The 103036-nt window shown below is 41.4% G+C and overlaps 6 protein-coding genes across 13 annotated transcripts; 3 read left to right on the top strand and 3 right to left on the bottom strand.

Annotated features, from left to right (window-relative positions):
* Positions 1–850: 850 nt before the first annotated feature.
* On the bottom strand, positions 851–12874 carry LOC133454621 (probable global transcription activator SNF2L2). Of its 3 annotated transcripts, none has more exons than XM_061733344.1 (7): positions 12704–12874; positions 12321–12361; positions 8957–9180; positions 4766–4871; positions 2214–2315; positions 1918–2062; positions 851–1764 (listed from the first exon to the last, which is right to left on the bottom strand). In XM_061733344.1, exons 3-7 carry the CDS (start codon positions 9151–9153, stop codon positions 1628–1630), a joined length of 687 nt encoding a protein of 228 aa, XP_061589328.1. In that variant the 5' UTR covers positions 9154–9180; positions 12321–12361; positions 12704–12874; the 3' UTR covers positions 851–1627. The 3 variants fall into 3 exon arrangements, with proteins under 3 accessions (XP_061589328.1, XP_061589329.1, XP_061589327.1); XM_061733345.1 differs by lacking the exon at positions 12704–12874 and adding an exon at positions 12517–12655; XM_061733343.1 differs by lacking the exon at positions 12704–12874 and having other exon boundaries at positions 12321–12660.
* A 766-nt stretch (positions 12875–13640) lies between these two features.
* LOC133455104 (KN motif and ankyrin repeat domain-containing protein 1-like) lies at positions 13641–30614 on the bottom strand. Its single transcript, XM_061733975.1, has 11 exons — positions 30589–30614; positions 27908–30406; positions 27586–27738; positions 25986–26094; positions 25741–25896; positions 25502–25589; positions 21108–21327; positions 20399–20541; positions 18980–19180; positions 18690–18785; positions 13641–18598 (listed from the first exon to the last, which is right to left on the bottom strand). Exons 2-11 carry the CDS (start codon positions 30315–30317, stop codon positions 18536–18538), a joined length of 3639 nt encoding a protein of 1212 aa, XP_061589959.1. The 5' UTR covers positions 30318–30406; positions 30589–30614; the 3' UTR covers positions 13641–18535.
* A 6918-nt stretch (positions 30615–37532) lies between these two features.
* Positions 37533–40690, top strand: LOC133455103 (fructose-1,6-bisphosphatase 1-like). Of its 2 annotated transcripts, none has more exons than XM_061733974.1 (8): positions 37533–37801; positions 38222–38384; positions 38476–38568; positions 39035–39175; positions 39258–39395; positions 39500–39619; positions 39723–39912; positions 40489–40690. In XM_061733974.1, the coding sequence occupies exons 1-7, from the start codon at positions 37632–37634 to the stop codon at positions 39909–39911; spliced, it is 1014 nt and encodes a 337-aa protein (XP_061589958.1). In that variant the 5' UTR covers positions 37533–37631; the 3' UTR covers position 39912; positions 40489–40690. The 2 variants fall into 2 exon arrangements, with proteins under 2 accessions (XP_061589958.1, XP_061589957.1); XM_061733973.1 differs by having other exon boundaries at positions 37542–37801; positions 40486–40690.
* Positions 40691–52758: 12068 nt separating this feature from the next.
* gas1b (growth arrest-specific 1b) lies at positions 52759–54651 on the top strand. The gene has a single exon (XM_061733342.1). It carries the CDS (start codon positions 53103–53105, stop codon positions 53871–53873), a length of 771 nt encoding a protein of 256 aa, XP_061589326.1. The 5' UTR covers positions 52759–53102; the 3' UTR covers positions 53874–54651.
* Positions 54652–59946: 5295 nt separating this feature from the next.
* Positions 59947–73963, bottom strand: c9 (complement component 9). Of its 2 annotated transcripts, XM_061733971.1 has the most exons (11): positions 73888–73963; positions 73691–73781; positions 73349–73499; positions 73131–73272; positions 70584–70722; positions 70278–70499; positions 69903–70143; positions 69646–69777; positions 68767–68942; positions 61481–61715; positions 59947–61402 (listed from the first exon to the last, which is right to left on the bottom strand). In XM_061733971.1, exons 1-11 carry the CDS (start codon positions 73959–73961, stop codon positions 61245–61247), a joined length of 1761 nt encoding a protein of 586 aa, XP_061589955.1. In that variant the 5' UTR covers positions 73962–73963; the 3' UTR covers positions 59947–61244. The 2 variants fall into 2 exon arrangements, with proteins under 2 accessions (XP_061589955.1, XP_061589956.1); XM_061733972.1 differs by lacking the exons at positions 73691–73781; positions 73888–73963 and adding an exon at positions 73632–73671 and having other exon boundaries at positions 59949–61402; positions 73349–73540.
* A 10082-nt stretch (positions 73964–84045) lies between these two features.
* Positions 84046–93695, top strand: dab2 (DAB adaptor protein 2). Of its 4 annotated transcripts, none has more exons than XM_061733967.1 (15): positions 84046–84236; positions 86463–86712; positions 88002–88141; positions 88241–88339; positions 89467–89598; positions 89686–89769; positions 90060–90089; positions 90172–90213; positions 90304–90366; positions 91070–91603; positions 92066–92189; positions 92273–92881; positions 92980–93179; positions 93272–93365; positions 93438–93695. In XM_061733967.1, the coding sequence occupies exons 2-14, from the start codon at positions 86580–86582 to the stop codon at positions 93341–93343; spliced, it is 2262 nt and encodes a 753-aa protein (XP_061589951.1). In that variant the 5' UTR covers positions 84046–84236; positions 86463–86579; the 3' UTR covers positions 93344–93365; positions 93438–93695. The 4 variants fall into 4 exon arrangements, with proteins under 4 accessions (XP_061589951.1, XP_061589953.1, XP_061589954.1 ...); XM_061733968.1 differs by lacking the exon at positions 84046–84236 and adding an exon at positions 85772–85928; XM_061733969.1 differs by lacking the exon at positions 91070–91603 and having other exon boundaries at positions 84052–84236; positions 90304–90378.
* The last annotated feature ends 9341 nt before the right edge of the window (positions 93696–103036 follow it).

The following is a 103036-nucleotide window of genomic DNA, read 5'->3' as shown; positions in this document are numbered from 1 at the left end:
GATGAGCTAGAAGAGGGGGCAGAGGGGCAGGTTAGCATTGTTGCCTCACAGCAGGAAGGGTCTGTGTGGCGTTTGTATTTTCTCCCTGGTGATTTTCTTCAGGTTTTTCTGGCTTCCTCCCTCAGTCCAAAAACACGTACGTTAATTGATTACACTAAATTCTCTGTATAAAAGTGTAAGGCTGTATGGTTGTTATTCTATGTGGACCTGTAAGGGACTGGTGATCTGTCCAGGGGTACCCCTAGACCCCGTTTATACTTTACTGGAAATGGATGGATGGAGCTAGAGCAGGTTGACTGGGGAGAGTGAGGTCTGTTGCTTATTGCTGCTGCCTTCACAACCCAAACCTGGTCATTAATGGATCATGGTCCATCCATTGACCATTCATGGATGGACCATGGTCCATTCATCAGTTGTTATATAAAATATGCCAGGAGAAAATCTATCCCTCAAAAAACTACTACTCCTACTACTACTGTCATTTAGCAGACGCTTGATAGCACGTCAATTAAAACCCTTTTAAGTGAGCTCAGGTCCATGAAGTGAAACAATGACGCAGTGTTGAATGCCATGTGATGACGATCACCTGAACTTAACTGAAACACAGAGTTTTAAAAACTGATCAGAAAACAGAGAGTGTCCATATATAAATGATTCATAGGTTAAAAAAAGTTCTCTTGCACCACCTACTGGTTTTTTCTAAAAACACAGTTCCCACACAGACTCCATTCTGAATCTGTAATAAGAATGACTAACAACATCATCTGCCTCGATCTTGACGAAAAAAAAACCCAGTAAACATTAGCAATCACCAAACAGCCGGACTTTTTGGTAAAATTTATTTTTGCAAGTGATACATGTTTTGAGGGATTGTCTTAACAGTGATGTCTTAAATACTCCCCAACAAGAAAGAGAGTAAATTAAAAGAAATTGAGCCATTTTTCCACACAAACTGTACATTATGTGAATATACTGTAGCACAAGGGATATAAATGTTCGCCTTGAAAACCCTTGGTTCGAGCAAAACTCATCACATCGAGTATCAGAAACAGACGAAATGATCAACACTGTTGTAATGTGACGTCATACTGCCACTCTGATCTTTATCAAATATTCATGAAGAGATTTTAAACAGATTTACAGTATTCATTTGCTCCTAATTTCTTTAAAAACACTTTCCTGTGTGCTTCAGCTCTGTAACCCTGAACAAATCTAGTTTGTCATTCCCCGGCAGAGCTGGACAAATATCATGCACCACAGACCTATAAAGGCATTTCATACAATCATATATTTATTTATATATATATATATGTGTGTGTGTGTGTGTGTTCCTTAAAAACAGTCAGAGAATGTGGTATTTTATATATCTGCAGAAGCAATCACTGAAACTAATGCAGATAAAACGTAAATTAAAATTATTGTGAAGGACCATCCACATTAAGAGAACAGCACTTAGTGCAGCAAAATGTGTTTGGAAAAGCGTTGTTCTTTAAATGCCTCTCTTTGAATGTTCCTTTCTACCTTTTTTTAACTTTCAAAAAAAATATTTTTGAGTATAAAAGAGATAAATGAAGAGGGATGTGGTAGAGACATGGACAAAAGTACAAAAAAGGTAGGCCCATTCAGTTCACCCCTCATCTTTGGTGGTGTTGTCCTCCAGGTCCTCGTCGCTGTCTAGATCACTGTGAAGCCTTTTGGCCATGGTGTTTCTGCTCCTCTCCTCCTTTGGTTCTGTCTTTATCTGAACTGGTAATGATGGTTTCACTGGTTACAAACAAGAAATAACTGCTGTAACTACTTGCAAACATTCATCTGGAAGATGACTGTTTTAAGGCAAAAAACAAAACAAAACAAAACAAAACACTTGTCCTGATTTCTCTCTTTGTGCTTTCAGTTTTGGAAAATTGCTGCTCTTACCTGCTGATGGAACAAATTGGTGCTCATCTCCACCGCCATTATCACCGTGACTGGCACTAACTGTGTCTCTCTGTTCCTCGTTCGTGACAATTCTCTGTCTCGCGCTCTCAAAAACAGACTTAATGACAATCGAATCCTCGTAGATCTGCAGTGGCGACAAACAAACATATAAACACAGAGATAATCAGAGCACAGGTTCATTCTCTGCCACGTCGAGCTCCAGGAGCCATTTAAGGCAACACTGAAATGGATACTTTAAAACATGATTTAGCTGAAAGAATTCATTTAGGGTTCACCTGAGATCCCTCCAGGTTATAAGTTTGAGCGTTGTGGCAAAGAAGGAAAATATCCTTTTCCAAGTCCCCAACACTTCTGTACTTGTGATTGCGCACACGTTCCTGTGAAGTAAAGATCATTAAACAAAAAAGAATCTGAATGTGTAAGCAGTTCATAATGATCCATCCAAGACAGAGGAAAAACATTAAAAACCACTTGAAAAGTTTTATGCATGAAAAATAAGCCATTGCAGGGGTGGGACAACAGAATCATGGCGTTGAATAACAACCCATTTCCTGCAGGAGATACAGTCATATAAAGTCTTGCCACTGTATTACCTATTTATTGTACCAAAACACACCAAATATGTGCAATCTTAAGAACTTGTGATTGTTGGAACCGGTCCAAGCGCTCTTGTTTTTTTTTCAGTGATCTGATCTCAATAACCACCAAGTGCCAAACTGTCAAATAAGCAGGACCAATGAGCCGTATCAAGCTTGCTGCTCTGACATCGAGAAATACTTGCAGTTCCTTGAATGGCCACTAGGGGCCGGCTCCAAAAGCAACTAGATCTCCATTGGCCTCCATGATAAAATGTCCTTACAGCAGAAAGAAATACATACAGCCTGGTACAAATGCTGGTTTTGGAGTCCATGGCCCTGGTCAAAGGCTGCCAGAGAGGGCTAACAGAAGGACTAAAGTTTGGTCTGCCCGTCTTGTTTGTTCAACCTAGTTGCCAAAATTTTGGATAAACTAGAGTTGGCCAGAACCATCTCTTGGCAATATGGAATCACCTGGAGGTCAGAAAAAAAGGCTTCAAACAGACTCCTCATAAAACCAACATCTTTCTCCAGTTATTTTTATACAGTCTATGGGCAAGACATCGAACCCTACAACACCCCAACATAAACAACACAGGTGGGTGGGGAAAAGCTCCACCCATCTGTGAGAAGGATGGAACTCTTATCGGTAGCATGTCCGGCGGGTCCAGCGGTCCAGAGACAAAACCATTTACACTCCAACAATTTGTTAGTCACATATTTTCTCAAAGAGCCACTCTGAGTCTTATGAGAATCGGCACCTCCAAATCAAAAAACATAGCTCTCCATTCATTAAAGGCTCGCCTGCTATCGTCTCAAAGTTTTGGGTGAGGTGCTGCCTCCAGTGGAAGACTTTAAGGGGCTGATTTACTAAAGGTTTGCGTGTGTAAAAACGTGTGCAAACTTGACATCACGCGCAAACCAATGTGCAAGCTGATCTACTAACAGCGTGCAAAGAGGACTGCGCCTCTCAAATGAGCAAAATAGCACACGCTGTTCATTTAGTACTTTTGCCCTGATGAATAATCAATATGGGGCGTACCCGGCAGAAATCCTAAATACTGGGAGGGGAAAATGCAAATATATGAATTTACCACACGCAATGAGATTTACCAAGCCCGAAAGTAATTGCGGGGATTGTGATTGCGTCTGTATTTAATACGTTCGAAAGGAAGGTGCTAATCTGCCCAGCATTACGCACCGATGGCTGCTGTTATTGTGGTGTTGTGCCGTATTCAGCACCCCTGCCGTGAAAAGCACCCCCTCATACACACTCACACAAACACATACTTAGGAGTTTATATTATATATATTTACAAATATTATGGAAGACAACACAGTAAGCAGGCTATCAATTAATGACATCAATAACCATTTACCCGATTTTTGTTATCTGTGACTGTGATTGTGGGAAAGTATGACTATTGTGGAATCCATGAATGCATTTAAACATGAATCATTAACACAAAACTGGACGCTAAACAGAACGTGACACGGAATGAGAATATAATTTTTAGTCATTGTGTGTACGTTGTCATTTGTAGTAAATTAAACATGAGCATTTAGTCCTTTTTGACATTTACTCGTGAATAAGAGATCTGTGGGTAATATATGTCGACGAGGGGGTGCTTTTCACGGCAGGGGTGCTGAATACGGCACAACAATCTCTAACTCCAACTCGTCAAATTTCATTTTGTGCTTGCGACTATCCTGCTTCTCCTGCTTTCCATCCAGACTCTCCATGGCGCAAACCGTAAGACACGCAACACCTCATTTAAATACTGCGGTTTGCACCTGTTATCAATTGCGCACGCAATCTTAGTTGATCACCCGCAAAACACACAACAACAGCACGTGCAAACCTTTTCAGTGCACACGCAATTTAGTACTCTTTATTTAGGATCTTAGTAAATCGGGCCCTAAGTGTCTTGGGGTCTGATTCACCGTAGGATGGTTCAGCTCTCCCTTAGAAAGAGGGTTTCCGAGGGAGGTGGTTCAGGCATGTCCGACCAAGAGGAGCCCCCAGAACAGACTCGGGACATGGTGAAGAAATGTTGGCTGAAACATCACCGTTTCCTCGTTGTCCAACCCCCACAACATCATACCTGAGTACTTTTAAACCAAATTAATTACTTGATAAAGACATCCACTCTCAGATTTTCAGATAAATGTTTTAAATACTTTGTGAAACTGAATGTACTTCAATTTGTCCCTGAACTCTGAGAGTTCTGAAGGCGCTAAGTTGCACGTACCCTGATCCTTCTGAAGTCCACGGGCTTTCGGATGAGCTCGTAGTACTCAGGTACCTCCTTCTTAGAAGGAAGCTGCACAAAGCCTTTACTAATCTGTCGTCCCAACCTGGAAGCACAATATGGAGTTATGCATCATCTCCTTTTATTGAGAAGCACTTACGTACAAGTACTGTATTTGGGGGTCATTTATAGGTCATCCTGCTTGGTATTTCTACATATAGGGATGTGTGTGCGTGCATGTATATTTGTGTGCGTGTATATATATGTGTGTGTTTGTATATATGCTATACCACCTGATTAAAGTGGTAAAAACAAATTCTTCCACATACAGAGATTAATGCATTTGGTGTAACTATTTGAATAAATACTAGTTTCTGTAATAAAAAAAACATACATATGCTGAAGTTAAAGTTCTACAGCAAAAATGAGTGTAAACTGCAGAAACTCAGCTTTAATTTGATGCTACTCACATCCAAACAGGGAAAAGTGTGCCCCCCCTTTATTCAGCCTCCTCTCACTAGTTGTGCGTTCACTGTGATGCAATGAAGGCACAAAATTCAATCCCCAGGTTGTACTTTCCCAAAGCATTATGGTCTTCTACAAGTTGAAGATTAAACAAGTACCTAGCGTCTCAGATTCCTGACTGCTTTATTTAGCTGCTGTTGATTCAAACACGACACTGAAAAGAACAGGGGGCAGCAACAGAGGTGCTGACCTCTGTTCCTGTATTGCTGCTGGACTCTGTGAGGCTACTCCATCTGGAGGACGGAGCTTCAGCAGAGAAGGGAGACACCAGCCTGGCTTTGGCAGGTAGAGGGTCCTACAGGATGACTAGTACGACAGCAGGATTTGCTGACCAGTTAGTGTGCCAAGTCGTGCAAAAGGTTTGAAAACCTGGTGCAGTTTTTCTTGTTTGCCAGCTTGTCACATCCATTCTGACATTGGACCTGGACGGTGCTGTGAGATGGCTGTCTAGTTGCCATCAAGATGGAATGATTTAATCTTCTACATGGAGTTTGCTTCCATCATTGCATTCCGTCCCTGCTATGGTTCTAGTCCAGACAGGAGCCACCTACATCCAGTTCAGACAGCACAGCAGGCTTCATTAAAGCTGCCGCAGGCTTTTGTTCTGTGTCGTCATTACATCTCATCCTTGAAGCAGGTAAAAGTTCAGGTGTTGACTTGTTTTGGACAGCTGGTGCTGTAAACCAACATGCAGTCACCGCGTTCCTCCCTGGTTCACCATCCCAACCCAACAATGCAGAGATGGTACAGCAAGAGCTGCTGACTTCGTTGTCTTTGGTACTAGCTGTTTTGTCACCAAAGTCCCCGCACTCTGGCAAGCCTGTTTTCACTTGTGGACAGTCAGATTTTTTGGATGTTAATGTGGACTTGGCTCGGTTTCATTTTAAATAATTATTTTTATTTATTTATTTTTTTTAAGGATTTCGTGGCTCTAGTGGCCTTTATTCAAAGTTTAGACAGGAAGGGGGTAGAGAGAGAGATTGGGGATGACATGCAGCAAAGGGCTGCAGGCTGGGACTCGAACCTGCGACCACTGCAGGAGGACTGTAGTCTCAGTACATGGCCACTTGTTTTAACCACTGTGCCACCCAGCGGGAGAGATCGTGGGAACTGTAGAGGAAACCAAAAACAGCAGGCACCGATGGGCTGGATCATAGATGGTCACACATGACAGACCGTGGGAAACAAGAAAGGTAGATGATCACAGGACCAGTAACCTCAAGCCTAATGATGTTAAAGGGGCAATGTGTAACTCGAAGCAGGAAATTAAATTCAGACTGAAACAAGGAAACACACAGTCCCTCATCATCATTTTTTTATGGCTTTAAATCAACACCAAATGTATTGCAGATCAAAATCCAAACTCTGAGGATCAAAACACAGAATCTGGAACCAAGAAATCCAAAATCTCTCACTGAGAGTGCAGTTACTTTTCTCAGTTGCACTTTTTCTTTTTGCGGTTTCAAATCTGAAACAAGTCAAATCAGCGCTGCATCAATCTCCTGTGGTCAGGCGGGACGTAGTCCAGATCAATACGTTGGGAGGTGAATTAATGCCATGTTAACGTGACTTACTCCGCCATCAAAAGCGTTCAGCAAAAGAAAAATCAGCCGTGATTTATACACGTCTAAGAAACGTTGCAAGTTCTGTATTAAACCATATTTCTGTGCCTTCCATGATCTGTCTCCAACGGACGGGGGATAATTACACTTCTTTAAGTCGTGTTCTTACCTGCTGTTTTTTGGATTCTGACCACAGTCTTTTTGTTTTCTCGGTATCTGTTTATCCTAAAATGGTAACCCACAAGTTTGATAACAAGTACACCCACAAACCATATAACCTCCTCATGTCCTATTGAGGCCACTTTGATGCTCGCGACCGCCACACATGGCAGAAAATGACAACAAGACAGGACGGACCAAAGCTACCGGTAGTTATTTAGCACACTAACTCGGTAGTCGCCATTTATATGAACCAGAGAGACTTAAGACGGATGGAAAATTACTGGAGTCTGCCTGACCCAAATGCAATTGTTGACACTACAATTTAACCTTGACAGAGCAGTTTGGCAGGCCGGTCTAGTCACAATCTCCCTGGATGAATGAAAACAAGCGCTCTGCCCCCACTAGCCCTCCCCTCCCCTTTGGACACCTGTGCTCCTGTATGAGAACAGAGTGGGCTGATAACATCAAGGACAAAGGCTGAAGAGTAGATCTGAGGCATAGTTCACAGACTTCACTCATACAAACATGCACACACACACACAGGCACATAATGATAAATACACTTCCTCATTATTCAACGCCTTCCCTGGCTTCCCCGTATCACCCCTCCTAACACAGCTACCAGGTTGGAGAGCCACGCCATGAAGGCCGTGGTGCTTACTTGGATGGCCTGTGCTGCGAACCCCCCTCCACACATCCAAGTCTTCGTTAGGATGTTGTTAAATTTGTCATGAATATGTTGCTTTTCTGTACTGAGGTGTTTTTTGCCCTTTTTGAATTTTTTTCCTCCCTCTATCCCAGTGTCATCCTTTCTCAGCTAATTGCATCCCTGTACCCATGTCATATGTTGTCATCTTTTTTGCCTTTTTTTCTGTTGTCTTGATGGGTTGTACTGGCAGTAATTTCACTGCGCCGGGACACTGGCTCTGTGACTAATAAAGCTCTAATCTAGATAACTCAGCAGCCAAACAGCATTCATCATTTCTGCGACATGACTGCACTTATTTGTCCTCATTCTCTTGCTGTTTCTAGGTCATTTGGGGATATTGTAACCTACAACCTTACACGTTTCTTCTTTAAGAAAAGAGTAAATAGAGATCGTTTATCACAAGAGTCAGAATGGAAAGGTTATAATGGGAAGAAGAATACTTGTAGATGCCTTTAAACTGTGGACCACGCCTCTGACATCTTTATTTAAACAAGCTCTGGCTTGAACTTCGATGACTTCCAATGATCCTGGGTCTACGGTGTTTCCGGGTAATGTGACAGAAAAGCTGCATGTCAAATAAGCAACAAACAAGGAACTTTAGCCATTTTAAGCCCAGTGTCCCCCAATTGTTGGTTTACGGCACCGTCCAAAATGTCCTCACATTCGGCCGCTTGCTTGATCACTCTCATTTTCTCTTCCATCGTTACTTTCTCAAGTCGTTCAGACATCTCTGCCACGAGGTTCATTGTACCTCACTGAGACACTATATAAGAATATAAGATGACGTTTTGCCAGTTGTGAGGACGGGATATCACAAGAGCTCGACAACACTCCCTAAGAATCATCAAATATTCCTTAAAATGAAATTGCAACAGATGTTTTGACTTAAAAACAAAACTGATTGGTTTGGCTTTAAAGGCGGTTATGATAAAGGCAAGTAAATGCACCTCATGGGTAGAGACTACTTTTGTGAAGGTTCATAGGTTCAAATGATTCTTAACAGTGTTAAATACTCATATTAAACAGATTATAGAGCTGTAATCCCTACAACATTCTTCCAGTTTGGATGTGAACTCCTTTACTTTTAATAACGCACGTTAAGCTTTGATGTATCATTTTAAATGACTTGATTTAAAAAGCTAAAAGAACGATTTGTAATTGTTGTTTTTGTCAAGGTCCTAACTGTGGTTCCAACGTGATGACACCGATCCACGGACGTCTAACAGGTCTTACCCATCCTTGTAATTGATGACCATGTCCACCAGTGTGTTCAGCATTCTGGTGAGTTCAGGGGGATTTGGAGGCAGTTTCTCAGCAGGAGGGCGTCCTCGCTTCCTTTTGACTTTTTCACCAGTTTCTTGCCCCGCCTGTAGTTCTTTCCCTCCATGATCATCACCTTTCCGTTTCTTGAGACTGATGTCGTCTTCCATGGGGGAACCGTTCTCCTCTGCCTCGGGCTGCAGAGGAACAGCAGCAGTGGGTGTGTAGCTCTGACAAACTCAAACAGAAGGACAAACCCACAGTGTGTGCATGTTTATTTATTTTTTTTTAATTTAACCTTTATTTAACCAGGCAAGCAAATTAAGAACAAATTTCTTATTTACAAGTGCAGCCTAGGGGGGTAAGGGGAGGGTGTGCATGTTTTGTGAGACCTTTTGATTGCTGCTTCTTCTTAAAAAAAAGATTGATAATGGAACGGGCAAAGGAGGATGAGTCTCAAATGTTTTCTTATCCGTAAATTCCAAGTCTTCCTTTTAACTTTGAGAGCTCTTACACTTACTATACAGTGCGCTTTTGAAGGCTGAAATCTGAAGCACTTTAGACAGAAAGGTATAGCACTCCAACTCGCCATTGAGTTATTTATGTATATATATATATATATATATATATATATATATATATATATATATATATATATATATATATATATATATATATACACATATATACATATATACATATATATATATATATATATATATATATATATATATATATATATATATATATATATATATATATATATATATATATATATATATATTTGTTTCTTTATTAAGTTAGGAGAAGAAAATACACAGATTATATTAGAAGTAGAAAAATGAATCAGTTTGCTGCTTATTGGCCTGAAACCAACTGATTTAATTATTTTTATTTTTTAAAGGCACAGTATGTAGAGTTACTTCTCCAATCCACATGGGGGCAGCATTTCACTAGAAAGTCATGCATGTGAGACACTGATGACATACACCTTAACCCCCCCCCCCCCCCCCCCCCCCCCACACACACACACACACAGGCACACACTCCACCAGGCATTTTAGTATTAACAGAAAATGACGAAATTGAGTACAGTGACGCAATTTTTCAGCAACTAACATTATAACTTTAGTGTAAACATTAGCAATGTTATTAGCTCTGCATCATATTACACTCTCTTTTGCTAAAAGTTATCTCCATTGTGGGAAAGCAATGCCAACTTTACATTGACCCTCACTTTGCACTTCTTTTTTTTCTTCAGAAGTGTTTTGCTTGTGGCTAAAGGTGGTGGTGGGGTGCCAGTGTACTTGCCTTCAGTGTTTAGGGGGTTTCCAGCTCGCACTTGGTCACCCAACTGGTCTCTAAACTAATTTTGGCCAAAAAATAGGCATGAAACGACACATGACCACATGCAAAACTCAGGTTCCTGATCTAAAAATGGACTGAAGGAAGAAACGGTTCCCTTCCAGGTTGCCGCAGCGAATCATCTGCCTCTGTCTAACCCTGTCCTCTGCATCCTCTTCTCGCACCGCCTAACTTCATGTCCTCTTTCATTATGAATGATCAAATAAAATATAACAAACATGGGTAAAGGGATGGTTTCGCACACCGTGTCTTGTCTGTGCTACAGCAACAGGAACTTTGTAATGGTTTGTAATAATGGAAAAGTTATCTACTCACATGTGAGTCAAATGTGAGAGATGAACACTGAATATTTGCAGTTTCTTTCTGCATCGTGGAGTGACTTCTCGCTCTGAAGTTAGCCTATTCATTGCTCTCATTGGCCATGTATTTTGCATGCTAAGATATCTGAAACTGACTGGAGACACATCAGTGAGCATCTTTGCGTCTGATTACGAGGTCTGTAAAATACTGCCTTAGCCATTGTAACTTCCTCTTCATTGTTTGAATTTAGACTAAACGCTAATAATTTATGGCACCTCTTAGAGTGAAAATCTAACAGCCCTTAGAAGACAGATATTCCAATTATATTAATTAAAATTAATTTCTATTCATGTTTAAAAGAGCAAGGTTCCTGAATTTTAAAATTGCATCTGAACTAGAAGACAGAAAAACAAATAAGAATATTTGAGACCTAAGACTTTTGCACAGTATGTTTTCAAATGAAACAATACTTATTTATTTATTTATTATAGTCTGGAATGTCCACAGACTAGAGGGAACAAACGTCTGTGCTTATTCTTTTCGTCATTTTTCTGGATGCTTTGATGCCAAATGATTCTTAAAATGACAATGATCTTACTTAAAGCCCAATGAAACGTGGATTATTTTTAAGGTCAAGTCAAACGGCTGTAACGCAATAAACGATTATTACTTTTTTTTTTTTAACAATGAAACATTTTCCGCCATAGCATTCCTGCTTTTCAAAAAATTTGCAGCAGCCGCTGAATTTTCCACAAAGGCAACCAGGGGCCAAGAAATATGAGTATGCTTGGAGGAAAAAGAAAAGAGAAAAAAAGAAGCTCTTGCAGCAGCAATAACTGGAGAATTATGCTGGAGAAAAGAGAGAAAAAGAAAGAGGAGCCGTGCAGTCAAAACCAAACAGAATAGCACACTGATGCATCAATCACCGGATCATGCGATTAGATGCAGAGCATGCACTTTTGGAGATGTGCTTTCTCAAGGACAGAGATGAAAATCGAGCTTTGACGTGCACGCCAGAGCAGAACTGTTGCCGAAAAAAAAAAAAAAACCTAACAAAACAATGGCGAGCCTAAACAAACAAAAACGCTAAAAGACAAAAAAAAAAAAAAAAAAAAAAAAAAAAAAACGCAACTAATGGTGAAACAGACAGCCGCGTCGCCCGCGAGTTAAAATCAAAAGACGTGTCAAGAGGAGCGTGAGAGGAGACGAGACGAGAGCGGCCGGATGAGACATCCTGCTCCCCGTGGGTCGACTTTGAAAGCCGCGCTGCTCCCGCTGAGGGGCTGCAGCCGCTGGAGCAGGGCGGATGGAGGAGAGGATGGAGGGATGGAGGGATGGAGGGGTAATCCTCAAAGATGTCGAGCACAGCTGAGGTCTGTCTGCTGTGACAGTGTGTGTGAGTGGAAGGGTGTCCGCGTGCGCGTGATACAAGCCTGCCTCTTCCCTGACTAATCTGGCAAAGATTCCCTCTCATCCGTCACACACCTACCACCCCCACCCCCCCTGCTTTAGGACACACACACACGCATACACGTACGTGAGCACATAGACACGCTTACGCGCACACACACATTTTATCCGTCTCTTCCCCTCTCTTCCCGTGCAATGTAAAAGCCTGGCTGAATCCCGAGCCTGAGTGGAAAGAAAGAAAGCCATGGAGGAGGATATTTACCTGACTGCAGTCTGCAGGCTGGCTACCGGGCTCGGCTGCAGCTGTGGGGGAGAGAATTAACAGACCAGCATAGCGGCGTGCTGCGAGTCTCTTCATCAGCTGATCACTCAGAAGCAGAGCCCAGAAGGGGGGAGAACAGACGCGCTATGTTTTCATATACAAATCAATGGGCTGGGGGGAAGTACAAATGCCATACCATCTCCTGTCTGCAGCTCCCCGAAGTCTTTTCCCTGACTCTGGAAGGCCCTGAGATCGTCTCCTTCTGCATGTTTTTTAATATCTTCTGTTGCCTGATGCTTCCCCCCCCAACCCCCCTCTCTCCCTTCCTACCCAGCTGTTAAAGTTATCGGGTCCATTTTTTTTATTTATTTATTTATTTTTACCTCTTTAAATTTTGCACCGCATTTTGAAGGGAACGTGCCATTTTTATTTCATCGCCTGCCGCCGCAGAGACGGCGCAGCCCGCAGCGGCGTGAGCGCGAGCGGCTCACAGGGTTTGTGCGCGCGAAGCGTCCAAATTCCTGCTTTTTACGCATGAACAAGGGCTCAAATCACACGAGTCCTCTGCAAAAACAGCAACGGGAAATATCTCCGCCAATCCTGAACTCGACTGAAACAAAGAAGGAAAAGAGAGGACCCCCCCCACCTCCAGTTCTGGGCTGATGTTCAAGCACATCTGGTTTCTGTGAATCAATTAGTTGTGTTTTTCCAACATGTTACGCAAAATTCTGCTGGAAAACAGTGTTTGAATTCAGGAAGAGGCATTACGACGTGATCTCGTATTCGCAGCAGCTGTTCAAGGCCGTAGACGAGCAGGGTTCATTTCTTTTCGAGACTTGACATCTCTGACAACTCACGTAATATTACGTTTCTCTAAAAATTAGACAGTGTACCTCCTTGAATCTTAGTATCAATCTATCAATCTATCTATCTATCTATCTATCTATCTATCTATCTATCTATCTATCTATCTATAGGTTCTATATCTAACTATGTTTAAACTCTATCATGTTTAAACTCTATGTCCCTATCAACTAAACCAATACAATATATATATATATATATATATATATATATATATATATATATATATATATATATATATATATATATATATATATATATATATATAATATATATATATTATATATATATATGTGTGTGTAATGTGGCGACTTCATTTGGGCAATACTAATTACCCCCTTACTGCTTCTACATTTCAGTCAGGTGTTGCTAACTATGAACTGATCTTTGGGTGTGTGTGTTAACATAATGCCAAGAGGTAGAGACATAATGATCTTAGAGAACCAATTGTTGCAGCACTTTAATCAGGAAAAGCAATTTGGGGTTCCACATTTATTGCTCACAAAGACAATCAACAGTCTGCCCAGGAGTAGAAATCCTGATAAATTTACTATAAAGTCAAGATTGTGCCCTCTGGAAAATACAAAAAATCTATTAATAATTGTACATGTTCTGTTTGTTTAGAGGGGTTACCAGGAGAAAGGGTACTCTGTTTAAAAAGCACACAGACGCATGGCAAAGCTGCATCTGAACAAAACACAAGATTTAAGGAACAATGTCCTTAGGACGGATGAGGCCAGAGCAGATCTGTCTGACCTTCATACCTAAAGAAACACAACCCAGAGAAACCAGGTTCAACTAAAGGCTGAGATCTCAGCCCAGCTGAAATGTTGTGGCAGGAAGAGAGCTAAGCAAGGAAGTAAATAAATAAATAAAATAAAAACAAGCTCAGTGAAGTAACATTGTAAGGACTGGACCAAAATTCTTCTGCAACAGTGTGAGAGACTGATGAAGTCATCAAAAAAAAAAACACTTCAAATAATTGATGCTAACGGGAGATCGACAAGCCACACACACATCCAGAAAATTACGCGGCACAGAAAGAGACCACATTCCTTTATGATGGTTATGACTGACATGCTGGCAGTGGTGGAACCCCTAATGAGCTGAAACCCACCAAAATGGGCTGAAATATTTTGGCAGATTACAAGAAAAATATAAAACAGGCAAGAGAAGACAGCTCACACAATGTGAGATGATATATTATTCCCCTCCAACCAGGCTCCAGAGAATAAAGCTAACAAACGGCAAAATGTCGGCACATAAACTATTCAAAATAATAAAATTCAATGATTTGGAACTCAACACCCAACTCTCAGTAAAGTTATGACATTGTAATGTCATTGTGTTAAAGGTCGATGCAGGGAAGTTGTGAGCGCGGCATCAATGTGTCATCTCTTTCAAGATGATAAGGTAAATGTATGATTATTTCAGACACCGTAGCCATCCCAGAAGTCTATATCAGCATTATGGATCAATATCTGGTCACTGAAGGTAGCAGAGCAAGCTCTATATGTTTTATATTGCTATAAAGTTGTTTGCCAATGAGCTATCCTGTAGTGAAAAGGGCCTCGAGTGACTCCATACATGCTCTAAATGTGTGGTCGAAATTAAACAGCTCACTGAGCCATGTCTGAAAAACTTTAATCTGATTTTGTTCAAGAGCCAGGTTAGGACTTAAACCCGTAACCACTGCCGCCGCATCGGGTTGAAACAGCTTTCCAGGGTCTTTAAGCTTCCTCTGATCTTTTCCTTATTGGCTGCAATATGCTGCGATCCACGACCCCAACATCAGAAACGTTTCATGTACCAGGGATGTTGCAGGCTGGACCGGTTTTTGTAATGCCTTTGGCTTCAGTCTTTGATATGGTAGTTCCACTGCCATCCAGCACGTTATGGCTCAAATAAAAAAAGAATATTTGTCGTTTTAAACACTCCATCAACATTTAAGCTGCAGGAGCACAGAATCCCAGTCTGCAGTGCTTGCAGCTCTAAAGTATGAAATAATTTTATGTGATTATTAATCAGAATCAATCACGCGCCAAAAACAGTGTCGCACAGATGCTGGAACTGAGTTTACAAAGGGATTGCTTTGCATAATTATCATTATATTTTCTTTTTTGCATATCATCTTCATATGACATGTCTACGTTTTAATTTTAAATAAAGTAGCTTATAATATATCAGCGTCAGTTCCAATGACTAATAAAATGTGGATGAGCTGCTGCTCAACTTACATTACATGACTTGAATATTGAGCAATTTCAGTATAAAAAAAGAGATACAATTTAAGAAGTATGTTTTCAAGATCCTCTTGTTCAAAATTGCTGTTACCATGGCAACAGTAAATTTAAAATGGGGGACCTTGTGTATTTTTTATTTTTTTTATTGCTGTTGCTGGAATCGACTCGAAGCTGCTGATGAAGGGAGCGTTCCTGCCGTGTGGAGCCAAACAACGCATTTTAAACGATGTGTCAAAGGCTGGGAAAGGAAACAAAAAGACGAAGGAAAGCCGGTGCAGGAAACGGAAGACAAGCCACCGTGTTGAAATCAGCCCAATTGTGAGAAATATGAATTTTATGCTTTTACAAATGAGCGGCACGTGGTCGTGAATATTCATTAAACGAGCCAGAACCGCGGAGCACGGAGCACTGGGAATACTTGATAAATGATGCACGACTCCTGCATGGCAAATTCAGTTTGAGCCCACAGCGACGCAAACAGGGAGCACTTCAGTCACGCTTTGATCAGGGTTTGCAGCGCAAGGTCACAAAGCCACCCGATAAACCAGTCGTTCACAGCTGATCTCTGAGGAGATGTTTCTGAGCCATCTTCATCAAAGTGTCGGTGAAAAAAACCCTCCCAAAATTGAGGAAATGAATGAAATAGCAGTGAGGGGGTTCATGGTTTTTGTGTTAGAGAGCTGTGGGTCAGGAGGAATAAAAACGTGTGTCCCCTACATCATAAAAGAGACAATGTGAACAATAATCGGGAAAAAATTAAAGAAATCTGCTAAAATCAAACCTTACAAATACCTCCAAAAACCTATTCATGCGTTTTCAGAGACGTGTGCAACTTGTTGAAGTTTTCAAAGTGCAAAGAAACGAGAATAAAACAAATGAAAAGTTATCTAAACTTAATTAATGGTTGTGATATTTAAAATTGATCATTAAAGTAAAAGAAATGCTCAACAAATGCTCTCCGTGGCTGCATAAGGTAGCACGGGTTAGAGATGCACCAATCAGTATTTTGAGGGCCGATTACTGATCACCAAAAGCGGTATCTGCCGATCCCAATATTTCCGATCACCGATCACAGCGTTAAATCCATCAATTCTACAATTTTGTTGTTTCATGTAAACAACACTGACATTGTATTATTAGGTATCAACATTAGATGAGAAAGTATCATGAATTGACTGTTTTATTGCAGGCTGAGGCAATGTGCAATATTTCAAACTCTAGAGACTCTTAGAGATGACTTTCAAAGACTTGGGCTCAGCTTACAAAGAGTAAGTGTAGTTTACTAGCTTAAGCTTTTTCTTGTGGTAATAATTATGTGTACAACACATCTGCAGTGCACCAACACAGACAACAGCAGATATTTCAGTCTCTTAGAGTTGATAGTTGTAGAGTTGTAATCTCTAAACCTTAGTTTTCCTGAGGAAAAAGGAATTAAATCTTAAAATAAAAATTAATTATGAAAGGTAACGATGCGTTTAAACCCAACGTCTTCTACAACAAAAAACGTCTGATGATCAAGGCATATGAATCCATTACCTCATGATGTAGTTCTTTATTTTTCTTGCTGTTGTTGCTGTCGTTTATAGGTTTCTGTTAGGTTCAGCTGAGTTAGTGTTGCTGCATGCTCCTTTACTTTCTCTGCCTGCAATATACTCCTTCGTGTGAGAAACTTTCAAATGTCTTATCAGCTTCATTGTGTTGAATCTTTTTTGTAACATTCCTCCTCGGGGTATCTCCTTTGCACACACCTTGCAAACTGCAAATTTGTTGTCCTTTTCGGACATTGTAAAACTCTCACAATGGCGAAGCCATTTTCAGTGTTGATGTTTTGTAGAGACTGTCATGCCTCCTGGGGAGACCTGGGTCTGAGATGTGGGAATGCACACCCTGGCTGCAGTTTGTTCTTGTAAACGTCATCGGATCGGCCTGCTTTGACCTATTTTGAGAACTCTGATCAAAACCGATAGGGGCATTATCGGTCGATCCCGATCGGTTGTCGGTTGATCGGTGCATCTCTAGAAATGGTATCCACCAGTTTGACTCCCCAAGAGCTCAATAATTTATCTACATGAAATCAACATCAAAGAACTGACATTATTAGTACAGAAAACCAGGAGATTTCACAGAAACGTTTCGTCTGTTGTTTTTTATTTTATCGCTCCTATTTCTAAATTATTTTCTTTTCTTTGCTTTTTGTGAGTCACCGTCTCATGAGCCTACAGATATCCGTACTTCACTAACAAGTAAAAGGTGTCCATAACTTACCAAACGTACTCTAATTTGCATTGTAAAGCAGTATGTAGTAAAATATTCACTACAAATACATCTTTGTTAGCTAAATCTTCCAGTAAATAGACTGATGTACAAAATTCCCTGTTTTTATCATTTTTCTTCGGATTAGTCAGCATGAAATACGTCTGTAACTCCTCCCATTCACACCAGTAAAGAATGTACCGAACCGATCGCACTGCGGTGGAGGGGGGCCTCACGCGATGACTTGTACAAGAGCCCGAGAGCCACAAGTCAAAACGACCAAGATGACGGGCGTCACTTTTGCTAATTGGTTATTTGTGTATCCAACTGCATCTCGAGTGTCTTCTGCATCCGTCTGAGCCGTCGCCGGACATCAAAGTCAAATCCAGAGGAACCTTTGTATCGCAGAGGAAAAGAGCTAGGACCGCTGACCACGCTGACCATCTTTTTTTTTCAGGGTAACAAGAGAAAAGAAAACTTTAATATTTTAAAGAAGTAATGATGTCTTTCGTTATGATCATAGAATCATCATCTACTCTGCTGTACAACTGTAATCTCGCCGGGCGACAGCTTTTTACATGAGCTACGTCTTTAGCTGCGCAATATCAATAAACAAAACTAATCATCTTAAAAAGTCATCAGAAACTGAGCTCCAACTCATCCAGCTTAAAATGGTAAAGGAGTCAATGGTAAATACTGGATGTAAATCCATTTCTGTATACCTTCAAGCGCTCAACGGTGAGGGTGAACATGCTGCTATGAACAGGAAAGGATTTCAGTGGCTTATTTCAAAAGTCAATCTTGCTCCTTTTGATGTAAACTTGCTTTCAGATTAATTAATTCTGCGATATCTCCTCACTCAAGCATATTCCTTCCTCCTGGAGAAGAGGGGAAGGTGCCACTGTGTCGAGCTAGGGCCTGCAACGATGCACAAAACAAAAGAAGTCATCAGGAAAAGCAGGAAATGAATGCATATTTACTGTGAGTGTGAACACGTTGCCCCACATACCCCCATCTGTCTGGAGAAGTTGGCGTGAGCGTAAAGGAGCACTGCAATCTCATTATGTCCTGCCTCCAAGGCGACCGACAGGGCTGTGCTTTCATCCTGCTTACACACAAAACAGGCTCCATGACTTTCATGTGAGTTCAACCAGAGTTTAAATGATGCGTTTAATGGCAATTCCCACCCAGATAGTTCCTCTCTGCTTTTGTAACGCGGCGTGTAAGGCAGAGTTGGAAGCTTCTTTTACTCAGCTTGAAGCCGGCAGGTTCATGGAGGAGAGGAAATGAAGCACTTACGCTGTCTCTCAGGGTGGCATCACACTCCGGCTGCGCCAGCAGCAGCTTAACGATGTCAGCGTGGCCGTGTTCGCTCGCACACATCAACGCAGTGGAGCCTTCATCGTCCTGGATATTGATTTGGGCCCCCTGTACCACGAGGGCCTGCGCCATGTCCATTTTGCCGTGGCTCACGGCAAGCATCAAGGCAGTCTGACCAGCCTGGAAGCAGGAAGCAGGTTCAAACACATTAGAAAGCGTTGATGTTACACACATCAGTCATGTACAAGAATACATTCATATCTTACATGTGAACTCTAACAGGCAACATCGTCCACATTTGTCAACCCTTTCATGCTGTCAAGTAATCTTCCTAAGTAGCAATTTTGGGCTCCTGTGACGGTGTGATTATATGAAGGCTTGATGAGGGTTAAGAATCTTAAATTTATACTCCATTTTCATATGTTTGTGCATCCGTCAGTTTTAAACCTTCTTTCCGTGACCATTCCTCGTACTTCGGTAGATCGTTTGTATACCGGGATACATCCACTGGGATACGTCCACCAGGATGCATCCACAAGGAGGCAGCGATGAGTCGACAGTGAACGAAGCATTGAGTCAAGTAACCCACTGGTTATGAAAGAGCAGTTTTAGGGTATAATTAGTCCAAACAGTTACAAAACCGTGTGTCAGTCCCCACATAAGTCACACCAGAATATGACGAAACTGTAGTAGGAAGTAGGAAACTGAAAATAAAAGAATACTAACCCTGGATTGAAAGGAAGGAGTATTTCAGAAATTATATTTTATAATCTGTAGTCAGATTCCTGCCAATGACGTTCAGAAAAACAGTGCTAGAAATCAGGCATTGAGGGAATAACAAAAACATGTTTTCAAGGAATTATCGTTAAAATATAGGTCTCTTTAAACATTTTCATCAGTTTAACTGAAAAAATTTAGTGTGTTAGTATTTTGGACACCTGGAGTCCAATCAATGTGTTTGGAGGTGTGTTTTAGAGCTACTTTGACTGTTGAAAAACTAGCTATCAATGTCAAAATCAAACCATCATCACAGTGATGATGTATGGCGGAGCTTCATGATGTGGGCTTGCGGCACTAACCTGGGACCTGGGAAATTACCAATGTATCCTGCAGGATAATGCCAGGGTGTTCGTCCACCAGCTGAAGCTAAGTAGAAGTTGGGTGATGCAGCAGGACAATGACCCCAAGTTCAGTTACAACCCAGACCATAACCCCACAGAGGTGCTGAGAAATTACCTCAAAAGAGCTGCTCATGCCAGACACCCCACAAATATGTGAGAGCTCAAACACACCTATCTGTTAAGATCAGATTCAATGTGATATTAATACTGAACACCAGTGAATTCCAAGGGGTTCTGACAACATATTTGCACAGACGGGACGCGTGGATAGACCCACCTGGCTGGCTTTGGCATTCACATCTCCTTGCGCGAAGAGCTGCTCCACCACTCTCATGTCCTCTGGATCTTCCACAGCTGCGATCGCAGCCAGCATGATGGGCGTGTAACCCGCTGTGTTCTGCTGATTGACATCACACACCCCTGGGGCGACGGCACCAACAGGTGGAAAACACAGAGATGAAACAGACATAAAATCTGACGACATCCTGTTTTGATGACGGCCTTGGTGGTTAAAATAAAGCAAAGACTGTCTAGAAAAGATGTCTCCACGCACAAAAACAGGCTTTATCTATGCGGAAGTATTTCAGCGCTGCTGAAAGTGTGCTCAGGTGATCTGGATTGTTTACTGGAAGTAACACAATATCCTGTTTTTTGTAATATCGTCCCGACATTTGCTGGTTTTCTGTTATATACTGCGTTGAGACAAAGCCGGTGGAACCCAGTATTAAAATGTTTGCTCCCTAATGAAAAGTTTTAATGTAGACAAACAACTCAATGAACCAGAATAATCAGTGGATGACCTTTAACCTGATCTGAGATTTAACTGTTTTAAGTGAATTTGACTAAAAGGCACAACTATTGTGGTGTTTTAAGAATCGCTATGTAATTCATCTGTAAAGGTTATTCAACACTACACTGGAAACAAATTGATTCCTATAGTGGCGAGGGGAAAAGTTAATAAAAAAAAAAAAAAACTGTTTATGTACCTGAATCAAGCAGTTTTTTGACAGCGGCGAAGTTGGAGTGAGAAACACTGTAGTGCAGCACTGTGTTTCCATTCCCATCAGCCATGTTGGCTACATGCTGCAACACGGAGGGCGAAACGGCTCGAAACGCAGATAAGTAGTCCCCCACTGCGTCAGGGTGAGCCGACTTGTGGCTGGAAACGGAGAACCACTCCTGTTGTATTGTGTGCAGACAGTCCTGCTGCAAGGAGCAAGACAATACCAAACAAAAAACTAAAACAAACCGTAAAGCTGCAAGCAGAGATAATGGCGGTCCAAGCAGTTTCAAAGCAATACCAACTCATGGTTGGACAGCCCCAACCAAAACACATTGGTGATGTTTCACCCGAGAAAATGTTAAAATGATCAGCTTCTTGAAAATTCAACCTGTACATCAAAATTCCCACCATAATTAAAGCTCCCTGGAGAACATATGCAGCATATTTTGTTACCGCATAAGGACATAACTTTTCTGTCATCTGAGGGACTAAGAAGTGACTTTAAAGACAATTCTTTTGACAAATGGAAACAGAGGGCGTAAGTGCTTTCTGTCATCTTTAACTCCCAGGGTATGAGCAGGATTTTTTTAACGTGCTAAATATAGCACTCCTACATTATTCTTTCACATTTGTTAAGAACTGCAACCAGCTGAATACTCGTGCACCAAATCTTTTCACCAAGTTTTTCTTGTTCATCAAATTTCAGACTTTTATTTTAATTGGTTCATATCTACTACTACTTCTACTGCTACTATTGCTATTACTACTACTACTACTGCTACTAATACTACTACTACTACTACTTCTACTGCTTTTATTGCTACTACTACTGCTACTACTACTGCTGCTGCTATTACTGCTACTACTGTCATTTAGAAGACGCTTTAATCCAAAGCGGCTTACAACTGAGAGAACAACACAAGCAAGAAATCACAGGAATAGTCGTGGAAATGTCCCAGACTTCATGAAAGTCAGTTGGATCGTTTCAGATTTGTTCATTTCACTTTAAAAATATTAACGATAGAAACTGGTGGGAGCAGGTGGGACAGAGTGGAGAATGAAAGTTAACAGTTTTATGGTTTCAGGTTCTGTACTTGGGTTTCTTGAGTTTTTATTTGTTTGCTCAATTCTTGTTTTATTGTATTCTTCTTGGCTGCTGTTATGCTTTGGTTTAAAAATCTCATTAATCGCGTGTCACGTTCAGAGTTGACTTCCTTTGTTCATCATAAGTATATGTATTGTCATTCCCATCTGTTGCTTTCCATTTCTTTGATAACCTGCGGCGCAGCACGGAAATAACAGAACTATTGTTCGCCACTTCTGCCGCCGAGCCTCCTACCAACATAATAGCCGAGGAAAAATGCGTTTTTGTTTGGCGTTATTAAAACGGCACAGATTTTGGTGCCCAGACACGTTTAGGGCAGAAAAAAAAGGAAGGTAGTAATTTTCTTTACAAAAGCACGGGCTTACAACAGCTTCGCTATTTGGATCCTTTTGGAAAAATGTCGTTCACCGTGAACAATATAATATGATGATAATAATAATAATAATAATAATAATAATAATAATAATAATAATAATAATAATAATAATAATAATAATAATAATAATAATAATAAAGAAACCACTTGCAGCAAAAATCTCAAAAATAAACGGGTTTTGTTTAGATTCCTGTTAGAGTCTGTGTCAATGCCTCCTTTTTCTGGTTTCCCCGTCTTTGTAACCGGCAACCATGTCACCATGTGTAAAACTGATATTTTTACTAATACTAATAATATTACTAAAAAGATTAATGAAGTACCATTAAAAACCAAAGTGAAAGTATTGAATTAAAAGAACTTAATGAAATTATCTGAAAACCTTAGAGATAAAACATGGGATTCTGTTTATAGCTGAAAAACTCCAGATGCGGCATATAATGCTTTCATTGAAGAAATAACTGCCTCTATAAACTCTACCATACCTGAGAAGATCATAAAATGTGCTGTAGGGGATCAAAAAATATGGCTTACGAGGGGCATACTGAAATCAATTAAAAAGAAAAACAAACTTTATAAACGTTACCACCAAAGTCCAACTGATGTTAACAAAGAAAAGTATACAAAATACAAAAACAAGTTGACACATGTCATACGAATGAGTAAGCGTAAACACTATAGTGAGCTAATCAAGGCTTCTCAAGGTGATCAGAAGCAATGCTGGAAGGTTCTGAATGAGGTCCTCAGCCGGGGACATAAAACTACTGTTCTTCCTGACAACAGGATAACGCAAAATGACAGAACTAATTTAAATAATGTTGACCTTGCAAACAGTTTTAATGACCATTATAACTCTATAGGAGAAAATCTCTCTAAAACCATTAGTCCACCAGAGGGAGTTACCTATCAACATTATCTTCAAGGAAATTATATAAACTCTTTTTTTCTGGCACCAACTGATAAAACAGAAGTTACTAAAATCATTATGAGCATGCAAAGCACCCTGACGGCAGGTGTGGATGGTATATGTAGCAAAATTATAAAAGCCATTGTTAATGAAATTGTTGATCCACTTGTTTTTACCATTAATCTTTCTCTGCTCTGCGGGGTGGTACCCAAAATGACAAAGATAGCAAAAATTATCCCTACATTTAAATCTGGAGACAAAAATAATATGAATAACTACAGACCTATATCTATTCTACCCACTCTTTCTAAAGTACTATAGAAAATAGTTTATTGTAGACTCAGTGATTATCTAGATAATCTGAATATACTCATCCCATCACAATATGGATTTAGAAAGAAGAACACAACCAGTATGGCAATTTTAGATCTCGCTGAAAAAATAAATGACTCGATAGATAAAGGTGAGTGTGGGATTGGTGTTTTTCTTGATTTATCAAAGGCGTTTGATACCATCGATTTTGAAATCCTTTTAGACAAATTGCAGCATTAAGGTGTCAGGGGAACTGCACTCAGTTGGTTCAGAAGCTATGTATATGAAAGGGAGCAATACGTAAATGTAAATAATAGTAAATCACAATGTAAAACCATTAAACATGGAGTCCCACAAGTTTCGTTACTAGGACCGCTTCTTTTCATCTTATATGTAAATGATTTTGAGAACTCCTCTAACATTCTGCAAGTTATTTTTGCGGATGACACAAACTTATTTCTTTCACATAAGAAGCTTTAATATCTCCAAAACCTTATGAATGAAGAATAGACCAAGGTGGACTCCTGGTTTAAATGCAATAGATTACCTTTAAATATCAGTAAAACTAACTATGTTTTGTTTCGCTTAAATAGAAACTGCAGTAATATTGAACATAAATAAATGGTAAAGCTATCGAGAGGGTAGAATTTATTACTTTTTTGGGAATATATGTGGATGAATTTTTAAACTTTAGGAAACATATTGATGAACTATCAAAGAAATGATCTAAATATGTCGGCTTATTTTATAGGCTGAGACATTTCTTCCTCTTGAAGCTCTCCTAACTCTGTACCGGTCTCTATTTGAGCCTCATTTAAATTATTGTAATGTTTTATGGTGTTGACAAATTACAGATCTTACAAAAGAAAGTGATCCAAGTTATATCATTGAGCAAATTTAATGCTCCCTCTTTTTTATGGATATAAGCTTCTGAAACTTACTGAGAGTAAAATTTTCCACAATGCCTGTGTAATGTATAATGTAGTGTTTAGACTCAATGACAGACTCTGTCATCTCATCCCAATTTATGCTCCCACTCATGAACACACCACAACGGGAAAACAACTTTTAAAGGGAAAGAAAAGGAAACTGAAATGTACAAGTTTCAGTGTAACCTGTAAAGGTCCAAAAATTTGGAATGAGATTGATAGTGCAACAACAGAGTCTGGATCTCTCTCAATTTTCAAGAAAGAGACTAAAACAAAAATTGTTATTAAATTATATCTCTTATTATTAAATTATGTCTAATTTTCAAATTATGTCTAACTCTAAAACTATCTGTGAATGTTTATGTACCAATACCTGATGTATTATTTTTACAAGAATATCTTTGTATCTATGAAATCTGAGGAGGTCTCAGGGTTTTATTGTGTGTGTAATTTATAGTTGTTTTGCTGTGTGACTGGGCCCCTATTCGTAAGCTACAGTTAGCTTCTGGGGAGTCCCATTTTACAAACTTACCTCAATTGATATCTGTATTTGTGTTTTTAAATTATTTGTGAATAAACTCTGTGAACAGTGAAAAAAACAACACACTCACACTCTCTCTGTCTGGTGTCCCACCGTTGGTTTCAATGACGCGCTTGAACACGGACTCTTCCAGCATTTTTCCACACCCAAGTGAAGACACAGGCTACATTTTGACCTTTAAGACTCTTTAAAATAGTTAAAGCCACATACCAGTTCCCTGCTGGATAGAACTGCATCACCACTCAGGTGCATCTTTAAGGCTTGACAAGCGGAAAACATCCTTTCACTGAATTTACACCTAAAATATTTAAAAAGCCATGTTTTAGTCATTTCAGACTTGAGAACTTGAGGAAACTTCACATATCAATCAAAGCTGATATGGTGCAGATAATCTTGTAAAACTGGGATATTATTTACAATTAAAGGCTCATAAATGTCTTCCATGTTACCTCTGTTGCCTGTGTAACTTTGCAGTCCCCTCTGACCCCCTGATGGAGACATCTTTTCTTCTTCTCGTTTGGATTATGTCTTGAGAAGGATCCCTAAATGTTTCCTGCCCTCTTCTTCCTTCTGCGTCATGCTTGTGAGCTGACATGGGGTCCAATCTGAAGAAAAAAACGTAACATCCCAATACACTAAATATGAATTCATCTTTCAGATCGAATTGTGTCAATAACTGATAAAGGATGCGTACCCTGCAGTCGCCTTCATGAACTTCATGCTTTTCCTGCTGCTGCTGCAGCTCTGCTCACCACTCTGTTTCTTCATCAAAGGCTGAGGCTTATGGGTATTAGCTGAGCTGTCTAGAAAAAAATAATGTTGCATTTGTTTCTGACGCCTTGTCATTTTTTTTAAAAGGCTTTTTATGAACCTTCTGACCTGGCCAGCCATACCAATACACTTTGCAAATATTCTCTCTTGTGAAATAGGTTCAGTGCCCCTCCTACGCACGCATGTATTCACCGGTACAAAACGTACTGGACCAAATGCAATGGGCTGGGGTGGAGTACGTACAATAACATTCAGAAATATCCCAGAGCCACTATTAAAAAACAACCAGGGTGACTGCAGAATACTTAATAAAGCTTTGGATCAGCAAAAAACATTTGAGAGAAGAATGAGACAGCATTCCTCTCCCAAAACTCCAGTAGCTGCTCTCCTCACTTCCCAGATGTTTACAGACAGCTGTTAAAAGAAGAAGGGAGCTCATTAACTATGCGTCTTTGGGGCGTGGTTCTCATTTGTTCATTCACACACGCGCTGATATACTTGGGAAGCAGTTGGACACCAAATATAATATGTTTAATTTTAAGCATAAATAATTTAAGAATCGAAATTAAACAGAAAATAAAACAGAAAATAAACAGACATGTACTGCAGTCCTCTTTGGCATAGCTTTGATTGTAGAGCTGTCAGATCCATTTCCAGTAAAGACAAGTGAACGCATCATGTGCCGCTTATACCACACACTTGCTTCATGTCATTTGACGTGGACATTATCACAGACTTAGAGAAAACCAAAGGTAATTCTTCTGATCATGCTCTGTGATTTCACAGCACCAAACACATAGGACCAGATCCATGAAGGACATTTCATAGGACCTCTGTGTCCTCAAACTAAATTAGGACAATGAGCTGTGTTATGACAGACATTTTGCACAGAAATAATTCATTTTATATACGATATTCTCTTCAACAGTTATGATAAAAACATACAGTTGTGACTACCTGCCTCCATTTCAAATCAATAGCACTGATTCAGACATTTCTGTAAACTCTACTGGGTGGAAAGAATCTTTTAGAGCCCAAAGCAGTTTAAAAAAAATCCCATGAAAATAGAACATTTTAGAACCGTCTCGTCTGCAGCACACCGCATAAAGAAATAACCCATGCAACAACAAACTCACAAATCAACCGGATCCGTCTGGGCGGGACATTTCATGCTTTGCATTCTTTCAGATCTGCGAGTCTCAATTGAAAAGACAGAGCATTCCCAGACACCAGCTCCTCCCACAAAGCCATTCAATTTTAGTTTGTCAGCCACAAAGTGCCATGTGGGACGAGATGATTTCCAAAAGCAGATACCTTTCCAAACACTGCAAGTGTATCCCACAGAGACTCGATCTGCCAAAACCAAAGGCAGCCACTTCCCCTGGTGCAAGTTTAAACAGGGTCACAAGGGCGGTTTTAAAAACATGAAACTTGAATTATCTTTTAAAAGAAGACGAATATCCTCACCCGCCAAATGTTTGAAGAGTTTCTAAAAATGACGACGGACAAACAGCAGTGTTTACCTTGCAGAGCAGAGGACGCCTGCTCCTCTAACATTTGAATCATTCTCTTCACCTCCGAGTTGTTACCACTCTGCAGGCATATTTCTGGATTTCCTTTGGCACTCTTACAGGAGTCAGTTGAGGGGTGGCATGGCGACAGCATATCCGCGTTTGCTGCAGTAAAACAAACAGCTTTTGAGTAATACCAACATGCCATTGATTATAGGTGGCATGTGCTTTATTAAATCGTTCGTTAAAGAAGTTTAGCACAGATTTTGAACGTTTGTGTTTTTGGTTTTGTGTTCATGTCTGTATCAGTTTTGTGAACCCTCTTCCTTGTTACCTGCTGCTTGACGGGTGAGTGGATGTATTTCCGTCCCTCCTTCTGTTACAGCTCTGCTCCTGAGAGGTTTTGGGCTGGCGTACTGGTCTGTGCAGGCCCCGGTAAGCAGGTCTCCGTGCTCCCTCAAGAGTCTATGCATCTTTTCTATGTAGTGTTTGAGCTCATGGTCCCACTGGAGTTGCGTACACTGCGGGAGCTTCAGAATGGGTGTAGTTGATGAAACAGAGAACTCCTGTATTCTCCCATCACCCACCCCGATGCTCTTTGTCTTTGTGGGATCAGGAAGGCGGGATGGTCCAGAGGCCATATTTCGAGTTTTAAGTCCAACCAAAAAATTGTCATAAATGTTTGTGAATCCAACACCGGAGTCTCGAGTCACCTTGGTCACGGTCTCTGGTGTTTGCCTTGAAATACTTTCAGAGAGGCTTGCAGTGTTGACGCCAACTGTACGATATTCTGCCGTGTAGGTAATGTCTCTAACCCTGCTGCCGACAGATACAGTCCGAGTGAAGGTGTGCGCGGTGTTGGTGTGCTTGTCTTGGGTTGTGAGGAGGGTATTTGTGCTGGAGTCATTGCTGAAGGCTGGTCTGGTGTTTGTGAAGCGGGACACTGAATGAGATACAGTGTTGGTACGCTGTGAAGCCGTTTGAGGCGATGCCATGGTCCCCATCTCAACTCCTCTCACTCGATCTGTTGCTATACCTTGAGAAACCATTTCCTTTGCTTCGCAGCATATGTCAACAGAAAATTCTCCACATCCCACTGAATGACACACTATCTTTTCTTTCTTGGATCCCAGATCCTCCACCGGTACCTCCGTGTTGCTTTCTGCATCACAGACTTTTATCTCTGTCCCAACTCCTTGAGTCCTGGTGAAAACCCGGACCCCCACGGCCATTTCCCTGGTCTCCACTCGCTCCCTAATCTCCCACTGGTTCATGGGAACATCTGGCCCTGTGCAGATGTCCTCAGTCTTAGGTTCACAAGATACCCCAGTGGTTTTCACCTCGGTTGTCTCTCCCGTGCTGGCATCTTGAAGATCTGTGTGATTGCCAACTCCTTGACTTCTGGTAAGAGGCCTTGTCTCCGTGCCAACGCTTGCAGCGGGTGGCTTAGCGGAGCAGGCCTTGTCAACTCGGTTCCTGGCTCCTGCAGCATGAAGCTCCAGCTTCAAACGGGTCAACTCTGCCTGGAAGGCTGATTCCTTTAACTCTGCCTCTAAATGGCAAATTCTCTCCTTCAACGCACCATTAAGCAGTTGCTGGGCAACAAGTTCTGCTTCCTGTTCTGAGAAAATCCCAAGATTAATCTCAGATACTTCTGTTGCAACGGACCTCGTCTCCACCTGATCCGTGTGCACGCATTTGTATTCTCTTGAGGGTTTAGAGAATATATTCATATCTAGATCAGTTCCAACTGCAATTGATTTAAAAGCCTCGTTGTCGATGCGCTTGTGACATTTTCCATGCCATGCTTGCAAGCGTTCATCTGTGATGGCTCTTTCCAACGCATTCATCTCTTCAGCCAGTTGTCTTAACCCCTTAAAGTCTGTGCTGTTGCTGTCTGCAACACCTTCAGGATCTAATTCAGTATTCATGTTATTCTCAGCGCCAGACCCTTCTGTGCCAAATGGTCTTTTCCAGATGACATTTGTGTTCTCATTGTCACTCAGGTTCTTCATTTGAGAGCACAGCTGCCTCTTTTCTTCCTGGAGGACTGAGATTTTTACCTGGAGGATGGGGATGATTTTCACCTGCTCCTCTAGCTCCTTCAGCTTTTGCAGAGCGACCACCATCTGTTCCCGGACGTGCTGGAGATGAAGGGACCCGAGACCCGTCACTGTAGTCACCCTGCCAGAGCTCTGCGGGCTCAGCCTCAAGCAGCCTGTGCTGCCTCTGCTTCCCAGGGATGAGCTGAGATGGGAATTTGTATCAGATTCAGGCTTGTTCCCATTGTTGTTCTGATTATATGCACCAAGGCCAGTGAAGGGGGACAGGGACCCGGGGGAGCTCACGCCTCCAAAGCTGGCTAGTCGGCGACGGGGGAAGGGCTGCGGCGGAGACGGGCTCATCACAACCTGATCGGAGTGTATCTTGGTTTCGGCCTTTTCTATCACAGGGCTTCGTCTTTGTGAAGCGAGGTGCCTTGCAGCTGGTTGAGGCTTGGCCTCATTCGAGATGCTTGCACCGTCACTCTTTGAAGGTCTGCTGTCCAGCGAGGAACCGTGCGGCGGAGGAAGAGGAGGCCTACCTCGTGCAGCGGAAGACATGCCCAGGAGCCTCGTATCATCAGCGCCAGATGATGACAGCGACTCTGCAGAACGCCACTGACTGGATGAGATGCCGCTGGGAGTTTTTTCCACATTACTAGGAGCCGCCCTGGGCCTCCGCTTCAGGCTGAGCCGCTTCATGATGGTACCGTCCTGGAAGCTGCTGACTTCTGATTGATAACTCAAATCGATCCCCTGGCAGTCAGGGATGCACTCCTCAGTCCGTCGACCTGTTGGATCAGTTACGGAATAGCTATTTGTTAGTTACTTTTACAAATATACAGAAGGAAGAAAAATAAACTGCATAGTACGATGATGGTATAATGGTATGTTACACAGATTTAAAATATCACGTTCTGAGCTATTCACACCCGGTTAAGCCCCGGATAACTCTGCTCCTTTCTCCTCTTACCTTCGTGGCTGCTCTTCAGTGCACATTTCTATTCAAATCCTCCTTCATCTCAGAAGGTTTCTGACTATATTCTCTCCAAGCCTGTCCCACCGGAGGAGGAGGGACAGCGGAGGACTTTCCACTCACAGAGACCTTGTTTCTTCACAAATGGTACTTCTCTCTGCAGACTGAACCCGCTCTGTAATTACTCTCCCACTAAATGCCCAACCATTTTTCAGTTTTTTTTAAAACCACAGACATTCTTCAAGTATTTTAGCCAGTAAGTAAACAAAAACATTAAGTTGAAAAGAATACCTTGCAATAGTTCTAAGTGCATTTAAATGTAAATACTGAACACTTACAGTTGATGGAGAGCTTCTCTTTTAAGCAAGTTACATTAAAATGTTGCTAATAGCTCCCCTTTTTTAAACAAAAATGGTTTACTACATTTACTACTGAGATGGAAATAATGTCAAACTTTACCTTACCTGACACATTTCGGAGTACATAATCACCTTGAGCCATGAGTACGGTTCAGAAAGCCTCTGCAGTGGAGCAATCCCTTTGAATGTGCTCCAAACTTTGAATAAGTCTGGAAATAAAAGAAAAAAGTCCGAAATAAACCCTGCACATCATGTTTATTAACATATTATTGGTGCTGTCCTCCTGTAATCACTCTCTCTCTCTCTGCACGTAGGTCTGGCAGTCCCCAGCCCCTGATCTTCCTGTGCTGACACCAAGGAAATGCAACACCTGAGAAACGCTGCTACTCAGTACACGACCTGGACCTGCTTCAGCGCCGTGTCGTATCACTTTCTCACCAGTAAGCAGCTTCTGATCTCTCCACATGGAGGACGTCTGGAGGTCTTCTCCAGTGCAGTGGCCGTCTTATCCGGCTCTCACACAGAGCGACGTCTGTGGAGAGTGGCAAGAAGGGAATTTTCACGGGTATTGTCATGTGTACAGATGTAAACGATTATCTGGTACCTTTCAACACAGCTATCTCCCAAAAAAACTCAACAAAGACAAAAGATGAGAAAGGAAAACATGCGCAATATGATGGCGCTAGGGCTGTTCGATTTTACCCAAAAATAACATTTTTCGATTTCGATTACGATTATTTTGTGAATTGACAAAGGCAAAGAAATGATTTCAAATATGCAGTTTTTTTATTGAACATTTGCCCCATTGGGCTTTAAGTGCAAACTTTGCTCTTATTAAACCAAAAATGAATGAATAAAGTGCAAAACTCTGTAAAATAAGTTGAAATAAAGTTTTAAAAAATATAATAAAATATAAAGTTTTATCTCTGAAAAAATCAGCAAATCAGCACCTGCAAACATACAGTAAGTTATATTTCCAATTAAATAAAACAAGACATTTTCTAATTAAACTAAACTGGGTCTTTGCATGCTAAATAATAATGCAACCCATGAAGGAGGTAGAGGTGTGTAATGTCAGTTATTACATTTGCTATTCACATTTGCAAGTTTTTTGCAAGGAACACGAGCCGGTCTACCGCATCTGGCTTGAGGGATGCCCGGTGGCATGTTACAACGCCCCCTCCTACACTAAAGAGCCTCTCTGATGGGGCACTTGTCGCAGGTATTGAGAGGTATTTCCATCAATCATTAATATGGTATCAATCATTAATATGTGTGCAGACAAGGTAAAAAAAAAAGTGAAAAACCGATTTTACGATTTTCACGTTTTAACATCGTTCTAATTACATAATCGCGATTACGATTTAAAATCGATTAATCGAACAGCCCTAGATGGCGCCCTTAACTTAGTTTTCAAATAATTGTGATATCACGGTGAATACATTGGGTACCTCCTATGTGAGTGTTTTGGGTTATCATCTTGACTGACCCGCTTTACCCTGGGCTGTGTGCGTCACTCAAGGATGGCTCGAAAGAGTCCACAGTCTTCACTGGGCCCCGCACAGACTCGAGGACCCTGGGACCAGCAGACCAGAGAACCCCCGGAACACATCTGAACCCCCTCCATGCCCCACATGAGGTCTGGGGTTATCCTCCTGGAAGGATCCATGCTTGCATCTTTAAACAGACAACACATGCTGACAACTAGTCAAAGATGTCCAGTTTTTGTTGCATCAGTTCAAAGTGACATCCGTCCAGAAACTTTACAACTCAGATTGCATTTTAACAAACGTAACTCTGGCCTTTTCTATTCTTCTACCTCTCTTCTAACCGTGGAATCCTCAAATCTCCTGTCGTGGAGCCCAATATTGGTAAAAAGGGGATTGATGGTGCCGAGAGACTTTGACCTTGGAGTATTTGGCTTTAAAGTATTGAGATGTTTTCTCTTCTTAATCCTGTTCTTTTTTTGCAGCTGTTGTTGCTTAGCAGTTGTGAGCTAGACGTGGGACAAGACACAGCTCCTCGACACAGCTGGTGAGCTTGGCCTCGAAGGAGTGATAAGCTCAAACAAAACAATAGCGGGCTACTGAGCCGCTATGCAAAAAAGCTATACAAAAGTATCAAATAGCGACAGAATCGGATAATCCAAGGAAAATGGCACCAAAAAAAGGGAACCAGTTCAATCCACAGGACCTGACCCAAATAGGTGAGACCCTGGAGGGAGTAAAGGTTCAGCTGGAATGCTTGAAGGAGATAAAGAGCCAACTACAAGGGATGCAAGGCCTGATGAAAGAGATTCAACACCTCAAAGAGGAAAATGAGAAAAAAGATGGGCTGATAATAGCTCTAAACAACAAAATGGAGGAGCTTGATCAACAAAACAAGCTAAATGATGTGATCATTACGGGTATTGAGATCAAGCCCAGGAGCTATGCAGCAGCGACGAGAGGACAGGAGGAGATGAAGGAGGAAGACATCCAATCTGTGGAAAAGCAGGTACAGGATTTCCTAACCTCCAAAAACATTAAGATCGATCTTGAAAATGTGGATACATGTCAACTGCTGCCCAAGAAAAAAAAGGTGGGAGAACGTGAAGATGTAAACAGGGCTGTTCTGCTGAAATTCACTAACAGAAAACACAAAATAGCGCTTCTAAAACTGAGCTTCATCATCTCGCTCCTTTGTCCATTTTTCTCTCCTTAAAAGGATAGAACGAATGATGAAAAAGTAGAACTGATTAAGGCCAAACTATTTGTTTGAAACATGACTAGAACAGGATGATTTATCATAATTTTAAGGAGTACTGACACATCTGCCCTGGTTGATCTAGAGTATCTTTATAAGATAAACAATAAATCCTTTTCTTTTGGGGTTGACTATGTCACAAAACTAATGCGTGAAGGCGAGGCGGGTTTATTTGTTTAGCAGATTTCACCTACAAGTCAATTCACAGTGCTTTACATTTAACAAATGAATTAAAAAGAAAACAGTTTAAAAGCAGAATAAATAATTAAAGACAGACATATGTTAAAATAAGATGCAAGGATTAAAGGTTCCAGTGCAGTGTGGGTGGTCTGCTCTTTTGGTCTGAGGACTTGGGTCTCTTTTCTGCTGATCTCAGATGGACGCTGTGGTCACTGCAGTGTGACATTTTAGGGAATCTAACCGGTAGTTAAGAGACCAATTAAACGGTACCTGGAACTCACATAAAGTAGGAAGCTGAAATAGAGACAGACGGAAAGTCTAAACTGTAATACTTTACACAATATTTAAAAAAACCTTTTTCAAGGCTGCAGTATCTCCGTCCTTTCCTTCAGTCTTCCCCTCTTCATCAAATGAGTCCAAATAAATACAATTTTAAAATAAATAAATAAAAGCTACCAACATTATGTCTGCGCTGTGTGTTCGCTGTTGAATGAGTATTCAGAAACAAGACCGATAAGGATCAGTTTTTGGGTGGACCGTGGTCATAGACTAAGTTACTCCGACTAATTACGGCAGGAATGAGAGTCGCGTAGAAACGCTCAGGGATACGAGAAGCATAACGGGATGGAGACGCCAAAGTGGCAGTCTTTTACTGCCGGACAGTCTGGTTTGACTATTTCAGGAACTGCTGATCTGCTCTCAACCACCTCTAAATTTACATAAAATGCTGCGGTAGACCAGCGACCTGTCCAGGGTGAACCCCTGCCTTTCGCCTGTAATGAGCTGGGATAGGCTCCAGCACGGAGATGTTATGTAATGTTTAACCCTGTGACCGTGCAGAGGATAAAAAGGGGTATAGAAAAACAGATGGATGTCTTGTTGTGTTACTGATTTTATTAATTGCTGAGAGACTGAATTAAGGTATGTTTCTTACATTATGTTAGGTCTTACATTAGAAATATGACCTATCATGCATCTGCTGTATGTCACAAAAGGCTCCACTATTGATTATCACCTGTCACCTGTCAAAGGGCTCAACTGAACATGAGTGAAATGCCAGAAAAACGTTATACACTTTTGCTTTTGGCCATTTCTATGAAAAAAGTTACGTTTAATTTAATATTTTTTTACCTAACTGCATTTATCAAAGTAAGTTTATGAACAATTATGTAAAAACTATTGGCAAATTTCTAGAAAAACTTGTTCTTGATGTAGTGTTTCAACAATTTTGATTTTTATATCAGATCCCATATATTAAATGACCTCCAGATACAGTCGTTGTTTTAAAAGCACCCCCCTTAATGAGATAAGACGTTTTAGTGAGCTCCACAACCGAAATAGCCGAAAGCTGAGGCCTCATGCGCAAACAGGAAACTACGTTAAGACTTGTTCTGCTGTCAAATTATGACTACGGTAATCCTAAAGTGTAAAAAAAAAACATGGGTTATATCTAAATTACGTGATGAGGAGTCACCAGTCACTCACCTGCGTAGCGGAGGACAGGTTAGAAATGCCAAAATAAGGCTTTACTGTTTCCTTGTTGGTTTGAAAAAAAAGAGACCACTAGAGGACTTGACATGACCACTAAATGGCACGTTTTCTCTCCTCTAGTTTGGTTCTTGGTGTCGAACAACTGCAGTAAAGTTTGTTTTTTTGGATATCGTGTGACGGGCACAGCGCATGCGCCAAAGGTACACTACAGGTGGATGCAAACGACCGGGAGTCAGGCGGGCGATGAGCGGCCCTCTGTAAAATATTCATGACGTCTTTTCTTCTGCTGACTCGATAGAGATCATATAGAGGGAGTTTTCCCTCTCTGTTGACCATAGAACTAGTTTGAGAGATGACAACCATTATATTTGCACCCTTACCCATAAGCTGAATGGCAGTCTTTATTTGGTGGCTGAACACCAATAGGAGCAAGGCAAAAATATGACAAAAAGTAGCCAATAAAATATGAAAGGTAGAAAAGAAATGTATTAAATAAATACATTCATTTAGAAAAATATAAAGAATATAATTAAAAACCAACAGACATCATCATGCAAGTTCCCCAGCTGGCTAGTTACACTAAGAAAATATTTTAATTTCTTTCATGTTTCCTGGAATGTCAAATTTCATTAAACCATAAACAACAAAAGTATAATAGCTAGATAGAGTAGAACAAAATAAGATAGATACAGATTTTTATAATTTTGTCTTTTAAATATGTTTAAAAAAATCTTGAAAATCAATAATTTAAAAAGTAATTGTGTTATTGATTAATCGGGCAAATCTTTAACCGTCATTAACAGTTAATAGGGGCAATTATGGTCTTATTTATAGAGCTGATGGTGCTAAAAGTTATTTTTTTATTTTTTATTTTATTGGCTTTGTCTCGAACACAACAAAACCCAATCAAATTAAAAGCATCAAAATATTAAAAAAAGCAAAACAATTTAACAGTCTCATTCAACAATAAAACACACAGCAAAACAATATGTTCGAGAGGGAACAGGAGGAAGCAGAACGCGTATTTAGTCCTGTCCCTTCCTCACAATATCATATCATATATAACCTATAAAAATTAAATAAAATAATATAATATAATAATAATAAAAATTATGAAAATCAATGCTTGATGTTTCATAAAACTTCAACAGAGAAGGACATTTTTACAATACGAATAATTTAAACAAGATCTTAAAAAGATATGACCAAAAATCTGTTTAAAATTGTACATTTTTACCCTATTGTCAGTTACTTTCAGCTGAACAGCGCCGTCATGTGGACACTCATTGAAACAGTTTATTTCTTCGGAGTTGGGGGACATTCCCGGTGAGTTGATGCACAGATCTTGTTTGGGGAAAGTGCATCTTTCCTGTCATGACACTAAAATGCAGCACTATAAGAAGTCAAATCAGAAACTTTCCCGGATTCATTCACTTGAAGACGTCATGACTGGTCGGTGTTTGTAAAGCACACCTTACCTCATGGCAATCTTTTTAATGGTCAAAGTTCACCTTTGTGTTGCGAAACACATCCCCTGAGAGCCCCAGTTGGTCAGACCTCTTCACGAACAACACAAAGTCCTTTTATCATCTCACGTTTGTGCAACACAGGACAACCTTTCACTAAGAACAGTGTGCACAGAAAAGAAGAGAAAACATAAAAACATTTCCTTTTAAAACCACTGTTTATAATGTTGTAAAAGTAACTGTGAAATAAGTGGATTTATAATAAAGAAAATCCTATAAAAGTGGGCAGGGTATGCATGGACGGTGAGCATTATGTTCTGAACGTTACGTGCTGCCTCAGGATCATGCAGCAAAGGCATGTTCGAGCCCTTTGAGTCGGGAGTCAAGATAAGCACTGAGATGGTAACAGCTGATCAAAATTCATTAAGATTAACTCCAGCAAGCTATACATTCATGCCTTATCTACCTGCCTTTTCACAATCAAGGAAAAGCAAAAGGAGGTCGTACACCTTGGACAGGTAGACAGTATTCCACAGAAATTAACTCAGTCAGTGATTGAATCACTATTGTTACTCTGAAGCAAGAAAACATGCACTCCATGGTTGAACTTTGTTCTTTCGGACCCGCAGTCACAGACACAATATAATCAGCCCCTCACTGTCAGAAGGGACGCTTCTGATTGGTTGGAAGAGCTGCACACCCCCGTCGCCCCTGTTCTACAGTTCACTTTTTAACTTTGCCGACACTGAGCTCTGTCCTTTTACAGCACTGGGTCCCAGGCCTGCACCTGCAAGCAAACATGTCCGATACAGCAGCCTTCGACACCGACGTGCTGACCCTCACCAGGTTTGTCCTGGAGGAGGGCAGAAAGGCCCAGGGAACAGGTGAGCTCACCAACCTGCTCAACTCCATCTGCACAGCTGTCAAAGCCATCTCTACCGCGGTCAGGAAAGCCGGGATCGCTAATCTGTGAGTTCCTCTTTATTTAATTTAAATTGAGTGCAAAAAATGTTAGTGCATCTATTAAGGAGATCACAGATAAATTATTTACTGTTACTAGTTTAAACATTCATAATCTATCAATCTGTGATCTGATTTGAATATTATCAATAGGTATGGTTTAAAATTGTTATTTAAAAATAAATAGATGAACTGTGGTGCAACTGTGGCATGAAAATCAACATGTTGTTCTAACTGAGGCCCTGGCCAAAGGTAAACTGCCCCCCCTCGCCCCTGCTGCCGCCAGGGCAGAGGTAAAGAAGGAGATCAACGTCTTTTCAGACCTTATTATTGCAGAAATGTTTTTACTCAGATCACATTTTCTCAAGTGTGTTTTCCAGTTGGTGTTAGAATGAAAGGAAACTCTGGATCTCTTTCCTCTTTGTGCAGTTATGGCATTGCTGGAAGCACCAACGTGACGGGGGACCAGGTAAAGAAGCTGGATGTCCTGTCCAATGATCTGGTCGTCAACATGATCAAGTCCTCTTTCTCATCCTGTGTGTTGGTCTCAGAGGAAGATGAAAGAGCCATCATTGTGGAGCCAGATAAGCAAGTATGTGTACCTCCGCAGTCATTTTTACCTGATTAGGCTCAGTTTTTTTTCTTGTTTGTATTCCGTTAATGTTTTCTTATTTCATCTACAGGGGAAATACATTGTGTGCTTTGATCCATTAGATGGTTCCTCCAACATCGACTGTCTCGTCTCCATCGGAACGATCTTTGCTATCTACAAAAAAGTCAGTTAAACTGACACCACATGCTTTTTCAAATACATTTGACGTTATCACACCTGGCCATTGATCATTTTTATTCATAGCTGTAAAGCTACGAATAAAAACCTGTAATCTCTGGCATGGTCAAAAACCAGTTTTAAAACCAGTCTGTATATTTTTTACATGTTTTAATTGCTTTATGAATAAAACTGCATTGAGATGTTGAGAAAGCTTCCCTCAAACAAAAGTTTTTAACTTAACTAATAGATATCAACAAAAAACCTCAGTTGATGGTTTGTGATCTTTTGACTTATCTGAAACTTATTCGATAAGCAATTCCAGTTACATTTGTGTCGACATAGAACTGGGTTACAAGGTTACACTTTTGTTAAAATGAAATCCCTTTCTCCAGATTTTCTGGGTGCATGTGGCACCTCCTTGGTTTCTAAAATTCCTTCTTAATCTATTATACTTCTCCACATTTCCTCAGACCTCGGGTGGGGAGCCATCTGAGAAGGATGCCCTCCAGCCGGGCCGAAACATTGTCGCTGCTGGTTATGCTCTCTATGGCAGCGCCACCATGATGGTCCTCTCCACTGGCCAGGGAGTGAATGGCTTCATGCTTGACCCTGTAAGACGAGGATTTTACCGAAAATGGTGGTGGAGACTTGGGCTTGGTGTTTCACTGAACTGCATTTCCTGTTTTCTTTCAGTCAATTGGTGAGTTCATCATGGTCGATCCAAATGTGAGGATTAAGAAGAAGGGAAAGATCTACAGCTTGAATGAAGGATATGCCCAGCATTTTTACCCAGATGTGACTGAGTACATTCAGAAGAAGAAATACCCAGAGGTAAAACCACTTCAATGCCTGTTTTTTCTTACAATGACGTCTTAACTGTGTGAATGACTATATAAAGATTTGTGGGCTAATTCTTAATGTTTAATTTGATCCAGGATGGTTCTGCTCCATACGGCAGTCGGTATGTTGGTTCAATGGTAGCAGACGTTCATCGAACTCTGGTGTACGGAGGCATCTTTTTATATCCTGCTAATGTCAAGAGTCCAAAAGGAAAGGTGAGGAGAGTATTCAAATTAGTTTTAGGTAATTTTTTTTTCCTTCCCATTATCCATTTATCAGGTTCTGCATGACACTTATAAATTATTTTCTGCTTTTCAGCTGAGGTTGCTTTATGAATGCAACCCAATGGCATTCATCATGGAGCAGGCCGGAGGCATGGCCACCACTGGATCGGAAAACGTTTTGGACATCCAGCCCACCACCATCCACCAGAGAGTGCCAGTTGTCCTGGGATCCCCTGATGACGTGCAAGAATACCTTTCCATCTGCAAGAAGCATAAAAAATGAGGTTCTTAGCCCTTTATACTTGCAATCATATGAAAATGAGATTACTTCTGATCTATGTCGACTCATAAAATTGCTGAAATATGTAACTTCAGATGAATTATGACATGTGAAATATTACAGCGTCAAAAACGTAGCTGAAATGCTTGAAGGAGGGTGTGACAAACTAAGTATAGGTGTGCTGATTACATAGGAAATAAGTGTGAGCTGCTCTGTAAAAGTCAACGTTCTGGCCATTTCGTCCTGGTTTGGAGCGTTCAGGTGTGTATTAGCAAAATACTGAGGAGGAAAGACATCACCAATGATTTTAAAGAAACCATTCTTGCTGCCCATCAATCTGGGAATTGTTATAAAGCCATTTCCAAACAATCTAGAGTCTATGAAAAAAGTGAAAGTGAAAATGATTATTTACATGTAGAAAACATTGAATGTACGGTAGTTGCAAATGTATCCAGGAGTGGACATCTGAGCATGTTCACCCCAAGGGCAGACGTCTATATTGTGACGCATGCATTATTAACATAAACACTGGAATATAAAAACAAATACTGTATTATCTTGGCTTCCTCCAATTCAGCAGGTCTGGTGGTGAGAAGAATAAATCAGAAGTGGCAGACCTACCAGGAGTCTCCACCCATTTCCCTCTGCCGCACTGTTGTACGAACCAAGAGCTTCGGGGGATCTATGAACTTCGCCTCACTCTGTACTAATTCCATCTTGTTGCATTGTGCAATTTGAAGAGAGTTACCCTGTATTTTTTAAATAAAGAAAGATAAATGATGCCTGTGTTCTGTGTAAGGGTGAGATCTGTTTTATGTGAATTATGTGGGAGAGAAAACCATAAGCAAGATATGTGCCCTGGTTTTCATTTAAGTTGAGTAGCCTTTCCCATTTTCATCCATGAACAATGCCGTCCTTTCAGACTGTGGTGAAGAAAACTTTAGACAAAACTCTATTATATTTGATTTGTAAATAATGACATTTCACATCCTTTAACATAAAAAAAACATCTAAACTTAAGCTCCTTATGGCAGGAATTAGAAGTAGTTTCTCCCTCCCTCGCTCCTTCTTCCGACAAAGAAGGGCATCCTCATGAACTATCTCGTATGCAGCAATACCACTTCTGACCACACGGGGGCAGCACATCACAACAAAGTTTACGTGTCAGAACCAGCAACTGTATGATTACTGAAACCCTCCGTGACAGCCCCCGTGGGTTTTCTGAGGAGTTTCTGAAGCCTCTTTATCTTCATACTGCGCTGTGTCATGTTGTAACTGAATGAACCAGCCTGTGAAGACTCCTTCCTTATGTCAATCAAAGTTAGCCTTTTTAGGTTGGCACACCAGGCCCATACTAACATACACTTACAATTAATATCACTTCACATTCATTCTTATCAATTCTGTCAAAACATCTTAATTTCAAGTGTGGGATGATCTACTTGGGATGTATGGAGTCAAATAAAGGCCAAACGTTTTGCTAATTTGAAAATAAAATTTGAACCTGAAAATTCTTTTTTACAGTTTCAATTTTTTTTTTTTGGTACCAGATCTTTTTATTTCAGTTTCAAATCTTTTTTTTTGTTTCAGATGTTTTTTTTTCAGTTTCAAATTTTTTTTTCAGTTTCAGACTTTTGGCGTGGGGGGCGTGGCATCAACTGAGAGGGGCGTGGCATCATGAGTGACAGCAGAACAGAGAAGGCGAGGGACGTTCCTCAGTTATGTTGCCTTCAGGAAACGTAGGTTGCAGAAGTTATCAGTAGAAGTGTGATTCAACACTGTATATTCACGTGATTGGCAGTGGAAAAAACGGATACTAGTGACACATTTCTGTTTAAAAAGCTGTTTTAGACCGTACTTGGTAGTATGTGGAAGTGGGAAATGTCAAACTTGTGTCAAAGTGTGGCTGTTGAACTGTACAGTGCCAAATACGGTCTAAAACAGCTTTTTTTCATCTAAAGATGATTGTTGTACATCAGCTGTACATTGTGTCTGTATGATTTATTTGATTCAGGATTTATACCATAGCCCAGTTTTAAACCACATCTATTGATTCCATTAGCTTGATCATCTATTTATTTACATAAATGGAGTGTCATATTTATGCTTGGTATTAATCTGTATCTCCATTCATTAAAAACACAAAACTCAAATATAACTAAAAAGAAAAAAAATAGATGAACATCAATGTTATTGAAGCGTCCAATGTATGTGTTTCTTTCAAACATCTTTATTGTTCCGGTCTTGGCTCCAGGGGATTTCTACGATAAAGTAAAGGAAGACAAAGGACGCCAAAAACATTTTAACTTTGGAGCAGCACTAATGTACGCTAAGGACTCACCAAGAGAAATAAAATGACCCAACACAACGACAGCAGAAGAGCCTCCATCAGTCAACAAAGCTTATCAAGAAAATAAGCTCTTATGGGAGCCTTTAATTGCAATTCCCAGTCAGGAAATATGGAAAAAAAAGTTGATGTAATTTGGAAACTTGGCATTACAGTTCAGAAGTATAATGAAACCCTCCTTTTTCAGTCTTTAGATGCAAGCTGATAACATGAGTCATGTAAAGTCGAGTTATTTCAACTGAGAGCAGATGTTTGCTGCCTTTCTATATCCAAAAATCCTTCCTGCAGTGCCGGCGTGCTCAGTGGAATATGTCGTCTGACGTCTGGTGTTCGGTAGAAGCAGAGCCACTTCCTTTGTGAATGTGTCAGTGTCAGCGTTTAAGAGCCACAAACACTCACACGTTTCACACACACTTGTTTATTCCAATTTAGTTCAGACGCTGTATGATTACAGACTACAGAGTCAATATTTAGATTTGCTGGGAAAGCAAAAGTCAGCATGTTTATTTTTCCCTTGCTACTGTGTGTGGTGACTCTATGTGTGTGTGTGTGTGTATGTATGTGTGTGTGTGTGTGTGTGTGTGTGTGTGTGTGTGTGTCTGTGTGTGTGTGTGTGTGTGTGTCTGTGTGTGTGTGTGTGTGTGTGTGTGTGTGTGTGTGTGTGTGTGTGTGTGCGTGCGTGTGCGTGTGCGTGTGCGCGTGTGCGTGTGCGTGTGTGTGTGTGTGTGTGTGCACTTTTATGTATAGTACGCTCATGCATGAGCTTGATTTGAGATAACATTCTTTTGGGATATGGATAACGTAAAGAAGTGTTTGATTTTGCTTCATTTAGCTGGGTCACTATTTGACTATGATGTTTAAAATCAACTGTGAGATAAAAAAAGGGAGTAAAAACACTCTGAATATGTTTAGAACTACAAATGAACTTTATTTTTTCAGTTCTTTCTTTTTAATGTCACGATTTCAACGCTGCTTCTCTGTCCTGACTATAGGCCACTGCAGTCCCCATTGATTATTCATTCTAATCATTACTTGAATTGAAATTATATATAAATGATACTATGATTTATTTTAATGAGACTGGTCCAGCGCAAGATCAGCAAGCTGTGGAATTGCAGATGTGCGATTTGTTCGGGGTCCGGACTCAGAGGGGTGAATGCCTCCTGCTGTGACTGCAGCCGAGAGAGGCTGCTGGGGCCCTAAGCTGCTACAGGGCGATTTGGTATAGGGGAGAGGCCTACGTCAGCACGGGCTGCTCGCTGAGAAGAGTGTGGACAATGCAAGCCTTCAACTCAGTCTATAAAAGTCTTCAAGGACACCTGAAAGATTCACCAGATCTGTAATTCGTAGCTTTTTCTGAAAAAATATCGCAAAAGGGGTCTGAAAAGTTTCCAAATATAGCAACAAAGTGACATCACTGGCAACACTGACATCAGCTCACGAGCTACTGCTACTCTCGGTTTAAGGTAACACCTACTCCCCACTTGACATAAACTGTAATTGTTAACAGAAAAACTTTATAACCATTGATTAAATCATGCGATTTACTGAAATAAGAAAAAAAATGTGATCATTTCCACCTGATCATAAGCTTCATCAAAATCAAAATCAGGTGATCACTGGTAACCCTGCATTTAATCCGTACAAATATCATTTCTAAACACTTTTCTGTTCAATTTTGTTACCAGATCAGTGTTTTATGTGAATGTTCTCCTAAACACCAGTCAGTACCTGTTGTATCCTGCTGTAGGCCCAGACTGTCCAACTGACATCCAGCTGTGTCCAGACAGGTTCTGTTAACCACCACACCTCCTCCACCAACGTGGCTCTCTCCGCGTCTTCTCCACACTTTGACCCTGCAATTCAGCCACCAAAGGCAGAATCTGGACTCATCCCTGGACAGCTTCGTCAGCATCATCGACACATGCCCTCTTCCAGCCAAAACTGACACCAAAACCAGAAATGGGACCAAATGATACCGCTACATGAGATCCTTTCTGCCAACACCAATAACCTTAAATACATTATATGCACAACCGTATACTTTTTCTTTATCTATTTCTTCTAGTCTTGACAGAGGATGACGATGTTGCACCTGAAGCTTCTTGTTTACCTGACCTGTCTGGCTTCTCTCTGGTTGGTGACGCTTCACAGACCCAGAAGGTTTGTGTTTAAAGTAACTTAAACTCTGTTTGTCTCAGACCACCCTGACTGGAGCTGAATGCTGATCCAAATATTCAGAAAAGGAACATTTTTTTCTTTCTTTCTTTCTTTCTTTCTTTCTTTCTTTCTTTCTTTCTTTCTTTCTTTCTTTCTTTCTTTCTTTCTTTCTTTCTTTCTTTCTTTCTTTCTTTCTTTCTTTCTTTCTTTCTTTCTTTCTTTCTTTCTTGACGGGATATTTTCAGGGCGATGTGAACACTGAAATCTGATTAGCGGTTCAGATTTTCTGACTACTACAGTGTGAGAAGCAAAACTGACATAACTTTACTGAATCCAACTCCGACTGAAGAAACCACGAAGAAGGTTGAGAGGCGAAATCATCGAATAATCAAATATGTGACAAAAAAAAAACCTAACATTTTTTTTTTGTCCCTTTCTTTATGGTGATTCAAACACAACCGGGACATAGTTGTGTTGTTTGTGACTGGAGAAAAAAAAGCCACCTCAAATCATTTCGACATATTCCTTGGTACCAAATATGGGAAAACAAGACCCGACCGCAGCTGGTGTAGCTCCTGGGACGGGGAGGTGTGTTTGGATTAAATGCAGGCGTCTGGTTACTGTCACTGATTACAACCTCATCTGAAAGGTAACCACAACATTCCTTACAAACATGACTTGGTATCTGTTCTGGCCAAAACTACAGGCCTCATAGATAAGAACCAAAATGTTATATATCAAAGTTAAACTGAATTAACTCACTTTTGTCACTCTAGACAGTTTTTTAATGCAAATTGCACCTTTAAGACATTACATTGAGACTACAGATGGTTAAAACAAGTACAAACCATCAGACTGATGCAGCGTGCAAAGGCAAATGGGACAATTAGTTCATAAAAAAGGGTCTGCTTGGTGCTGGCAGCCAAGGTTTCAGCTTCTGGATCAACTAGTTTTGGTTCCAGGGCTCAGTGTACGTTTCTGAGGACTCTCGCAGACCGGGAACTCCAACATCATTGTTGCGTTTAAATGCAACAAACACGACAAGAGGTGATGATTTGTGAGCTGTAGCTGGGCTTCTGTTACGCTAAGTCGGCTTAAATGCTGAACTCAATGGAAACGTATTGGGGCGGTATTGTTTTCCTCACCCATTGTCACCAGAAATAATTTTCAGTTCTGGCACTATTATCATTACACGTCCGACATGCCAGAAGGACCGTCTCTGATTGACAACCAGATCCAGTTTGCTTGTCAGCAACCACAGCGATCCAACAATAGCAACCACTGCGGTTCACATACGCAGTCATTTCAGTGCCGCATGGAGGTTTATGGGGCCACAGAAATAAAAAAAAAGTTATTACACATGATTAAAGTGTAGCCAGCAGCATGATACAGCTGATTTAGGCATATTCATCGCCGGTAAATGCGCCTCCTGAGAAGTCTTCAGACACTACACATTCCCTTTCTCCTCAGATCTTAGATGCTGAACTTTCCATCTTTTCTTCAAAAGGTCTTTATTTAGGGAACAACGACTCCCTGTGTTGCGGCTGTGGTTGCATATCTGTCCCCAGCTATTTTCTCTTGGAGAGAGGAGGTCATGTTTCAAAGAAAAACTAAAAGTGCTGTCTGCTATGAGGTCTTTTTTTCTTTATTTTTCTATTTTCCTCAGTATAGCTGTGCTCCCCTGCTTCTCTTGACACAGATACCCTCAGTGGAGTTACCTCAGGGCAAATGTGTGTGGCTTTATATTATCATTATCCACCAAGCCTGAGTCCCCCCCCAGGATCCCCAGGATCACACAGTCCATTTTCCAAAGTCGCTGGAAACCAAGAAAACATGTTAGCGTCACATCTTTTGACGTCATCGTGCGGGAGTCTCTCTGATGGGATGCCAGTGCAGGAAATAATAACGGCAACGGCTTATCTGTTCAGCCTCGCGTCGTATCTTGGTCAAGACGCTTGGTTTGGACTATTGTAACTATCTGTATATACATCAGTTTACTGCCAAAATGAATCATATTTGAATTCGGAGTGCTGTTCCCTGCAAACTATGTCAATCGCTTTCCTGTTGTGCTGCACGGGGGTGTTCGCTCCGTCTTCAGACGTGTGGTATCATCCTGAAGCATCTCTGGTGTGATATGGAGATGGAGCGTGCTGGAATCTGGACTGCGAGCACAGGCAGCACGCCGACATGTCTGAACACCCCTTTCTCAGTCCAAACTCCTGTGGGGGTTTAGTCTGAATCGCTTTGAGTCACATTTTGAGACACTCTGCACCCCCTTAGTGTATTGTAGTCTGTCTCACCGATTGTTAAAGAGGTCCCACCACCACTTCTATGTCAGGAATGTAGACTTTCATTAAGGATTAAAACGATATGACTTAAAGCAGCACAATGTAACTTTTCCACCTTAATATAATATTCAGAGTCATTGTGATGGTACATCAACTTACAACAGGTTTAATGACACCTCTGTCATGGTCTGAGGGGTCTGTATCGCCTTCACTGGCACTAACCTAACTTTGAGGTGGATGGTAGGAACCCTTCCACACTACTGGTAAAGCACTACCGCTTTTGTCCAAAGGAGCCGCCAAACTCAACAAAAGCTGAAAGTTACATTGTGCTGCTTTAAAGCAGTTTTAAGTTAGAATATACTGTATCTGGATGTCAACGCAGGGAGCAAGGAGCAAGGAGCTATGCCAGAATAAACTGATATCTGACCCGTACATACCAGAACTTTATACCTTGGCTCAATTTTAATCCAGACCAAGAATGTCCTTATCTGGACTTTTTCGTCAATGTTTTGAATTAAAGATCTATTTAGATTGTCTAAGTAGCATAAATTAAAATAATAAATGTATAATTAATCCAAAGTAAATATTAAGAAAGTCAGACTTATGTTGTTATCTATGTTCTACATCACTACCTTTTGAAGAAAAACAGCCCTGAACCCTGAACCCACAACCCTGATCCCACAGTATCAGGTCCTGTTTTTCAAACAACATACAAACATAAAAGCCATAGATTTACTGTAGATTTAGATTTATTTTATATTGATTTGAAATGTTGTTGTTTTTTTTACATTTTATTGCAACGATCTAAAATCCATCTAAACAGACACAAAACAGTCTCATTGTGCAAAAATTTGTAGCACTCAAATAAAAGTATAGCATTTCAAAATAATTAATTTCAGGCTAACAGAATGTTGTTTAGGGTACTTTTGCTGCTTTTAACAGTCAGAACGGGTCAAATTCGACCTCGACAGTAGGCTACAGTTTAGCCTCCGATAAGCTCATCTCTGAATAGCGAACGTTGGTGCCAGACGTGTATGGACTCAGAACAAGTATGGACAAGTGAAGTTTCATCGTGATACAATATGACATCAATTAACTGGATGGTGGTTTGATGTTTGTCAGAATCATAGAGTTAGCCACGGTTTGGATTTAGGGGAGAGGGTCAATTTTCTAAACAACACCATCTTTTCATGAAAACAAATTGGACAACTTTCCCTTGATTTGGGTCTTCGCTCGTCGCTGAAGGCTGATGGTGGATCCTGAGTTGAGAACCAGCTATCAAGAGAGTCGATTGAAGAATGATCTATTCCTAAAATAAAATAAAAAATAGAGTACAAAAGGCTAAATGTGTTGTTGAGGATTACATGTTTCCATATTTTCATTTTGCGTCACTGTAATGAAATTGTTCACCGTAAAATTGACGTATAGATGTACCCCTAATGACGAGATGACAGCCACTGGATGGAGATGCCTTTATAAACACTCCTTTTTAAACACTTCCTGTACACATACGGACTTCAAATGACCTCTGTTTGTCTGTAAGGACCCCGTCCACACTGTCACCTAAAGGGGACCTATTATGGCATCTAATGTCTATTTTAAACAGGCCTTGAATGTCTTAAAAACAAGCTTTTGATTTCTTTTGCTAAAAAAAATTAGAAATTCAGCCTCTGAGCCATGTCTGCAGCTTCCCATTCTCTAACCTCCTTCTCTATGCTGGATTCTGAGTGGGCAGGGTGGCTATGGGAATGAGGCACTGTGTTGATTGGCTGCCTGAATGACGCGATACACCGCTACGAAGAAATGGCGGAAGAGTTATTTACACCGTGTCATAACTGCATGTGATGCGAGCGAGCGTCACTGACAAAATTAATTCCATTGCTTTATTTTCTATTGGGCTGTCCTAACAGTCCGCAGCGACGCAGCGCTGCGCAGCGCGACGTGATGCGGCGCGCCATGATGCGGCGCGCCATTTTGAGCTGAACATGTCGGACGCCCTGCTTCTATTCTCTTCCTGCCGCTCGCGTTGAAAGCCGGTTGAAAGCGCTGTAGGAAACAGTCAGGAACGGCTGAGGAACGTCTGATCCAGTTAGTTGAAATGAGAAGTTATCTCTATGATACCTCCTCATTTCATTACAAAAACCTCAATAAAGTGGCAGCTGGCTGGAGGGAGATGGACAGAGAGCGTCCGATGTCACGCAGTGTTACGCGATAGTCGGACGCTCGCATGCAGTTACACGTTTTTATAGTTGTGGGCGTGGTTTGCATTTTGGTTACGTAACGAAAATGCGCCGAATCTGAATGGCTCGTAGAAGTCACATGACACTGGATGGCTCATCCGGGCGGCTGTACAGACACTGCAGAATTTGGTTGCTTTCCTTCTTCTCTGAGTTGGCAGGCTGAGGGGAGACCACTTTATATATGTTAAAGCAAGAAAAAACATGTTTTTCATAAACGGTCCCCTTTAAGTGGAATGACTTTGAGTCTTGCCAGAGACTTGAAATACCCCTTTCTTTTGCTGTAGCTTCAAAACAAACGCACATTCAGTTCTCACTCAAAACTGCTTGCATTAACATTATTTGACTCTCTAAGTAAAGTCTACATGTATATTGCTGGACTGTTCTTTTAATCACTTTAACGTAAATCATTTAAATCTAGAATAGTAAGACGGTGTGTCTCGCAGATACATACGGGCCAACAAAGACCTGACCCTGTTTTCTTGTTTTCACAATTTTGAAAGAATGAAACTGACATCTGAGAAGTTTTCACCGGCCAAAGAAACATGAAAAAATGCAGAGAGAAGCCATTGGCGGTTATTTATTATTGCCTGCCCTTCCTGCTTCCCATCTCCCCCTTCCTGCCTCTCTCTGAGCTTGGACGCTCTTCAATTCAAAGAGCAGCGGGCTGCTCTGGCAGTGCGGCTTGTGTGTAATGACTTCTGACAGCAGTGGAGACAAACTGAGGAGCATGTCTGTCTGCATGAGTATTTGCAAATCTGCTCTGGGGAACCACATTCCAATTCTGGAAACGCTATTACGTGCGAGTCGCCATGGGCAACCGCATGTATCTGGGGGCAGCGTATTTGTTTGAAATAGATAGAAGAGAGCACGGGTGTCATGTTTAAAGCGGAGCAGACTGGGAGTGGGTGTGATTTAGTTGTGGCCGAAGCCAACATCAGAGCTGCTGGCTCTGACTCTCAGTTGTTCTTATCTGGCCGCCTTCCATTGGACTTTGGTTCTGCTATGTATTATAAACTCCCTCTAAAGAGTCAAACAAAACTGTGGCCAGGGTGTGTTGTGTCAGTTGTTGAAAAGAAAACTTTGAGAGGGTTTTTGGCAAACTGTAGGCTCCCTAATTTTGCACACAAGGCAACAATATGCAGGATTGCTGCATTTCAGCAATAACATGGCACTGTTTCTGTTCTCATAAGTTCTGATTTTGGTCTCAGCGGTCTGGGGGGATGACGTCTGGCTCTTTTGTCGAGACTCTGGAGCAGATCACCACTCGGGCTGTTTCTGAACTCCACTTTGAAGTTGCTTTTAACTGAGTCTGCAGTCAGACTGTTGGACTGGAATGCCAACTGGATAAGATGGAGGTGGGGGGGTTAAGGTTGTTTTACTAAGAAACTCCTCCTGTACTTGTTTTGAGTCTTCTCTAATCTCACTAATTGGAATTAAGGGTCCAAGAGCTGCCAGATCTTTGTGGTAACAGCTTAGTGATGTGACAGGTTCAGAAGAACAGAATTATAAGTACTACCTGATTTTGTTCTGCTTGTTCTGGTCCACTTGAGGCCACAAAAGCGCCAATAATCTTCATTTGTGCCCTGTCAAGCGTCATGCTTGTTTACATGTGCCTGCAGTCGTTATACTCCTTCAGATTTCTTTCTCATCAGTATTATTAGAAAACAGGAAATACCCTTTAGCAAATGTTAAAATACTGGACTGTACACTGCCATTTGCTTACGTTTGTACAGAATCAGCAGTAAAGACAACGTAAAATTAGCTTTTCTCCTTTTTTCTAACGCAAAAGCCTCTGGTACTTTTCCAGGACTATAACTCCATATACCTGGAATCCATGCGCGGGAATATATTAGGAACGTATTCCTGCGTATCGAGTCTGATATAAGCGGTTTTCACATAGAAGGCGCACAGCGGCAGCCGCTGCCGGCTTTCCCATTCATTGTGTATGTGCTGTCGCCGCGCAAGGGTGCAGGGCTTTGCGCCAGGCTCGGCGGCGCGCAACAGGGTGCACGCCGCTGAGTTTGCGCGGCGGCATAGGGCGCAAGTGGGCGCACGGCACCGGGTTGCCGCCGGGTTGCCGCCGGGTTGCAGCAAGGGCGCAAGACGGCGCAAAGCGGCTTTTAGCTAGAACGCGGTTTGCGCCGCGCACACCGCCGGGATGGGCCCAGACTCGGTGCAGAGACGGCGCAAGGTGGGCGCAGAGCAGGGAGCAGAGCAGGGCGCGCCTGCGCGCATCGCGTACATAGGCCTATTTGTTGCAAGTTGCTTGGCGACCGAAAAAAAAGTTTTTCCGGACGTACAGTGGCTACAGCTCGGTTTGCAAAATGCATCTGTCCCTACTTCAAAGAAAAGCCCTGGCTTTAGTTCTTCTTCTGAGGAGGAGGAGACGAGCAGCAGCAGCAAGAAGGGTCCATGAAATACTCATAGACAGGATTTGGGAGAATACAGGCTCGTTTGGGAGCTATAGCTCCATGAAGGCCAGGTCTACTTCAGGCTGAATCATATTTGATTAAAAAACCTTTCTGAACTATGTTGTTGTTAGTAGCTATACTCTTCAGACCTTTTGTGTGTTTTAGCAGGAAACAAAAGATGGGAGCTGTGCATTTACATCCAGAAGAAAAAAAGAAGCAAATAAGTAAAACCAAACAATGAGTTATATAAAAGGCATACTATAAGATGTGTTTTATTTTTGGGACTGACGTGACCTTTTTGTAATATGATGGTCAGGAGTGGTGTGATCGCATCGTTTACCTTTAACTGATGGAGCAGCCATTGAAATGCTATTTAACTGATTTAATTAATCAATGCAAATAATACAAATGAATAAATAAAAAAAAATGTCTCAGCTCCATCAGTGCTGTCCACCATTGTACTGGGAGAAGCTTGTGGGGAGCCACCCAAGACTTTTACATGTAATTTTACCAAAATACTGATAAGATGCAAACAAATAAAATCAGAAACTAACAAATAACAGGAAATGTTTCTTTACCTTTCGTGTCAGGCATGAAGAACATGAAGCATGCTTCTTTTTCTACGTGCATCTGAACATGTGATTGCACTTTAAAGATAGAGGGGGGGGGGGGGGGGGGGAGAGAGAGAGAGAGAGAGAGAGAGAGAGAGAGAGAGACCTTCACAAACATGTTCTATCAGTCCGCAGTGAGGATGGCGCATGGGCCACGTGAGAACAGACTGATTAAATGGATCTGAAATCTTTGTCAAACCCTCTCTCCTCAGTGGTGAAATAAAAAGCCCTTCGGCATCAGAATGTTGATGGAACGTTGTGTTTCTGTGAAAGGAATCAATTTATGGAACAATCTGAACAAAGAAAACAAAGAATCCAAATCAAACATTACATTCAAAAGAACAATTAAAGCCTGTATGTTAAGGAAATATAACGAAAATGTTGAGTTTGATTGACATACCCGTAGGCGGTGGTAATTTTATTTAATGTTATTTTAATATTATTTTAGTTGTTTTTATTCACTTAGTTGTTTTTTTTTATTTTTTATTTTTATTTTTATTATTATTAATTTATGTTATTTGTGAAAGGGGCAGATCAGATAAGATTCTTCTTCTTTCTGCTCCCTTTTCATTCATAAGTTAGGAACATTTGTATTTGTGTTTGTATTAAATTGTTTTGTTTTTTGAATGAAATAAAGAATAAAATGAAAATAAAAAAAAAATGTGTCTGCATCACTTCGTTTCTACGTCACAGTCCGCGTGTGAAGGCAAAGACAGTTGAGTGGACCAATCAGACGAGGAGGGACTGATCAGCCCTCTGAGCGCAGCGCGCACCTCCCAGCCAGTGCTGTCGGGCTGGATGTGGGAGAGCAGACGGACTGCATGAGTGACTCTGCCAATAAGGTTCTCCTGAGAAGTTCGGAAGGAAGAATACGTGTTTCGAGCCTTCTTGCTGAAGTCCACCTCCGCTTTCTTTTGATTCACCTCCAACTGACTGGAGCTTTGTTTCCACTGTGAAACTTTTTTAAGATCTCATCATGATTTTCTCCTTGTGGCCATCCTCGGTGCGCAGTTGCGCACGGCATTGTGGCTCTTCGTCGACTTTAAATTTGTGACGTGATGGGAAACCACCGAGGAGGGACTCTGTCGTGATGGAACGAGTTTATAAAGGCAAATATTCTCTTCATTCTTGGATGAAATGACAAGTCGTGCCATATTGATGGAGCGGGCGGTGTTTTTGATATGCTGTGTGTTGATTCTGATCATCGGTATCTGTCTTGGATCTCCGAACCACAACCATCGGCTGGTGTGTTGGAAAGCCATCCTCAAGTGCCACGGTGAGTCGGAGTGTCGTTACGCATATGATCAGTACCTCTATGCCTGCGCATCTGTCATCAGCGGGTCGCGGAAGAAGTGTCCCAGTCACTGCATATCGTCTCTGATTCAGCTCAACCTGACCCGGACCGGCCCGGCTCTGGAGGACTGCGACTGCGCCCTGGACCCGGTCTGCAGGGCCACCAAACAAGCCATCGAGCCGTGCCTGCCGCGCACCAGCACCATGGGCTGCACCGAGGCTCGGCTGCAGTGCGAGATGGACCAGGCTTGCAGCTCGGCCATGAAGGACTATCTGTTTCACTGTAGGAAACTTTTTGGTGGGCAAAGGTGCTCGGATAGTTGCCGCAGGATGATCGCCAACATGCGCTCCATCCCCAAAGCGCAGCAGCTCGACTCGTGCGTGTGTGATGGCACGGAAAGAAACATTTGCGAGTATATCAAACTGAGCATGAAAACTCTGTGCTCTGACTCCAGAGACAGGTTCGCTGGAAGCGGATTTTCAGACGCCGAGGAGGAGTCAGAGGACGATTACATCGACCAGGAGGATTATCAATCTGTGGAAGGTTCCAGCGGCTCTCCGACTTGTCAGACACTATTGAACATCCTGATTCTGGTCTTTGTCAAATTTATCTGAGGATCTTGTTTGAAAGAAATCAATTTTCTTAAATGACTCAAAGAAGCAAACACGTTTAAGCTGTGGATGAGAGCTGTTATACTTAACTTCAGTGTTGAAATGAGCTGTTTAAGTGTATTTTATTATATAAAATCATGTCTTGAAAATATTTTTATATGATTTTATGAGTAAAAAAGGTGAGCTCCAACATTATGTCCATAGAGGAAGATCATGTAAGTGCCTAAAGCCCTTTCACATGATGTGAAAGCCCCCATACCCCTTTCATGTAAAACCAAAGTTGATGTAAACCACTTGAATGTGTTGGAACCCCAAGGCAGATCTCGCATCTGTAAATAAAAGCTCTTACATGGAAACGCAGTTGTCCTCGTAAACCATGGGTGTTAGCATGAGGTTCAAAGTGTTCTTTCCTGAAATCCTGAAAAATGGTCAAACAGAGCAGCAAGACAGCTTAACTCCTCCTTTTTGGGCCGTTTGCAGCACAAATAGAGCCAAGAAACATTAATTAATTTGTTTTTCCCCACTGTTTGTTGTCCATAAAGACATGTCCTGCTTAAGGGGGGAAAAATAGTGAATGATTGCAGATATTATGTTTCTCAAATGACCAAAAACACATGTATGTTAAATGATATGATGTTTAAAATGATTATTTGTTTCATTTTAGTTCACGGATCTTCATCAGTTCCTTCTTGTCTTACTTTGTCTTCTGTGAAGATTTTACTACATTTTGATATTCGTGAGCACAGTTCTGCAGCATTCTTGGAAATTTGTCTGTTTAGTAAACCCTTAAAATTCAAATCTGAACCACTTTCTGTTTTTTTATTGACCAGCAGCTGCATTTATTCCAATACATTTTGCACATAGTAGAGTAGTTGATTAAGTCAAAGACATTTAAACATTATGGAGTCAAACTTCAGGACCTCTATTCAGTGTGTACAACTGTGATTGTCTTGTCGAAGTTGTATGACCCCTGTGTTTTTTCAAACACTCCAGAGGAGGATAAACAGAAATATTTTTGAAAAAGCTGCAGCGTCCTCTCCCTCACTAGTGACAGTGGGTCCCGGGATCATTGATGGCAGCCATGCTGCTCTTCAAGAAGAGGAGATTAGCCCTCCAGCCCATTGATTGGAGGAAAAGTCGAGTGGCACCTCTGTTATGCAGATGCAAAATACAAAACGGTGCAGCAGTACAATGTGGGGGCACTTCATTCACGCTGTGCTTCTGTCACTTGTCTCATGAGTGGGGGAGCAAAAGGAGACAGCTGTTCCAGAGGAGCGATGTGAGATTTCCTGGTAAAAGTCCTGCTAGCAGTCGCTGCACAATTCACTCCTTATTTTGGTTAACAATTCATCATAGATGTCATATTATTGTACAATATGACCTAGCTCTAAGAAGACTTAAAACCTCTCATTTACCTCATTTAACAATCCACTAATAAATCCTGCATCGGATTTTCCTGGTCCTTCGATACGAGAAGCAGAAAGAACATAAACCTCCATCTCTTTAAGAGCAGCTCTGGGGTTCAACCACTGATAACTAATGCTTTTTTTTATTGTTAAGGATAATGAAGTGATGAGAGTCATACCCGGGGCTCTAGGCAATACATTGCCTCGAAATGTTTGCAATTAACTTTTGAGACCAGAGGAAAATAAGAATATAGTGTCCCCCCGCCCCCCTGTTCTGAAATAGAGACTAGTCAGCTGGGGCTTATGATGCAGAGAACCAGAAGCTCATTAAACTGGCTTCATAATAACTCACTTCCAACCGCTCCCCTGGAGACTTGACTCTAATAATTTGTCCCCCAAGTTACACTAAGGAGACAAAAACAGATGTATTGAGTATGAAACTATGTTTCAGGATGAATCAATTATTTGAAATTAATTTTGAATCACACACTGATCACCAGTAGGGGAATTAAATAATACCATTCCTTCTAAGGTCCTGGAGGAAGTATTAGAAAACCGATCAGGCTTGACATTGACTTAAACCAGGTGGTTACATCCTCAACCTTTGCAGTCTGTATGTGGAAGTAGTTGGGGCAGACACTGAGCCCCATGTTGGCTCACTTGCGATTTTCCTTGGAAGAACCCTGAGAGATTGGTGCAAAAAGGTTACAACAGGGAAAATGAAAATGTTGGAAGCGAAAACTTCTCCACAGGCGCTAAAGATGGAAATGATCAGTTTGGAAGTAAGCAATGTAACACTGGCCTCTGAGCTCGGGGCCTGAGTGCGTCTCACGTGGTTCAACCCCGCCCTGGTGTGCACCAAAACGACCGTACTGAGACCCGTCTAAAGAGGTGGTCTCGCCACAGCCATTAGTCAACTCTGATGGAATCTGTTTTTGGCGTGAAGGCTCCTTGACCTCAGTTCGACCCACCGACGGGGTGAACTCAACATGTCTGAGCTAAACAGACGGCTGGATGGCACATTGTGAAAGACTGCATAAAGAAGTGCGGCGAGAGAAAATAAAACTATGAGTCGGGCTTCACTCACAAACATTAGAGTTTGCCCAGAGTGGAAAAAAGAAACAATATATTAAAAAATGTATCTAACGTTGGAAACGTTATTGAGTGGTACGTGACGGCTCAGCTGGTGTCTGGTTGGCATCACCAACATCGGAGGAGGGGGCTGACGTGGTGCTGGGTGCCAGATCCATGCTACCCTGAAGAGCAATGGGATTTGTGGCATGTTTGGGGTAATAAACACAGGAAAGGGACTTGTGCTCTGTAGTTTCCCTGTCTAATGGCGTAAAGAGGCAGTTTCCTCTCCATCCGGTGGTACAAATTAGAGTCCAGAGGAACCATCGCAGAGGAACATAACTAAAACGGTTGGCTTGGTTAGCTTGGACTGTAGCCATAAAACATGTCTTATTCAAATAGCAGAGTGGTAATATGACGATTGTTCATAACATATTCAAGAGTTTAACAATTATGAATATCTTTTACCACAAAGGTTTGTCAGCCAGTAAAAGACGAGCAACAAAAAACCTCTTAAATAGCCTAATCGTTGCTTCGCTTTGCCACGAAAGTTGGAAAATGGACCCGGCATTGACGTCACACCTGAGTCGACAGCATTCCAGTTGGAAATTTGGGAAAACAAAACAATGATACTTGAAACAAAGTCACGTTTTATAATGTTATCTCGCCATGGCCAGGAATGAAATGCAAGCATTACTACCTAAATTCTGCATATCCGATTGAATGGGAACAGCCTGAAACAGAACTGCTATGAGCAGTAACACGAGCTGAGCGCTTGATTTGTTGATGTCAGTAGCAGACGTGTTGGAGTTGAAGTCGGAGTAAAAAAGTTTTATTTCTGGGTTTCCAACTTGGAAAATCATCCTCATAGTCTGGCTCGCATCTGGGAACTCGGAAAATAATTTGTCCAGTTATTCAAATCACCTACGACAGAATCAAGCATGTAAGTAGGAGCCAAAACGAAATCAATCAAAGAAAAAAAAAAAACAATGGTGAAGTTGAGGGCCTCTTGAAGCCCTATAAAAAATAACACTTATATAGGCTGTATATATATTCATATATATATATATAGCCAGGTCTGGTCTGAATCTGAATCTTTATCTTTATTTCGGCTTGTACACACTTTTTACAAAATAAGATGAAAAGGTAATAAAAAAAAAACATTTCCTTTGCCGAAAAGGTGTAGGCTGAAGCCGTAGCTTCAGTCCCTTTAAATCCCAGGAGGACTCTTCGAGTCCTACTTAACTTACTAAACTTTAACTATATATCTATAGTGTTGATTAAAGAAGAAAATAAACAAACTTAGCAAATGCAAAGTGAGGTGAATAAACCCCGGCGACCCACAATAATTCGAGGCTCAGGGGGGGTGGTCGTGGGGAAGGCAGGCTTTGCAAAAGTGGGAAAGTTGGAGGAGGGGTTGATTTATGATTGAAGGTTGATGGGGGGGAGGGCCTGCGCTGGCTGGGATTTTAAGCCTCACTGAATGATGATGCAAAGAGGAGATCTTTCGTCAGCCAATCCCCTGGCTTTCTCTGGATGTGCTGGACAGGGATTGTCCTTTGGTTCCCTCCCCCTATTCCCCCCTGCCGCCTCACTGAGGGGCAACTTTTTAAGAAGTGAGGGAAGGAACACAAAACGGGGCTGACAAGGGGCATAACTTCATTTCCACGGTGCAGCAACAGCTGTGCGCAGTAATCTGCCGTAGCAGCCCTCTGAAACTTCAATGCCTGTGGTAACCCGGAGAAGCAGGGAGGGGGGAGCGACTCCAACTGTGTCCAGGCACTTAAGTGTATAAAGGGGTTATACTCTCACACTCTTCCAGGGGCTTTTGTTGGCCATTGTTCACTGAAAGCAAACCAAATGGTTTGCAACCTGAACGCAAACTTTGAATTCACTCCGTGTTTTAGATTCATGCGTTTACTAAGAAGATGTGCAGCGAGTGAAGAAGCACATTCTACTTAATGCGGCCCAAAATCGACAATCATAACATTTGCCTGGCAGGATTTTACAGTTGGGTTAACCCCTGACTCCCAGAATCTGCAGACACCTCCCAACATGTTTCCTCCCTTATATACAAGCCGCAGGGAATTTATTCCCTATAAAACATTTCAAATAGAACAAGACATGTCCATCGCAGAGACAGAAGTAAAAACAACCTGTTGAGATCCTTAAACATTCTTCTAACTTTGTCCCACGCTGAGTAGCCTACGTGATAAATGTAAATATTAGTTAAAAAGACCAAATGGGAAGTCTATCATGGGAGAGGGGTTCATTATTTTAGCACAAACTGTTCTGTCAGAGCCTGAAGAATGAACAAAACTGTTGGGCTAAGATAATGGCTTGAGGCTGGGTTGCTGTCCGGAGTGAATGGGGGTCTCCCTGGAGCTCAATAAGCTCCCAAACTTTTACTTCATTATGCTGACATTTTAAAGGCCAGGGGCCACCAGCCCCCCGGTGGTTATTTCTCAAGTATGCGTTCAACCCCTCCACCCCCACACCCCTTAAGGACACATGAATGCAAAGAGATATATGTAAAAAAAAGAAAAAATATATAAAAAAAAATATAATATATATATATATATATATATATATATATATATATATATATATATATATATATATATATATATATATATATATATATATATATATATATATATTCTTTTTTTCTTTTTTTTATACTGCTGGAAGGCCATGCAGACGTAAATAATGCCCTCAGGCGTTTTTGTGGTATCTGTACTTTCAAGTCTTCAATAAAAATCCTTAAAGGCTTTTTAAAAAAATATTTTTTTCCTGTTTTAATGAGATGCAGCACTGAGAGGAGGGTTACAAAAACATGGAATCATGAATATTGTATTAGTTGAAGCAGGTTGCACACTGTTTGCCTGACATAGCCTTATATCATGCTTGTTTTCTTTCCTCTGAACGACAGAGTTTTAAACCACAGCCAAACATGGAGACCAAAGATCAAAGGCACATTTACCACTCACCCTTTCTATCCGATGTGGTCTGCAGGCATTAAAGGGATAATCCCCTTGAAAAACACTTCAGGTGAGAAAATAGCTTGAAAACGTGTCATAAAAGAAAAAGACGTTTACCATTTCATAAAGTTCAGGTGTTAACAGTGACTTTTGCAACAAATCTGTTCAAATATCCCATAAAAATGACACATAGGAGGTGGACCACAGAACCAAAGCTCAGCTGCCTTCAGTCAACACATTTCAGTTGGCTGAGCTCTGGATTTTGACCTGGTCATTCCAACACCTCGATTCTCTTTGTAGATGTAGATTTGCTGGTTGACAAGGCATTAGATGCTAGACAGAACACCTCTGGAATATTTGTCTTCAAGGCTGAAGAACTTCCCAAAAGTATCACTGCTCCACCACCAAACTTGACCTTCGGAATTAAGTGTTGATGTAGAAACCAGCCTGGTTTCATCTGTGAATAAAGGTTTATCCCAGAAGTCTTGTGGTCCGTTCAGAATCCAGTTTCTGCATCCGTCTTCTTTATAGGGAGAAGACGGGAATCCTTTAAATAAACTATTTGTTTAGTCTTCTTCTAACTGCACTGTGGTGGACTTTAACATTTAACATGTGGTTGGGTTTGAGATACAGCTGTTTCTTTATTCTTTTTTGTATTTCTCTCAGCATTACACAGTCTGAAGTTCGGATAAATCTGCATCGACTCCTGGGAGATCGGCTACTGTGATCGTGTGCGTGGGTGATTACGACTTAAAAATAATCTTTGTCACTGGAGAATGTTGAACCGCAAAATTGTTTAAATGTTTTACAACCCTCTCTAATTTTAATGTGCAGCAACAACTGCTACTCTTAGAAAATTGCTTATGTCTTTCCTTCCCAGAGTTGTGTTAACTCCACCAGAATGCTCCAGAATCAAAACCTGTTGTTCCAGACATCTAAAGACGTGCTGATGGTCGATTCATCCAGAGGCCAATGGTCCGCAGCGCCTGTGTCAACTTTATTTTCTCCTGTTAAAGTAGTAAGAGGGCACTTATCATTGCCATATGATTTATTTCAATTTTTCGGAAGGGGCATTTAAGTACATACAAAAACCCTTGGATCAGATGACTTTGACGCATAGCACGCACGCACGCACGCACGCACGCACGCACGCACGCACGCACGCACGCACGCACGCACGCACACACACACACACACACACACACACACACACACTATCCTTTTATGGCTTAGCAGACATGTAGGAAAGTGTTTTTAGAAACTGTTAATGACAACTAAAATGAAGAGTTGCCATTAAATGTTGTGTTTACGTATGGCATTTAAATCTCCACCGCCTGCCTCGCGATGATTTCTTCTGCGTTCCGCTGCTCTCCATCCAGGTGGCCTCGCATTCATCTGGTTCCCATTTTTCCCAGCAGAGCCAGTTGGAATGTGTCCATGCTTTTGAAGATGAGTTATTAGCCCATTAATGGATACTGGAGCCTAGACGATTTAAGGCATTTAAAGCAAAAGAAAAACAGTGCCGCAGTGTAGTCTGAAAGTCTGACTTGTTTTGGATCTAGATGTAAGTTTGATTAAATACCACTGTAAGCAGTTAAAGTTGCTTAACTGCTAACAGTTAACAGTTTTTGGTGCTATTTTAAGGAAACTGAGAACCAAATGAAAAATAATCTGAGCTGCACGGTTTATACTGCAGAACTGAACTGGACACATACATCTGTGTTTTAAAATTAAAACAAGGATGCTGGAAGACTTTGGTAGACTTTGGTAGACTTTGGTAATGTGTATTTTACGATTTTCTTACCAACCCAATGTAGGGCATATTTACAACAGATTTAAAGTTAAATTTGAGAATCCATCCAACAATAATTGTAATTTAGAGATTAAGAGAAAGGGCGTTCTTGTCATCGGGGGGTTCAACAGTATTCTTCACTGGTGGTATCTCCTCTGCACGACGCCCCTGGCAGGCCGTTGGTGCTGCAGCTACGTGTCCTGGAGCGTTTCCCTCCACCGCAGCTGGACCAGGCTGACCAGCAGGACCAGTTACCCTCATGATGTAATTCAGGTCTTGGAGCTGCAAAAACATTCGTCAGGTCAACACACACATCAGGTGGCATGATCATGTGTGCATCTTGATTTTGATTTGTCTGACCTGGGTTTTTGGCTTTATCCCCCTTGAAGTTCTGGCAGGCGAGCCCCTCAAATTCATTAGAGCACAAGCACACACAGTTTCCATCCAGAAGAGCAACAGTAGCTCCGTTGTGGCAGGGCTTACACTTGCACACGTTATATTCAGCCACATAGTCCTCTGTGGCCTGCTTCAGGTTAGATATCCGGGAATTTGCATTGGGCATATCCAGAGGAATTAACATGTAGATGGGCTCTGGCTACAAGGAAAGAGGTAGAAGACTTGTATTATTTCATGTACCAGAAGAGGCTGATTAGGCTCCTGTTAAAATATGGGTCAATGAGGGTCAAAGGAACAAAAAAATAATTTAGAGCATGCACAGATGCAGATACAGATGCAGGAAATTACCCAGTTTTTTATGAGCACAAATTCAAAGGAAAACCTGAATGTGTAAAACATTTAATGGCAGTCACACTTATTGTTGACTGACTGAATTAAAGAGTAACTCTTAATAATAAGATCATAAAATTTGTTCAGGTGCGTAATCACAATCATGGTGATGATGTCTTTAACTATTGACAGGAATTTAACAGTGTACTTCTTTATTACAGTTTATTATTAATTGATTGTAATGTTTTATTGTGTGTAACAGGTCTCTTTAGAAAATGGGGCCCTGTGTCTCAATGATAATAACATTTTAGTATAAATAACAAACTCATTATTATTCGATAGTGCTGGGCCAGTAGCATAGACTAAAACCAATACCAGTGCAGCATCACCCAGCGGCGGCTTTGCGTATACACAATTAATTTGCAGGACCAGTAGGGGTGAGTATCTGCAGCCGGCCAGCACGCAGCTCCCGAAGCTTCGGCTTGCAAACATGCACAAAAGAGAAAAAAGGGGGGCCAGCCCAAGAAACTACAGGAGCGATGGACAAAAATGATAGCTTTGAGATACTTATAATAAATAAAAATGGAAATGGAGAAGAGAGGAGGGGAAGAGGAGAGGTGAAGAAGGGTGAGAGGCACCGCCCAGTGGATCATGTCGTTGCCCCCCTGCAGCATAGGCCTATAGCAGCATATCTACCACGAAGCTATATTTGAAACTAACTATTATAGTCTTGTTCTATAGCTGCAACTATGACTACTGACTCTAACACACTAGATCTTACACTACCTAGAGATTTACCAACACCAGCTAGAGGTTTACTAAACACTAACTATAGGCTTTACTAAACAGAAAGGTTTTAAGTTTAGTTTTAAAGGTGGAGGTGGTGTCAGCCTCCTTAACCCAGATTGGAAATTGGTTCCATAGTAATGGTGCCTGATAACAGAACGCCCGTCCTCCAAATCTACATTTGGATACTCTAGGAACTACGAGTAAACCTGCACTCCGAGAGCGGAGAGCTCTGCCAGGAACATAAGGCACTATCAGGTCTTGCAAATAATGCGGAGCTAAGCCGTTTTGGGCTTTATACACTAATAATACATTTTTTAATTGGATTCTGAATTTTACGGGTAGCCAAAGGAGTGACGCTAACACTGGAGAGACGTGGTCTCTCCTGCTGATTCCTGTCAGCACTCATGCTGCTGTATTTTGGATCAGCTGGAGCCTATTCAGCAAATTACTTGGACATCCTGCTAATAACACATTACAGTAATCTATTCTAGAAGATACAAACGCATGAACTAGATTTTCCTAATCTTTGCAATATTACAGAGATGGAGAAATGCTATTTTACAAACCTGATTAACATATGGTTTAAACGACAAATCCTGATCGAAAACAACACCAAGGTTTCTCACAGTTGCACTAGAAGCCATCGCAACACCATCTAATCCCTTCCTAAGATGCTCTGGACCAAGAATGATAACCTCTGTTTTATCTGAATTTAGAAGCAAGAAATTTCTGGACATCCAGTTCTTGATGTCCCTAAGACATGCCTGAAGTTTAAAGCTAGGGTCTAAGATTTTACATATTGTACATTTTTATCAAAATCATTTATAAGGTTGTTATGGCCCAATAGTGTTACCTATGAAATATGATTAGCAAAAAGAACCAAAAGAAAATATTTCTTCTATCTGCTGTAATCCTGCAAAGAAGTCAACCAATAGGCGCTATTCGGCCCGAACGGCGCCTATTGGTCAATCTGCTTGAATGTCAGTGATTGGACAGTCCTCACCCTACTCCCCGCCTCCCAAAGTACGGCAACACAAAGGACATATTCCTGCTGGCTCCCGTACCAGAGGGGGTGTGTTGGAGGCGGGAACTTCATGTGAGGCAGAGCACAGGGGGGAGGGAGTTTGTGTGGGGAGTAGGTGTCTTTTTTTTTAGATTTTTAGATTTTTTTTAGATTTTTAGAAGATCGTAGACCCTAGCTTTAACTAACAATTCTGTTTCATCCGGCTTCATTGACAAATAGAGCTGCGTATCATCAGCATAACAATGAAAGTGTATGCCGTGATTCTGGATTATACTTCCCAATGGCTGCATGTATAAACTGAACAAGATTGGCCCTAGCACTGAACCCTGCGGAACACCATAACAGACCCTTGACTGTCCTCAAGAAACCTCATGTACATGAACAAACTGGAACCTGTCAGATAGATATGATTTAAACCAACGTAGAGCTGTCCCTTTAATCCCAACAACATGCTCTAACCTGTGCAGTAAAATGCCATGATCTACAGTGTCAAAAGCAGCACTGAGGTCCATTAGAACCAGTATGGACACTAATCCATTATCTGAGGCCATAAGAAGGTCATTCATAACTCGAACCAGTGCTGTCTCTGTGCTATGATGCATTCTGAACCCTGACTGAAAGACTTCAAACAGATCATTTCTATACAAATAGTCACATAACTGGCTTGAAACTGCCTTTTCCAGAATTTTATATACAAATGGAAGGTTGGAAATATGTTTATAATTAGCTAAGGTATCTGGGTCAAGAGAAGGTTTTTTAAGTAAAGGTTTAGGTGCAACTTTGAAAACCTGTGGTACATATCCTAAGTTTAGGGATAGGTTGATTTGGTCCAGTATTGTCGCACCAATAAGAGAAAAAACATTTTTGAATAATCGAGTCGGGATGAGGTCTAACATACATGTGGTTGACTTAGCTCTATTGACGAGTGAGGTCAGCTCAGGGAGGTCTATAGGGTCGAAACAGTCTAGAGTCAAGTCAGAGCCTAGGGAAGTCGCTAAAGCTGAAGAAACGCCCACAACCGGCTGATAGATTTCTTCTCTAATTCTCGTGATTTTACTGTTAAAGAAGCTCATAAAGTCTTAAAGGTATAGTCAGTAATGTTGGAGAGCTAGCAAGATTTGAAAGTGGCACCTCCTCTAAGCCCCACCCCCTCCTCCCCCTCCCGTCAGCGCTCCGTCCAAATCCACGGCCCCACAAACTTTGGGGTACACGCAGTTCCGCGAGTCGAGTTTTCCAGGACATTTTGGACAGCACATTTTCAATAAAACTACCCCATGTCTCATTCGCCTGTAAGCGAGGCCGGTTTTAGGGGGGGATCAGGGGTGGGCTGTGCCCACCCAAACGTGCGTCCTGCCCACCCAATCAAAGTTATGGGGATCCTTTATTTTTTTATAATTTTATTTTTTTTATAAATATAAAAAAATATCACAGAATATCAGTACCGTTTCTGATTGGGTGGGCACTGCGCATCATTTTTAGACACAACAATGAACGCATACCGCAAAAGTTGTGTCTCGGCGGAGGGACTCGACGTCCCAGCAAAATGAGCACAACAGAAAAGTGTTCAGAACAGCACACAGAGCACACACTGAAGGCTGATTTATGGTTCCGCGTTACACCAACGGAGAATGGTGCGTGTCGCCGCGTACCCTACGCCGTAGGCTACGCCATACCCTACGGTGTAGCCGTGGCTCAAGAGCCTGCACAGCACCGCAGCGCACCGCCACCCGCACCGGCACTCCGCCCTCGCTGGGATGGAGACGCCTCCATCCCCACGGACCCCCATACTGGGGAGGTGGTATTTTTGCTGCGTTTTCTCGTTTTCTTCAGCAAACGTGACTCGAGTGTGTGAAGTTTTCCAGCAAGATTTTCGAGGTGACGAGTGCGCGCATGGGACAGAGGGGGGCGCGGGCAACCTATTTTGCTAGGCACCTGGTTAGAGTCGCCAATTACATCATGTAATCCTACAGTTTTAGAGTCGCCAATTACATAATGCAATCCTACAGTTTTAGAGTCGCCAATTACATAATGAAATCCTACAGTTTTATTGGCAGGCGTTGGTCCTCGAGAAGCAGCAGAGAAGCGTGTAAGACTGCAGCTCTGCATCCTGGCCTGGACCCTGCATTGTCAGAGGGAGTGTCTAATAAAACTGGCCTAATTACTAGAGACAAGAGCTGCACCATCCCGGGTGGGATGAATGCCGTCTCTTCTAATCAGACCGGGTTTTCCCCAGAACGTCTTCCAATTGTCAATGAAGACCACGTCGTTTTCTGAACACCACCGCGACAGCCAGTGACAGAGCGAGAGCATGCGGCTAAACATGTCATCGCTGGTCAGATTGAGGAGGGGACCAGAGAAACCTACGGACTCCGACATACTTTTGGCGTAGTTACACACCGAGACAATATTCATTTTAGTGACTTCCGACTGGCGAAGACGGGAGTCATTAGCTTCGACATTTATGATAACTTGATATGATAACTCTTTGCCAGCAGCTTCAAATTTGCTTCAATGTCGACCGCTCTGGCCCCTGGGATGCACCTAACTATGGTCGCTGGAGTCGGCCTCACATGCCTGACTATGGAGTCGTGGTGATGTTCCGTGTGCCTTTTAGGACCTTCCTCCGAACCGTCACCCTGCCTGGCCGGCTGCTTGGGAGCTGCAGGGGAGTGGGTACCAGCAGCTGCTACAGGCCGGTCCGCCACTAACTTAGCCTGGCTAGCTAACAAGTCTACCGGACTATGGTCTAGTTGGCGGAACCGGACCTCTAACTGACTGAGCCACGCCTCCAACCCTGCAAATAAACTACACTTCAAGCACTTACCGTCTTCGCTAAAGGAGGCAGAGGAATAGCTAAACATTTCACACATTGAGCAGCAAAGAGTTGAAACGGTGGGAGAAGGGGAGGCCATGCTAAGAGGCTAACAGAGGCTAACAGACAGAAAATGTATCGGTGATTGGTGACAATGAAAGTTGCAGAAGAGAAAAATGTGCGAGTGTTGAAATAAAGACAGAAATTTACCAGATATAGTACTATTTTACCAGAAAACAATCTAAGTTTAGACAAAAAAGTCGGGAGAGATCAGAGTCTGCAAACACCGTGGAAAGGCAACAGACCGCAACACCAGGGAGTGACGCGATGCGTGACGCAATACGTTACCCAATCAGCAAGCAAGCAGCAGCAGATTACTGTTACTGGAGATGTCTGACAACTCGCTAAATATAGTGTCAAAGTCGCTAAATCAGAAACAGCGCTGCAGTGCCTACAGGATTTTTTAAAGGATTTATTGTGCAGCCCTATATTGAAGTTTGTAAAAACAAAATGTTAGTCCATATAGTATGGAGGATTTTTTGTGCCAAAATTAAATAAATAAATACATCATTAATTAATTAAATTGGGAATGAAATATATCATTAATTAATTAAATGTGTCATTAATTAATTAGAATTAGAATGAAATATGTAATTTATTAATTAAAATACAATTAATTTTAAGTAAAAATATAAATGTAAACTGTCAGTTTCACTCGTCAAACTCAGTGGGCGGAGCTAACGCAAATCTAGTGGAATCCACTGCTTTGGTCTGAAAGTGGAGGTAGGAGAGGAGCCTTTCTAAACATGACAGCTGTGAGTTGCGTGTTGTAGAGAGTTGCGTGATGCAGCAGCAGGTATCTGCTGTGACGGAGCCGCTGGAGCCGGAGGAGTTCTGCTCAGAGCTTCTTCAATTAAACTTGCTGCTTCTCTCAGGAGCTCTGGGCAGGATTTTGACATTTTGTAGGCTATGTACAATCTCTGATGTCACGTCAAAAACTATTATTTGTAGTTTAAGTGTTGCAAATTCACATTACAAATCATGTTTTAATAGCAGAAAAAAAGACCGCATTTCCACGTACGGTGCGGGTCGCGTACCCTACGCCGTAGTTCTGCGTTGGAGTAACACGGAACCATAAATCAGCCTTCAGTCGCGCTGTGAGCCTTAACCTGCAGCCCGTCAGCTCATCAGGAGGACAGGTTAAAGAGCGGGGCTGCCAGTTGTTCATTGCTGGTTCGTTTTGTTAACTCTGAGCTTTGTTGGTTGGTTTGTTAGTTTGCCTGTGGTTTTGTTCTGAACACTTTTGTCTGTTTCTCATTTTGCTGGGATGCCGGGTCCCTCCGCCGAGACACAACTTTTGCGGTATGCGTTCATATTTATGTCTAAAAATGATGCGCAGTGCCGACCCAATCAGAAATGGTACAGATATTTTGGGATTTTTTTATATATGGTATATAAAAAAAATACATGACTTCACACAGTACACGCGCTGGGTGACGCCTCCGCTCCGACGTCGTTGCTACGGCAACCCGTCAGATCAGTCAATGATGTGGCCCAGTCTGAACAGAGCCAGATCCGATTTGGACAATTGCTAAAAACAGTGTGGACAGTCAGCCCTGAAAATCGGATATGAGAAGGAATCAGATATGAATCAGATTTGCCTGCAGTCTGAACGCGGCCCTAGTTTATCGGAATGTGTCCCGAAGCCCTGCAACAATCCATTATGTGGATTCGATTTGCCTTGACTTGAGTTGACTTGGGGAACCAATGAGGTGTTTGGAATCCGCCCACTGAGTTTGACGAGTGAAACTGACAGTTTTAAATTTACATTTCATGATTCAGTAACACGAAATCATTAATTAAATGTGTCATTAATTAATTAAATGCAGTTTTACATTTCATGATTCACACGCAACACGAAATCATTAATTAAATGTGTCATTAATTAATTAAATGCTGAAATAATAAATATATATTTTTACTTAAAATTAATTGTATTTTAATTAATTAATGACATATTTCATTCTAATTTTAATTAATTAATGACACATTTAATTAATTAATGATGTATTTATTTATTTAATTTTGGCACAAAAAATCCTCCATAATATAGAGACTTCCATGCATTTTTTAAACACTTTTTTAAAAACAACTATACTGGTTTTGTCCCCAAATTGTACTAAACTACACCCTTAAAACCTAACTAAACACAGATTGCCAGTAAAGTTTCTCTTGTGTCATTATTATCACTATGACCTGAACAAAGCCTCTACAACCTCAACGTTTCATTCCTACCACACTGTTCAGCAGGGCAGGGGCATCGGCGATCGTCCGGGCCCAGTTCTGGTACGTCTCTATGTTCATCACTCCTTCTTTTTTCAAGTTGGCATTCATGCGAGCAGCACTTTCTGTAGTTCCTCCCTTCACCGATGTCATCACCTTATCCACCAAGGCCTGTCCATGACTTGTATCTGTGTAGCGAAAAAGGGAGAACGTTTTAGCAATGTAGCTTTCTTCGTACATTATCATAGTACTTTCTGTGCTCAAGGCTCAAAGAAAGAAAAGATTCTTAAGGCAGCAACAAGTCTCAAAAGATTATGGCCAGATGCAACAAAAAGGCTGGAAAAGTAAATAGGTCTAAAAAGAAAATATGGAGGAATAACTTACAACTAATTTGATAAACAGAACCAGTTTAGTGATATAAAAACTAAAGCTTCATAGAGAGGTGGAGTCTCTCAGAAGTGCAGATAGGCAGAGGTTCACCAGTCTATGAAGAACTTGTGAATGATATTCCTCTGCATTAAACTGCTCATCCCTAATGTACAGTACACACTTTCATTGAAAGATTACATGAATAAGGATAATTCTCTCTGCACAAGGGACAGAGCTAAAAATCAATACTGGATTCCGAAGAACCTTTTAGAATGTTTTAGAGCAACACATGATCCCGTCCAGCTCACATCTTTGTCAGTGAAGGCCTTGCATCTTTCAGCAAGACAATACTAATACTAATACTGCTTAGTATCGAAGTAGAGGAGTTTACCATGGAAGACAGTCACCAGGATGTCTCACCGAGCGTTTATGCTTGAAACATATTTTCATATCGTCTCCATGAGCAAGAACAATGATGGAAAATGAGAGAAATAAGTTAAAAAAAACACAGGGAAAGAGGACCTGTTGTTGGTGAACTTGAATCTTTACACACTTTTGGTTTGTGGTGTCCTTTTATACCACCTCCGCCTAAGATACTGAAGTCTGCCGTGATGCCATTTGTGAAACATTCTTGAACGCTTCGCTGTGTCATATCTGCAAGAAGCATGACATAGCCAGGGTGTGAGCCTATCAACATTCAAGTTTGTCGACACACAATCCCATAGAGGGAAAACATGGTAAAACAGCTTGGGCTACGTCTCTCGTTGGGGCATACATACTTCTCCATTTGATGGTGTCCTGGTTTAGAGCATAGACCAGTTCATATTCGCCACCAGACTTCCCATTTTTCGTGTAGTGGGTTCCATAATCTTCCAAGAATGCAAAATAAACACCCTTCTCATACTGCAAAGGCAAATATCTGACATGATCCAGGAAATCATCTGCTACTTGGAGCTCACGGGAGCGCATCCTGTACGTGCTCATCTGTACTCTGCCCTTTAACCTCATGAAGCTCATATTCTGAGGGAGCAGTGGAGAATCATGGGTAAATACATCTACAGATGCATAAATACATATTTTATCATTCTTAACTCTGCTTTCATAGAATGGTTAATCTTTCTTGGAAATAAACAGAACTTTTCACTGATTCGTACCTTAATGGCGGTGTACTCTGACACATCTTTAATCATGGTTTTCTTTGAAAATTCCCCCTCATAACCAGCACTTAGAGATGCATTGGACATGGATAGTTCAGTTGGGGTCAGTTTAAAAGAAAATCCAGTACTTGCACTAATAGTCAAGTCATTCATTATTTCTTTCAGAATGCTGTTCGTGTCCTCGTAGATTTCTCTTGAGATAGTTTCCTCAACCAGAGTCTGGAACAAAAGACCGCATTCACAAGAAAGTTTTAGTTTTACAGTAGTTGCTGAAATTTGTTTGCTTTTGTCATCGTCGCTGACCTCATAGTTGAGCACGCCAACATTCCAGGGAAGCCTGTCATATTTCCCACTGTTGGGATTCCGGACACGATCGCATCTCCCGTTGAAGTAATCATTGTTGAAGGGGTTCATACGAGGATCTGCACCCAAAATATTGATCCTGACGTATGAAGAAAGAGGTTACCTCAACACACAGCTCACAGAATGAGAGTTTGAAAGAGTTCTTAAAAATGTCTTTGGCTTTTATTACTTGAGTTGTTCTCCTCGTATCTTAGTTGACTTTCCCTTTACTTTTACACCCCAGTCTCTTCCCAATCCCAACTAAAACCCAACAGTGAACTTTTTACATAATTTACATAATCAATCATCTCGCATTGATTAGGAAGTAGCTAGGTCAGGGGGGACTGAGCTGACTGTCTTCCAGGTTTCTCCTTCAGACAATGTTGAACCCCAAAATGAGGCGAACTCTGGGTTTTCTGTTTCAGATAGAGAGGTGACTTAAACCCAAGAAAGAAGGTTTACTCAAGCTTGGATTCAGAATGTGAGGTAATTAATATGCTGAGATGGTTACCATGGTAATTTACTCTGAATGTAACCTGGTTGAGAGCAGGGATTATTCTGTAAAATCTCAGAGTTCCTGTCTGTCGCCTCACTTTCATGAAGCTTAAATGGCTTTAAATTAACTGGGAAAGTGGTCTTAGCTTATCCTATAACATACATTTTGGAATTGTCTGAATAACAATGTTTAAACCCTTAATTCAAAGTTGCTTTGAAAATTATCTGAGTAAATCTTGGACCGGGTCGTGAAGGTAACTTCACCTCTATACCTGTAGAGGGACCCTGTGAGCTAAAGATGGCAAAAACTTTCCTTTGTGTCAGTTGAATAAAACGCGATTATTTAAAGGGATTGTGACATGAAAAACAAATTTTTCTTGATTTTTTGTGTTTTGTTGGGTGTCTTGACATCAATTACACCCAAAAAACAACGAACTTTTAACATTCAGTGTATTGTGTGCTTTCTGGGATTTTCTGCATAACTATGCAAAAACGGCGCATGTGGTTTGGTGGCGGGCCGTTACGTAACGGCCCGCTAAATCACCGCCCCCTCCACCCAGCTCCCTGCCTCCGCTCCTCTCCAGCGCACCATAAAGGCTGATTTATGGTTCCGCGTTACACCGACGCAGAGCCTACGGCGTAGGGTTACGCGGCGACGCGCAACGTACGCTGAACCCACGGCGTAGGCTCTGCGTCGATTTAACGCGGAACCATAAATGAGGCTTAACAAGGAGCTGTTTAGAGCCTCTTTTGTTCAAATCACCGGAGGAAAACTGCTAAGAAGACCCGCGGCCACTGACTGGACTTAAGATAAGGGGACAGTGCTGCTTGCATGCCTTTATTTTTATGATTGTTTGCTGTGGTTCGCCCTCCTGCTTTTCCGTGCATGCTTCGCCTGTCGCTCTCCGACGCCGCTGTGAGCGTATGGCTGGGCTGGAGGAGGAGGAGGTTTGGAGGAGGAGCGGCGCAATGATTGACAGGAAAGGGGGGAAAGGAAGCGTTTTTCACGGCGCAAAAAAACACTGTAATAAAAAGCCAGGAATAGAGTACTAGAGTGAAGTTTTTCTTGTTACACTCTTTTAGACACATTTGAGGGATGTTGGCCAAGACTTTTAATAGTGTTAAAAGCATGTTAAAAATGATGTCACAATACCTTTAAGCTTTATGTTGGAAGGCAGTTTTCAAAACCACATAGTATAATACTGGTAGGTACAGTTTTGACCAATACGGAAGAGTATTAGTGCCACTTAAAAATAATAAAAAGAATTCTGAGAAAAAAGTCAGAATTCTGACTTTAATCTCAGAATTCTGAGAAAAAAGTCAGAATTCTAGGCCACTAAAAAAAAAATAATAATAATTCTGAGAAAAAAGTCAGAATTCTGAGAAAAAAGTCAGAATTCTGACTTTAATCTCAGAATTCTGACTTTAATCTCAGAATTCTGACTTTTTTTTTTTTTTTTACTTTTTTCTTCTGACTTTTTTCTCAGAATTCTGACTTTTTTCTCAGAATTCTGAGATTAAAGTCAGAATTCTGACTTTTTTCTCAGAATTCTGAGATTAAAGTCAGAATTCTGACTTTTTTCTCAGAATTCTGACTTTTTTCTCAGAATTCTGAGATTAAAGTCAGAATTCTGACTTTTTTCTCAGAATTCTGAGTTTAAAGTCAGAATTCTGAGTTTAAAGTCAGAATTCTGACTTTTTTCTCAGAATTCTTTTTTTTTTTTTAAGTGGCCCTAATACTCTTCCGTAGACCAAAATGCAGTATGCAATATGCGAAAAATACCTGATGCTGTGCTACTAATTCAGAACGGATTTCACCGTCCACCTTGCAATCATTTCAGTTTTGATGCAGCATAGTTCCTTTCATCGAGCCATACTAGCCACAGTACTAGCATGCAGTACATGCTGTATTGTATGGGGTTTTAAAAGTAGCCTAAATCTTCTTTTTAATCTTAATTTTACTGAATACTGAATCTTTGATTACAACAGAACTAGTCTTTTAGTAACTCTTACCCGTATCCCGCCGTCCTCCCCTGCTCATTATTGTCAATTAGTGTTGAACCACAGGGTTTACGCAGGGGGTCGCAGTCCTCATCTGATCCGTCCTCACAGTCGTAGTCTCCGTTGCACATCAATCTCTTTTTGACGCATTTTCCTGTACACAGATGTAGGTTTAACCCACTGGGGCCCAAAGTGCAGTGTGTAAGAGAGCTCAGAAGCGGATACACTACCTGATTCGCATTGGAAATCCGAGGAGGAGCAGGGGAGGGCAGTTGGCAGCAAACAACGTTCAGTTGAGATGCAAAACTCCCTATCACCCACTGACCCCTTACAGGTCTCTCCCCCAAACTGGCCGAAAACCTCCACACTCCGAGAACGCCTCTGAGGATGGTGAATGATACAGCAGTTAGTTAGTCGTGACCCTACGGAGGCACAGGGGTCGCTGCGGTCACACTGATAAAAGCCGTTTCAGCTTGATTTCATTCAGGCTGTCTATTTATCACAGTCACAAACCTGGCAAGCCTGGAGCGAGCAACATGATATCTGCACACAGATGAAGTTAACAAACGTACTCTGGTTTTTGTGCAGGGATCACAGGGACCCCATTCTGACCAGCGGCTCCACATACAGTCCACAGCTGGCGGGTCGGGAAGCGCCACTGCCCTGAAATGCAAACATTTTATGAAATAAAATCTTGCCTACGTCCTTAAATCCACAGCAAGCTGAAGAAATCTGACGATGGCTGTATAACTAGAAGAGATACACATACATTCCTTCTCCAAGAAATACCAGAGTTAGACACAGGCCGCTGAGTGCCAGCGGGAGAGCGACCGCAGTCCGCATGATGAGTCTGAATAAAGACAAATTATGTTGCAAGTCTGACCCTATCCAGTCATTTAAGTTAGTGTTTGGTCAATGATTATCCAATGGCTAAAAGACAGAATCAATTATTTTGATTTCTTGTGTAGCAATGTTGATACAGCGCTTGGAAACTCCCAAATCCGAAACTGTGCTGTTTATTTGATCTGGAACAAACGGTTCTTGTAAATGTCAGGCTCCTGGAAGATCTTGGATTGAACTGCCCCGCTTCATTTGTTTAACGTGGGTGAATTTCTAAAAGAGCTTTAAAAGTATGAGATAAATAAATAAAAGTGTGTAAAATAGAATACACCATGGAGAAGATATTGATCAGCTGTGAATTCTGACTGGTATTAAAAGGTTTCCATGATGACGCCAAGTGCAAAATTTAATAGGATTCAGGCCAAAATTGCACCAAAACTTTCTCTCAAACTGCAGCTGCCTAACAAGAAACCGTATCTCCCCAAAAAATAACAAAAAGTAGTTAGCTTTGGAGTTCTTTGAAAATCTTGCTCTGATTTTGTGTTGGTTTCTATAGGCAGGTGTGTAGTTTTCTCTGACCCCTAGAGAGAAGAAAGAGAACAGATTTGTTTCTGTTTTGATGAAAAAAAAGACAACTCTAGATTCCACAGCCGGTTAAAGAAAAAATGTGCTTTTTAATATTCAGTTTTCAACTTCCCTAGTTACTCCGGGGTGAAAAGAGAAAAGAAAAGTCACAGCGGACATCAGATGAATGAAACTATCATGTTGGTTTTTGAACCATATTTCTATGTTGACGGGTGCAAGAATAGCTCAGGGAAAATCAATCAATTACTAAATTAATGAATAAAAGTGGAAAAAAATGTATCCGTTGTACTACCACTAATAAATGGCTGCAGCCTGTAGATTCATTTTAAATTCATATGGATTTTAACAACATAATGTGCTCTAAAAAAAAAAAAGAAGCTTTTAATGGACAACCCTGAGCATCCTCTTCACAACACAGTGTCATTGAGTCTTCAGTCAAACGCTTCTTCAGATCCGCTTCTCCAGACCTCCACAGGAGATCCTTTGGACCTATACAGGAGATCTTTCAGACCTCTATGGGAGATCCATCAGACCTATACAGGAGATCCTTCGGACCTCTATGGGAGATCCATCAGACCTGTACAGGAGATCCTTCAGACCGCTACGAGAGATCCTTTAGGCCGGTACAGGACATGCTACAGGGTATCTTTGAATTTTAATTGATTTAGATTTGTGAAAAATGTATTTGTGTGTGTCAACACATACTACCTTCAACGTAATCACTGAAACATTCTCTGGGGACAGTAAACTGAATGAGACAAAATAGTTAGACTTTTATTGATTTATTTTCGGTCTTTAAAGCCATTCAATCCGTATGTGGTTACAAAATCTTGAAATATTCACCACATGCTTCGGGCCCTTTTTACTGCATAAATACAATACATTATTGTCCTTAACTGCTATTTTAGGTCTCCTTGCAGTAAGAAATAGTTTGTTAGTCTGTGCCTTTCCAGGATTGTGAAACTGTATGAGCAGGTCTTATGCAAATATTTTGAGTACATTGGCATGTGAGGGACACGGTGCATTTAGGTGAATGTCTAAAGTATGGAAGCTGACTATCTTAGTGTATTAGTATTTGCTTACTTAGTTACTTAGTATTACTTTGATTACTTAGTATTTGCTTCTTAGTGTATTAGTATTTGTATTAGTATTTTATAGTATTAGTATTTGTAGTATTTGCAGGTCTGCATGTGAGGTCTACAGGTACAATTTAAGACTTTCTGAAACAGCACCGGTTTGTTGTGGAGCCGCTGCAGTTCCCACTGAGTCCACACGATGGCAATGTTGAACAGGTAACTTCAGAATATACAGTGTAGCTCTTACCTTCTCAGGATTTTTTTTATGTAATGTGTAGGGACATATAAACGTATAGAATGCAACAAAAACATGGCACTGCATGCACTTGGGTAAATGTTTTAATTTAATATCAAAGAGTGTCAGTTTTCTGCTGAAAAATAGTAAAACAAGTCTTGCACAACTTAGAGGAAGTTTTGAACTGTTGTACCCAGTGATCTGTCATGTGATCTGTGAAGCTTCTGCTGAGTCTGCAGTACTTTGCTCTACAAAAGGAGGGAGTGCAATGAGTCAAAATTATTTTCAAAAAGGGAGAACAGAACACTTAACTCTGAAAAGAGAAGAAAGCTTTATATAAAGGACAATGGTAAAAGTAGCTGAATCATGCACACTGAGTTTTGGCAGTGTTGAAAGGCATGGTCCTAAACTCCAGAATATTTAGCACACTGACAAGTATTTTCCTGCTGACTTAAATAAACACAGTCAGACTTTTCCGTAATGTGTCCAAAGTCAATCTGGGAGCTGCCCTGTCCCGGTTCTCTGCTTGTAACGAGGAGGAAAGCTGGGTGAGTGGGGGGGGTGCTATGTGGTCAGGGCCCGGTGGAGATTCACAAATATGTGCTGAAGTCACCGATTTTATGAGGCTCTGCAGTTTCCTCCCAACTTTCTCAGGAAACCAGAGTGGAGGTAAGGTGCTTGGCCAATAATCCTCCTGACTAGAAAGACTTCCTGTTTTTTGGGGGGAGGTTGGAACTGCGTGGAAACTTTTATGGAACAATGCATTACCCATAGAATCTTGTCATCATGTGCGACAGAATATGAAGTTTCCTGCGCCGCTCAACCTCCCCCACCCCACTCAGTGCTGTATTTTTAGAAAGAAATGGTTGGGAGCTGTAGCAGCAGTTGCTAGTTAAAGAGCAGAGAGCGGCACAAAGGATAAAATCTAAGACTACCTCAATTATGGACTGTAGATAAGTGGCTATCTTAGGTCCTGGCTGTGGTGGCTGCCGGTTTCAGGATTCACGCCCTAAAATACTTGATGTTTGACCTTCCTGTCATAAACGGAGGAAAGGACACTTCCCATGGGATTGTCCCCGTCAGCATTGTGTTGTGAAAATAAATCTCTGATTAGTCTGTGCTCATTTCTGTTGCGTGTAATCTATTTGCTTATGCTGTTCCTGTTTGAACCACTGCTACTCCCATGTAGTTTTAAGCTTATCTTGTAAGGTTTTAAATGAGGGTGAAGCGCCTGGCACAGTTGGATATAGATTTAATTATAAACAGTAACTTTGTCAGATGGTGTCAAAGTGTAGACGTTCAGCTCCGACTTTCAGAGCTCTCACAAAACGAAGGCACTGGCGAAGGTGGCGGACGTTGTTTTGTGGGTGAGGACGAGAGAGACTCTGGGACCCCAGAGATCACTGCTTAGCCCTCTGGAGGTGTTGTGGGACTAATGGTTGAAATGTCAAACACATGTCAGCCATTGCTTCTCACAGGAATGTAGTCAATTTGTGCAAAGGCCTTTACTCAGTGCTAATTTTCTTCTGGAGCACATGTTCCTTTTTTTTATTTCAACTAAAATTAAGGAGTTACATAGGCTTGAAAGTGTTTGTTATAAAGAGACGGTTGTAAATATAACTAAAAGTGTTAATATTGGGATGGAAATCCTTTGCAGTCTGTGACTGGACATCAAACTCCTGTCTTCAATAACTAAAAACTCACTCTACCAGGTTGAGATCGGGCAGCTGACTTGGCCGTTGATAATTATTCAGTTTCTTTGCCTCTAAAAAGTCTGGTGTTACTGTTTTGTATGTTAAGGTTTCTTATCCATCTGCACGGTGGAGCTCTGTCCTGGTCCACACATCTCAGTTTATGTAACTCCATACTCCACATTTTGTATATAAATGGGACCAAATGTTGTTTTTATTCCATGATGCAGACTTTGTATTTATATATGTATGCCACACATGCCCATACCATAACACTGCCTCCACCATGTTTGACAGGATGTGGTCTGCTTTTGGATCAGGAGCCTTTCCTTTCCTTCCCCAAACTTTTCGATCCCTGTCATTCTGATACAGGTTTGTTGTGGTTTCGTTAAATAATAACGAAACCACAAATAATCCTATTCAAGAACATGAGTCTTTTTTTTTCTCTCTCTTTTTTTAGATGTTTTCTGTGCAAGCTTAATCAGGCTTTCCTGTTTTTGAATAATAGAAGGTATTTTCAACTTGTTGTAAATCCTTTGTATTCTTGACTTCTGTTTATGTTGTGAAGGGGTTTGTCATCCCTGAAGAGAGGGGTCGGAGATGATCCAACACAACCAGTTGTCTTCTGTGGTCTTCCAGGCCTTTTTGCTGTTATTAAACTCCCTAGTTCCTTCCTTTTAAGAATTTACCTGACTCATGGGGGTTTTTCAGTCCATTGATGGTCTCCCTGGACTTCATGGAATATCAGCTTCAGCCCTTGTAACCTTTAACCTATTTGCCCTGATGTAATGAATGAATGGACAACATTACCTTTTTTCAGTCAATTGTTCAAGTACTTTTGAGCCTTTGAAAAGGGAATTGGCAATGACAAATTGATATGAAACCTTCCATCCATTATCTATACCCGCTTTATCCTTGCAGGGTCACGGGGGTCTGCTGGAGCCTATCCCAGCTCATTTCAGGTGAGAGGCAGGGGTTACACCCTGGACAGGTCACCAGTCCATCGCAGGGACACATATAAACACACAACCAGACACACTCACACCTACGGGCAATTTAGAATCACCAATTAACCTTATATGCATGTTTTTGGACTGTGGGAGGAAGCCGGAGTACCTGGAGAGAACCCACGCAAGCACGGGGAGAACATGCAAACTCCACACAGAAAGGCCCCTGCCGGGCCTGGGAGTCGAACCGGGAACTTTCTCGCTGTGAGGCATCAGTGCTAACCACCAAGCCACCGTGTTGCCCTGATATATGATATGAAACCTCTTAAAGGAGCTTGAGGCTCCTTTTAAGAAATTAGACTCTCTAGCGCCACCCTTCACCACGACGGCAGTTGGGGGTACTGCAGCCAACAGTGAAGCCAGCACGGGAGAACGGGGAGAACCTGCATGCAGCGTCATGTGACGTCACATCCGCAGCCCAGCGCGGGAAATTCGGGACCGAATTGCAGCACATTTTGCAGCACACAGCCTGTTCAAGGCAAAGGAGAGATACACTAAAGGGCTCATTCTTTTAGGTTTGGAACGCTTCTTCTGACATTATTACTAGAAAACTTAAAATGTATACGGATTTTTTTCATAAATCCTGCCACAATCCGGCCTCAAGCTCCTTTAAATGAAAAATCTGAATGTCCACACTTTGATCATCTTTTGAATTATTTATTTCAAATCCGATGTGGTACTATACAAGGAAAAGAGTACAAATTCTGTTAGTGTCCAAATACTTTTGCACCTAATTCCTCACGTGTTACGGTGGGCACGTCACAGGCATTGATGAGTCATGTTCAGAAGAACTTGAAACCATAGTTTGTCACGAAACACAGGATGACATTGAACTGGAGAGTTACCTCAGTGACAGGAGGAATTTGATCAGTTTATCCATCATGTACCGGTAATTGCCGGGAATGGCGCGCTGCGGCGACAGACCAAAATGCAGATACAGGAATGTAGAAAACAAAACAAAAAAAACATTAACTGAACCTGGAAAGATTAAAAGTGTTGGTATGTTAAATACAAAATAAACAAATGAAAAACAGAAAGCAAGAAAAGGCAAGTGTTTGACTATTTTCAACTGCAACTCAGTGTTAAACAAAAACATAGACAGGGAATGAAGTAAATATCCACTTTAAGTCACTTAAAGAGTTGTTTTGTTTCCTGAGCTACCATGACCTATAACAATGAGTAACTGTATCACTAATGGATGCTTTCTCTTGTCAGACAAGTACAAGCCATTGTACTCTTTTGTTACCTCTTGCTGAGCATCACTGTACTTACTGAACAGTGCTCAGTAAGACTTAATGATAACGCTCACACAAGTGGCGTGTGGTGACCAGGGGGAAAATCCGATTCCCGGCTCAGTAATCTGACTTCTGAGGGGCTCATGTCCTAAAAAACCAACCTCTGTCAGCAGAACACAGGATACAAAGCCAGGACAGACATCCTTCCTCTGCCCTTTCGATTTGTCAGCTCTCAGCTTATTGCACACACTAAACTATAGATCACTTTAACATAAAGCAACAGGGTTCTTTGTCTGACACTTGCAGTTATTGAGATGTCACAACTACACTACTTTTGGCATCTGGGTTGAAGAAAAAACCAAATGGTTCATTGGATCTTCATCAAATTAGGTGTCTTGCGTCTTTAGTATTTCCATTTCATGGCACTTTATACTATCACTAGTACAAGTAGCTGACATGAGTTTTTCCACAGGATGGCTGGATGCTCCTCTAGTGATAACATGAGAACTTTAGTCATCCAGGAGGGACTTTAGTCTCTGGCTCTCCATATTGAGAGAAACCAACCTAGACGGTACAGGTGTCTGCTTAGGATGTCCAATTGGGGAGGGGGTCTTTTTGAGCATGTCGAACAGAACTAAGACATGCTGGAGGACTGGGAAAGCCTCGGTGATCTCCCAGTAGAGCTAGAGGAGGTGGCTTGGGAGGCAGCACCCATGACCACACCCCACACATACATTTACCACTTCCCTTTTAGCTGAAGATTTATCGTGCAGGACTTTTACATGTGCCATGCACGGCCATGTTGCATGGCCGTGAGAAGGTCCTGGTTTAAACTGTTGCCGGGGCTTTTCTGCGTCCTTCCTAGTGTAGATTTTCTGCAGCTACTCCAGCTTCATCCATAGTCCCCATGACCATGAATACGACTGAACGAAGAACATGTCAGGCCTGAGAAAGACATCAGCGACAATAGTGGACTAAAGGGTTGCTTGCAGGCTCCCCCTGCAGTAAAGTTGAGATTTGTTGAAGTCCTACTACGACTGTACTGCTCTGGAGAACATTGCCTTCATGTGCAGAACGTAGTGGTGATATATCATCACAAACTTACAACACTGACTACTGGCCGTATGTGCGGTAACAGCACCTTCAATCCTCTTTGTAGATCCATGTGCATGATTAAAGTTCTCATTCCATCGTCATTGGAAAGGTAAAGGACAATACTTTACCGTTTATAGCTGAACAGGCATCATGTAAACTAACAAGGGGTTTAAAAAACATTGAGGCAGTGATGTTGGCAGAGTTGACAGTGGTGAATTCTTGTATTTGTGCCAACAAACGTAAGACGAAAAACAGGAAGACACCAAACCTTTTTGTTTTGCACTTTTCGGTCACATTGCTGTTAAACTGATATACTTGGAAGCACCTCTGAATGGAATGGAATCGCCTAACTTGCGATGTCAGACACTGCAGGTACTGTGCAGATCTAGAAATATAATAAAATGTACATTTTTACACTGCCATCAACAGCCTTAGCATGGTAAATACATGACCATCAGTGCTCTTAAAAGCCTGAACTGCTATGAAAGATTATGTTCATCTCATATTTAATTATTTACTTAATTAATAATGTTTTCTTGCAAGCTGTCTGACATATTTACAGTGCATTGCCAGGTCATGCCTCATCACAGTGATAAAACCACAGACGTATACAGAAGTGAAACCTTTCAGTCCACCGAGAAATCCACAGTGACATCACCACTCAAGTCGGTCCAGAAGTCAATGTTGACACTTGGTCAGGCTTTTTTTTTTTGGTCTCCCTATTTAAAGATTTCAGTAATAGTTTTTGGTCTTTGTATGGTGCCTATCTCAGCTTCTACTAGAGACCCAGCTCATCTAATAATTGTCCCAAAACAAACACCTTTAAATGCTTCAGTAAACATGAAAAACAAACAGTTCTTTTTTGATGCGTGGATTTTCTTCCTGGGAACATCGTAGCTGCCACTGACTGCTTAGAGCAGCAAATATGAAAACTGTCATTACTGAATCACTCTGGCATTAAAAGCAAAATAGACATTTGTACAAAGGAAGTTGATGACACATTCACAGCCAACAGCTTACCGTACTGTAATTGCAGTTAGATTAGTACATAGTAGAGGAAATGTCAATGCTTGCACTTTGAAAAAAATGTGCTGTGTTAGCAACATTGGAGCTCCTCAGTCTTCTGGGTTTTTGGTGTTAAGGAGCTTTTTCTTCAAGATAGATATGAGACGGTCACCTAGAGAATGGCTAGATTTACTCAGGCTCTTTGTCCATCCTTTAACCTCCACTCTTCCAGGTTTGGGTCAACAGAGAGCCCAGACCTCCCTGTCCCCAACTGCCTCCTCCTGCTCTTCCTGGAGAATACTGAAGCGTTCCTATGCCAATCTCTCCCATCTTTCATTGAATGAACCGAAATGAGGAAACTCATTTCAGCCACTTGTATCCTCAGTCTCATTCTTTTGGTCACCACCCACAGTTCCTGATTATAGGTGGAGGTAGAAACAAATATCGACAGGTGACTGGTAACTAAGCATACTCGGGGATTCCCAGCCACACCAATGGATATATAGGTCCTTGGCCTATCCCAGGGCATACTCTTTAAAAAACTCAGAGTGAAAGAAAACTCCATAAAAGTCTTCCCGCAGGTTTAGCTACTGCAAGAAAGAGCATCATGCAGTTTACATTCTCTCTGGTGTACTGTACAGAGATAGACAAGCCGATTGAATCCTTCTGACTGCACTTAACCAACATACAAAGCAAGGTCATGAAGCTACATTGGTGACTAACCCAAGGAATTCCCTTCAAATATTCAGGGACCCCTTGTTCTTATAGAAAATGCCTCAAAGTTCATGGTGATTTATAATATTCCGGATTTGATATTAAATGTTGTATTGAGCTATTATTATCTTAGTCTTTTTTACGGCCAACAATCCAACCAACAAAAATACTTTCCTGCGTCTGACTCAACGCCTGAGCCTGAGCTATTCCAGTTATTTTTTCTTTGTGTCATCACATTTCAAGCTGACGCTATATATAAATCTTTGAAATAAACCATTTCAGAACATTTGTGGACTTTCTTTTTCCTAAGTCTTGCTTTTATATGCTTATGAAAGGTTTGCACCTATAGTTGAACCCTCCGTGATTGTTATGAAGTCTTTTTATGCTGGACTTGGATAATGACATGTGTACCTCCTGGATAGTTGTTGTTGAGCGTGGAACTGCGTGGAAACTTTTATGGAACAATGCATTACCCAAAGAATCCAGTCTGTTCTTTCTTTCTTTCTTTCTTTCTTTCTTTCTTTCTTTCTTTCTTTCTTTCTTTCTTTCTTTCTTTCTTTCTTTCTTTCTTTCTTTCTTTCTTTCTTTCTTTCTTTCTTTCTTTCTTTCTTTCTTTCTTTCTTTCTTTCTTTCTTTCTACTTCTTTTTGTTTTCTTGTGCATTGAGACCTCCCATAATGCATTCTTGCATGGTTTTAGTCCACAATAACTCCTTGAAATGCAAATAATATTGTGTTAGAAATCACTTTGGCTGCTTCATGAGGCCATAATGAAGAGACAGTTTTCCAGCCATGGCAGAAACAGCTTAACCATTCTTCAAAGTTGAATGAAATTAAGGCTCAGCAGACTCAATTGTATTTTGCTTAGCAGGTTCAATATTAACACATTGGGTCAAATATGTCCAAATATTTCCAAGCTTTTCATTTTTGGGCAATCCAGTGTGGTAGGCTTTTCTTGCATTTCCTTCCTGCTTCTACCTCAACCTCTGCTGGCTGGTAACTGAATTAATTTCCTTTTGGGGACTGATAAAGTATTTTTGAATTAAAAATTTTTAGCCATCGCATTTTATCGGTGAAACCTGATGGAAGTTAAAAGTTGTTCCCTCACAAATTATAAACAAAATATTTTTTTAAAAGACTCCATGTATGCCTGTGGTGAACGATAAATTAGTTTTCAAATGATAAAACCTGCAATTATTTGACTAAAAAGACAAATGTTATCTAAATTTTAGTTTGTCATACCTGTGAGCTACAGGAAAAAAAGTGGGAAACTATATATAATGTTATATTGAAAAAAATGATTAAAAAGATTTTTGTTTTTATTTATTTTATGGAAACATGATGAGCGTTGACGTTTTTTCTTAGCCATCATATGACCACTGACTGAGTGTTACTTTCTCTCGCGAAGAGACCGCCCTCCTGCCAGTTGTGGCCACTGAGGGGTTAACGTGAAAGCCCACGGCAGTCTCTCCTCTCTGTCCACGGCGTTTAGCGGAAAACAGTTGGCCGCTGCCGCTCTCCCACATCTACGCGTTACATTTCACTCATTTTGCAGCGGAGCCGCGGAGGCAACGCGGGGACAAATATCGCCGTCCGTGCGGCAGCAGCTCGACACATTGCTGCGTGCTTTCAGACAGGTTGGTCATTGTGTTGTTTCACTGTATTTTCCAGTCGCGAATTAATTAATGAACCGCTGGAGGACCGACATATGGTCATTTTAAAGTTACCGAAGTGCCTCAAAAGGGTTTTCTAAAGTGTGTGAGTTTGTATACGTTTTTTATGTTTTATATAAAAACAAAAACAGAAAAAAAAACTTTTTCCTACGTCATGTATTGATGGGTAATCATTTAAGGAGGCAAAACCTAACTCACTGTAGTTTGACTTGTTTTGTTTTTTTAAATTCTTCTCGAGAATAACTTTTGACTTTCTTCCCTTTCGTGTTTATTGTCCAAGCAATGCTCACTTTCTAATTATCCAAGTGTGTTCTTTCAAACATGCATGTTCTACCAATGCACGCCCCTGCCTCGGTGCAAAAGCCCTTTTCGTTGGTTTGAAAGTGTTTTGCCTGGCCTCCGTGTTTCACAGTGGGCCTGTGGTATTTCACCATCTCATTCACTTGCAGACTGAGTCATTCCCTGATTTCCTCCAGATGTGCAGTAGTTCACATTTCCTGGCAGCTCAGGATTGTGACATTTCTGCCCATGGACTGCTCTTATTCTGCTGACAGATAAGAAATCTGCGCTTGCCTGCTGTGGTCAAGTGATGTTTGTGTTGTGACATTGTTTGATGCTGCAAAAAAAACCCCAAAGCTCAGGATTGTTCCTCTCATCGCAACGGTCGCGGCTGCCTTTTTGAAACTTGTATTAAAATGCAGTGTTTTGCTTTCTTTATGTTCCTCCAGCTGGTGGGATTCTGAGTCTATGCAACAAGTGCAATCCTGTGTCAGGCTTGTGACATCCACAGGCGTTAAAAGTTGCCCTCGTGCACTGCAAGAACTTCAGTGTGGCTTGCAGTGATTTACAAAACAGCCTGATGAAACACATGCTCTAAAGTCTGATTTGAACGACTTCCAGACAGGGGATGGCTGATAAGAGCAATTTCTTTATTTTTTTATTTGGTTTTATCATTTTATAGTTAAACAGCAGCACTTGTGATGCGGCGCTTATCATTTAAAACCTACTAGCAGCTTTTACAGAGCCTCAGCTGTGGTCAGGTGTTGTTCATGAGGTAATTGTTGGAACCAAGCTGAAACGCTCATGTTGGCCTGAAGATTTGCATCTCTTATCTCAGTGGTATTGGGCTCATTTCCTTTATGGATCTAACTCGTATCAGCTTGATTGAGCCAGATGTGTTCTCTATCTTTGGATGGCAAAGAAAACAAACAAACAAAAAAACGTATCTGCTGGTAATCTTACTTAGATTCTAGCATATTATTATATTAAATCTTTAGATTTTACACCTGGCTTTGAAATCAAACCACATTTTTATGAGCAGTTGCCATAATAGAAGCTGTAACTTCCATCTGTACATGTTTAGCCAGGCATCACGAGATCCTCTGCCCTGTTAGCGTAAGATTAACCCCAGGTAATTGCTCGACCTTCGCCCGTTTCCAACCTTTGGTCTGCGCTGCAGGACTTGCAGGCTCTTCACACTGGTTTCGTAGCCAGTGTAGCTCCTGGAGCCAGGTCCTAAAGGTATGTCCACAACCTGGCAGAGCAAGGAATGCAGCGTTTCTGTGCAGGACAGGAGTAGTTTCTGGCCCTTTTCTTCTCCAGCTTAGCTAAATGCACGAGAGTCCTTGCAATGACTGATCTTGATCACATAAGGTGGTATGTGAATTTATTTCCTTCTAATGAGTGAGCAATGTGGGTTCTCTGCTGCTGCATGTGCAGTTAACCACCATGATGCTGAAGTATAAGTATAAGACATGATATCACATTATGTGCTTGTGTTTCTCATTCCTGCTGACATTGTTGCTCAGTTTCTTTATGTAGAACACAATACAAACCATTTGAGGGGTCAAACTTGCAGCTTTTATTTCAAATGTTACTGGTGTCTTGTTGCATTAGTGTATTGGAGTGCAATGTTTTATTAGTTATGTCTTCATGCTTGTCCCTCTGACAGGTGCCTCTGTGGTTGTAAATCTTTACGGTGCATTGTTAAAAAATAGGAATGTCAATGATGTGCAAAGATCCCGAGTACAGCTCTTCTTGCAGCAAGAAAATGCTTCAACAGCAGTCCTGTTTACAGCCCAATGTCATGCTTCCAATCCTACGAGGAACAGCTGTTGATTGATTAACCCGTCATCTTTATCTCCCATGCCCCCGTTGCCACTCACAGACCAATTCGCTTTTTCACTTCAGACAGGGAAAAGAAGAATGTGTGGATGCTGAAGAGTCACATGCTCGGTTGACTTTTCTGAACACGGAGCTGCCGTCCGCTTTAGTCCAGATCGCCAATTGTCCAGCGACCTCCGCACCATGTCTGTAGAGGGGGAAAACAGCGTGCCCGTATCTGCCGACACCAACTCCCCGTCGCCAACCTGCAACACCCCGCCCAGCTCCCCCGGGACTGCCGCCTCAAGAGTGCCCTTCAAGAAAGAGAAGAAGAAGGGTGAGTTACTTGCTAACAAGTGTCTCTTTGCCAGATTGTTTTAGTTTTATGTGTTAAAGAGAAGATGCCAATGACTGCTTCATATCAGCTTTCCCAGGGTTTGTAAGCATTTTAGAAACACTTTTATGTCCTTTTCATGCACATTTACAAGAACCACAAGACACGTAGTCAACAAATGACCTTATCACGTGCTGTTTTTTATGTCTTTAGGATCCTGCCTATTTAAGCCCTCCCTGCTTTATTTGACAGAAGTGGTGTGAATGACGTTGTTGGGAAGATTATTAGTGCCGACCAGTGGCAGGCGCGGGTCTACGAGGGTGCAAAAGCATGCATTGCACCCTCAGTTTATGTGTTTGCATGCTCAGTTGAAAAGACGAAAAGAAAACTGACAAATGCGCCCGCGTCAGCCTGATTTATGGTTCTGCGTCGTTAAATTGACAGCGTAGCCTACGGCGTAGTTTACGCGGCGACGCGCACCATACGTTCGCGTCACCGCGTATCCTACGCCGTAAGCTCTGCGTTGGTGCCACGCGGAACCATAAATCAGCCAGTGTCCGTCACTCCGTGCAGTTTCCTGCAGCAGCAAGACGCTGCTCTCTGCTGCTCCGTTAACACAAAGTAGTCATACATTCTGGATTCATTACAAATCAACTGAAATATTGCAAGCCTTTTATTATTTTAATGTTGCTGATTATGGCTTACAGTTTAAGATTATGATTCCCAGAATATTTTAATTTTTTGAGATAGGATATTTGAGTTTTCTTAAGCTGTAAGCCATGATCAGCAATATTAAAATAACAAAAGGCTTGCAATATTTCAGTTGATTTGTAATGAATCCAGAATGTATGACATTTTTGCATTACAGAAAATAAAGGACTTTATCACAATATTCTAATTTTCTGAGACAGTCTTGTATATTTATGGTTAAATTTATTTTTGTTGCTATGTTTTATTTTCTGTTGCTAGATTGTCTGATGGGTGAGGTAGTCCAGACTAAATGTAGCATTTTCTTTGTTCTGCAGCGATATTGCTGCAAAAGTGCACTTGAAATACACTTCAAATATTGTTGTTTTGATATTATTATGCCGCTTGAAATTATGGGAAAATGCATAATTTAGTGTTAAATAACGTGCCAGGCATGTGCACCCCCTCTGATCTGAAATGCACCCCTAGTCATCATTTTCTAGAACCGGCCCTGACCAGTGGGCAGGTGTTTTGTAAATGTAGAAAGAATCCCCTCTGTGTGTTCCTGGCTTCCTAACCCCCCCCTTCCCTCCCGATGTTCACAGTTCTAGAAAAGACTGACGAGTACCTGCTGGGCAGGTTCCAGGGAGATGGTGTCAGGTACAAGGCCAAGCTGATCGGAATCGACGATGTCTCGGATCCTCGCGGAGACAAGATGTGCCAGGACTCGATGATGAAACTGAAGGTATGCCAATTAATTTTTGCCCCGCTAACACATAGTTTCATCAGAAATGATCAAAACATTAGTACTCAGTGTGTTTGTTGTGTTTTTTTTATGCTGCAGGGTATGGCGGTAGCTGCTCGGTCCCAAGGCAAGCATAAACAGAGGATCTGGGTCAACATTTCCATGTCGGGTATAAAGATCATCGACGAGAAATCAGGAGTGAGTCCTGTTTTTTGGGGGGTTTTTCTCTCTTGCTCTCCACCCTTAACTCCATAGATTGTGTATAAAAAGAACTGAACCACCCAACCTTTTGACATCACCTGTAGGTTTTCTGAGAAGTGCTTTTGAAACATCTTTTAATCTTTCTGGACTACACCGATCCCAAACAAATGGTTAAAATGGGAACCTGCTGGCGGGAATATCATATCATCCCTTCAAATGTTGCTATTTAAAGAACATTTAAAATGAGTGCTGCCAGAGTTGTAACGAGGCAGAGCAGAGCTCCCATTGGACCCATGGGGGTCACCCGTGGGTGGCCTAGGCCTTGTCGCTCTGACCCGTGGGTCAATGCAGCCAAGCAAGGGTGTCTGAGCACGCTAACAGTCTGGATACTCAACTTGGAAGGGCCCTGAAAATGATCGGGGGGGAGAGACCGAAACCAGTGAGTTGTAGTCCAGTTGGTGTCCTCTAAAGCCGGGCATACACTGTGCGATATTTTAAATCGTATGAGACTGCCCCATCTCACACTGCACGACTAGATCGCGGAGTTCAAAAGTTCAGAGCCCACGATTTATGTTCTCACACTTTTTTTGCTATTAAAACATGATTTGTAATGTGAATTTGCAACACTTAAACTGCAAATAATAGTTTTTGACGTGACATCAGAGATTGCGCATGCTCTCTGCGAAAGGATGAGGTAAATCGGGTCGCAGCACTGCTTCAACTGTGCGATGCCTTCACGAGGAGCGACCAGGATTTCAAACACGCTTGATTTTCTTGCAACCTCACGATTTGTGGTCGGGAGCTCGTCGTGAGGTGTTAATCTCTCGTCGTTACCCCATGATTTATGCTCCGTTTTATTGACAGCCCCAAAGTCAAGATGGCGCCAAGTAGCTTCAGTGACGAGAGCTAGCCGTTAACGGTGACCAACTGTCAGTCAAAACAGAGACAACTTTTAATATAGCGCCCTTAATGGTCAAAGATTTGCGGTTTTCATCACTTCCTGGGTTGAGTCGAACTAACAAACCTTGACGTAGCACCTCGGCCAACTCCAGATTATTTTATGGAGCTGATGTGATTTTTTTTTTTTTTTTTTTTTGTACCACGTTCTGTCCCCTTTCTCCCAGGTGATTGAACACGAGCACATGGTGAATAAGATCTCCTTCATTGCCAGAGATGTGACGGACAACAGGGCCTTCGGGTACATTTGTGGAGCAGAAGGGCAGCATCAGTTCTTTGCCATCAAGACTGCACAACAGGTGACGCTTGCAAGCACCCAGTCTGAAAAGCAAATTGCATAAAAGTAAACAATGAAAAAGTGTTTTTTCTCTGCGTTTATCATGCAGGCAGAGCCTTTGGTCATTGATCTTAAAGACCTGTTCCAGGTCATCTTCAACATGAGGAAGAAAGAGGCCGAGTCCTCCCAGAAGGTAACGCTCAAGCTGGAAAAGCTAGTTTTTTCCTCCTCAAAAGTTGGCCAGTGGCAACATTTTCTTTGTGAGAGAACCATTTGGTGTGGTCAGCTGGGAGGGCTGACAAGGTGTGTGTGCGTGTGCGTGTGTGTGTGTATGTGTGTGTGTGTGTGTCTCGGGAAGGTCAACACTGCCTCTCTGTGTTCTCCCGGTGAATCACATCCTCCAGACGTTCCACTGAAATGACACAAGCATCATTAATGTTAAAGAAAACATCTACAATGTTAACAGTCTGCCTCTGTTTACAGGCTGCAAATGGCGGCAGCGCAGTCGTCGAGGTGAGCGCCTGGAAGTTATTTCTTAGGTTTTTCGAAAGTTGTCTGGCAGGGAGTGACGTTCGTTTTTTCTATTTATCATCAGAATGGAAACGGTGCTCTAGACAATGCAGCAAAAACTGGCCACGTAAGAATATCAGCTTTTTATTTATCTTGTTTTGAAGAGGATAAAAGCTGGTTCCCAACAGTACGTCTGTGTGTTTTCTTTGACGTCCAGCCGGTGGAGCAGCTTGACCTTTTTGGAGACATGTCGACCCCTCCAGACATCCAGACTCCGAACGTGAGTGTTGTCGTAAGTCTAGATATACATGCGGCAGGGATTTCACGGCATTAATTTGCTCGCTGTGTTCTTTCTATGCATCAACGTCACAAAATACTTTTTTATTAATTAATTCCTCTGTAAGGACATAAATGTAATTAATAATAAAACTTTTTCGCTGAATGTTTCTAAACATATCGGATCTGATCTGAAGTGTAAAAAAAAAATGGTTTGAAATCGTCCCATGTGTGCGTCTGCGTGTGTTCTAATATCCAACTCAATTCTTAAGAAACTTTTGACTCCTTCATAATGTTTTAACATCTTTTAAGAATTGACTTTACGCCTCTTCGTTACCAATCTGAATGTTATTCATCTTTAAAGCTGCTACAAGTGGATTTTTTTTGTAATTTACTGACCCCTCCCCCTGAAATTTTGATACCCATCTGTAAATATAGTTTTAAAAAAATGACCAATGACCCATTAGCTCAAGTTTTCCAAATTTGCAGAAGGATTCTGGACTGATTTACACATCAAGTGTTAATAATCTTTATGTAAATATTCTACTAGTAGCAGATTTAAAGTTTCATGTCTGTTCACACCATGCGAATCATTGTTCATTAGTTAACACACATCTGTCTCTTTCTCCAGAATTGATTCATGAATCTTGTTTTTTTTTTTTTTTTGTGTGTTTTTGTTTTGTTTTTTTCCTCCTCATGTTAACCAGGACTCTAATGACATTCTCTTGCTGGACTTTTCCGCTGAAGCTGACAGCAATCAGAATTGCATTTCTTCAAATTTTGGCTACTTCCCAGCTCCAGACAGTGACCCTTTCAGAGACGACCCCCTTTCTAAATCGCCCGCTAGTTTTGCACCAGAGGAGGCACATACCTCCATCACCAATAACCAACTAAACGGCAGCACTGGTAAGACATTGTTTAACGACGGGTTGAGCGGAGCAGAACATCTCAGTCAGCGGATAAATGTCTTATCCAGCGAGTCCATGATTCTTGCTCTCAATAATGGACATTGGCCACTAGGGGGAGATATATCTCAGGGCAATGCAATAACCATGATGGATGGGAATGAGTCTGGTCAAGTTTCAGCCCTAAACCCCTTCTTCATGACCTCTTTGAAAACCTCCAACTCTGACGCCGTAAGTCATTTCCCAGAACCACCAGCAACTGATAGAAAGGACTCGGTGGTCTTAAACCCGCCTCCACAGAGCTCTAAGTCTGGACGAGGTCGAAGGAGTGCAAAGGTGAAATTACACAGCTGGATTAATTGTAGTGAGGCTGCATGCGTTTCCTACACAAACACGCACTTGGTGCTAACATCTCCTTTTCTGAGCGTTTGGGCCATGCACTGGAAGGATTTACTAGGATCTTGAGTGGGTGAATTTAGGATTCAAGGCCTGTAATTGACACTTGGAGTTTAGGTTTTGTTGTTTAGACCTGTGCTGCATGAAATGGGTGTTAGGTGCTTCTTGACCTTGCTTGAAGACATTTGACTGCCACAGAACACCTGCTACTTTTTTTTTATGCTCCTAATCCATTTTCTTAACATTCATGCTTCAGTGGCTTTCAGAGTTCAGGTGACTGGTTCTCATTTAAAGCATGTTTAATTCTAATTAATGGTCGTCTTTGTTAATGCCTGGTTTAATATGAACTCCTATAACTGGGGGTGGTCCACATGACTTACTATTTTTCCTCTGGGGGTGTAGTCAGCATCTAGTGACCTGTTTGGAGCAGAGTTGTTCTCTGCTCCTTGTGAGGTGGCTTCCAGTCCTGCTGAGCTCTTCAGCAGTTCCTCCACCAACGCTGCTCCTTCCAACATCGCTGCTCTGGGTAATGCCATACTTGCATGCATTTCTTTTTTTTTTTCTCTCAATGTTTTCTCTTACACTAACTTCTTTTTTTTCTACTCTCAGGCAATCTTCAGTTGGGCCCACCCGCTGCCACGAGTGTTCCTCCTATGGGGATATGGGGAGCCCCCGCGGGTGTGCCCGCCATGTTCCCCGTACCCGGAGTCACCGTTCCAGGCCCGAGCCCAGGTTTTCCGCAGCAACCTGGCTTTGGTGCTCCCATGCCACCCCCAGCCTGGGGCCAACAGATGCCGCCATCTCATTTTAGCCCCCCGCCTCTGTCTCCGCCCCATCTTTCTTGGGGGCAGCCCGCTGGGCCCAATCCTTTCCAACCCGGTGCGTTCCCAACAATGGGAGACCAGCAGGGTCCAGCCCGCCCCCCTCCAAAGGCACCTGCCAAGGCAGCACCTCGAGAGAACAGTGCCTTCACGGCTTTGGATCCACTCGGAGATAAAGAAAAGAAGTCTGGAAAGGACATGTTCAGGGACTTCCAGCTTGCCAAACCCCCTGCCATCCCAGCAAGGAAAGGGGAGATCATGCCCGAAGCCGCCGTATCTCCCAGCGATGAGTCGAACACGTTTGATCAGTATTTTTCCAATAAAGTGGGCCTTGCTCAGGATGTTGCAGATCACGATGACTTCGACATCAACCAGATTTCCGGATTTGCTAACAACGGTAAACTAGCTGAACCATAGCCTGTAGTCAGGATTTTGCAAGTTGGTGTGTTCAATATGGAGACCTTTCATTAATTGTGTTGTCCGGTGTCTGTTTAGAAGCTCCTAATCCAGCTCCGGCCCCAACGACTGCCCCGGTTGCAAGCATTAACCCTGATCTCCTCAGTGCTGCCTTCTCTTCTGCTCCAGTTTTGGACCATTCAGTACCGTCACAGGGACACAATCTCAATCAGGACATATTTGACCAAGCCTTTGGGGCCCCTGATTCCAGTCCATTTGGAGCCCCTTCTGTAGCCACGGTGAGGAGATTTACTCTTTGATGCATTAACATCGCAACGCTGGTTTGAGTGAAATGTTATACTAATGGTTTTCCCCCTCATTCCTATCACAGAATCCCTCCGTTGCTCCCGCTTCTGGTTCAGCAGATCCTTTTGGAAATGCATTTGGAAATCCCTTTGCTTAACTACAAATGTGTCCTTTTCTATGTAAGCAGCTTTACATTTTCTTGTTTTCTTATATTGGGGCAATTTTTTCACTTTTTTTTTCCTCCCTCACAGATGAAAGGGAGTTAGAGACCAAATGGAGATCCCAGCAGCAAACACCTTTTTGGAAAAAGCTGCTCTGTGCAAGACAATCCAAACGATGAACTCTTCTCACACTCGTTCCTCACCCTCCCTTCTTTTTCCTTAGCCACTTCTCGTGGGTTGTCTTGTTCCCCGTTTCCGATCCCACAAGTGTTTGTCGTGATCTGCTGAAAGAACATTGAGGTTCACTTCTGTTGTATCTGTTGAAGAAAATAAATCATAACACTGCAAGGTGTCTGCGGAGTTGTTGCCTTCTTTATACAGATTTATTGCTTGATTTTGATCTTGTGCACTTCACGTTGGATAAACCCTTTGTTATGCCTACATCAGGTTTGCATTGGTTTCCTTTTGCTTTAGCGTTAATCTCAATGTCCTTACGAAAGCAATAGCTTTGTGGGGGGGCATCCTGACCAGGTATCCAACCACCTCAGCTGGCTCTTCCTGTACATCACTTTTTAATATTTGTTCTCCATTTTTATTAAAGTGTCTAGTTTAACCCAGAAATAAGAGATATAGCCTATTTCAGTTTCTTGCTGTGATTTATTTATTTTTGAATAAGGGATTTTTTTTCAGTTAATGATATTCTCATTCTCCATCTGTTACCTCAAGTTAATTATTTTAGCTTGGCTCACGCTAACAAATGATCCTGACTCACATTACGTTACATAATTTTCCACATGGTGCTACCAATATGACAACTGAAACGATCAGGCTTTGAATGAGAACTGTCGTCCGAGCAGTTCTGGTCTTCATTTCCTACCTTAAAGGGGACCTATTATGAAAAACACGTTTTTTCTTGCTTTAACTTATATAAAGTGGTCTCCCCTCAGCCTGCCAACTCAGAGAAGGAGGAAAACAACCAAATTCTGCAGTGTCTGTACAGCTGCCCGGATGAGCCATCCAGTGTGATGTGGATCTACGAGCCGTTCAGATTCTGCTCCCGTTGTTACGTAAGGAAAATGCGATTTACATAGGTTGGCCTCCGATGCGTGAAACCACGCCCACAACTAACTCCGTCGGCCGGAGCGTCCGCCATTTTTTCCGTAGCGGTGTATCGCGTCATTCAGGCAGCCAATCAGCACAGAGCCTCATTATCATAGCCTCCCCGCCCACTCAGAATCCCGCATAGAGAATGAGGTTAGAGACTGGGATGATAAAGACATGGCTCAGAGGCTGAATTTCTAATTTATTTAGCAAAAACAATCAAAAACTTGTTTTTAAGACATTCAAGGCCTGTTTAAAATAGGTATTAGATGTCATAATAGGTCCCCTTTAAGCAGTTATCCTTTCAGATGCTGCTGACAAAATAGCATATGAGGCAAGGATGAATGGATCCAGTCAGTTGGAATATTTACATGAGCTCAACTCAGCTAAAATGAAAGGGTTTGATCGCTGTCATCTCCGTATAGCAGTGTCATTGTGCATTAACAGCACAAAAACCCAAGTGATCTTAAAACTCAGTGTGGTAATTCCCTATTGTGTCTTGATCAAAAGCTCAGAAGTCAATTCAGTTAAAGTATGAAGTTAACTAAAGTGATGACAGCTTGCCATCTCACTCCAGAGTGTGATGTAGCTATCATTCCAAAAAAGAGGAAAAAAACTCATGATTTTATATCATTTTACTGCTGTACCTTACTAATTGTACAGTCCACATGTATCCGTTTACTTGCAGTTTTAAAAATGCAGAAAAGGAAAGACTGTTGTCTTCCGATGCAGAGGCGATGAGGTATCCGGTTGTTATTAAAATCTTTCTCACAGTCGTAAGGAGGAATCATCATTTATGCTTTAAAATTATTATGCTTCCTTTGTTCATTGTCATTTTAAAGGATAAATGATGATTAATCCTTACAATTCAGATAAACAGAGCAAATCTTTTAGGGACAAAGTATCAGTCCGCAGATTCTGTTCTCTGTATTAGTCTAAATTTGCTCCTCACAGTAGTTTTGGTTTAATCCAAGTGGCCGAGTCTAAATTTTCCATCACAATCTCCAGGGAGCAGTACCAACGGATAGGCCTACAGAAGAACCTGGGTCTAAACGCCATTGGAGAGCCATACAACCGATGAGAAAAATGAAGAATGTGATGTAAACCGAGTAACAACCAAACAAGTTTCAATAAAACACATTCAAAACGGCCTGTTGTGGAGAGGGAACACAGGTGAACGGCTGCTAATTTTGCAGTAAAAATGCATTGGTACAAGGCGTTTTGTGGTGTCTGTGGCTCTTGGATGCTCCTCTGAGTAATTGCATAAAGCTGGCCCCCATCCCATTGTTATTGGTCCAGTATGTGTTGTACTAATGTAAGGGGTACCAAACCAGATTTGAATTTACATGTTTTTAGAGAATATTTTAAACCATGTAAACTCAGTATAATTAAATAAAAGAGAACTGCCAAATGTATACCTTGCATTTCTGAACAACAGTACAGGTAGGATAAGCAATTTTTCATGATCTCTATCCCAGAACACTTTGTCACATGTAGTCAGGATCTCTTCACCATCCACAAGCTGCTTATGTTGTGAGGACACTGTAAGAAAGTTCTGTAAACTGGAACCAGAGTGGGAGGCCCCTTTCCCCCCGAACTTTAACAAACTCCAGTCTAGAGCCAGGCTCACGCAGGAGAGCAGAAGGGGATGTGGTCTAGTTCTAATGCATTTTTGTGCTGCCTTCAGGATGACTCATGTCCAAAATAGACTTTAAAGGAGCCGTCTGTAAGAAATGGCCAAAACTGGTACTGCAGTCACTTTCAAAGATTGTTGAGCGGCGTGTACCCTCCCCCTCCTCCCCCCGACCAGAGGTTGCCAGGTAGGGTGCAGAATGCAGCAGGAACGTAGGCTGCCATGGCAAGCGACGAGTCCTACACAGCTAGTTTATTTTCTGTATTTAATGCTTTATGAAAGATCTTTTGCGAAGTAATAATGTAGTTTTTGGAAAGCTAGACATTTCTTCATCCAATACGTTCATAGCGGCTGCTGCGATAATTAGAGCCGAGCTGGCAACCCGGATGCCGAAACAATACTGACTTGGTGATTGGGAGATAGGTGGAGGGTGGAGCTTCAGGCCAAAACAAAAAATGACAACATAAACATCAGTTGAGGGCTGCAACTCCTCTTTTTAAACTGGAATATCCTGGCTCGAGTGCTGTTGTCAGTGACATAAGTATTTGAAATGAACATGATTTTTAAATGTCTGTTGACATATCAGGGTCATTTTATGATTCGTTTTATTATTGCTCTTACATACAGCTCCTTTAAGAAAAAAAAAACTTTTTTTTTTTTTAATGTTTTTTTTTTTTTTTTACTCATGTTAACCAGGACCTAATGACATTCTCTTGCTGGACTTTTTCGCTGAAGCTGACAGCGATCAGAATTGCATTTCTTCAAATTTTGGCTACTATGAGTCTGGTCAAGTTTCAAACTCATAGCAAGGACTCGTGGTCTTAAACCCTGGAGCAGAGTTGTTCTCTGCTCCTTCTGAGGTGGCTTCCACTCCTGCTGAGCTCTTCAGCAGGTCCTCCACCAACGATGCTCCTTCCAGCATCGCAGCTCTGGGTAATGCCATACTTGCATGCATTACTTTTTTTTCCTCTCAATGTTTTCTCTTAAACTAACCAGATTTCTGCATTTCCTAATAATGGTAAACTAGCTGAACTAGCTGTAAACTAGCTGCCTGTAGTCAGGATTTTGCAAGTTGGTGTGTTCAATGTGGAGACCTTTCATTAATTGTGTTGTCTGGTGTCTGTTTAGAAGCTCCTAATCCAGCTCCGCCGACTGCCCCGGTTGCAAGTGTAACAGACCCAGGATCTGAGCCTGTTGAGCACATTAAATCAGAAAGTGAGACGGAAGTTCTCCAGAGGACAGCTGCAGTTAATGGAGCAGGTCAGAAGAAAGTCTGAACCCTTGATGATCTCTGCACGTTGAGTACCCTGGACCTTCTCTCCGTTATACGTCAGGAAGATTCTGGGCTGTTTAAAAGGAACTGGGGAGAGCAGAATCAATTCATTATTTTCCCTTTTTAGGGGCTCAATAAAGTTTCTAGAAGCCATTTCCGCTGCAATGTACAAGTCTGTTTGCCTCAGCTAACAGGTGGTGAAAAAGTTCAGTGAGTGGACTTAAAAATAAAGAATCTGAGACTTAATACATAAAAAAGTATTGATTTTATTTCTGAGAAATGCTGAGAATAAACAGTATCTTTTAATGAACTCTCAACATTTTATTCTTGCATCTGTTTTAGATGTGAAGATAAGATGCTTCACTTTTATTCATTTGAATATTTGTTCAGTGACTTTTTTGCAGCACTTAATGAAATTCAGTGTACACTTTTCAAAGGGCCACTTTCAGACCCTTGATTGCACAGCTGAGTTGCAACCACACATGAGAAATGCCCTCCTCTGGAACAGCTTTTGTCCAAGTGTCAGACGGTAGTTTCACGGAAACTACCACGAAACTGCAGGAGCTACATCTACCCTCCTAATCTCACACAATTGCAAAGTGACAAAAACATGCTATTTCTCCCATGACCACTAGGGGTTGGCTCTGAAAGTAAGTTGGTCGCCATGGCGACGTATGAAACTTTACAGCAGAAACAAACACATTTACAGTTCAAGCAGTATAGAACTTGCCCTTTCTATAACAATTCTTTGCAGCGCGCTTAGATCCTGATTTCTGGAAAACAGCAAACAAAAAACTGCTGGACTGGAGACTACTGCACTGAAACTTGAGGTGCACGATTTTCACGCTTACAGTCTGAATGAAAAAGAAACAGAGAAAATGATGATGATCTGTTTTACCCTTGATGTTTGCTTCAGTGAACTTTCTTCGTTGTCCACAAAAAGAGAACGAAGTGTGAAGACTATAAATGTTCTACGAATGAAGAGGAAGCTGTGGAGACTTCACTTCCCTCAACAAAAACAACAGGATTACAAGACCAGGGGAGTGGAAGTTTAGCATTATCCCAGATTTTGCTGATATAATATTTTAAAAATGCATTGCTATCAGCTTTGCAAGAAACAGGTGTAGAATGAGCAACAGTACACAAGAGAACTAATGGTGTCAAACACAACTTGGGGTTTCTTATTAAAAACTAAAATAAGCTGACGAAAGAAGTCAGATCTGGCATTTTCTATCATTTCAGATAAGGAAACCATCAGTTTCCTAAGATGCAATCTATGAACCTCAAGTTTGGTACACTTCCATATAATAATAATTAAAACTATTTTTTTTTGTTTTTTATCTAGGGTTTTCATAAGCTGTGAGCCATAATCATCAAAATGATAACAAATAAAGGCTTGAAATATCTCACTTTGCATGTAGTGGGAAATAAATTATATATTTGTTCCACCTTTAGTTGAATTTACTGAAACGAATGAAGTTTTGCAATATATTCTAATTTTCCGACCTTCACCTGTATATTATGACATCAATAAATAAGAGCATAATATATGTCCCGTATCATACCAAGCTCAGGGGATGTTTCAGGTATGAAGAACTGTGCAACAGATGCCTGGCTCCTCTGGGGTATTATATTACGTTTGTGGAGGTCCCCTACACAGCATGCTGTCTGACACACCTCCCTGAGACACGCCTGCATGCATGATGCATGCCTTGCAGTTTGCTTTATCTTCGTCTTCAGTGACTCTTATCAAGTCACGGGTTGCCTATTTCCCACTCCCGTCGATATTTTTGCTGACGTTTCCTCTGTTTTAGGACGAGGTGGGGTGTCTGGAGCCTCTGTAGACATCTTGACTTGACTTTTTTTTAAAGGCGCGATTGGCGGTGCAGTGAGCAGCAGTGAGAGGTAACTAGACCACGGAGCGCAAAGGGACGGGTCGTCTGCAGGACAGAGAGCGCAGACAGAGAGCGTACCAACATAGTTTGCTGTCATATCTTTGTCCTGTCCTTTATTTTGTTCATTATTGTTAGTTCGTTGTTCATGTGTGTTCATGTGTGTGCAAGTGTGTGTGCGTGTGTGACGGACGTGCATGGGACAATTGTGAAATACGGAATAAACTGCGCTCCGTATTGGTTCAATACGGAGCGCATCCATCCATCGTCTGCCGCTTATTACGTAAAAAAATTCAAATCCTTATTTCAAGGGATGAGTGGCAAGCCCATAGACATAAACACTAGACGCCGCATTGGCTGCTGCTGCGCGAGAAATGCGGCCGCCATCTTGGGGCGGTCGTCCTACTCCGTTGCCTAGCAGCAGAACAGTAGCAGCAGAGTGAGTTAACAGCAGAAGTTTGAAGATGCCACAACATTGTGCAGCATATTCCTGTTCCAATCGGCAGAGCATCGAGAACAGGGATTGGGGGATTACTTTTCACAAGTAAGATTGAACATTATTATTGATTGTGTTTTGTGAATAGAATATTACTGTACTGTATTTATGTCCACCAGTGAAATCGTAGCCAGCTAGATAGGCTATGTTTAGTGCAGATGTTCACCCGGCTATGAACTAAGACTTATGTCGTACTCCATAACACTGACTTACAAATTGACACAAGAATGCTATTGTAGAAATAAACCAAATATTACTGGTATAACACTGACTAGTGACACAGACTGTAACGTTATTATTCACATGCAGAGGGAGGTTACGAGTTACATTTAATCTTACTCCGTTACTTGACTAACTTTTGGGGAAAGAAAGTACTTCTAGGAGTAGTTTTAAATCACCATACGTTTACTTTCAAGTTACTTGAGTAGATTTCTGAAGAAGAAAGGCGTTGGTGAGTGTAATAAATGCAGTATAATGGTATCACTGGAGGCTCAGTGACTTAGAAACCTGGCTCTGCACTGTTAAAGTCAGTCAGCCAGTCCTTATTAGTTAGCTGGTGCTGTACCTACCTATCAGTCAGACACAAGTGTCATAACAGTATGTATTTTCAGTGTTCAGTTTTGTTCATGTCAGAATTGCCTTGTATTCAGTGTGTTTCAGGTCCTAGATGCTTCTAAATGGTATGTATTACAAAACATCAAGTTCATGCAGGTGCCAGAAGGATGGTATGTATATTGATATGATCTCTTGTTTAAATGTTTTTCAATATGCAGTTTTGTTTCTGTTGGAATTATCTTGTATTCAATGTGTTTCAGACCTAGATGTTTCTAAATGGTAAGTATATGGTAATGGTAGGTATTGCATGTGTTCTTGTTCTCAAATTCTCCCAGTTCTGCAATTACATTGTTCCTAGTTAGTTAAGTGTCCTAAAAGGTATAAAAGGAACAGATCACATTCCTAAAAACATGGATGCAAACTAATTATTTATCCACCCTGGTAGCTGTTTACCATTTTCATTCTCTGTGAGTTTACACCCCTGTAATAGGCACTCAAGAATTGGTGATAAGACACTATAGATGAATGGGATGGAAAATTCACTTTACTGCTTTGAATGAACAAAATTACACAGTGCTTTCTTGGGGTGTCTTTTTTCGCCGTGATCAGAGTAATAAAACTTTTTTTTTTGCAGGTATTTGTGTGTCATCGGATTTGTCATCAACATTGACACGTTGATGCTGATGATTCCAGAACTGATCCAAGTTCAGCCCTATGTGCTCACCTACAGGTTCAGTCAGGATCACTTGGAGCTCCTGGAACACATTGAGGAGACACAGTTTGGCATCGACAACTATCATTCCAACCTGTTGTCATTGGTTGTGTCGGTGTTTCTTAAAATAAGGCTGCACCACATTGCCAAACTCAACACTCTTAACCTGCAGAAAGGGAGCACGAGAAAGAAGCTCTGCAAAACAGTCCTCTTTCAAGGGTTTTACTTCATAGTTCATGCTATACTTTCATGAGCAACTTTGTACATGTGTAAATATGGTTTGGGGCGGGGATCTGTCACGTTCTTGTGTTTAACTTTAGAATTTACATTTTTATTCTATCACTGCTTTGTTATGCAATTCTGAAAAGCAAGATAAGAGCGTGTAGAGGCATTTCCACTTCCTCCTCTCCCCCATTTGTTATCCAGGCTTTGTTGTAGTCAGTACTGGAGTTGAGGGGGGATGAGGGGGGCTGGCATCCCCCCTGAAATAAAAACGGTCAAAATCATCCCCCCTGTAAAACTGCCATCCCTCATTTCCATCCCTTATGTCATTTCATCAATGAATGTGGTTTTACTGCTATTTCAACATTTAGAGTCATCACCAGAAAAATAACACCAGAAAAATAACTTATTTGACAATTTTCACCTGTTTGTAGAAAGTAGAAAAATCTGCCAGTGGGACAAGATTTATCTACTTATTACAAGCAAAAAAAAATCTTGTTCCACTAGCAGATTTTTCTACTTATTTCAAGTGAAATTGTACTTGAAACGGGTAAAAATTGTTGTTTTTTCCAGTGATGATTCTTGTTTTAAGTGTAATGATATTTTTTTACTAAAATGAGGCATTTTAACTAAAAATAAGACAAATATTGTTGTTAAGATTGTGAGTTTTTGCAGTGATCCATTTTACTTATCCTGTGAAGGACAGAGTCATATTGATAAGTTCAGAAAAGTGTTTTTTATTGTTGTGTTTTGATGTATTTGATGTAAGCCCAGTGGATATTTAAAGCTTACAGAAGGCTGCATTTAACTGCTGCTATGTCATTCCTGCAGTATTTCTGCAGGTGTTTTGGTCACTGCTATTATTTGTAATATATTATATTATTTGTAATCAGCATAAATTATCTGTCCCCATATGATAAAATCCACCATCCCCCCTGATTTTCTTTTACAACTCGAGTTCTGGTTCTAGTCACTCATGGTTTTCACTGTTCTTTATTCTGTTGTGTTGGTTTGCTTTGCTATATGTGCTGTTAATGCTGGAATAGGTACATTTCCTGCTGTTTCGACGTGAATATACATCCCTCTCTCTCTATCTGAATATTGTATTACTCTTAAGCCCTTTATGAATAATAAAATACGCCGAACCATGTGTCCTGTATCATAGCTACATGTATAAAGTTTGCAGCAAAAAAAACTGCGTGACAATCAGTTTAGTACTCAGCGAGTTATGATGAATTAAATGCGCTGACAGTTCATTGTGCCTGCCAAACAGATTACACTGAGTGGAGCGAGTGACCGCCCCAAGATGGCGGCCCCACGGCTCGTCGGCGCCAATAGGCAGCAGCGGTCGATGCGGCGTCTACTCTTTATTATGTCTATGGGCAAGCCTACCTATCTCTCCTCTTTTTTTTCTTTTCTGATTCAGCTCAAAACTTTATTTAAATTGTATAAGTCAAACTTTATTGGCAATTGAAACAACAACAACACAGAGAGATATCTTTAGCTGCTACACTCTTCTCACTCATGTTTTTTTCTTTCTTTTTATTGAACACAATTTATAAACAAAAACAAATGTATACAAACTGCTTGTGGAGGAAATACAATACAATATAAGAAAATAGAACATATTTTGGGAGGTATCATGAACAAGAGACATACACACAAACAATAAGGTAAACATAAATAAATGAATAACAAAAACAGTACGGCATTTTAAGGCAAATAGTATCGGCATTTCAGAAAGAGATTAAAATAAAAGATACTTTGATATATCAGCTAATCATTTTTTTAAGTTATTTGACTTA

This window comes from Cololabis saira, chromosome 11 (assembly GCF_033807715.1).
Source record: "Cololabis saira isolate AMF1-May2022 chromosome 11, fColSai1.1, whole genome shotgun sequence".
NCBI classification, from domain to species: Eukaryota; Metazoa; Chordata; class Actinopteri; order Beloniformes; family Belonidae; genus Cololabis; species Cololabis saira.
This window is presented reverse-complemented; position numbering and strand designations above follow the sequence as displayed.

Excerpts from the sequence above, each read along its gene's own strand:
- LOC133454621 (XM_061733343.1), bottom strand. The coding sequence starts at position 12,416 with ATGAAGAGACTCGCAGCACGCCGCTATGCTGGTCTGTTAATTCTCTCC. Across the intron at positions 9,181-12,320 it reads AGCCTGCAGACTGCAGTCAG|CCCGAGGCAGAGGAGAACGG; the intron begins GTAAATATCCTC and ends GTTCCTCTGCAG. Across the intron at positions 4,872-8,956 it reads GTCATCAATTACAAGGATGG|GTTGGGACGACAGATTAGTA; the intron begins GTAAGACCTGTT and ends TTGTGCTTCCAG.
- LOC133455104 (XM_061733975.1), bottom strand. The coding sequence starts at position 30,317 with ATGAAGCGGCTCAGCCTGAAGCGGAGGCCCAGGGCGGCTCCTAGTAAT. Across the intron at positions 27,739-27,907 it reads ACTCACCCGTCAAGCAGCAG|CAAACGCGGATATGCTGTCG; the intron begins GTAACAAGGAAG and ends GTTTTACTGCAG. Across the intron at positions 19,181-20,398 it reads TGAATGCCAAAGCCAGCCAG|GCTGGTCAGACTGCCTTGAT; the intron begins GTGGGTCTATCC and ends TCCTGCTTCCAG.
- LOC133455103 (XM_061733974.1), top strand. The coding sequence starts at position 37,632 with ATGTCCGATACAGCAGCCTTCGACACCGACGTGCTGACCCTCACCAGG. Across the intron at positions 38,569-39,034 it reads TCTTTGCTATCTACAAAAAA|ACCTCGGGTGGGGAGCCATC; the intron begins GTCAGTTAAACT and ends ACATTTCCTCAG. Across the intron at positions 39,620-39,722 it reads TCAAGAGTCCAAAAGGAAAG|CTGAGGTTGCTTTATGAATG; the intron begins GTGAGGAGAGTA and ends TCTGCTTTTCAG.
- gas1b (XM_061733342.1), top strand. The coding sequence starts at position 53,103 with ATGACAAGTCGTGCCATATTGATGGAGCGGGCGGTGTTTTTGATATGC.
- c9 (XM_061733971.1), bottom strand. The coding sequence starts at position 73,961 with ATGCGGACTGCGGTCGCTCTCCCGCTGGCACTCAGCGGCCTGTGTCTA. Across the intron at positions 69,778-69,902 it reads GGACACCATCAAATGGAGAA|ATATGACACAGCGAAGCGTT; the intron begins GTATGTATGCCC and ends TGCTTCTTGCAG. Across the intron at positions 61,716-68,766 it reads CTGCCCTGCTGAACAGTGTG|CCAGAGCCCATCTACATGTT; the intron begins GTAGGAATGAAA and ends CTTTCCTTGTAG.
- dab2 (XM_061733967.1), top strand. The coding sequence starts at position 86,580 with ATGTCTGTAGAGGGGGAAAACAGCGTGCCCGTATCTGCCGACACCAAC. Across the intron at positions 86,713-88,001 it reads CAAGAAAGAGAAGAAGAAGG|TTCTAGAAAAGACTGACGAG; the intron begins GTGAGTTACTTG and ends CGATGTTCACAG. Across the intron at positions 89,770-90,059 it reads AGGCCGAGTCCTCCCAGAAG|GCTGCAAATGGCGGCAGCGC; the intron begins GTAACGCTCAAG and ends CTCTGTTTACAG.